At 38.2% G+C, this 125,474-nt stretch overlaps 7 protein-coding genes across 10 annotated transcripts; 3 read left to right on the top strand and 4 right to left on the bottom strand.

Annotated features, from left to right (window-relative positions):
• Positions 1-6,486: 6,486 nt before the first annotated feature.
• Positions 6,487-7,855, bottom strand: LOC575552 (probable G-protein coupled receptor 21). Its single transcript, XM_775946.2, has one exon. It carries the CDS (start codon positions 7,627-7,629, stop codon positions 6,487-6,489), a length of 1,143 nt encoding a protein of 380 aa, XP_781039.2. The 5' UTR covers positions 7,630-7,855.
• Positions 7,856-17,373: 9,518 nt separating this feature from the next.
• Positions 17,374-52,436, bottom strand: LOC575625. Of its 2 annotated transcripts, XM_776012.5 has the most exons (16): positions 52,335-52,436; positions 48,486-48,809; positions 34,672-37,442; positions 33,960-34,059; positions 31,726-31,899; positions 30,648-30,938; positions 30,210-30,263; positions 29,572-29,640; positions 28,304-28,468; positions 27,065-27,292; positions 25,857-25,939; positions 24,617-24,721; positions 23,211-23,361; positions 21,957-22,200; positions 20,768-21,068; positions 17,374-20,392 (listed from the first exon to the last, which is right to left on the bottom strand). In XM_776012.5, the coding sequence occupies exons 2-16, from the start codon at positions 48,550-48,552 to the stop codon at positions 20,240-20,242; spliced, it is 4,956 nt and encodes a 1,651-aa protein (XP_781105.3). In that variant the 5' UTR covers positions 48,553-48,809; positions 52,335-52,436; the 3' UTR covers positions 17,374-20,239. The 2 variants fall into 2 exon arrangements, with proteins under 2 accessions (XP_781105.3, XP_011664766.1); XM_011666464.2 differs by lacking the exons at positions 48,486-48,809; positions 52,335-52,436 and adding an exon at positions 42,248-43,398.
• A 37-nt stretch (positions 52,437-52,473) lies between these two features.
• Positions 52,474-59,510, top strand: LOC575751 (ERI1 exoribonuclease 3). Of its 2 annotated transcripts, none has more exons than XM_776128.5 (8): positions 52,474-52,588; positions 53,616-53,915; positions 55,147-55,260; positions 55,732-55,791; positions 56,550-56,641; positions 56,853-56,925; positions 57,655-57,751; positions 58,737-59,510. In XM_776128.5, exons 2-8 carry the CDS (start codon positions 53,625-53,627, stop codon positions 58,814-58,816), a joined length of 807 nt encoding a protein of 268 aa, XP_781221.3. In that variant the 5' UTR covers positions 52,474-52,588; positions 53,616-53,624; the 3' UTR covers positions 58,817-59,510. The 2 variants fall into 2 exon arrangements, with proteins under 2 accessions (XP_781221.3, XP_030852157.1); XM_030996297.1 differs by lacking the exon at positions 52,474-52,588 and adding an exon at positions 52,637-52,811.
• Positions 59,511-62,224: 2,714 nt separating this feature from the next.
• LOC575819 (exosome complex component RRP40) lies at positions 62,225-67,832 on the bottom strand. Its single transcript, XM_003729896.3, has 4 exons — positions 67,598-67,832; positions 65,648-65,797; positions 64,038-64,189; positions 62,225-63,309 (listed from the first exon to the last, which is right to left on the bottom strand). Exons 1-4 carry the CDS (start codon positions 67,799-67,801, stop codon positions 63,078-63,080), a joined length of 738 nt encoding a protein of 245 aa, XP_003729944.2. The 5' UTR covers positions 67,802-67,832; the 3' UTR covers positions 62,225-63,077.
• A 4,471-nt stretch (positions 67,833-72,303) lies between these two features.
• On the top strand, positions 72,304-96,788 carry LOC582176. Its single transcript, XM_030995808.1, has 23 exons — positions 72,304-72,444; positions 72,920-72,941; positions 73,329-73,494; positions 73,923-74,028; positions 74,413-74,551; positions 75,130-75,231; positions 75,875-76,022; positions 76,849-76,949; positions 77,347-77,604; positions 78,859-78,989; positions 79,512-79,737; positions 80,387-80,524; positions 81,160-81,327; positions 83,197-83,340; positions 84,202-84,353; positions 90,395-90,467; positions 90,804-91,073; positions 91,921-92,032; positions 92,579-92,809; positions 94,060-94,153; positions 94,667-94,804; positions 95,242-95,388; positions 95,886-96,788. The coding sequence occupies exons 1-23, from the start codon at positions 72,304-72,306 to the stop codon at positions 96,786-96,788; spliced, it is 4,110 nt and encodes a 1,369-aa protein (XP_030851668.1).
• Positions 96,789-96,970: 182 nt separating this feature from the next.
• On the top strand, positions 96,971-98,948 carry LOC115918969. The gene is made up of 3 exons (XM_030995937.1): positions 96,971-97,381; positions 97,687-97,912; positions 98,347-98,948. Exons 1-3 carry the CDS (start codon positions 97,262-97,264, stop codon positions 98,460-98,462), a joined length of 462 nt encoding a protein of 153 aa, XP_030851797.1. The 5' UTR covers positions 96,971-97,261; the 3' UTR covers positions 98,463-98,948.
• Positions 98,949-101,178: 2,230 nt separating this feature from the next.
• Positions 101,179-123,819, bottom strand: LOC115928582 (splicing regulatory glutamine/lysine-rich protein 1-like). 2 transcript variants are annotated; one of them, XM_030995935.1, is made up of 11 exons: positions 123,551-123,819; positions 115,176-115,309; positions 114,319-114,473; positions 113,143-113,307; positions 111,837-112,015; positions 110,307-110,437; positions 107,428-107,460; positions 105,435-105,750; positions 104,168-104,239; positions 103,020-103,253; positions 101,179-102,337 (listed from the first exon to the last, which is right to left on the bottom strand). In XM_030995935.1, the coding sequence occupies exons 1-11, from the start codon at positions 123,694-123,696 to the stop codon at positions 101,986-101,988; spliced, it is 1,917 nt and encodes a 638-aa protein (XP_030851795.1). In that variant the 5' UTR covers positions 123,697-123,819; the 3' UTR covers positions 101,179-101,985. The 2 variants fall into 2 exon arrangements, with proteins under 2 accessions (XP_030851795.1, XP_030851796.1); XM_030995936.1 differs by lacking the exon at positions 107,428-107,460 and having other exon boundaries at positions 123,551-123,780.
• Positions 123,820-125,474: the final 1,655 nt, after the last annotated feature.

Genomic DNA, 125,474 nt, shown 5'->3' with positions numbered 1-125,474 from the left:
AAGGCATGTAGAATAACGCAGTAATAGAAGAAACGAAATTAAATCTTTAACACTCGGTCGATTTCCTTCAATCAATTACATGTACCTTAGCCTGGTTTCTAGTCAACAATAGTGTGAACCCAAAATCCAGCAAGAATTCTTCCCCCAAAATTATATATAAAGAAAGGGATGGAATATTTTTTTATTTTAAAGTTATCTACCCCGAATAAAGAAAAAATAGAGATTAAAAAACAGAATGTGGCAGGAAATAAATTCATTCAGATTGCTCGAAATGATTGTACTATATAAGGAGACATATCAAAAAGATATTCACGAATGGCCTAACAGAAGTATCAATCCACAAGTCAGCTAATGAATGGAGAGTAAGAAACGAGGAAAAATGTATTATACACGAGAATTATTTCATCAATTTGTACTGGCAAATTCGTGATTAAAAACAAGAACATGTGCTCTCCGTACACTTAGCAATACCGTAAGCAATAGTTTTGAAATGCGGTAGCAATTCACAGCGGGTGACTCCCGCCCCCAAATCAACTTTCAGGGTTTATTGATTGCGGGCGAGCAAGTAAACGATTCGATCCCCTTTCTTAATGACAATGTATATTTTTGTCTCCAAAATAATTATGCTAAATAGGTAAACCTCTTCACTATTCATATATTAGGGTTCTAGGACACCTACCCCCTGGACATCCCCCCCCCCCCCGTGATAACCATCCCAGTCAAATACTCCCTAGGACTACTACCCCCTAGGAAAACTACCACCTAGGGCAACTACCCCCGGACAACTACCCACCGGAAAATTATCCTAGGGGGTACTTATCTGGGGGTTAATTGTCCGGGGGTAGTTGTCCGGGGGTTGTTGTCCTAGGGATGGTTGTCTGGGGGTAGTTGTCCGGGGGTAGTCGTCCTAGAGGGTAGTCCTCCTAGAGGGTGGTTGCCCTAGGCGAAAGTTGTCCTAGGGGGTAGTTGACTTGGGGTGGTTATCCGGGGGGTGAATGTCCAGGGCGTAGGTGTCCGGATACGGCCTTTACTATCGCGAAACATCGGATTCGCACGCACGGAAGGGAAACTGCAAGCGTTATTATTATGATCAAAACTATTAAGGGAAAATTTTGGAATATAGACTAACATAATTTAGAGATGGACTGATCCGGTCACATCGATCTTCCCGCAACCCGATTTTACTTTCAGTTCCGGGTTCCAGTCTGCCAATGGGCAATACAACCTAAATTAACTAATTTATGGCTCAAGGAACGTATTACCCAAAACACCAGTAATAATTATGTGAAAGCAATGTCTATACTGTATAACTGCAGTACTTTCCCTATATAATTACTCAACATGATCATCAAAACCAAATCAGCACAGCTAACACTGAATTGCACACTGAAGAATACGAACTCAATATGACGTCAATTCATTAGGTGCGGGTGTGTGTGTGTGCGTGTGGTGTACCCCATACATGCCAACTGTTCAGATTAAAGAGGAACATTCCTCTTTTTGGGAGAAGATAATTATCATTTTAATGCAGGTGTTCCTCTTCCTGTACAAATTTGTCTGTAGTATTGAATAGGAGAGTTAGGATTGTTCCTCTTTTTTTTTTAAATAGCATAATTTGTACAGATTTCTGATTTTCAAATGTTGGCATGTATGTGTACCCATGTCTGCGTTACCAAACAGAGAACATTCATAAGTACTGTACTTTCTTTTAGATCAGTAGCCAGTCGCAAAACGAGGATGTCCCCGGTTCGAGAATCCTGTAAATTCTTTAAAATTTGAAGTCCTTTCATGTTCATTTATGCGCTTTCATTAGATGCATTGGCGTGGGAAAAGTAGATCCTCGTTTGTGGAGCGAATTTTCTAATCGTCATCAGGATGTTATACTCCCACAAATAATTGTACTCGAAATCGTAATAGCATACAGATGTGTAAATATGAGTCCTCGATATACAGCAGAAATGCATGATTGTGTGTGCGTGCCTGTCTATAAGGTAACAAACCTAAGGCACTCATATGAACTTTAACGACCACTCGCAAAACGAGGACGTCCTCGGTTTGATAACCCTGTAGAATATTCAAAACTTGATGATTTTTCATAATTAGAGGTTCTTTTATTGTATTGCATTATTTGCATGATTGTGTCTATGTGTGTGTGTGAGTGGAAATTCTTGCAAACCTTGCGAAAGCCGAGAAAAGCTTGCGCAAGTTTGTGATGATAACTAATCGATGATATAGATAGTCCGTTACATCGTACGATATGGCTCTTTGGGATCCAATGGTTATTTGTCACATTAATAATGAAGAGTAAGAACTCATATGGTGTAAAATATTCAAAATCGATATTGCTATTGGACCTTGCAACAACAAAAAGCTCTCAGAATAAAAAAAAGGGCCTTAATATCGATTTGGAGCATTTACTGGCATCATTCCACTTAACTTCCTTTTATTGTTGGCATTTTGAAGAGTTGGGATTTTGTCAGCATGACACGGCTGACCGTCATTCCTGCATTACAGTTCTCAAAAAATCACTGTCTTTGACTATTGCGGTATAGACTATATTAGTATTGTGGGTAAGGGAGTTGTGCAAGGGGCACGTCGCATTAATAGCCCCCCCCCCCCCCCCCCCACTCCAACATAAAAAAATAGAGAGAGAGAGAGAGAGAGTCTGTATGGGGTGGAGGGGAAAAGAGAGAAAGAGAAACGGGGGGAGAAAAATTACTGATAGGACCCCCTCCACATCCCCGCAACCTTGTATTTTTCAACGGCCTATTAAGGAGTGAATCGACGCTACGCCACTTATTCATTACAAGATGGCTTTTTTAGTGAGAGCAAACGACTAGAATTCAAAAGGAAAAATCAATCGTAGAATATATTGGTTGAAGAATCCAAAGGTTATCCGAGATTTTAAAGGTCACCTTAATTACCGTGTCCAAAATAAATATATTTGATATTATTATTAACTGACGCATGCGATCCCAGGTGTTCGCTCCGGATGACCAGGGTAATCATGGCGTAAATTAACATCATGTTTGTACCGTTATGTAACATTACATCTCCCTTTTATCTCCCTTTTACATCTCCCGGGAACCTTGGACCACTTGAATCAACCAAGGCAATGTAAAAAGCCTTGTGCGTCAGCTATTGAATTGTGCGAACACGAGGATGATTTTTTTCTTTTGATGAAATGTTTTATTTCTCTAAACAGAAATAGGACAAATTGAAACAGAGTTAATACAAATTACACAATTCAGAAGTTAAATCAGTTTTAAGTCAAGAATAAATTTGTACATTACCTCTTTCATCCAAAACAATGTATAGAAAGACAATTTTCGAAATGTTTTTTTGTTTACATTTAAAACAAAATCAAAGTATGCTTTGTACAAACAATAATAATATTATTTACTTGAAACATAGTACTACAGAGTCAGAGAATGACAAAAAAACACATAAACACACACAAACAAAAGACTCGCAACTTTTCCATCCCACATGCATACACACATATGGTTAAACAAATATACAACACCGTCAAACACCCCATTTCCACTACACTCATATCCCCCCCCCCCCCCTCTTCCCAAACCAGTCTCAAGGTATGTGAAGGAAGGAAAAGTAATATCAGTAATATTGATAATAACAGCAATTATGATAATGATGATAATATTATTAATACACCTGTAATACAAATGATAGTAATCATTATCATCATAGTAATACTGCAAAGTAGTCTTCCCAAACCAGTCTCAAGGTATGTGAGGGAAGGAAAAGTAATATCAGTAATATTGATAATAATAGCAATTATGATAATGATGATAATAATATTAATAATACAAATGATAATAACCATCATCATCGTAGTAATACTGCAAAGTAGTCAAATTTAGTAACTGAATAACAGAGAACATATAAATGTAAGGTATAATACAACATATACAAACAATAATTTCTTTATGTCAAAATGTTTTTTACATAATATATGTACATATAATAATGAGACTTAATATTTCCATAACATATTATCATAAATTTAAAGTATTATCCGAACTATTCTGTTGGAAAAGTGCAGGAGACCGCAATCATAAGCAAAGCGTGACAAGGATGGCGGCCTTAAAAAAAAAAAACTTAAAAAAATCTTAAGGTAAAACTTAAAAATGAAAAAGTGTTTAAACGCGCAAAATAGGTGATTTGCAAGCCTGCTGCAGATCACTTAACAATACATAACTACTGGTGTTGATAATAATGAACGTGATAATCATAAATTACTATATACGTTTATGATGGGTTGTATGTTGTACAGGCTCTTCCAATTTTGTTGGAACAAGTTTCTTGTAAATTTTAACGATGAGCGAATATTTTTGTTAATGTGTGTGTTTGTAATTAGCTGAATGGTTGTAATGCTACCCAATATATAGGTTCCTTAGTGTGTGGCGAGTAGAAAACTTATCTGAGATCAATACAAATTTATAACGCCGAATGATACATTAGTCCTGCTTATAATGAACCATGCATTTGTTAGCACCATAAGCACGTCAGAATATGGGTTTAATTTCTTCGTAAATATCTTCTGTTATACTTTAATGTACAGATATGTCGATATAATTATATTTTTAAAGAAATCATAATAAGTAGGCCTACGAGATAAACAGAGTAAACAAATTGATGCGGTTGCAGTCGCATTATTTTGTATGAAAATACATTTCACTGTGTGTATCCTGTTTACTTCGTATTTCAACTCGTGAAGATTATAAATAAATTGACCTACATGTACGTTATGGAGCAATAGGGAATGACGTCTATTGAAATCAATCTTCTTTTTTTTTTACTAAATCGTAACTTGTACTTATGATATCATTCTTTATCTCACAGTTTTTTTATTTGGTCAACTATTATCAAATGATGAAACTCTCATGATGACAGTACTAACCCGTACGATCCATTATCATACACATTGACGCACGCACACAGCCACTCATATTCATGGAGGCCACTAATCTCTCCATCTCTCTATCATACACATTCACCGCACACCCACAGGCAATCGCGCACACAAATATAAACTGCTACCTAATACTACGGTCACAAATGTTCGTACGAACGATAATTTCGTACGAATCTCCATGTTTTTCCACTGTCTTTCCGAATTTCCATTGTCTAAAAATCGTTCGTACGGCGTTCGTAGCAGTTCGTAATGACAATTGTGACCGAGGCATAACGATCTCAATACGATCGGTTTTCGATTAGAATGGTGAAGAATGAAATGAAGAAAAAATAAAGAAAATCTCAACAGATAATTAATGTACCATTACGGCTTATGATTCATTGAGGGATTCCTAACATAGTTTTCGAATGCAAATTGTGTGGACAAAAATACGCACGATGTCGCATTCAATCAAACAAATAGAAGCCGGCAACGACTTTTGGAATAGGGAGGTAAGTCTTGATATACAGGGTGTCACAGAACGATACACCTGAAATATGTAATTTCAACGACACCATTAACTGGCACAATTGTCTCGGTACATTAAAAATATAATAACATAATGTAATAAGAAAAGAAAATAAGAACAGTAAAACATAATACAATATGTTAAATTACACTTAGTACATTAAAAATATAATAACATAATGTAATAAGAAAATAAAATAAGAAAAAGTAACAACAATGATAAATGGTATGATAAGATTATTGAATATAGAGGCTTATGTAGGTAATATCTTATATACATATTTATTTATGGTGTGTATGTGATATAACAAATAATCTGCACGTACTGTTAAGAAACACTAACAAAGCCGATGAATGTTTTGCTTACGATATTATTTTTCGATACTATCTTAAAAGATAGATAAATTTAAAACGAAATAAATAAATAGTCAAATTACTGACTAATCGCCAATAAGCCAAAACACAACAACAACAACAATGTCAGTGGTTTTGTTTCATTTTGTAGAAAACTCTTTTTTTTTTCTTTTTTTTTTTTTCTTTTTTTTTTTTTTTTTTTTTGGGGGGGGGGGGGGTTTAAAAAAACATAAATCCCTGCAGTACTGCTCTCACTAACACAGCTGAATGCATGTGAAGCCGTCATGCGCACATTTTCCCGCTGCTTCAGCCTTCAGGAATGAATACGGTTACAAAAGTAGCAACTTTTAGAAAAGACATCGCCTTAAAAAAAATAGAATCGACACGTGTCGCTTAAAATTGATGATCTTTGTGTAATTTTCCTCCGAAGAGTATCCTATCAAAGAAAAAAAATATTTACATGCTGTCAATGATGTCGGTGACATTGCAGATTAGATGTTGCGTTACTTGTGGTAAACCCTGTATAGACCTGGCAGTACGTGCAACATTTTTAAATGTAAGGTGCACGATATGCCCGCACGACTTTGCTTTCAAATTGGCAATGAGTAGAACTTTAAAACATCGATTAGCTAGTATCGAAAATGATTGTCTTTCATGATGATTCGTCATTACATTTTAACTTGCAATTACTGAGGAATGTAGACATTTACACGCCCATCCATTGCTATTGTCGACTCGAGGCTCGAATCCGACATCGGACGCCCACATGCCCGGAGAAGTGTTTTACCAACCGCGCGGCGAAACGACGTGTTCAGGAGAGAATAGATAACGGTGTTCCACCAGGAGTTGTTGATGAGGAGGTAGGCGGCCGCGATCCGAAGCGAGTGGGGAATCGTGACGTGGTGAGCGAAGTGAAGGGATGCCATGATGTTCCAAGGCATCACCAAGATGTAAAAGGATATCGTCGCCATGACTACGGTCCAAAGGCTTCGCATCTTGATTCGGTTAGCACGAGCAGGTTGTGGCAAATAAGGTACCGTGTTGGTCGCTCCAACAGCTGAACTCGAAGTGCCACTCGGCATATTCGGGTTTTGCCGAAGTGAAAACTCGTCTCCAACGATACGGGAATGACGGAGAGCTATCCGCACGACATTGTAGTTCGCGAATGTCGAGATCACAAGGCTGCTGTAGAATATAAGAAGGATGACGACGAGCGATGGCCGGAAAGATATACCGATGCCAACTGCTGAAAAGTCCGATACGCATGTCCTCTTGGTTGATGCAAAGTCGGCTCCAACATTGGTGAACATTGCGTTGCCAATGGATACGAAGGCGAGGATGACGAGGACAGCTCGTGCGCGTCTCGCCGTCATGATCGATACATACCGCAGAGGTTTGGTGATGGCCACGTAACGATCAACGGTTGCAAAGGCCATGGTGAGGGCCGATTGGTTTAGGCATCCTGTGCAGGCCATCGTTCGTATGGTACACGTGATTGAGTTCTGCAGATGCGGGGCGCAGGAGAATAGGAAGCTGAAGAAGCAACAGAACACACCGGTCAGGAGATCGGTAACGGCCAAGCCCTGGAATATAAGGCGCGGGATCTCCTCAAAGCAGGACGGCTTCAAGTGCAGTACTACCAAGGTTAGAGTGTTCGATATAATGATCAGGAACGTAGAAAATGCAAATGCAATCGCTTGTAGAACATTCGGCGGCAAAGGTGTCAGTATGACCTGTTGGGGTGGTGTCGACGATGTAGAATACATTTCGCCGTCCTCATATACGAGATATTCTGAATTATCAGAGAAATTAAATGTTGAAGTTTCCATTACAACCGTGAAAGAAATATACGGTCACTGTGCATGAATACCTGAATAAAAAAACAAAGACGCTCTTTTTTAATTTGGCATCTAAAGATTTTTTATTTATAGAAAATATAGTTGGCTTCTGATAGGGCGTGTCGCCTTGATAGCAAACATAATCGGCATTTTAATGAAAAATTGATCCGACTCATCAAAGTCTTAGAGATAACATCCAACTAGACGCATGTTTCCTCAACTAGTCAATACCAAGACAACAAAGATCAAGCCGAGAGATAACCTATGCAATTATCATGCTACCTACGTCCGTACTGATGCGGAAATTCTGCCGTTGGCGCGACATGCACGATCGTAGTGATAAGCCAGACGTTTCGTCGTCCAATGCAAAACTGGCTATTTCTGTCTACCGGCAATGCATAAATTTTGCATTTGAATATTCCTGTTCGTTGATGTGATTATATTCTTAGTCTGTGCTTGCACTACTTGGTGATTGGAGTATGGTAAGATGAAGGCTGCATTAAAAATTAGGAAAAAAAAGAGGAGAAAGCTTTAGTACTGTATGCATTTTGATCTGCAGAGAAGGCAATTTCAACAGCTACACAATACATAAGCATGGGTGCGTCTGTATATTGTAATGTGGAAGTTAAGCAAAAGATGAAGCAGTATATCTCCGACTGAATGAGCTCAGTTATTTAGAATTCATCGGTATGAAAAATTCATGTGTAAGACAGATAGATCTACAAGTTGTCAGTAATGACCTTCTTTATTTGTTCTTTCCCAGTGTGGTCCATTTCTCCAAAAGGTTAAATTCCAATTCTGATGAAGTCCAAATAAAGGATTTTCTGTATCATCTTTTTGTTCAACTTTCACATTATATTCTACACTACGCTAAGGTAAATGGTACAAGTAAACTCGTCATTACTTTATTTGAAGAGTTTCATTCCAAAAGGAATTGAAATCACTTTTATTATTTTTGAGTAAAACAAGGATTTTTATTTTACCACTTTTCCATGTCAGTTATCACTTCTGTTTAGCATAATTATGTTATAGGCGTAATTGCCTTTCATCATTTTGATCGTCTTTAAAAAAAATTCTATCAATTAATTCTATTTTTCATATTTCTTTTAATTATTTTGATTTTTGTTTCGTCAACTAAGCCCCTTTTGGAAAGAAACTCTTGTTGGGCGTCCCCTTTTATGCACGTTTAAACATACTTGTTAACGTTTCAAATTCAACACATTATTCAAACACATTAATACTGCCACCAATGTTTACCAATGTTTACTGCTTATTGAATTAAAAATCGCTTTACATCTAAAAACAATGCCTAAGGATACTTTATATCAAAAGGAACTAAATCCAAAAAAATATTCGTTAATTTTGTTTTAATATGTTGAATTTATTGAAATTTTGCACTGACCTTTCAAACTGGTAACTACACTTTATCTATAAAAATCGTAAAATTTAACTAAAGGAAACGTGGTTTATTAAAACGAACAAATCCCTAATCGAAGTAGTGGATTTAATTCCTTTTGGAATTAAATATTTTTGGATTAAGTACCTTTAGGGAATTAAGCTCTCCATTTATATATATATGACATTCCCATTTCCCAATATGAACTAGTTACTTCACTTAAAATTAAAAGAACAAACATTAAATCACTGACTTCGTATTATACATCAAACTTTCTTCAATTATGTCTTTAGTTTCTATTCATACCTTTATTTATTAATATTTCAACTTACCTGCCAATCATAATTTGTGGCGACAAAACTAATAGTGATATGCTTAGAATGTAATATCAGCGGGCGGCTACATGCAGGAGAGCACTTATGCCAAGTAGGTAAATTATAATACACTGTCCTTGAGCACCACTTACAAGTAGGCTGTTCGGCTTGAAAAAGTAGGCCTATTTTAAAATGTTTCGAATAGAAGTATGACCTCTTGACGTATTGTGTTCTTATATATGATTTTTGAAAAAAAACTAATAATATGGCATACTCCTACATTAATAGAGCTTTCAATAGAGCGAGGATGTCGTCAAGGAGATCCCCTGTCAGCTTATATCTTTTTATTATGCGCCGAAATACTCGGTATTTTGTTTAGAAAATCCGATCCCATTGTTGGTTTGAGCTTACCTGATAGACTACTTAAAATAATTCAATATGCAGATGATACTTTTCTTACGTTTAACGGGTCAGTAGTGGAATTAAACAGTGCCTTAAACATATTAGATGAATATAATGCCTAGTTTAAAAGTTAATAATTATACATAAAACACATGCGATATGGATTGGAGGATATAAAAACAAGAAAGATGATGTTCTTTTGAATAGAAATCTAAATTGGGTGTTTGATGAATATTTCAGATACTTAGGTATAGACTTTTGTAGGATTTGAAAAAATTAGTAATTATAACGAAAATTTAAGGAATCAAAAGTCAAATGGCATCGTGGTTAAGGCGATACATAACTGTTCTGGGATGAGTCACTGTCGTAAAATCATTGTTGGTATCCAATTAAACTACCTTATTTTGTCCCTCCCTAATCTAGGTGAAAATATTTTGAAAGATATAAATGCTCACTTTTATAGATTTATATGGGGGAGAAACCTGATAAAACATATAGAAATCAAATGTCACAAAGTTATTCAGACGGAGGGGTATAATGATAGATATATACACACATTGCCAATCATTTAACATTTCCTGGATTAAGAGATTGGTTATTGACTCAATAAATCGCAATATCCTCTGTCTTTTGCAATCTTTCTTGCCTGCACTGCAAGATTTAAAATTATGTATGGATAACAATTACTTTTTGGAACTGGCAGGTAAAGCAAAGAACCTTTTTTGGAAAGAAATATTCATGGCTTATAGTACACACTTGTCCATGCATTATGATGACATTACTTGCCAACCCTTATGGAATAATGATACCATTGAAATAGGCAATGACCCAATATATAATTAAAACATTGTATAAAAAGGGAGTTCGTTTTGTCAATGATATTTAAAAGACAAATTGTGATTTTTTTTTTTTCTCTTCTCTCTGGGAGATTTCCAAGAAAAGTACAATATTTAATTTTTTTTTTTAAATCTTGGATTATGCGATGCAATTAGACAAGTGTTTAACAATTGAACTATTTTTAACAAGGTGCCACAACACCTGTTCTCAGATACAATGGCACTTGTTATGAAACGTATTAAAGGATGTTCATGTAATATCTATGCAATGTTATTAAAGAGAAGAAAAGGGGGATGTTAAAGTTTTCTTAAATGGAAATGCATTTTCGACCTGAATGACAAGAGTTGGGAAACATATCGTTCCATTGGTTTTTATTCTACTATTGACGTGGGCTTACGATGGTTTCAGTTTAAGGTTTTGCAACGCACATTATATACGAACGATCTACTGTTTAAAATGAATTTAGTCCCAAGAAAAGAATGTACATTTTGTAATGAACAGATTGAAACAGTTATGCAGCTGCTATGTGATTGTACGCATGTCAAACATATTAGGGATAGGTTGGAGCACTGGATAATTATATTGGAACCGGAAATAAATACATATTTTGATTACAAGATAAATTATTTGGTTCTAAGAGGTTCGAATGATTATGTATTGAATTATGATTGATTATGGTGCGACAGATGGTGTATATACTTGTAAAATAAAGGAAAAAAACTGCCCGACTTTGATTATATTAGAGTTACGATTATAAATTATTTCAAAAATGAAAAGTATATTGCAGGTTCGAATTGTAGAAATAATAAATTCACAAGAAAATGGTTTCAATTCAGGAATTATTTTGTTTATATGAAATGATACTTTTCTGTATTTTGTTATGAAACAAATTTAGTTTAGGGAAACCACGAATGATTTGATATTAATCAGTGGTCACAACGATGTAATTGTATAGCCTAATAATCAAACGACGATACGTGTCTTTTGTACTGTTTTTCCTTTTTTTCTTTTCTTTCCATGAATATCTTAAATACATTATTGAAAATGTGTTAGTTTTCTGTTAACTCAACAGTTCAACAAATATTTGTATCTTGACCAGTCATTATTATTTATGTTTTTTATATTTTTTTAAAAAATAAATTGAAAAAGAAATATAAAGTACCACTGGGTTAAAGGGACACCGTCCTGGAGCAACATCGATCAAATATTAGAATTTAAGATCAAACTAGGACGCATTGTTATATATTTGTCCTAAACATTGCCATGTAGGCCTATCATTAATTTCACTTTCCTGAGAATTATTTTGGTAAATTCTGTTATATCCAAGCGCTCTTTTGCAAACAGCTTTTCATTTTTGTTATTATCATTATTATTATTATAATTCATAGAAGTAGTAGTAATAGTAGTAGCATCAGTAGTAGTAGTAGTAGTAGTAGTAGTAGCAGCAGCAGTAGTAGTAGTATTAGTAGTAGTAGTAGTAGTAGTAGTAGTAGTAGTAGTAGAAGAAGTAGTAGTAGTAGTAGTAGTAGTAGTACTGGTAGTATCATTATCATTCTCATTGTTGTTATTATTATTATTATTATTATCATTGAATGCAATAACTTTTTGCGCCACTGTGATTCGTGAAAATGAACAAATTAATGATGTAATAATTGAAAATGAGAGAATAGTAGCGCGGAGCTCAATCAAAGATCCCTATTGCTGCCGCCCATATTAAATATAAAACACCGAAAATAATAAAAAGGTACAAGCTAGAAATCAAGAAAAATGGATGTTAGTATTTTTGTCGAATGAATGTAAAGGCAAAATATCAGTAAATGTATGGAGTTCCCTTTAACGAGTTCAAGAGGATTTAAGTTTAAGGAAAAAGCTTGTGTATTGATCCATATCATGGTCACTCTGGGAATAGATTTGGTTCAAATTAGGAGGGGTAATAGTTCCACTGTGCGTGGTGACCCGGTCTTATCGCATCGATTGAATCCGAGATAAGATGCATCATATTTGTTATGACAGACCATCTTCGATTCTTAAATTAAGAACAAGCAGGCAAATGATAACAAGAGGCGAAATGATATACGCTTATAAATTAGAGCAAATGAACGTGCATCATAACCAGACTTAATTCATCCAAGACAATAAATCATATACAAAATTGGGAATCTTATGTTAAAATATGCCCGTGAATCTCGCTCCCCCCTCCCCCTCTCTCTTTCTCTCTTTCTCTCTTTCTTTCTCTCTCTCTCTCTCTCTCTCTTACTTTCTTTCTTGACAAACCTCCTTCATAATTTGGTTACCTCTTTACCGAAATGAATTTATCACCTGGATAAATTCAATGAAAACGAAATATTCATGCTAATAAATGCTTTGCACGGCTGAAGGCATGTGTTTTTTTTAACATCGTGTTGAAATAAAACAAACAAACGAACACATTTTCTCAATAGGCTGTGTAAAGACTCACCACGCACTCCAGACTTTGGATAACTGTTTATGCTACAGTCACAAAGGTTCATACGAACGATAATTTCGAACGAATCTCCCTGTTTTTCCATTGTCTTCCCGAATTTCCATTGTCTGAAAATCGTTCGTTAGGCGTTCGTATCAGTTCGTAATGGCACTTGTGACCGAGGCTTCAGTTTGATAAATCAATAAACAAGAAAAGGGAAAATGATACTCACTTTACCTTGTTGCTGCATATAGAACTGTTTTGAAAGCAATCGTATTACCTGTCAGAGGAAAAGTAACACGGTACAGTTGATGCATTTTTTCATGAGCATCTCGGCTTCGAATCGACCAGTCGAGTTCGCGCATGCGCCTTGTTGTGTTTATTATGGACATATATAACCATCATCACGGTGGAGCTCAACATGATTACAATTTACTTTTCTCTGGCTGACCGTTTCATTCTCTATTTCGTTCTCATCGCTTTCTCCTCTTCTCTCGATCTATGTCGTAGATTGTGTCGTCTTTACTAAATGTTAATAAATCTTAAATTTTCATATTTACAACATACAAGAAGTGTACATGTTTATTTTTCATTTGTATCGCCCCTGCTTCTTAATAGTTTTTCTTCAGATCAATTAAGGGTGATGATATTCCGATACTATCAGAACCCAAAGCATTCCCTTTTTGTAAACATTGTACCCACATCATATAGAGGACGTTTCATTGGCAGATCCGAGAGGGGCAGGGGAACACTCACTCCCCCTCCCCCATCCCACGATCCTCCCCCACCTTCCGCAAAATTTCTCTCTGACACACCTTAAGAACAAACATTAACGTTTCCTTTTTACTGTTCTCCGAGTAGTAGTTTTAGATACAGACTGATTAACCATCGATTGTGATAACTTATTATAACCGAATGTCGGATAATTTTAGGGCTAATGCCCCCCCCCCCCCGCAAAATTTCTCTCTGGCACACCTTAAGAACAAACGTTAACGTTTCCTTTTTACTGTTCTCCGAGTAGTAGTTTTAGATACAGACTGATTAACCATCGATTGTGATAACTTATTATAACCGAATGTCGGATAATTTTAGGGCTAATGCCCCCCCCCCCTTCGCAAAATTTCTCTCTGGCACACCTTAAGAACAAACATTAACGTTTCCTTTTTACTGTTCTCCGAGTAGTAGTTTTAGATACAGACTGATTAAAGGTAATACAAAGTTTTGGTATGGGGTCATGAATTTTGTTCAAATGAACATATTGGAAGCATATGCGATCCAACAATATTCAGTGATCGTTGTCGCGGTTGAAATCGAGTCTAAAGTTATGAAATTGTAAATAATAAACAGTTTATCTTGTATAGCTCCCTCTTAAGGTCAAGATATAAATTAAGCTATAAAACAAGTTTCTTGACTAAAATCGAACGATTAGCTATTCCCGTTTGGAAGTTATATATCACAACTACATATTCTGAGATTTTCATGGGCGCAGCTACCATTGTACGGCTGTAGGCGCTATTTGAAATTTATCAAAATTTACCGGGAGCACCGGTAAATTTTTATAATCAATTTTTCTCGAAAGCAGAAGTGTTTCAGGGGCTAAATTTTCTAGTGCTTATAATACATCCACAAGGGCATCAAAATATATCAAAATTGTAAAGAATCATTATCCACCCAATTTTCAAAATTTCCCAAAACTTTGTATTACCTTTAACCATCGATTGTGATAACTTATTATAATCGAATGTCGGATAATTTTAGGGCTAATGCCCCCCCCCCCCCCTTCACGGGAGAAATCTTCATCCACCACTGATGATTTCATGTTTAGCCTCCATCTACCGTCAAGATGCCCATTAGTCTTCATGAGGGATGAATGCCGAGAGTAGGCGCTGTCAATCCCAAGGTTAAAGAATCGATGGTTGCCTGCTGATCTTTTTGAAGCAAAGTTGTTTGCAAATTAACTCCGACACACCCCCCCCCCCCCCCCCCCCCCATTTTAAGTGACCTACTTACGCCCCGCACACAATGGTATATGTTCGAATCTTTACAGAGATACAAGTATTGACAGCAAGGGCATTTATCTCTTTGTCTCCTCTTCACTGTTCCCTCTCACCTCTGAGATGTATCTTCATGATTTCTCAATCCCTTTTATCACGGTATAAAGGATGATTCCTCACTTTAGAAATATATCCTGCAACCTTGGTAAAGACATTCAAAACAATTACATAAAGACAACACCCTTTCTTATTTCTTTTCTACTTAGCATGTAACGCATAAGTGCTTTTCCCGATCCTCTCTCTCTCTCTCTCTCTCTCTCTCTCTCTCTTCCTTACCCCATTCATGATCTTGATTTCATAATGTCAGTCTTCTTTCATTCCAGTACCGTTTTTTCCTCTTTCATATTTTGAACTAACCTTGTGGTTTTCTTCTTCCCATGCAAGGTACACATAACTACCACATACATATACCTTTCTCAATATTGCAATGCACCTCTTTTATATTATAAATGGGTTAATTTGTTCTATTAAAAATCATCTCGCAGCCCGAAGGCTGAATTATGTGACTTTTTACAAATCGATAAAAACATTACAATACAATAAATACATGTGAAATCAGATATTACATGACATAAATTAAAAATTTGTGCAAGTTCATAGTAAAAATATGAAATATAAAGATATATATAAATGTGAACATGCAATAATATTTCCTCTCCGATATTCGTTGATTTTTAACGGGTCGTGTTTGTTTGTAACCATGCAGACCGGCTTTTAAAATAGTTGAATAGCAGTAGATTGTAAAAGTGAATAATTGTGTGATTTTAAAAGATTAAAAAGACCAGTAAAATACAGTGATACATTGAAAATTTACTTCAATTTGACAGAGAATAAGTTAAGATTTACAAAAGCAAAATATAGATATACATAATATTCATGGGTTTAATACGGATCATGTGCTGATCGGTTTGTAAACGGGGCCAGCTATTTCAAATCGTTACAATAGAGACAAATACAGAGTGACGGATACAATATGAGAGAAGAGGGAAAATGAGAAAGAGAAAGGAAAGAGAGAGAATAGGAGAGAGAGAGAGAGGGAGAGAAAGAGAGAGTGCTAGAAACAGAGGAGAGAATGGAAGAGGGGAAGAAGTTTAGCAGTTACGATTGATACAGCAATGATTTGTCAATTAAGTGGATAGAATTTATTAAAAATATAATATCATGTTACAAACTGGTAAAAAATTCAAATATATTAAGAAGTGAAAAGAGAAAGGTGTAGCTATGCCTAATGATTGTAGTTACATATCATTCAATAGGTCGACCAAGAATGGAATTGGGCTTCTTTTGTATCTTTCAGTTCTGCATCTGATTGCAGGATAAGGAGCAACCCTTCTCAGGGTACCACTACTTCAGCTTCACATAATTTACTTCCATCTCCCCTTCCCCAAATTTAAGTTTTTAACACAACCCAACTATACCTTAGCTTTAATTTCTTCCTCAGCCCTACAACACCCCCACTCTTTCACCATCCTCCCTTTCCTTCTCTCTCTCTCTCTCTCTCTCTCTCTCTCTCGTGTTCTTCTCTTCCCCTCTTCTCTTTTCTCTCTCTCTCTCTAATTCCTCCTTCTCGCCCTTGTCACGATAAGCCAGTTCATAGTTGCAGTCTGAGCATGAGCAGGTAAAGGTCGTTGCAGACCAAATTGTGAAATACACGGGAGACAAAATACATGGGCCCGTTCCTGGAAACCTCTAACTTCGTGACTTGAAACCTGTGTTATAGAATTAACACGCGTTTCAACGGGAGAGTCACGAAGTTAGACTTATGACGGTTTCTAGGAACGGGCCCCAGGATACGTGCTCATGAAATTATTGATGTAGCACCTCCATCGATGTACATGTAGGAGTGATTATTTCAAAATGTACAACGTCACTCCTCTGGAGAGTGAAAATGAAGGGAAAATAGAGTGAACATTCACTCTTTTCTTCTTAGAGAGCACTCTAAAATCAATCGATTTTCACTCCTAAACAAGTGATCACGGACGCCACTCCCAAGAAAGTGAAAATAGAGCGAAAATTCACTCTTTTTTTTAAAGAGAGTACGATAAATCTTATTTACGCCAATATATATATTTTTTGTAAACCGTAATTTTCGACAACATTCCGTACTGCCGTAATGATCGTAAATTATGGGAAATCCGTACTAGATGGCAGCTCTGATAACACGTACAAACACAATAATGATATATTTGAAAGCTGTTGGAATCACTCTTTCTCTCCATACCAAACCGTAACTATAATATATTCACACTTTGAGGTCTTCACCATAAACAAAAACAAATACATCAATAATATATTTGAAAGCTGCTTGAATGCAGGTTGTTATTGGCCTTTTTATCTAAATTTGTGTCATATAAAATTACACATAAAAGGTTCACATATAAATTAATCACTCTGTATGCCCTATATTAACATGCCGTATACCACACTGAAGTACATGGAGCAAAATATATATATTTCAAAGTTTTGCACTGATTAGCATACATATGAGAATAGTGGGGATTATAACAATGTAGGATATGCATGCAAAACAATTTAGAATGAGTTATTAGACAAAATGATTTAGAACAATATCACTCCACTTGATATTTTGTTAGTTCTCTTTTCCTAAGTATTTACCTAGGCGACCGTATATATATTACTTACTGACTCCTCTCCTAGAACGCTTTATTTTCATAAATAATCAGAGAAAAGAGGTTTACTGCGACTTCAATAATGCAGAAAAACAAAAAACAAAGACGTTGTAATTCAACATGTAAATTTCAGGTCTCAAATTATTCATAAAAGCACAAGATCACATTTCTGCCACATTTATTTGAATGTGCATTTCATTACTACCACTAAAAATGCAAATGTTGATGATGTAACAAGTATAATCTTTAACTCAAACAGAGAAAGAAATTCATGGAAAAATGAGAGAAAAAAGACAAAAAGAGAAAAAGTATAAATAAACACATACAATTATGAAGATAATAGATAACAAGATAATTCTCTTTCATAAATGACAATGGATACAAAGTGAGTAATTGAATTAGTCTCTGGATTACAGACAAAAAAAGGTTAAAAACAAACTGCTACAGAAATAAATATATCATTTCTCTACAATTAAGTCAACTAACATACATGTAATTCACAGTAAAATACTCTGGAATTGGTCGTAATTAAGGAAAGGAATGCTACATATTTTCTACCACAAGAACACTTCAAAGTCGTTTTACTTTTCAGGAAGTATTCAGAATGGCTCATTATGCATTGCATCATGTTTCATAAGAATTTAGAATCACTAATATCGTCGAGAGTAAAATGCCCATATTGAAGCCCTACCCTGATGATGGGGGGGGGGGGACCCTTGATGACACTGTCTTCATATGTGTATATGGACACTTGTTTATATACAATATATATATTTATGTATGTATGTTATATATATATATATATATATATATATCTAAAAATAAGCCTGCTACTGTGAGAGGTTAAGAACATCAGATTACAAAAATAGGATCCAGTATGATGATCAATGTTAAGTGGCAAATTTCGCACAAGTATAACAGATTTGACTGACACAGTGTTAACTGTACATGCATTTTATATAGCCTTCAAAATTTGCTGCATGTGCCTTGAGGCTTAATTTAAAAAATATATATATATATATCCACATTTTTATTAAATGTAAAGGTATTAGTGAAGAAGAGAAGACATTTCCATGGCACACATTATAGAACATTGGGGTACCTTGAGTGGCCATAATGACGATGAGTAGTTTGGAGGTTCAGTTTTAGTTTAATTAGTCTCTCTTCAAAGAAAATGCTAATCAATGTGAGTGCATGCACCTGTGAATGAAAATGGCGATATTGGTTGGTTACGTGTAAAATATATGAGATACTATCATTATGGGTTCAGACATACATTATGTACAGGCATACACGAGTTTGTGCAATGCTAATTGGTGAATACAATACAAAAATATATCTATTTTTAAATCATCTCTCTCTCTATGTATCATACATTACTAATTCAAATCATGCTCATACATCATAAATAATCTCATAATTACATGTCAAATTCTGTTCATGACTCTTTTAAATTTGTTTTGTTCTTGCATGCCTATTTCTATTTGCTGGCCCGGGGCAAACGGAATTAACATTACATGAACATGTACACACGGGCAGTTCAGAAAAAGCATGTTCATGAACTTTTCACAACATAGCAGCAAACAGACATGTGGGGTTCTCCCTCCACTCCATGAGTACTAGCAATACACATAGTTCATGTACATCGTTTCAAAGCAATTACTGTTCAATAAACATTACTCTTCCTTTATGTATTCGTGTATCCTTATTATTCTTCGCATTGTATGATTGTTCATATACTGTCAATATTGTGATGTGTTGTTGTTAATAAATTCAATTCAGTTCAATTCGATAGTTGCACATTGCAAAGCTCATTGAGAGGGTCTACGGTCGTGAAATGCGCTATACAATAACACATCATTATATTTCTTTATACCAGGTAATGTATACATAAAAAAGTATAATTGATCTGCACATAAAATATATCTTGGTGCAGTACAAGTACTAATGTACTTCAGACTGTGCAGATGTACTCAAATAACAGGACCTAACCCCTTAAATTTGCATTAGTAAAGCAGTATTCTCCACAAGATCTACTTATTCAAGCAATGTTAGTACAACATCAAGTGCTCCCACATATTCTACTCTATGTGAAGTTGATACGCTATACTCACAAGACTTACGGTATTACTTTACAATGAAAATGTTCGCTATTGAGAAGATAAGCAGAATCAGTTAACAACATGCCGGCATAAGCAGCCCATAATCACACTCCAATTATCTAATCTAACCCACGTAATCGTCCCTATTGCAAAAAAAAGCAGCAACATTGCCTTAGAGTACCGAAGCTGTGACATCATAAAAATCAATTTTTTGAGTTTCTCAACTTTTTCTTCATTTTCCGAAAGAGCATCAAAAATAATGTCCAAATGTCGTAAACCAGTTGAATATGTTAAGTATTGGATGAGATATGACCATCTGAATAAACGAATTTCCTATAGGAACTCAGTGTTATATTGCTCTGGCTCGAAATTCATGAAATAGATTTTTGATGACCTCACACTTCACCATTACATTTACTGATTTTAGTCTATTATGTGAAAGATGAGTTCCAAAACCACTGGTGCGCCCTCGTGCTGTGAGACCGCGCCATGCACAACTGGGATGAGTTCATTGTCGAGGCTGTTCATGTAGTGGGGAGGGAGCAGTTGACCTTTTGACCCTGATTCGTATCCAACCTGAAACGAGAGAGAGAGAGAGAGAGAGAGAGAGGAGAAACATGTTTAACTACAATTACAATACAGTGAAACCTGCTTTTATAATTCTTATATCTTGTATGTTTACTTTTTTTTTCTTCCTCAACCGTCCCCTCCTTGAGTAAAAAAATTAAAGAAAAGATTTGGGGGAAAAAATGGCATCTAAAACATTCCCCCCCCCCCTTTTCAGTAAGAACATTGGGAAAAAATAGGGACAATTAAAGGAAATAAGGGAAAAATCTGGAAAATAGGGGTAAAATTGGGAGAAAAAATCAGAAAAAAAAAATAATAATCGGGAAACCCGATTTAAATCAGGTAATTATCAGGCCTGGACTACACATTAAAACTCAAACTGACCTTTTCAATGTCGACGGTAACCCTGAGACCGAGCTTCACCAATCCTGCTTCCCTGAGTTCATTCAGACTCCCACTGAGCGCTAGACAGAAGGCCGACGCGAGGCTCTCGGCCAGCCTGCTCAGGTCTACCGGTTCCGGAACGTTGGGGTGGCCCAGGGACTCTCCTTCACCCAGGCCGTTCTGGATGAAGAAGACCTCGGTCCAGCGGATGGCACGGTTGTGGCCATGGTACTCAGTGCCATTGTGGATCCGCACGCTCTCCACTCCGGTCAGGGATTGGCCATCGATTGGACTGGTCACCCTGCCGTGAAAGGATAAAAACAATAATACATACATATACTTGAACCATAAACTCTGATTCCCCCAAAACAAGTCAATAAAATGCGTAGCGCATCCCATTGCTGGGTACAAATAGCCTACATACGTCAGATCAAGTTACCTCCATTAGATTATACTATAATATTACTAATACCTGGGGATTGGATGTACAGATGTACTTAGGCTTTGTTTTGATACCACGTACCTTCATATCAAATTTCTTTAAAATCCGTCAAACATTACTAAAGTTATACAGTAGGCTTACGGTTGCACCATGTGAGAAAGAGGGAGGATTGAGGAGTCCTGAAAAAGACTCTTGGTAATCTTTCTTGAGTGTGTGTAGTCCTGAAAAGGACTGTTGGTGTAGTCTTGAAAAAGACTGTTGGATATCTGGATGGGTGGTAGGAGTGGCTCGACCTTTCGAACAGGTCGACTATCCTGATGACGGATAGTCAACCTGCCGATACTTATACGCAGCATTACAAAATTAGTGAATGAAAACAAGATTTGTTACGGACGGTCCGAAGGACGGACGGCAGCGTTACTATATCCCATCCGACTTCGTTGGAGAGGGGATCGTCCCATAAGCTATCAACCGCATCAAAGATTAAGTTTACTAGATAAGTGAATCAAATTTACAGGCTGATTAGAGCTAGGATCATAAGATATCAAATAAACTGACACTTTCAATGCCAGAGTTTGTTCCTCATTCTATTCATCATCTGTGAAATAAGGGAGAAAAAACCGAATGAGTATCTCAGATACATACAAGTCTAGCCTGAATATATTAATCTCCACGAAAAATGTCTTCATGCTTTACACTTGAGTAAAGCACACAATTAAAAAATCGATCAATCAAACTGTAACTTACCCAGAGTTGAATTTCTTATCATCCTCGACCCACTGGACCAACACCGTCTCTTCGGGCGTGTCTGCTTCGCTGCTCCCGCAGGGTATGGACATCTCCTGCATCTGACGCATGGAGTCCTTGAGCAGCGTCATGGTCTCGGGGCGGATCTGGACCATCAGGCCGTCTTCGACGATGCTGGACTTGGCCGTCAGACCAGAGCTGCTCTTGAGGGCACCGTTGAAGACGACAAAACTTGCTCCAGTCACTGGGTTAAAAAGACGAACAAAGAAAGAGGGTGGAAAACTTAGAATCTAGATCTACTGGTTGATGTTGTTTTATGAAGTTTATTTTGGTCTTCATGTCAACTATGCAACATAAAATTGTTGGTAAGATGTCTCCTGTACCATTGTATTAACTGGTATAGTCATTGTAGTCCCATTTGTACGAATACATGTATGAAGACAACAAAGCTTGCTCCAGTCACTGGGTTAAAAAGACCAAAGAGAGAGATAAATTCTTTTTAGGAAAAAGAATAACCATAGTTTTTAATTCATCTCACTGACCACCGGTGTATTGTCACTAAAAGATAGCAAATGGAAACAATGAAAACAAAGAAAACAAAGAAGACACAATGTACAACAAACATCAATTTACATAATCTAGAACTTTTCATATTTGCTTGACTCTTTATCATAATCATCACCATGATTCAAGTCAACCTTTTTTCCTTTTAAGAGGGGTTACCGACTTTCGAGCCGTGATGACACTCCCCCACTCCACTTTTTCTTGTCTCCTTATTTAGACCAACCTTACTACTTTCTTTCTTCCCCATATCCTTCCATGAAATCTTTCAAAAGAAATATGTTGCCTACGTTTCAAAATAGATTGATGCGCAATTCATTGCGCATTCATTTCATTGCATTCACGGCTCTGCTCCTCAATACCTTATCTCTCTAATCCAAAACTACACTCCTGCAAGACCTCTACGCTCATCCACTTCCAATTTTCTTGTGACCCCCAAAATTACCAAAACGTGGGGGGAAAGATCATTTGCATACTCTAGTCCTAAATTATGGAATGGCCTTCCTGAAGACATCAAAAAATGTTTATCTTCTGATTCTTTCAAAACTCATCTCAAAACATTCCTTTTCAAGTCTTGATCGTTTTTCCTGTTTACACGCGCCTTGAGCACTCCACAGAGTGGATTTGGCGCGATATAAGTTAATTATTATTATTATTATTAATTCATCCACACAACTCGCAACTCGTACTTACCTTTTCTAGGTTTGTTCTGTATGTTGATGGCCTGTGTCTGGTATGTGCCCTGCTCATTCTGCATACAAACCAGGTGAGAGTCTGCCTCTGGACTGAAGACGGCAGCCAGTGCCATGACATGCTCGTTGGAGTTGTTCAGCACCTTCATGAGCTGGGTGGGAATGAATGATGTCGGTCGATTAGTTCAGCAAGGGTGCTCCTCACGTATTTGTTGAATGTATTCTTGGGGGATATTAATGAAGTCTTTACTTGCAGAGATACTATCTTTAAAGTCTATCTGCACTAGTTTGGCAAGGAGGGATTAGACGTCCCTGCCTGGTTACTGGCAGGCGGTCATCTCATCAAAACAGCTCTCAATTAACATAAGAAAAAGGGGACCCTGGGGAATCAACGGGTACTACCTAGGCATTGTTGGCTATATAGAGGACGCAAGTAGCAACAAGTAGTGCAGTGCCACATTTAAGTTAAATTGTTCTGAATAGTAAAGCCATTTGTAAACATTATTCATCAGAAATGTAACTAACGTACCAGTACAGACAACAACAAAAGTAAACAGTGATAGATTACAAAGAAACATTCAATACATTGTCTGCGGGGACCTCGGCCCTGCTTCATAAAACTTGTTATCTATAACAAATGCTAAATTTCTATGACAAATTTGCTCTCAGCCAATCAGATGTCATGATTTCAGTAGCTCATAACAGTAGCTTGTATCTTGTTATTGATATCAAGTTTCATGAAACAGGGCCCAGGGTTCCTGTGTTGAGTCTATGGGAATGAGAGAATTCAGTAATCAACTGGCTAACTAACAAAAACATCTACAGATCTGTTTGCAAATATTGGACATACAACATAAGATTGACCTCACCATTGATACTTGTACATAAGTAATCCTTGATCTTGGTCACCTACCTAATTCGACATGTAGGTATACTTTTCCAAGCACTTACATGTTCGTTATACATTATAGCAACGTACACCAACCTTATATAAAAACATATTGAACATCACGATCATCATCCATAAAAATATTAAAAAATCGGTAAATTTGAAACCAATTGTGATCATGACAAAGTGATCAGGGGGGTGTTTCACAAAGATCCTGAGTCGAACTTAACTCTAAGTTGGACTTAAACATTATGAAGAGCCATTTGTAGTCCTAAAATAAAAATATATTCAAAAGCAAAAATTCAAGTATTTTAGACTTTTCATAAATTCCACCTCAAGAACATGAAATCTTCTTGATAATAGAAAATATAAATGATGTGAATCAACATTTTATGCCTTTTAAAATTATTTTTACAAAATATTTTCAAAGATGCTAACGGCTTTCCATAATTGTTAAGTCCAACTTAGATTTAAGTTCGACTTAGGAACTTTGTGAAACACCCCCTGGAAGTACTTACCTCATCATATCTGTTCCTTGGGAATTTGAGGACAGTCTGTTTGTCCTCCATGTGGATGACTACACCTCGTATCACAGGTAACTTGTACTGATAATTCTTGAAATCCTTCATGAACGATAGAAATAAATTATATTTAACATTACTTGGCAATATGGAGTCAAATGCAATTTAATCTTACATGCATTACTTTAACTCATAGCCTGCCATAAGGCTGCATGCACGCTATCGCTATGCTGCTTCGTACATGCGAGAGAGCTACCTATTGAGTGCCATGTGCGTGCAAGGGCGCTTTCGTAATAGCAGTTATTGTTCATGATCATTGGAATGTGCTGTGTGTTTTGCACTCGCCGTTCATAGAACCATCGCGTTAATCAGATTATCTCCAAAACAACCTGGCACAGGGGGATTTGGGGCTTGGCACACTGGGGATTAGCCCTGTGGCATGATAAGAGTTAAAGAAACTTTTTACAGGCCAAACAACGGCATTTGAAAGATAATACTAATTTAAAAGTTCCCTCAAAATGAAAGGGCTTGGAAATGTCTTGAAGTGGGAAGATAAAGACCATTAGTTGTAGAATCGACTTTAGCGATTGCAATCCATTTGGTAATAGTCTGATTTTCAGACCCATGTACCGAATGGTTGTACATTTTGTGCTGCATAAAGATTCGATCAGCTTAATTTTTGCCATTACAAGAATTAGGTTATTGATATAGACAGATGCTCATGTACATGTACCCTTTACAGCTGACTTTATGTATGTTATTACCAAGAAAAAAAGGAGTCAGTCAGTCACTAAATAGTGTCTAACAGTGAAGTCTAGAAAGTAAACGGGTTACCTTGCATAATTTGAATATTAGGACACTGCCAACGTTTAAATTTCACAGATAGGACATACGTGACATTTTCATAATTCCTGCAAAGTTGTACAGAATTTGATGTTGGCTGCAAATTGGACATAGTACCTTTAAGGAATCTCCCAATTGATACTTGGACTGAAAACCCTTAACCATGAAAATAGCTCAATGTCTAAAACATCACACACACACGTAGTTGTTATTTACCACTTCTGCAGTTGCCTACAGTTCAAAAAAATTGAAAGTGATAATGGATTAATTAATGTCGATGCGTTATCAGAGAGAGAGAGAGAGAGAGAATGGAGAGAGAGAGAAAGAGAGAGAGAGAGCGAGAGAGAGCGAAAGAGAGAGAGAGAGAGGGGCGCAGGGGATGATAAACACTTACAGCAAGGAGGTTCATGATGGTGTGTCCGATCTCACCAAACACAGGCTTCCTGAACCTGACACTCATCAGGGGACAAGGATAATCTGTATCAAAAATGGAAATAATCAAAAAGGTACATGTAGTTACAGTTTTGTAATATTGAGAACACCTACCCACATCATGCTTGCATTTCTGCTCATCTCTTTTTTACAATGAAAAACCAAGACAACAATTACTGCAACTAGCCTTGATAGAAGCAAACTCAGTGGAAACTCCTAAGCCCAAGGTGTCTCCCACATCTGGAGTAGGACAGCCACACGGTATGGCTGTTCTGACAAATCCATAAAGGATTGCCCTCCTGGTTCTGGGAAAAGTCTTATAGAGGAAAATCAGGAAAGTACTTGCATCTAAAGGCAGCACGTAGCCTCCAAAGCAGTCTCAGGAGCGGAGGTGGGGGGGGGGGGGTACCTTAGCCAAAAGGTCTCACAGCCACTGGGTAGAGTGCATCTGGCAGGCCCATGTGGACTTCCTTAAAGCCTGTGGCACCTCTACAACAACTACTAGCACTACAAATAATCACCAACCATTCTGCTAACTTTACAATACTACAATGCAATGGAAAATTTGCCTAATGAGGACAACAAAGTCACTACTTTGTGTATTTTGTATATAGCACATTAGGCGGTGTCACACAGAGGCCAAAATTCGAATTTTAGTAATCCGTTTTTAATTATCCTCTTTTTGGCTGTCTGACATCAATTATCCCTTCAAAAATCTCTTCAAAAATCCCTTCAAAAAACCTCATATGAAGCAAGATAATTCTCTCTTGAAAGGATTTTTCAAGGTTTTTTTTAAGGGATTTTTCTGTCTGACACCAATGTTGAAATAATCCCCTTTAAGGTCAGTGTAAAGTCAACGCGCTATCAATGACCCGCGCACAATTATATTAAAGCGCATTTAATGAGACGTGTTACTTTGTGATGTCACAATGCTTATCTACCTAAACGGCGCATGCGCAATGGCCCATCAAGAATCCTGATTTTAGTTATCCGTATTATTCGTAGCCTGTCTGTCACCAGTCTGTCACCGACGTAAATGAAAAAACTAGATTTCTAAAATCTGGTTAATTCAAGAAGGGTCTGGATTTTTCTGTGTGACACCGCCTATTGAGTAAGTAATTAGAAAAGTGCGCTTTATAAGTATTTATTATTATCATTATTATTACTTACATCTAAACTCTGCTCCTAGCCTGAGAAGCAATCTCAAAGGGAACACCTTAGCCCACGGTGTCTCCCACTTCTGGAGTAGGACAGCCACCAGGTAGGGGTGATCCGGTAGAACGAGTTTCTGCAGACACTGGAAGGTCGGCCTGATGTAGAGGAACCCCCCGTGTTCCCTGCTTCCTAGGAAGCCACCTCCAGCAAAGATAGTGTGGCTCATGTCTGTCACTGTGTTGCCTGAGAAAAAGGGAAGGGAAATATACAAGATATAAGCACCGTTTTTATTATCACTATTATTATTATAAACAAAAGGGCCTAATGATTGGACTTGTAGTTGTATATATTTCAAAGAAAACTTTTTCAGAGTGACATGGTGACATGGAGAGATTGTTGGGGCTTTCCCTAAAGCAAAATGATTACTCTGCAGTGATAAATACTCAATGACACAATATTGATGAAGTCTGGGTAGTAAATGTATAGCAAAATTTTTAGACATAGCCATTGATTGAGCATCTTAATCAGTATCACGTCCCCCCCCCCCCCTATAAATTTAAAAATATTTATACACACTAATATAGTTAATTCTAACATACATGTAGATATATAGAGATGTCATCTTGGATTCATAAAACATTTGCTCAACCTTTGTTTCAAATTATTTTTCAACTACTTATTCACACTATAGAAACGTTATACATGAATCCCCATCGACTTTTAGAAGTCATTCTGTAATGCTGCATCATTTCAAATTTTCCATCATATCTAAAATATTTTCAAAAATATTTCTATTTCAATGGTGACATGTTAAAGCTACTTCACAACAGCATGGCATAGTACTCTTGAAAACAAGATATAGATATCTAAAATTCAAAGTTTGCATAGTGTCTAGTCTGGATGAAAAGTCATGTTCTTTTGATGTCATTATGTAACAAAGCTATTTAAAATTCAATAATCAATAAATTTGATGAATTCTTGACAGGAAATTCAACAGTTGTGATGGTACCTGATATTAGTTTCTATATTGTACCATTAATCTGTAGATAACTACTGCAATGTTCATAATGTTCTTATCTCAAAACTGATTTTTTTTTTTTTTTTTTTTTTGGTGGTGTTTTTTGTTGTTGTTGTTGTTGTTGTTGTTGTTTTTTTTGGGGGGGGGGGGGGGTTGTGTGTGCGTGTGTGTTGTGTGTGAATGTCTTTTCGTAACACTTGGAAATGCCCATATCACAATGGCTCATGCAAACCCACCTCTCTTAGCGTCTTCATAGAGACTGTAGAGATGACAGAAGATGTCTCTTGGAATCGTCTTCTCGTCCGGTAGACATTCTAGGACGATCACCACCTCGTCCTGCCCGACTGTAGATAGACCCTTAGTGCTAAAACACCAACATGTCCTGTTCACACAGCAGTTCACTGAGGGTACAAAAGCCCAAGAATGGAATTAGTTTCTCAAATGAAGATCCATCCATATTTCACGTTTTACCCAGGGATGCCAGTTAGAATTGATCAGAGGGCCTGAAAATCACCTAGAATGAGCTGTTAAGTACACACAAAAGGCCTTAATTATGGTCTGAAAATAACTCGCCTGAATTCAGGCTACGGTATTGCCTGAAAACTAGCATCCCTATTTACCCCTTCTGTTTCTTATAGGACGACTTGTCCTGTAGAATCGATGTGTTTTTAATACCAATAGCTATCATTTCTCCTTTAATAAAACAGATACCAGTAGGTTACAGTTTTTTAAAGATATTTCCAAGGGAGAGATTTTACAAGAAAAATGCAAGTGGAAATAAAAGTCATTCAATGTATTAAAGTACGCTTTGTGAATGTTCATTTACTGTTTATAAACTTGGTGGCCAAGGAGGGATTAAAAAGCTTTACTTTACATCGTCACAGATATTTGAAATATATGCATCATAAAGTAGTGCAGTACAATAAAGGGATATATTATACCCGAAAATCAAATTAAAAAGTGTTGCTAACTCTCTACATGCATCTTTTAAAGTGATCATTTGTTTTACTCCACAGGGGTGAAAAAAGTTCATTTTGAGAGGTACAGCTCGACGGTCTCATTTGGTCATAAGGTCCAATATTAATATTAGAAAATCCAGAAACAAACTGCACCATTTCTTGAAATAATGATTCAACTTGCAAGAAAATCTCATCTTTAAAGACGCACAGAAGTGGGCTTTCATGAGGATTTCGACACAATTCAGGTGTTTACCCAATTGTCAATCATCAGAATTAGCCTTCAGTCTTATGAATGACAGGCCTTACGTTAGTCTTGTATTTTCCGCCAAGCGCCCCATATGGAAAAGTCATTATCTCACCCGAAGACCCTCTGGAAGACTGGTAAGGGGGGGGGGGGGGATTTCTTGATTGGACTACTGGTTTGCTGTGTGCAAGACTTGTGCACCCATTAATGGCATTTCCACCAAGTCTGGTGTCAGCGAATTATGATCTACTGCACATGGGAACTGACAACCATCACCTTTCAATAGGTCCAATTTACTTACAGTCTACTATCTGGGCCAGGACCATCAGGTTTTTGCTTAGAACGAATACAGCGGGTACAGGGTTGTCACCTGATAAGACAAAAAGAGAGCACAAAATTAAGTCTCAAAATAATACGCTTCTTTATTGTTCACTGAATATGAAATACAATAGAGTACTAAATATCTGTTTATGTCTATAGATACCACTTTTGGTAGATGCAAATTTGTACGTAAAATGACAATACTAATTTGTTCTTATAATGTTGTGCCCAGGTAACAAGTTTGGTATTTTCATTCACCACTCTATGATGTCAATATGATGTGAGATCTACCGCTACATGTGCATTTCTCAGCATGGCAAGCTATATGAAAGTATGGACAGTATTTTTACAGTCCATGCTATGTACGAGGCATGTATCTTTCATATCATGCCAAGAAACACAAGATATAAATGAAATGTGATCAAGCTACCATAAAAGGCTGTATAGACTTATCACTTGAATGAACTTGACATTTTGTCTTTCTTTTTGAGATAACATTGTGTAAATAGCACATTGTTGCAATGGAACCACCTTAGAAAAACATGTTAAAACAATTTAAAATACATCACTAGGGCTAAAATTAAATTGAGAATAATATTAAATCGAAAAATGACTTACTCTTCAAATCATTCAGAATTTTCTCTGTGTTGGGATTGTCATCCACAGAAAACTCTGCAAGTAAAAGAGAGATAGTAGGAAATCGATGGACTAATAAAAAGTCTTCTTCAAACGTGGGCTATTTCATATTTTGAAAGGCACTCAAAATTGCACGGCTTTAATAAAGAACAAGGTTTGCACTGTCTAACATCAGTCACTGTGTAAGTATATATGGGAAACGACAATACATATTAATATACATACATGGTGAAAACATAAGCATGGGACCAAATACACAAAATCAATTTCTTTCAGCATTTGTAATCCAAGCCATCACCAATATATAATTCTGCCATGAGAAATATCCACTATTTAACATTTATATATCATAAGGGCTTATTCTTCCTTCAAATGGTCACAGACAAAATGGCGGCACTAAAGGGATCTAGTTTTACTTACCTCCCTTCACCTCCGTGGTGAGGATGACAGGAGGGAGTCTAGATTCATCCTCCGGTATGAGGCTCTTGTGCCATCCCTGACGTTGCAACCGTCTTCGGTTCCCACCCTGTAACTCGGGGATTCCCCGGATGGACGTGGGGATGTTCTGGGCCGACGAGTCACCGGTGGTTGGTATCGAGATGACCCCACCCCCGGTGGACGGAGGGCTCTCTGTCTCATGGCCGCTAGTGTCCTTACCCGGGGTAGTGCCGTCCGAGAAGTGGACGCTCCTTCTCTCTTTCAGTCTTGAACCTGTAAAAATCGTCACAATGGTGGTGATGATAACAAAACAGGTTATGTTAAAAATAATTCAATATAGAATTACAATATATTTACCTTACACATTTCTTCTCCCTGTTTGGTTAATCGATGTAATAAATATTTGCACATCTTTCAACATTTCTTTTAAATAGTCTCAGAAACTCGTTCCCACCACTATTACCTCAATTCCCTGTCAATCAATCAAACTCATCTACAAGTTTTTTTTTTTTCCAATTACAAAGATCAAAAATTGCAACATACATGTATAAGTATTTTACCATGAATGGTAAGCCTGTCCAATGTCACTATTTTAACGTATATTTTAATGTGACATGAATTTTTACATATTACATAGACATGTGTCAAAATAGACCACACCCCCCCCCCCTCTCTCTCTCTCTCTCTCTTAACTGTTGAATTTTCACAAATTAGACAGACATGTGTCAAAATAGGCCACACCCTCTCTCTCTCTCTCTCTCTTAACTATCAAATGTTCACAACTTCGACAGACATGTGCCAAAATAGGCCAACCCCTATCTCTCTCTCTCTCTCTCTCTCTTAACTATTGAATTTTAACAAATTAGATAGATATGTGTCAAAATAGGCCACACCTCTCTCCCTCTCTTAACTATTGAATTTTAACAAATTAGACAGACATGTGTCAAAATAGACCACCCCCCCCCCCCCCCCTCTCTCTCTCTCTCTCTCTATTTAAGCAGCTGCCTGTATCAAGCGTAAGAGTCATAAGCTGGAGAAAAAAAAATTGAATTCTATTCACCATCCGAGACAGGTCTTCTGAGCACAGACTTGCCCCTCTGGATGGCATTCTCCGGTGTGGATGCAGCAGCAGGTTCTAGGGTCTGTGCTACGGCTTGGTGTGCAGGAGAACCTGCTGGGCTGTTCTCTACGGATGTGTTCCCGCCCTGCCTCCTGACCCTCTCTAGGGCTTCAGCTGAAAGATGAAAATAATAATAATACATTCAAACCTGTCTACAGCGACCGCCCAAGGGAAACACAAAAAGTGGTCTTTGTAGACAGGTGGTCTTTGTAGACATGTTCCTTTAGTACGTGTTTCAATGAGAAACCATTTTCAAGGGAAACAAAAATTGTGATCCTTCTAGACAGGTGGTCACTAAAGCAGGTTTGGCTGTAATAATCTGTTCTTCTATAGCATATATCACATGTATAAAGTCCCTATGCGCTTCTAAAGAGCTATGGAAATGTTTACCCTAGTCAGAACCAGAATTAGAAAACTGTCGAGGGGCATTGGAAAAGTTTGATAGTTTGATATCGAAATCAAGAGGAATCAGAAGTTACTTGTCCAGGGGAGTGTTTCACAAAGACTAAGATCGAATTTAAGTTGGACTTAACTATGGCAGGTCGTTCATGCCACTGTTTGCTCTCACCATTATGATCTTTAGACATTTTTTCCTTCAATAATGAATTATCAAAATGTGTAATTTCTGTAGATTTGTGACCATGATTTGTACGCCCCTTGAGAGACCAATGCCAGTATAAAATGGTGAGAACAAACAGTGGCATGAATGGCCTGCCATAGTTAAGTCCAACTTAAAGTCGATCTTAGTCTTTGTTAAACACTCCCCTGGTATCTGTATCTTCACGGCTAGTTCAGATATGACGCGGCACAACCGTGACGTAGAGGTGTCGTGGTCGAGTGGATAAGTCACCGGACTGTGGATCACAAGGTCCGCGGTTCAAGTCCCGCCGCGGCACTAATGTCCTTTGGCAAGACATTGATCTACATTTGCCACTCTCCACCCAGGTGTTAAAATGGGTACCCGGTAGGATGCGAAAGCTAATGTGGTTTGATTAGCAAGTGGCGCTTGTAAAATGGCGACTGGCTGGAATGCTCCCCAGGGAGTGGAGAATGTGCATACCTTGTGTGTGGGTAAGCCTGAATCCGATGACCGGGGTAATAATATGTTCCGCGCCTAGAAACGTAGTATTAGGCGCGTTATAAATGTGAGCTATTATTATTACACGTAAAGCGTTATACGCTTCACATCTCTGAATGTTATAACAGAGCTCAGTGAATACACATGAGCCCTTTGTTGTGCGCAGTTACCATACATTTACGCATAAAAAAAACAGTTTTTTTTTTTGCAGCGGTTCACCGCACCAGGGGGGTGTTTCACAAAGATCCTAAGTCGAACCCATCTCTAAGTTGGACTTAAAAGTTATGGAAAGCCATTAGCATCCTTGAAAATATTTTGTAAAAGTTATTTTAATAGGCATAAAATGTTGATTCAAATCATCCGTATTTTCTATTATCATGGGAGATTTCATGTTCTTGATGTGGAATTTATGGAAAGGCTAAAGTACTTGATTTTTCGCATTTGAATATATTTTATTTTAAGGCTACAAATGGCTCTCCATAACTTTTAAGTTCAACTTAGAGTTAAGTTCGACTTAAAATCTTTGTGAAACACCCCCCATATCTGAACAAGCCTTAACCTGGACAATTCCTTTCAAAGAATGGACTACCTAATACAGGACTGTTTAAATTCAAGAGAAAAGTTCTGTGACACAAGTATGAATCTTTGAACACAAAGATAAATAATAAAATAATAAAAGTGGCTACTTCTATAGCGCACAGCTTCAATACCAGGATAGCTTCAATACCGGTGGTCATTATCTTACATTATTATTTGAGTCGCAAACCTTGGTGGCAGCAGTTGCCTTATTCATCTTTTGGCAGTTTTTTTTAGAGTAAATTACACAAAATTCAAATGAAAACAATAATCAGAGGTTATTTTTGTTACCACCCAGGCAATTAAGACAGGGTGTTTTTCAAGCCCTCATGATATACATGTATACATTACATACTGTATATGTATGGCTCAGATATGATTAACATTCCTCAACTTTTAGAGAGAGATAGAGAGAGAGGGAGGGAGGGAGTGAGAAAGTGAGAGAGAGAGAGTGAGAGTGAGAGAGAGAGAGAGTGAGAGAGAGAGAGTGAGAGTGAGAGAAAGAGAGAGATAGACAAACCTGTGAGTATAGCATTGAGACATGCCACGCAGACCCTGGCTTCCTTGCTATCCATGTACCTCAGTCTTACACGAACATTGCAACACCTGGAGCAAAACACCTGTGCAAAAAAATTCAAGCGGAAAATGATGACTGTTTTACAATCCTTCCACATCGCAGAGTTTTGATGTATGCATGACATATAACAGATGTGGAATGCCAAAAGGGGTTAAGGGGGAATTCTATTGCAATATATTATTCTCATGGCTAACTAGATATTTTGCATTCCTATGTCCGAAAAAAATATATTTCTCCTGAAGAAATCAGCTTTTATGAGGGTCGCAGAAAATATGTTTGATTTACAAATGAAGGAAGGTGGAGAGGTAAATTTTAAGAAACCGATTCAGAAATTCATAAGAGGCGACAACTTTGTAGACCTAAACTGTTAATTACATACAGAGGGTATTTGCCGCGTAATATCTGAATGAGCTTTAATTGTTCATCCTCTCATTACAAAACTAAAGGACTAAAATAATCCTTGCCAAAATCTGCTACATGCGGCCTTCTACAACGCACAAAATGAACAAGTGGGTTTATTTTAGTGTCCTTCAATCAAGATCCATGATTCAAACAAGAAATACACAATGAAAAAAATAACGCGATCACGAGAACAGGACGTACGTACATGTATGGACGGACGGACAACCCGAAAAAATAAAATGAAATACTGTACCTTCCCACATGCTCTGCAATGATGTCTTCTTTTCCTGAAGGTGAATTTCAGGTCACAACCCATGCAGGAAGGCGCGTCTGAGTCTGGGATCCAGATGGGTGCAACATCGCCTGGCACAGCTTCGCCATCTCCTGAAGCTTGTACTGGTAACATGTGTTGAGCATTCAAAGCATTGTTCTGAGCCGTCATAGGGTCCAATCCCTCAGACACAGCAAACTCCCCGTTCTCAACAACACTGGGATCACCAGCCATGTTCCCATTGGGCGAAGGCATTGTCCCATTTTGGCTTTGATCAACCGGAAGAACCATGCCCGGCGTCAGGGAGACATTGGGCGGAGCCACGAAGTGGGGGTTACGAGATTGATCAATTTCGTTCATGCCATCTGCGTGCTCACTAGCATATCCATTCATTTGTTCTGATCCTCCCATGCCAAAGTCAAGGGTTAGACCCTGACGGGAAACATTCCGCTCTGTGTGCGTTGCTTGTTCGACCTGCTGGTAAGATGGAGGGTCGGGCGGTAAATTATGCAACGACTCCTCAAGGTTTGCTTCAACACCCATCTCTGGAGACATTGAAGGTGGAACCGGTTGAGCCGTTGAGAGTTCGGGAGGAGCCCCAGCTGGAACTGTAAAATTTTGTATTGGGGCAAGATCCTGAAGCCTGCTGTTTGCACTGACTTGATGGCCAAAGTCTGCATGATTGTTCATAGGGCTTGATTGGTGAGATGTGTTCCGTTGCCTTTGATGCTCTTTGTCACCGGGAGCAAGATCTTGCTGCCCAATTTGGTGGCTGGTAGTATTGCTCATCAAAGTGTCAGGGTTAACTTGGTGTCTTCCATTCACCATCTTTGGCAGTAGAGAATCATTGAGGTTGTTTTCAGATTCTGTGGTTATTCCGAAACCAAGGGTGCTCATAGCTGGATGGACGCTTGAAGCAGGGCTAGGGTCACCAGAAGGATGCCCACCAGTAGAATCTGGTAACTGCTGGTTAGTTTGCATAGATGGACTAAAAGTGTTGGACAAACCAGCAGGCACAACCTCCTCTTCTGTTGAAGATTCAAACTGAGGTTTGCCTCCATAAAAAGGGTCCACGTTGGCTAGCTCATTGTCATTTCCTTTAGAGTTGTTCACATCCAACCTATATTGTTGATCAAGAATCTTAGACAAAGGGCTGATTCTGTCATCGGCATTGTCCTGATCATCTGGAATGCTCAAGAAATTGCTGTGAGGTGTAATGCTCAAGTTCTGTGGTGCTGAACTGTCATTGTGCAGTGTTGTCTTTGTGTTTGATACAGGGCCACTTAGTTTGGGAGGTACCGTGGCAGTGCTTGGAGGTGCACCGTTAGAATTCAGTGGTATCGTACCTGGAGCTGTAGGTAATACACTGCTTTCCATGTTGCTTCTACCCTTGTTCACCATATGATCTTGCCCTGTCAAAATGTAAGGTGACTGATCGTCCATTCCTAGCACGGGAACATCCTGCTGTGGTGGACCTAAATTGGGGAGTGTTCCATCCCTCCGTAAAACATCGCTTCCAGACACATCGTATGCCAGTGGCTTTGAATCAAGATCCTCTAACTCATCAAGTTCCGACTGAGAAACTGTCACGTTGGATAGAGTACTAAATCCAACAACTGGTGGTGTCTCAGTGACTCTAACCACATTCGATGGTGGTTCCTCCTTTGCCTGATCCTTGTCGCTTGTGTTCTTTAGAGGGCTCTGTTCTGGGGTCTTGTAACCCAACTGCTTGGGCCTTGCACCCTGTCTCATGTACTCCTGCATGGTCTCTGAATCCACTGGCGGAGTGCTGGAGCTAGAGGTATAACTGCTTGGAGAACCCTTCTCCAAAGTGTTGTCTTTGTTCGCTTCTGCAGAATCCACTTCTGTTGTCATCCGCTCTACAGGTTTTTGAATACCACTGCTCTCAAGTGAGTCACGCTCTTCAAGAGATTGCTTTTCATCTTCATACTGAAGTGTTCTACTGTTTGGAAGTTCATCCATTGAGTTTTGCTCTATTCCATTTGTTGTACCAGAATAGTCATCATGCTGTTCACTCTTGTCTCCAAAGCTAATTGGAGTAGACTTAACTGATGTGTCAGACACGATTCCTGAAGTCTCTGAGTTGCCCTTTGATAATGCCATTTGTGAAAAACTGGACACTGAACTTTGATCAAAATTGCTGTCCATTTTTAATGCATTTTGCTCATTCAAATGCAAGTTCAAATTTTGTTGTTGCGATTCAACAGGTTGTTCTGTAGGCGGTGAGGAGTCTATCTTGTCCAAATCACCTATCGACATTGATCTAGTGGAGTTACTAGACATGTACGTTGTGAAATCTTGCCGATCCAGCTGGGAGTTACTGTCTGAATACATGACCTCGCTACCGCTTTCACCGTTTTCATCAGAGGCGATTTGTTTCGATGGTTCTGCTTCCTTCTCGGCAGCCAAGCTCTCCTGAAGGGCCGAGAGTAGAGAAGATGGCTTGGCGGATGGTGCAAAGTCTGCCTCAGACAAATCGATCAGAAGATCGCTCCCAGAATTGCTGGACGCTGCATCCGACTGTGACCGTTGATCACCATCCACAGCACCGTTGGTCAGCCCCCCTCGCTGTACGTCCTCTACGGAGAGGCCATTGGTGTGCGGTGTGGGGTGGGCCAGGTTAAAGTCAGGCTTGCCAGGGCTCGACATGGTGGAGGCTTGGGAGCCCGACCCTTGAAGGTATGATGGAATGGCTTTCCAGTTGGCGTGCTGGACACCAGGTGCCAAGGATTCTGAAGATGGAGAGAAAGAGAGAGGGAGAGAGAGAGAGATATTATTAAATGTCTTGTTTTTGATCATTTTTATATTTTCAAAATATATTGTATCTGTGCATAGTTCATGTACATGCACAAACATAGATATTTTGTAGTACATTAAAGATACAGGTGAGTTCTGGTAATGCAATTGCATTGTGAAAGAAAAGGTGTGGAATGGATCAGAAAAAGTGGATCATGTAGCAAGGTTCTGAAGTCATCAAAATCATAATAAATTTGGCCCAGTCTTGGTAAAGTAACAAGCACTGTACACAGAAAGATGTATATGGGACTACACAAATGGTGTCGGGCTAGTACTACCTGATTTTCTTATCTTTCTATGGTCATTTCTCAGCCAGTATACATTTTCTTCCAAAATTGTTTGGCACATGTAATCTTGAACATTCAGTGTACCGGTAAGTTTCGTTTGATTTTGTGAGAATTCAATTCTTTTGTTAAACCAGAACTCAAGTTTATCTTTAAGAAGCAAATAGAGGTTTAGCTGATTGTACAATACATGTATGTACATGTAACCTTTATACATACTGGTATGCAGTGTGTACATGTACATGTACATATACATGACCGATTTAAAGAACCAATGCATACATTTAATACGCTGTATGGGTATTTGGTACACATAAAAATTCAAAAATAAAAACCAAGTACCGGTATATATCCAAGATCAAAGTCTCTCTACAACGTTCCCCACTGTGCGACACTCAAGATGACAGTTGCAAGTACTCAAAACTGTTACAGGCATTAAACCTTCTGGAACGTACAATTGTTACGATTGGCATTTTGTAGGAGTTACTGATGTTATGGAAGAGTCCTCGTTCATTTATACAGTACAATGTACGTCACAGTAACTTTACAACGAAAAAAGAAAGAAGCCAATTTGAAATATACAGTGACCATACACATCACTCTTCCCTTTTAATACTGTTCAATGATATATTTTCAAACTTTTAGCAATCTCTTTTTCTATGAGTATTTAATATCATATAATGTACATGTATTGCACAATTAAATTTTATAATTAATACATGTTTACAATATAAATGATACTGCTGAATGCACACTCTCTAAAATGTATGGGTTACACCCAAACTTCTTGTTTTGCCACTTCAATAGATATTTACACTCATATAATCCTACACTCCCTCATTTCATTTCTTTAAATTGTGGAATTTCATGGAAGTTTCCACGTCAGCTCTATGATTTCAAGGTCTTCCATTCTCCAATGACAAAAGTCAAGTTCAACTATCATACACATAGGAAAATCCTAGGTAGAATATCCATTTGTTTTACAGTATCACTTTTTTGTCAAGGTGCTCAAAACACGATGCCGAAATATTGGCCCCATTCCGGCCTTTCCTGAGTCTGCATGTATCCTGATGATCCCTTCCTAATCCATTACTGCAGACATGTCTGAGAGAGAGTGGGGCCAATTATGATCCAATTAAATGGCAATCATGTCATACTTGTCATTCTATCTACACCTACACTTGACAACCATGGCCAGAGCAAAGACTTAATTCTGGCCAGACTCGGTCACAATGTCCTTACAGCCTACAAAGGAGAGGGGGCAGGAGAGGGTGAGAATTAACTCTGGCAGAGACGCAACCAGATTTTTTTATTTCATGCAAAGGGGGGCAATAAACTTTCTAAACAATAAATTGACAAAGCAACCCAAACTGTAAAATCATGATAGCTGTTGTCAATATATCATTTTGTGCAAGCTGGATACAGATTTCCTCGGACTCCCAGGATGCCTACTGTGTGTTCAAGTTTTGTTTAATAAATCATATTTGCACATACCGTACATACTGTACATGTAGACTAGTAGGACAAAAGCACACTTTAAGTGGAGCTACATGTACAGTATACATCTGAATCATACCGTAATTAACGGTGTATTAACCGCACTATTTTGCCGCCGAAAAAACGTCACAGTTTCGATTGATGCCCCTTCACCTGGCACTATGCCTGGCAATGTCTCCCAGCTCAGTAATCGGTGTGTTGACTCACCACTCAGAAACTAGAACAACACTCAAATTTGTCTGTCATCTTGGTTTGACAGTAATCTTTCTGATAGATTTCAATATGTAGTTGATAAAAATAATTCCCCCAATTTTTCTTCTATTACACGGCGTACCACAAGGTTCTATCCTAGGTCCTCTACTGTTTTTTAAGTCGGCAAAAAAAAGTGCAAAAAAAAAAAATCTGCAAAAAAGAGGGGTGCGGTTAATACACGAGGGCGGTTTATACAACGTTAATTACGGTACACAAAAATTGAGACACTCGTTCAATGTTAAAAAAACCTCACCAATATCGCTCTTTCAGGGAACAGCCAACATGCATGTCGTGAGATCTAGACTAATGTAAAAAACATGTGTACTAATTAACAATACTTGAAAGAAATTGAGATACATTAATCTCCTACACATTCCATGTACAGGTATGCATTCATGCAGAGACTAGCTGTCAACAGATTTGAGCAGATTGATGCAAATGGACCGTAAAATGGATCTGTACTGCAAATTCTGTCTCGTTCATTGTGTGTACCGTGCCTGTACATTGTACATGTACACTGTAAATGTACATTTGCTATGCATTGAATTTTCTAAACTAAATATTCATGTAAAAATCTGGATTTACTAATTAAGGCCCAAGTCTTGTTCAAAACTTGGAAAAGTAAATCATTTTAACCAATTTATATGCTGATTATATATATCATCGCTCAAGTTTTTCAATGGCCTGTGTTTTCATCAGGAGAAAATAGTGTAATATAATTATAAGTTGCACAAGACAGGCATGCATGGGGCATCAGAAATTTCAGCAAAAATTTACATTTGTTGCTGATTTGTTAATCCAATGCCCCAATTGCCTCAAATGCATTTAATCTTCTCAGTAAATGACCTTTCTTTTATAGTTACACGTATTTAACTATTAAACACAGCATGATACAGCTGCATACAATGCACAAGGTCATTCACTGCCATCATAATAATATGATCAGCTGATTGCATGTCTACTCAGGTTAATATACTACAGACGTTCCAGTTGTCATACACATATAGTGGCCACAACAGCCTATTAGAGCCTACATTACCCAGATATGTACAGCACACAACGTTCCACTGTAAAGTACAGCTTGCCTAGTATACCCAGCCGTACATAAGAGAGAAAGAGAGTGATTGAGAGGGAGTCATATTAACAGCAAAGTGAATCAACGGCCATCTGTGTACTGAGCCTAATGCCGTCCAATGACTCATGCTAGCTTTTCACAGTAGGACAGACTAGACTGAGTTGTTTATTATTCCTACAGACCTTTTAAGGTACTTACCCGAAACTGCTTTAAGAAAATCACTCTTTTGTGAAGAAAAGAAAGATGGATATACATGTAAGTCGTAATAATGGTACAGAATGATACAGGACTGCATGAATATACATGCATTGTGTACAATTGTTTTTTTGTATAAATACATATAGCGTAAAATCCATTAAGAGTTGCTCCATGCGCTTTATATAAGAAATTAGTGACACACAGACAACAACAACAACATAAATTAAGAGAGAGATATAAAATAAACATTTAGTTAATGAAGAGGTATAATACCGGTAGGCCTACTATATCTCTTTACAATAATACTAATGTTGTAATATTATTATAATTTTATGAATTGCAAACTGTACTTAAACATTGTTTTTTAATATTATTTTTTTAAATAACAACAAAAAAACGAGTTTTTTTTGTTTATAATACACTGTACTTTGCAGTTTTGTTCAGTTGTACAAGTAAGTTTATTGAAAATAATTCTTCACATTCTCATGACACCTACATGTACATAGCTGCCTACATTGGCACACATGTACTCTACATGTAGGCCACAAAACTCAAAATAAATCAAGCATCACATTATCGCACCTCACGAACACTACCTACATGTAGCTCCAATCTATGCATTACTCTCATAGCCTACATGTAGATGCATAACAGTAAAAGTCATGGTGAAATAAAAAAAATACATTAAAGCTTAAGACCAGTTATGGTCATGCGATTGCATTGTGAAAGAAATGGTGTGAAATCGATCAAAAAAGGTTGATCATCTAGCATATAAGTATTGGTGTGTAGTGCAAGGTTCTGGAATCATCAAAATGATAAGAAATTTGGCCAAGTCTTCATAAAGTTAGAAGCACTGTACACAGAAAGATGTATATGGGACTACACACACATGCGCGACACGTGCATTTCATATCTCTCAACAAGCAAGAGATACACTAATTTACCAAATATATCAATTAGTAGGCGGTTTCCCATCAAAATTTTTATCATCATGTACATGTACATGTAATATTCAAAACATATTCTTTCACATGATTGGTAATAAGAGCTTCCATTTCTTTTTTTGAAATTGGGGCGATTCCAATTAATACTGGTCTTTACCTTTAAAAGTTATGATACTGTTTGCAGCTTAGTACACCAACACAACTAAAGATGATTGAATCAGGGAGGTCCCTCGATCCCACCTCCCTGCATGATTGAATGTAAACACAGATCTATACAGTAATAGAGGCTTGCATGTAACATCCTGCTGCACAGTTTGAAGTCCATCCAATGCATTCTAATGTATTACATACATGTACAGGTGTACAGTATTTTATGCTACGACTCTGCAACATAATTCATGGTGTGTACGTCGAAATACATGCTCATTCATCCTACCTAGCTGCACTACATATTAAGTCATAATGAAACTACACTTTCTCACACAACCTACCTGTACAGTATCTTCACCTCCAGTCACTAATGGTTCGCTCCAGCCTAATATGAACCCATCTTACAGTAAAATCCAGTCTAGTGGGATATTAATTATGCGTGCATGTCTCCGCTTAAGCTCGGGGGACGGCAAAATGTGCCAGATGCACACAAGATGAACGAATGTTATGATCCTGACTTCATTGAGATTAAGGGCTCCATTTCTTGAGATGGGGGAGTGGAGAATGGCACGATCATACAAATTCTCAATCAAGCTTCCACTCAAACTCGAAGTCTATCAAATCTGCACTGTACACAGTATATCCAGTATGTATAGAGAGTGCATCCTACAGTGTACACTGAATTCACTGTAAATTTCATTAATAAATCATAATCCTTTGGTTAAATGCACAAAAATGGTGCTTCGAAGATGCGTAGCACTGATCAACAAAGACAGCAGGAAGTCTACAATAATTTAGAGCATTGTCAAAGACTTGCCAAGAACCTTTCCCTTGCTTTCAATCACAGGAAATACATTGTTTGGCCACAGAACAAACTTTGTGTCTAATATAGCCGGCCCTCCCTGATTCATGCGGAGAAGAACTGTCCTGTAACTGAATCCTACACTCCATTATTATTTGGTCTCGACCTCTGCCTAAACTCAACAAAGCCTGACCGAGTTTGATGGGTTTATCACAATAAAAACTTTCCCGTTCTGCCTACGAGAGTCAATGAATTTATTTCTGCACAATACTGGGTGTTTTTTTCCTTCAAACTGACAGGACTTTCCTGTCAATAATGAAGGCTTGTATTCCAAAGAGATTGCCTTTTCCCTAGCTACCCCAGATTCTAAAGAAGAGGTTTGTAGTTTAAGTGACGAGCACTGTGCCTGGGTGTACATGTCATGCATCCCTAGATTCAACAGGAACTCAGGAAATTGAAAGAGGAATTTGACTTGACGGGTACTACAAACACAGCCCTAGCTTGAAATCTCTTGTACAACAAATTGATGCATGACAAGCGACAAACATGATTAATATCTGTGCATATTGTGTTTTCTTATAGAATCTATTACTCCGGTAAATGTTTCAACACTCATCAAATCCTTTTTTCTTCTTCATCCTCAGTCATTCAGTTCAAATTATTAAAAATGTGACTGCCTCTCCAATATCCTGGTTTAAATCATTCTTGGAATATCACGATGAGAACATATTCTTACATGTACTTACTGTACATGTATGTCAATTGATCTTTATGACTTTTGACCCAAAGTTCAGAACTTGTCCCCCTAAAGTGATGCATACTAGCTACAGAGTTCAAGTTCACAGATAAAATTACGGTAGCTAAAAGTAGTCATTGATTTGGTCAATTAGCAAGGTTATAAAATCTTTAATTTAAAGTAACTTGACTTGCTGATTTTTGAAAATTATCCTACAGTGTACTGTACATGTACTTTCCTTCAAATATAATCAGATTGTCTTCCTACGATGATATACGGTATACCGTAATTAACGGTGTATAAACCGCCCTCGTGTATTAACCACACCCCTCTTTTTCGCCCTAAAAAAAAAAGAAAAAAAGAAAGCCAGGTCCGTGAGTCAATACACCGATTACTGAGCTGGGAGACATTGCCAGGCATAGCGCCAGGTGGAGGGGCATAAATCAAAACTTTTTTTTTTTTGTGTGTGTACCGTGTATCAGACGCACCCCCCGACTTTGAATTTTTTTCGGCGGCAAAAAAGTGTGGTTAATACAACGTTAATTACGGTACACCAAGATTGAAGTTCATGTAATGTACCTCAAGTGGTTCTTTACACATTGCCATCAAAGTCTACAACCTGATTCTTCATAAATTGACCTCTATGACCTTTGACTTACTGTACTAACCCCAAAATATAATCAGATTGTGTTTCTATAATGAAACACATACATTCTATCACCAGGTTTGAAGCTAGCTCAATACCTCTGTTGGTAATGAGGCTAATGCTTGAATTTGACCTCTATGACCTCTGAAAAATATTCACTGGATTTGCTCCAAAATAACAAAGCATCAATCTGTAAATTATCTTTGCTATTAAATGTGAACAATCAAGCCTTAGGAAATAAATGTAGCACTGTGAGTGATTAATACTACAGGGGATTATCAAAATGTAATCCAAAATGTACGCCTATGGGCTTTAGTTCCTTATCTGTATCGATCATACATGTACTCGCTCTTCCTTTTGCAATCCTGTCCTTCATTCCCAAGGGCGTAGCCAGGATTTCATTTTAGGGGGGGCGGTAGTGAGCACGCGAAGCGTGCGAATCACTTTAAGGGCGCGCGAAGCGCGCTCCCTAGGGGGGTGGGTGCAGGGAGGGGGGAGTTTCCCCCTTTGAAAGAAGCTTTGAAAGAAGACGATTCGTTGTACCTTTCTCGACTCGTAATCCTTGTCTGAATTCAGTCCCTCCCCCCTCTTGCGCGAAGCTTTGACGTTTCATTATATTACTAGAGAAAGGAGACGATTCGTTGTACCTTACCCGACTCTTAATCCCTGTCTGGATTCTGTTCCCCCCCCCCCCCCCTCTCTCGCGCTTTGAAGCTTTGACGTTTCATTAAATTATTAGAGAAAGAAGGCGATTCGTTGTACCTTTCCCGACTCTTAATCCTTAATTTAAACTCAGTCTCCCCCCTTCCCGCGCGAAGCGCGGAAGCTTTGACGATTCGTTGTCCGTTGTACGATTCGTTGTACGTTCTCGACTCTTTTTCCCTCTTTCTTCCTACGTCCTCTTTCTTTTTTTTCTTCTCTTTCTTTCTCTTTTTTTTTTTGGCCGGCGTTTTGGGGGGGGGGCGACCGCCCCCACCGCCCCCCCCTGGCTACGCGCCTGTTCATTCCATAGTAGAATTGAACTTTGCACCTTTTTTGGGGGGGGGGGATGTGAAGCAAATTTAGAATCAGGTCTAGAAAACTGTCAATGCACAAACAGGATATCCCGACGTGGCTGATATATTATACTTAATTGCCATCAAAGTTGAACATTGACCACTCATTTCCAGGGAATATCAAATTTTGTATTGTAAAATGATGTGCATTTCCATGTACATGTAGAAATCAGTTTTGTTCTTGATTGAACAACACCATTCAAGAAAGGGGAATCCAAGCGTTGTAATAATTTTTCATTCGCATAAAGAAGGAAAAAAACAAGAGAAAGAGAAAATTGAGAAACCGTATGGCTAAAGTTTGAAATACCGGTAAATTGGACCAATTAATAAGAAAGATTATGAGACAGAGTGTTTGAAAAATGAGATCATGGCACGTGGGAAATATTGTACAAGATTACAAAACGCTAGTACATGTACATGTATGTGATGTCACTGTCAAAAAAATTCCTGCATATTGGACTAGTGTACTTGAGACCCAGAGTTCAGTATGTACATTACATTGTTTACATTGTGTAAGGTACAATATGTAGATCATCTGTCATGACTAAGAATCATTGCCAAATATTGTCATATCTTTTTATAGTTGTAGAATGCCTTTCATCAGGCCAAAGACAGTAAAAACATACATGTACATGTATGTGTAATTTACTGTAAAAGTAAACACATGAAGAGGCTTTTAACAGTAAGAATATATGACTTGCTACTTTATGCACTGTAAGCTCTTCATGTGCATGTACATGTGTATAAGTAGTATGTACAGTACATTATAATAGTGTATGTCGGCACCATGTTATGACTAATTTGAACTGTACAGTACATGAACAGGGTACAATAGAGAAACATACACACTTCACAGTTTATATAGGATTACTATTGTGGCACAGCCAATCCTCTGTACAGACTTGCATGCATGGCCCTCGCGTACACAGATAACGTGTGGCGCGCGCGCCACGCGTTAAAAAAAAATTTTTTTTTTTTTTTTTTTTTTTTTTTTTGAAAAATCAGAAAATTCCAGATTTTCTGGTCCTAGAAATCCCCCCAAAACAGAATATTCTGAATTATTCGTAATGGTTGGCAGGTATGGTATTAAAAATTCATCAAATTACTTGTAATACTTGTAAAAAATAAATTTGGGGGGGGGGGTCAAATTTTCCCTCGGGTCGCGCCACGCGTTTTTAATTTCTTGGCGAGAGGCCTGCTTGCATGGTACATTGAAATTTACAATGTCAATCAGCTGGGCAAACCAAAATACAGGCTTAGATCTGAATGCTCTCATACCTTCCAAATGTCACTTTTGGGAGAAATATTTCTGTTGCTTTCCACACCATTTTGTCCATATGTTGGTTCATTATTTCTCTTTACATTACTTGTGAAATAACTTTTGATATTTTTTACTCGCACGTCACTGTTTTACTGTATAAAGAAATTATACACCCTTTTGTTGTCTGCACCTGCACCTGCTGTCACAACACATCCCATCCCAGTATAGCTTGGAAAAGCTGCTTCAGGGATTACTTCATCAAGTATCAAGATAACCATTGTTTTCTTTAACCACAAAAACACAATATTGAATTTGTAATGTTGTTTTAACATATAATACTCTACACTACGATTAAAAACTACAATGTATCTGTATATTGTAGGGTAAACCACTGGTACAGGGAGTACTAGATGTACATGTACATGTAAAAGTATACAGTGTACATGTACATGTATGTATGTATGAACATACAACACATGCATCCATTTGCATCCTTAGAATTACATTAACAATATGTTGGCAAAATTATGCCAAATGTTCAGAATAGGTCTGTTTACATTGCAGAAAAATCCATTACATTTTTAATTTTTTATTCAACAACCATTTACACTAATGGTAAAACCCATTAAAAAAACATCAGTGTTTGATAATTCTGTGTTATCACTGTTCTGCATGCGATCGCATGGAAGTAAAGAGAATCCCATGACCCTAAAAAACAGAATCGTTCACCCATGTTTTGAGAGTGGGCATTTACACTGCAAAAATCAGTTGAGTTTTGGCGGGCGTCAATTTGTTTTTTAACACTCCAGAGGTGGGGTTTTCGATTCAGGTTTTTTTGTCGTGTTTAAGGGTAGTTGCCTGGCAACTTCAGACAAAACTCTCTGATGTGAGAAAAAACGTATCCGGACACTTAATCCCTGAACAACCCCCCCCCCCCCCCCCCCCGGATAAACACCCCCAGTCAACTACCCCCTAGGACAACTACCCCCTAGGGCAACCACCCTCTAGGACGACTACCCCCCGGGACAACTCTTCCCCATACAACTAGCCCCTAGGATAGTTGTACAGGGGGTGAAGGGGGTAGTTGTCTGGGGGGGGGGGGTGGATGTCCTTGGGGTATGTGTCCTAGAACCGAGAAAAAACATTGTTTTTTGCTTGCAGTGTAAGTGCCCCTCATGGTATAGCATGGTACAGAGTGATTGAGATTACTACCCCCCGGAGAACTACTCCCCAGACAACTACACCCTAGGATAGTTGTACAGGGGGTAGTTGTCCTAGAGGATGATTGTCGTAGGCGGTAGTTGTCTGGGGGGGGGGGTAGTCGTCCTAGGGGGCAGATGACCTACGGGTAGTTGTCCTAGGGGGGGGGGGGGTAGTTGTCCGGGGGTGGATGTCCTGGGGGTATGTGTCCTGTATGTTTGCAGTGTAAATGCCCCTCATGGTACAGCATGGTACAGAGTGATTGGGATTACCTACCTTTCTCAATCCTTTTTGTTCCATTTGTTTTTATGTGGACTTTGATATAAGATCAATCATCAAAGTTCACCCACATAATATTTTGTATTGTCAATACTAAAACAAGTTCATTGTACCGGTACAAGCCTTAGCCTTGCACTGAATTTGTACTAAAGCATGTAATGTTTGTACAAGAAACAAATACTATATACAACTGTATTATATACACAATGTATATCACAATAAATTTACTTTACCTGATTATGAAAAGACGAATATCATACTTTTTGAAGAATGTTCTCAAATTTCAAATTTTGATACAGTTTGGCCTAATGGCATATCATCTGTTCAGAGCCAAAGGGGCAATTTATTCTGCATTATATGAATTGATTATAAAATCTCCTCCCTACCCACTGAGTTCATACAATTTTTCTTTACAAGAAATCTGGGCAGCGTTTCATGAAATAAACATCTCATATGAGTACAAATTTGCAGACATCCTATTAAAACATTAATTTTGATACACACATTTCAATTGGATGTCTGCAAAGTTGTACTTGTAAAGGTTTTATGAAATGCTGCTCTGGGGTTTATGGCACTTCAAAGATGGATGATTACTCTCACCTTCATTTTGCTCAAACTCGTCCAAGACCCGATCCAGGTCATTGGCCGCAGCCAGAAAGGAGTCCATCTTGATAAACCCCTCCTACCCACAATTCCCTGTGTGTCAGAGGTCGTAGAAGCGACCCTCAGGCTACCCCTGAGCTGGACAGACCGTCAGATAGCCACATGCAAGATTACAGGGGGAGGGGTGCAGACAAGCAGGCAGATAGGTAGGCAGACGCGATGACAGAACAGGCAGCAAAGCGACACAGATAGATGCCATAGGTGGTAGGGGATGGGTTTTAAGACGGCAGCCAAGTAGTGCTAGTACGCCACCATAAAAAGCTGATGAAACAGAAATGAAACAAAAAGAAAAGATTTTTTCGTTTTTACTACGTTTGAAAAATAAAGCTGCATGCTCAAGAAGAAGCCATACATGTACATTGTATATAAAAGAATTGGTGATGAAATCACGTCTACTCTGTAACAATATCCATTTCACTCCACCTCCACCTTATGTTGTAAAACTAATAAAAATGAGGGAAAAACAGAAATAATAATAAGCAATAAAACATAAAAAGGAATTCATGAAGCATAAAATTGTTTTAGCTACACGTCCACATGCATTGATTATGTCAATACATACATGTACTTGTACATAAAGCTAAATCAAGGCTCCACACTAACTTTTTTTGGAAAGGGTTTGGATTTAACTCTTTACAATCTGTATGCATTAGCCCTGGGGGGGGGGGGGGGGGGTTCTGGACTTAGAATTTTGAGCCCTGCCTAAATATGGGCATTTCTGAATCATTCTGGACCACACACAAACATTTGTTGGTATCATACATTAAATTTCAATTAACAATACAGTAAAATTAAAAACTCATTTGCAGAAGTATTGAAAGTGATTAATGTTTAGTGTACTGGTAAGTTTCATTTTGGTGCAAGAGAATAGATTAATATCAATTCACTAAATTTCCATTTTTTGTAATTTGTGAAAGTTACTTAAAAAACGAAAGTATTACTGAACACTACACAACTGTAGACAGCAGTGTTTTTCAACCTTTTCGTAGTCACGGTACCCTTTTAAGGAATAACAAGTTTTGCTTCAATCCTTCAACCAGATTCAAAATTCTTCACATGAATTTTGCATCACTCTGGCACTAGTCACACTGTCACACCAGGGGGTCGTTTCATGAAACCAACTCTATGACAGTCTATCTTTGTCCACTACCTACAGAGATGTCAGGAAACCAGTCAGTTTCACAAATAGCATCAAATTCATGATCTTGATACTATGGGCTAAACAATATGTAATCTTTGTCAAATTGTCAGTCCATGACATTTTAGCCTGAATTATCAAAGGAGATTATGAGGCCTTATCTCTAACTGTTTGAAAAAGTAAAAATCTAAGAGAGCAGTTCTATAGCACAATTAATACTTGACATTCCATTTGCGTTATTAATGACATCTACACAATTATAAGCAATGTTGAAACTCAAGGTTGCTTTTCATTTCATTTCATTTATTTCATTTATTGAAGAGAGAATCAAAATTTGCAAGTAAGAGGATACCATAACTCACATTCAATCGAAAGAAAACCCCAATTCTATTTCTAGTGAAGAAAATAATGAAAACAAAGGGGGTATGCTTGAAAATGGAAAATGTCTAGAGAATACCTACATACAAGGAGGATGTTGTCATTCTTATACACTGTACATGTACGTCTGTAATTTAACAGACCGTTTGATCTTTGCCGAAATTTTCTATAGTAGACCATTGCAGGTAAAAACACTATTTATCCTTTTTTACTCGTTAATGCATGAATCATTGAAATTTCTTAAGAACAGTTTGTCAGCTTGCACAATACTTTTACACCGATAAGAACTGATGAGTGAAAAGAGCTTGAAAATCAAGAAGAATTTTTTTTCCTTTTTTAACGCTGCCCATAGCAGCATAGCTAGACAAACTTAGTTTAACTTTAAGTTTACTTGAGATGTGACAGTTTGGAGTCGCGATAAGCCTCTTGTAAAGGAAGTTGTCGCTCGTCTTGTGAAACACTGCACTGATGAGTGGACGAGTCGAGCGACAGCATCAAGAAAAGACTCAATGTCGTTGATCTTGTACAAGACTTAATGACGGTCTCAAGAAACGACCCACAGGTAAACATGGAGTATGGGCACCATGTTCCAAAATACGAATGACATTTTTTATATGATAGACTATTACTTAGTCTATTAAAGTATTGTTAGATCTTCTAGATCTATTACCGGTAACGTTATTTCATCATAAAAACATGATGAAAACAAAAATCAGTTTCGGTCACCTACAGTCATATAAAAATATGATGAGGATTGAATGCGGATATTCGGGCATCTTGTTACTCACAAATTCTGGTAAAAATTGTTCCCCCCCCCCCCCCCCCCCCCCCCCCCCGTGCGTGGGTGGCAAGTATGTATTGCCTTCTGACTTCTGATTCCCTTTCAGTTGAGTACAGAAGATAGAACTTGAGGTCACTCTAGGAAACTGGAAAAGAAATATTCAAGACTAGATATCAGAAAATACTTTTTGTGGCAGCTGGGTCAGTCAACTCATTTAAGAATAGACTGGATAGTCACTGGTCAAAGAATTCTAGCCTTCTGTATGAGCCGGTCTAGGTGTTGTCTGTTGTTTCATGTATTACACAACCTCCTCCCTCCACAAATCGCAGTTACCATTGAAGAATCCTGGATCGATGAGCAGGCTTAGACCTACAACATCGTGTATTAAAGTAAAGTAAAGTAAGTAGGGGAAGGTTGACAAATTATGTTAGGTTGTATAATTAAAGTGGGTGTGTACTGTAGCATGACGAGACTATGACTACGGACGACGCGACCAAAGTATTCACATACGCGAAACCAAGGCGCGAGGCGAACTTCGGTCTGTTTCACCAGTAGGGGCGCTGGTCCGAGAATAAGGATCGTCTTCATAAACAAGGAATGAAGGATCGTCTTCTTTAACACGGACCGATGCGTCCTCAAAAATAAGGACCGTCTGCATTTTTGCAGACATTTCATCTTTTTGATCGGCGCATTGGCGATGCAAAAAACGGATTCTGCAATGATTTTCTTGATGCATTTTACATTGACTTTGTACAGAGACTTTTACATTATGAGCGATAAATCCTTGGGAAGACGGACAACCCATAAAAGTAGATGGTGAACTAGAGTTATTTTCCCCCGGGGAATCCATTTTTGGCATCACCAGCAGGCCGTTCTGTAACATGAAACCCCCAGAGCGCCGATGAAAAAAAACGTCCTCGAAAATGCAGACGACCCTTATTTTTGAGGAGGCATTTTGTCCTTGTTTAAGAGGATATGCTTGTTTATGAGGACGATCCACATTCACGGACCAGCGCCCCTACTGTTCACGAACGTTAGTGCGGGCTGACCGTTAATCATGTCCATTCATTTATTTACATGTAGGTCTACGTCTAGATCTAGTCTAGATCTAGATCTACATACATGTACGTGCAGTTGTCCAAAAGAAGTCATAGACTAGATGGCGTTAACCAGTAGAAGCCATACTACACCCCCTTTAAAGATTTTCCCATACGTCATACCTGACGGCTATTCCTGTCTAGCTGTTGGTGTTGCACTTGCAAAGCAATTCTGAGGATAAGTCTGCCCAGCTGAGACTGTGACTGTGAGTGAGTGGGAGACCGAGACTGAAACTGAGACGAGACTAGTCGAGAGTGAGACTTCACAGAGAGAAAGTCTCATAAATAAAGATCGGAGTGGTTTTCTACATTCAAATTATCAAAAAGACAAATACATGCACATTTACCGTAGAATACTACACGTGATTAGTGAATTTCAAAGAAAAACTTACTGCACGAAGTGATGACAGCGTCAAATTCCCAATTTTCGGTAATATTTTGTTACGACGTAGCCCCATTTCTCCTTCAGCTGGCATCTGACCCTAATGAAATACGCATGCGCAGTTTCGTCGTTCACTTCCGCAAGTTTCGCCGCTAATCTAGCTAAGGACGACGAAAATCATGGTCAAACTGCAAAAGCCAGACAAGCCTAGTTTACATATTACTATTGATACCTAACCTTGATAATTCCTTTAACAGAGATTCAGTAAGTATCAAAGCAGGGGATCTTTTATGGTTTAATTTAGCACACCCATTGCGAAGTAAATTGTTAGCGTAGTCCCACTTATATTAATTTGTGTGTAGGCCTAGGGTCTAGATAAAAGTGTACAGTTCTGCCACGTCCTCGACTCGCTCGGCCTTCGGGCTCGAGTCTAGCTCGACCTAGACCGAATTTTCCGTCTCTTTCGTTCGTTATGCCTCTTATTTAGGTAGGATCGGCTCCTCTCTTTAGAGACAGAAGCCGACCGTAGGGTCTGCTGTGCAAACTTTGGTTGCTCGATCAAGATCGAGCCACCAAATTCTGGCCAAACTTTGGACTTAAAAAAAGTCATTTTATTTTTAGTATTCATGGTATTCTTTTACATTTTTAGCGGATTCATATCCGATGCATTTATTCTAGAAAATTAGACCTAGGCTAATAGTCTATACATCGGTTCCACTTACCAGATAAATTGACTGTATGATGCGTTTAATTTTTTCTTTCCAGGTTTTCTTTGTCGAAATTGAACTCCGTGTTGAAATTCTTGCAGCATGATTTTTAACTGTTATCAAGTCTAGTGACTGTTAGTGGTGTAACTGTCAACGGATGACGTCATCTTCCTTCATGCGCAATAACACTTACAGTTTTCTTCCAAAGTTTTTATCGTTTTGTTGACTCCAGAACCTTGCACTTGTTGCAGTATACACACCAATAATTATATGCTACCTGTGCATCATGATAAACTTTTTCTGATCGATTTCACACCGTTTCTTTCACAATGGAATCACCTGACCGGACCAGAACTCAACTTTAATATCTTTAAATATGAAGTTTTTTTTTTTTTTCTCTTTCTGCATGTCTGTCTCTATCTCTCCTTTTAAATTCATGGCCATTACCCTCACTCTATCCCCTCCCCACTCCTCTCTCTTTCTCGACTCTGTCTCTGTCTTTCCCTCTCGCCCACTCCCCCTTCTCTCTCTCTCTCTCTTTCTCTCTCTCTCTCTTTCTCACACACACTTCTCTCTACTTCCAGGAGAATCAAATGTTCCACTCTCCAAGGATTTGTCTCCTCAAGCCAACTCTGATCAAGTACACCTTTCGGAAAGAGGGGCATCTTAGGAAGACAGCATCCCCCCGGTTCCGTTCATCCTCAACAACTCCGAGGCTGCTAGCAAGGTCCTTTCCTCCTTCATCAAAGCAGAAGCTGTGGACTTCTAGGAGAATGGCATCATCCAGCGGCAATGGCTCTCTCATCGTCCCCCAGGACTTTGACTACTTCCTGGTCCTGGATTTTGAAGCAACTTGCTTGGACAATGAAAGGATAGAACCGCAGGTACCGTAATTAACGGTGTATAAACCGCCCTCATGTATTAACCGCACCCCTATTTTTCGCCGTAAAATTATTTTTTTTGGTGGCGACTCTGTCGTCAGCAAACCATGTACGTGTTAAAAAAACCCACGCGGGAAGGCCTTTCATTTAACTGCGAGGTGCAGCTGAATGTGTAAGATCATTAATGTAAATGAAAAAAAATAGTAGAGGACCTAGGATAGAACCTTGTGGAACGCTGTGTAATAGAAGAAAAATTGGAGGAATTATTATTATAAACTATATATTGAGATCTATCAGAAAGATTACTTTCAAACCAAGATGACAGACAAATTTGAGTGTTGTTTTAGTTTCCGATTGGTGAGTCAACACACGGATTACTGTTAATTACGGTATTGCATTTTAGTCAGTCAGCTGAACTTAATGGCCCGAATTCACAAAGGAGGTTTGTCGACAAACCTAGGTTTATGTGCGTCACATGATGCGTCTCAATGCGTCATATGATGCACATAAACCAAGGTTTGTCTACAAACCTCCTTTGTGAATTTGGGCCATTCACAATCTGTTGCTATTCATGATTTTCTATTGCTATTCATGCTCAAGCTGTAAGTGTTATTCTCCATGAACTTGGTAAAGTGGAACCTCGTTGAAACAAGGTCCTTATGACCATGGAAATTGCCATGGTTTAACAGGAATCTTGTTATGGTTAACAAAACAAAAGAATATAAAGAGCTGGGACCAGCAAAATCACCTTGTTATAATATATACTTCATTATATCAGAGCTTCTATTATGAGGTTCCACTGTATCTATATTGCATGGGGATGGTTTCAACTTCCAAATCAGTAATCTTTTTGTCTCAGTACTGAATTTTCGAATTTCCCTTGCTTAATACAGTCAGCAATAAGTTGAAATATTTTCAAGTCGTGTCAGTGGGCCAGTGGCTAGATGCCTCTTTGTGTTGTATGTTAGATTTTCTACTGAACCCCTACCCCCTCCCCTCCCCTAAAAAAAAGAAGACTATGGCAGAAAGCAATTTTAAAACATTACAGCTTGTCATTACAGTGTAGCTGTAGAAATGTAATAATGGTTTTGAATAACCTTGAGGATATGTCATATTTTCTACAGACAAAAAAGATGAATCATTCCTTAGAATTGACTTACTTTTACACTACAAAATGACTTTTTAGCGAATTAATGACTTTATTTCATCTTTGCTGATTTTGCCAAATGAATAGGAAGTGATTGAGTTTCCAGTTCTGAAAGTGAGTGGTAAAACCTTTGAGACAGAAGCAACATTTCATCAGTATGTAGAGCCTCAGGTTCATGGCGTTGGGGAATTCTGCACTAGGGTAAGCATGAAACTTACTTCTAAGATGCAAACAAAGTTGTAGCATCGGTTTTGAAAGTGAAAGTCGCTGTTCTGATTGGCAAGAGTCACATTTGCAAAAATTGCCAGTTTTGTTGTCTACTTTCAAATCACCTTTGTTGGATTGTGCATGAAGTTGTACTAATGAAAAGATATTATTATTTCGGATTTCATATCTAAATTTCTAAGCATAGACTTCGATATAGTGTACATTACCCTTAAAGCCCATCTGCACTAGTTTGACCAACAGGGATTAGACCTCCTTGCATGGTCACTGACAGGTTGTTAAATTATCAAATCAGCTCTCAATTAACATAAGAAAAAGAGGATAATGGGGGACCAACAGTCACCGCTTAGGCATTGTTTGCTATATAGAGGGCACAAGTAGCTATAATTAGTGCAGTGAGGCTTTAAGTTGCTGAAATTAGATTGTGTTTCATTTATCTCCCACCAGCTAACAGGAATAACCCCTGACATGGTCAAAGGTCAACCGACATTTGCCGATACTTTGAAGGTAAAGTACGAAATACGGTACATCACCTAATTACTAAGTTCTGAGACACATTTATAAGCATATGCTATAAAGGTTCAATACATCTTACTCTATATATGTTATGGTGTTATAAGACTTGGCTTGTTGAATTCATCTCGAAAGAGCCTTAAATATGAAAAACTATTTATTCTGGTTCTATAAAGCTTTTGGTGTTCCCTGGTTCCTCTCAATGAAAATCTGTTGGATTGAGTCTAGATTGTGGCTTATTTAGGCTAAACACATCAGCAGAGGTATAATGGGAGCAGGGGAGGTATAGACGGGGTGGAGAATGTGATACCCTTCTCAATGAGAATTGTTCTGATGGCAAATTTGACAATTTCATAGGTTGTCAACAAATCTTAAGAAGTAATGATATGATTGTTTAGCTTGTAGAAGATAGGAGAAAATGTGAACAACTTGCAGCAAATGTCAAAATCAAACATTGATTATTTTCCTTGTCAGCAAATTTGAAAATGTTCAGCTACCTTGTAGGTTGATTGGTCAGACAACACCCCCTTCCCCCATCCATTATGGTATGACAATAGCCCTGGCAAGAAAGTGCACAAATCCTTATAAAACAAGAGAAAAACTCCCTGTTTTAAGATTATTTAGAAGCTAGGTTTTAAAATACCATACAGATTATTCAAGCTGTTTTTATTAAGAGTACTGTGAAGTGTATATTACTGATTAACAAGGTGTAAATTTTGTTTTGTTTTTGTCTTTATTTCTAATACCGATAGTTATTTCATGTATGGATGGAGAAGGAGGGGCTTGTTGACCCGGAAGTTAAATTCATCTTTGTCACCTGTGGAGATTGGGATCTTAAAACCATGTGAGTACAGCAGGAGATATTACTTTGATTTCCTTATCTTTCTATGCTCATTACTCAGCCAGTATACATTTTCTACCAAAATTGTTTGGCAAATGACATTTTTTTGTAATCTTGAACATTCAGTGTAAGTTTTGTGTCCGATTCTGTGAGAATATATTTTCTTTTTTTACCAGAACTCAAGTTTATCTTTAACCTATTTGTAAACTTGCAGGTTTCCAAGCCAATGTGCCCATTTTGAGCTTCCATATCACTCGTACTTCAGGAGATGGCTCAACATCAAGAAGGTAAGCATTTGCTTCAAAATAAATACCTGTTGGTATGGATCTAGTCATATTTTCATATCTGTGGTGTTAAGTACCTGATTACTTTATACATGGTGTACAATTTTTTTGTTTTTTGTTTTTTAATTGACTTACTTGACTTAAGCTGTCCACACCATCACTGGGATGTATGATGGCTTCTGTTTCACTATGGCTTGCCACACCTTCCTGTCTTCTGTTAGCCTAGTGGCTTTAGTCAGGGAGTTTGTTTTTTAATAACTTTTAGCAACTTGATCGTGCAAAATGAAAGGCATGAGTGATAAAGATCAAAGGATGCAAAAATCTGCAAAAATAAGACACATGATTTTGTGTAAATGTAATTTCTAACTAGTGTCGTTGCTTTGTTCATATAAATTTGACTGATCCTCGATTTTAAGTTTGAGTTAAATATGGCAGGCCGTTCGTGCCACTGTTTGCTCTCACCATCCTGATCTTAAGATAATATTTTTTCCTTCTATAATGAAATATCCCAAAATATAAATTCTGTAGATTTGTGACCATGATTTGTTTGTTCTTTGAGAGACCCAATGCCAGTAAATGGTGAGAGAAAACAGTGGCATGAACGGCCTGCCATAGTAAAGTCCAACTTAAAGTCGATCTTAGTCTTTGTGAAACACTTCCTTGTTCTGCATCCTCTTTGTCAGCTCTGTCAAGTGAAAATGTAATTGTTGATATGTACCTTTTCTGTGACAGGCATTTGCTACTGTAACCAGTCACTACCCCAAAGGGATGATGCAGATGTTAGAGAGACTGAACATTCCACATGTAGGCAGACATCATAGTGGCATCGGTAAGATTGATCAGCAGGAGAGAGAGAAAGAGAGGGTGTGTGTGAGAGAGAGAGAGAGAGAGAGAGAGAGAGAGGAGAGAGAGAGAGAGAGGTGAGAGAGGTGAGAGAGAGAGAGAGAGAGAGAGAGAGAGAGAGAGAAAGAGAAAGAGAAAGAAAGAAAGAAAGGGAGATGTTATGTATTTATCATCAAATTAATACACAAAGATAAAAGTAAACACTATTCCATGAAGTTTCAAGAGACACTTTTATTAGCTCTCACTCAGCAGGCCATGTTACAAAGTCACTTGTTTACGCACATGGCTGGTGCATAAGATGTTTACGTCTACAATGCTAGTCTTAACTTCAGACTGTTACATTTTAGGAGGAGAAAGAAAGGAAGAAAAAAAGAAATAAAGAAGGCAAGGGGATGGGAAGCACAGGTAGACCATTGCATTTATCAGAAGTAATCTGCACCTTATTGTACATTGTAGTTGTACATACATTAAAATCAATGCCTATGTACGACCTTTAGTAGGCACAAATATACTTGGTTCACATTCCAAATAGTTATCATTTCACACTGGGGCATTCTCTGACAATAACCCATTCCCCATTGATATAATCAATATTTGGCAGCAAACTGTCCCCACCCCAATAATGCTTGTTTTTTAAATAATTTTGTAGACGTAGGATAGGATATCTCTTAGTCAGTACATGTGCCTACTTTAATGACACGTACAGTGAGATTTTTATGCATGTTAAAATTGGTTGTGCTGCATATCTAGAATTAGTTGGCAGGAAATAAGTTAAAAGCAAGTCCATCCACCTACTTGTAACATTATCTTCAAGGACTCATCAATTGGCTTCAAACGAGAGTCTCAAGTGATATTCCAAGTGGATTTCTAAACTGGTACGGGCAATGTACTTAGAAGCCAGCAAGTTCATTCACAAGTCTCTGTAACATTATCCTACAATTTGAATCTTTTGTTTTGCACTACCTTTGCAGATGATTGCCGCAACATCGCCAATATTCTACAAGCCTTGGCTCTAAAGAGGTACAAGTTCAAGCAAACAGGGAGCAGGTGACAGATGACCTTGATAATGACCTATGGTTGACCTTGAGGTCATTGAAGGTGACTTTCAGTGTGTCGTTCTGGAGGCACTTAAGCATCTAAAAATCATGGAGTAACATGGGCAACGTGGAAGTGGAATTGTTGGGGTATAGCCGTTCATTCAGTTGATTTTCATTCAAAAGGTTGGGGGTTTGAGACCTAGCCCAGCAACAACGTTAATCGGCTAGATATTAATCCATGTTTAAATGGGTACGTGATGTGCTAGGGGTGTTACACTGATAATAACTTGGCTATGAACAAGTTAATGATGTTGAGGCGCCGAAAATTTCACAGCATGGCCGATGTGAGCACTATACGAACAGCCACCATTAATACCTTCCTGCAGAGTAAAGATGTTTAGAAGAGTGTTCAAATCATGGTTATCAATGAAACAAGTGTGTAATCAATGAGAGCTCTCCATGCGAAACTCTGTGAAATGAAATAATGTTGCAATGTGGATGATTTGGGTAAAAGCTTCCTCGAAACAGCAATTGGTGCTACAGATTGACCTGGAATTTCATCCATGACTATGTACTTGATTACCAGGATTACATGTAAGTTAATTGAAACTGAAACGGCACACACTGTCCATACTTCTTTGCTGCTTTGAAACTTGTGGAGTAAAAGTGTTTTCTCCTTAATTTTGATCTATTTTCAAACCTTTTTGCTTAAATTTGGAAAGTTTGCATTGCTGAATTTGTTCATTCTTGTGGGAAATTTGAAATATGAATATCTCCTAGATATGCAAGCAGGATGTAGTTTAGACTGTCAGTCCCCAACGGCTGGTCTAGAAGGAAATGGTAACAGTAAAAAGGTAAAAACACAGGGAAAGCAAGAACAAAATAAGTTTAATATTCATTATTTTTTCAAAAACAAAGAACTTATCTTTTTGGGTGACCTTTAATGAAAAAAATAAAGGACAAATCTTTTTAGTTTGCCTATGTTTTTTGTTTTTTCATCCCTTTGTTGGCGGCCAATGGTAAATCAGTGGCTCAGATGATGATTGTGATGGTTTAAACCATCCGTCAGTGTCCATTTTGAAGCAGACACTTCATTTACGTGTAATTGCGATATTGGAAGATGAATTATGGACTTGTTTATATTCTCTTTCTGAATGAAGACTGATGCAAAGTTAAACATGTACTGTATAATATACAGTCAAACCTGTCTATTAAGGTTTTTCTGGACAGGTTCTTTAATACACATTTCTTTCTTGAGGGCGACAACATACATGGCCACTACCGTGTGAGTCAAAAAAAGTTTACACCTAGAAAATTGCTAATTATTTTAAAAATCATCTATAAACAGTAAATTATTATACATTTTATGAAAGAGTGTTTTATCCCAAATCATTTGGTATCACTTTTGTGTGGTATGTGTTCACGCTTGGATAAACAGGAGGCATTGTTTGCGAGGGTGCAAAAACTGACTTGCGCCAAAGTGATGCATACAGTATGTATTATGTTGGGATTAGCGGAGTGAGAGAATGAATTGAATGTATCAATGAAATGCATTGCACATGCTTTTTGCTTTGATATTTGATATTCGATATTTGATATGTGTGGCATGATTAATTTTGTTAGGGACGTTATTTGGATCGCAAAAACCGAATTAATACCCAAATCCCAATTGTTTTATTCAAACATCACATAAGCAACTTTGGCGCAGGTCGAATTTTGCACTCACGCAAACAATGCCTGCTGTTCATCCAAGCGTGAACACATACCACCGAAAAATGATACCAAATGATTCGGGATGAAACACTCTTTCATAAGATGTATAATAATTTACTGTTCATAGACAGTTTTTTAAATAATTAGCAATTTTCTAGGTGTAAACTTTTTTTTGACCCACACTGTATAGACAGGTGGTCTTTAAAGAAAATAAGAGAGGTGGCCACTAAGACAGGTTTAATCATATTTGTACAGAAACTGCAATATTTTATTTCTCTCTTAAAATTGCGTTTTCATGATTTCAAGCCATTTTGCCCCACAAGTTAGAACTTACAACATTTAAGATTGTTTTTGTTTTAATTTAATTTAGTAGTTAGCCTCATTGGAGCATTAGATCAAATCAAGTATCGAGTAAAATGATACTTATCATGTAATGTTATGGTCATTATTCATAATACTCTGTACACCATTATGAAACATGAATTGACCAAACACCTTTGCTCATGTTCATGTATGTCATTTTATGAGTATGGCCAATTTCCATGATTGCACAAAATTAAGGTGCAAATTGTTATGCCTTTAATAGTGGAATGGCATGAATATATTTTCCTATGATAACGAGAAAGAAAATAATTTGAAGTTTGAAAAAGATAGAATAAAAATTTATTGACAATGCAGAACATGTTTTGTTGATTGTTTATTTCGATGTACAGTAGTTGGTTGAATTATAAACTCTGTGTGTGTGTGACGGGGGGATATATTTTTCTTGTACACCATGCATACTTAAAGTGTACCAATCACTTAAGTAAAAATAATTTGTATACATCTGAAATCAACACCAGAACCTTTACCGGGCATTCTACATGTATGACCAAACAAATAAGGAGTACGGTATGCCCTATTCCATGCGAGCACCTGCAGGTGTGCTGATTATTCTACTCAAAAGTCACCTTTAAGTTAATTGAGATTGTATTTAAACTTGCAATATCTCTTCTTAAAATTAATACTTACCCTTATATTTTTAATATATAACCTTGCTGCATGTAACCCTTCCCTCATAGAACAACTTTTTTGTTGGGGGGGGGGGGGGGGAGGGTTATTGGTACACTTTAAGATAATGCCAGACACACACACTTATTTGTCTTTTACACGATCTGCCTTTTCCAATCACTTCCACACTGTTTCTTTCGCAATGAAATCGCATTACCAAAATCGAACTTTATCTTCAAGTAGGCAAGCGTGTTCGGTGGTACATCAATCATAAAGAAAACAATTAAGGCAACTTTATTCAAAATTGTATTATGTCTGTTTTATTTACACACTTAGATAAACACTGCTACCATGACAACAAAAACATTACTTTGGAAGTACATCATGAGATGAACCTCCATGATTTTCGGTCTAATTCCAACCTCTGACCAAACTGCTCAATAAACTCATCCACACCCGACTATTTTTTTGTAAACCTACGGGTCAAGAAAAATGTCTAGTTAAAGGGATAGTTGAGTTCTTGTTTAAGACCTCAAATGTCTAAAAAAAAGCATGTTTATTGCTGTTATGACATTTCTAGTGCCCTTTTAGAACCTAAAATTGCTACATGTATGAAGGTAATTTTAGACCCCAAAATGTGTGAATTTAGATTGAATACGAATCGATCATACCAATTCAGCTCCACTTTCAAAAAAATATAGTGACCGTTAATACATTAATTAATCAATAATAACAATACACGGGCCGGCTGGTTAGGGGTATTATAACCAACACGAAAAGCCAACAAACAGACAATATTGGCATTGGCTGGAATAGAACGTACAAGGCGCTATCTTGTTTTTCAACGGCTGGTTCAAAATTACTAAATATTTGTGGGGCACATATTAGAAATGGTTTAATATATTTATGGATTTTTCACCCGTCTCTGAACCGATTTTGATCAAACAGATGATTTTGTCATGTAAATTGTATATTCTTTCAAATTTGACACTCAAAGTTTGTTACTATCTCACACAAAAATTATTTCGTGTAGCGCCCTCTGCAACAAAACTCAACTATCCCTTTAAGGATTTGGCTAGTCAGTTCATTGGCTTCTGTGCCGTGTTAGTACTTTTTCGCTGTATGCTTGTGTAGCCAAAAGCATTTTGCCATAAGCAGTTGGTCTTGATGAACTTGCCTGGACCAATACCCCTATGCGTGTCCCTCGGATCATCGCAGATTGGATGTTATTGCCAAAGGGCAATGGCTTTGACTGTAGTTTTACAAGACTCTGCAAAATAACCAACAAACCTCAAAAACCTCTCTTGAAAAGACTGTCATAGGAGGTACAGTGTATTCCATAGTGCTTATATGTTATTATGCTTCTATTGTTCTTAAAAGCCAGCGAGTTCATTCATCCGTCTCTTCTAGCTTTCAACAGCTTTGCAGCTAGGGAGTCCATTCACCAACTTTGGTTATAAACTAGGTCATTCATAAGTCACGAGTGATATTCCATAGTGACATTCCCTCCTATTTCGTGCTTGGCTTTCTCTTAAAAGCCAGCAATTCCATTGACCTATCCTCAAGATCTCGTCAATTTGGCTTCGGACGAGAGTCATGAAAGCCAGCAGCCACAAGTTTCCGTAACATTTTCTTCATGTCATCCTCCGACATGAACTCACAGTTTGTGAGGGCAGTCACCACAGCGATAGTCGTGTGGATTGATTTGGCACGGACCCATATCCTTCCGTTCATACCTATGGCTATCTCGTACGAAATTTTCTCACCAAGGAATTTCAGCATCGGACAGTCTTTGAGCAGGAGCCTGTAAGGAGAAGAGCAGAGAAAAATTAAATTTATCTTGACAACTACATCTGAATTTAAAATTAGGAAGAACTCACAAAAATAGAATATTGTTCATACATATTGCAAGTAATACATGTGATCACTTTTACATTGAGGAGCACGATCACAAGGCATTTGTCAACAAAACCATATTGTTCAAGTCATCGCTTGTCAGGGCATATAAAATACAATAGAATCAGGCCGAGGTCCTAGTGATTTCTTGGGAAATTCAAAAATGATACTTTTTCAAGTTTTTTTGTTATTGTCCCACTTTTCTTAATTGACCCACATAGCAGGTAAGCCACACCAGTGAACTCGTTTACACTCCATATTTGAGCAATATTATAAAGTTTTCAAGGGTGATGCAGTTCTCTACCAAAACCCCTCGGCTGTAGCGGTCACCTATATATTCTCTTACTAAAAGGAAAACATGTTGCAGAATTTGCAGCCTACTAAGACAACCTATCAGCAACAGCAATTTTTTTTTGAAAACGCACTTGTTTTCAGGAGCTTTTGAATAATTTTGTTGTTGTTCTGTTAAGAGTCCTGTATTCATCACAGCTTAGTGGAGTATATTTATATTGTAGCTGTGCTATATCAATTGATCTAATTATCATCAAAAAAATGAACATAAATAGTGTGAAGTTGTTATTCCATTTAGCCTTTATAGACGAGTATCACTGTATTCGGATCCAATGCTTTAATTACCTTCTCACAAGCCCAAGAGTACACCGGAACATGAAGCCATCGGATCCTACCACACCCAGTCCCTGTGATCTCCCGCTGCTATCGATACAAACAAGCTCCGGTTCCATGTCCCGATTGGCAACGAGAAGCTTGGCATACACCACATCTCCCACCTGTATTGTTTGATCGATTAAAGCAAAAACGCAGGTTTTATTAATATCAATATGAAAAAGAGATTTATCTTGCTATCATTGCTAACATAATATTGCAGATATCAAAGTCTTAAAAGATACTATGTCCCTTTTGCAGCCAACCTCAAATTCTGTAGAACTTTGCAGGAATTATGAATATGTCATGTATGTCCTATCTGTGAAGTTTAAAGGTTAGCAGTGTCGTAATATTCAAATTATGCAAGGAAACATGTTTACTTGCTAGACTTAACCGTCAGACACTATTGTCAGTATTGAGTGACTGACTGGCTTTTTCTTCTTCTTTGGTAATAACATACATAAAATGAGCTGTAAAGGATTTGTCTACATCAATAACCAACTTCTTGTAATGGCCAAAATTAAACTGATTGAATCATTGCACAGCATTAAACGTACAACCATGCGGTACAATGGTCTGAAAATCAAGACTATTACTTATTGGCTCTGTAGCTCCTAAGTCGATTTGACAAGTAATAGTCATTATATTCCCACTAAAAGACATTTTCAAGCCCCATTTTTTTAAGGGGAGTTCTAAATTAGTATTATCTTTCAAATGCCATTGGAATTTTAACCTTTACATTTTTTTGGCGTGCAAAAGGGACATAGTACCTTTAAGGGTATTGGAAAAATAAATGAAACCTTGATTTTGATCGTGGAAGAAACAAAGCCACATTTCGTTAATAGTAGGAGTAGATGGAGGCCCTTTATCTGTTGAGTCGATCTTTATTTCTCAGAAATACAGTGATTTTTGTTAAAGTTGGATCACTGCACATATTAAACACAAAAAGCAATTATGTGATGGAATAACATTGTCTGCTAAGGTGTGATTCAGAAAGAACAAAATACACTACAAAAATGAACTTTGAATTTTTACTCTAGATATAAGTTTTTATGCCAAAATGAAACAAGAAATATTGAAAAAATGCCTGATTTTGGAAATTTAATACATTTCCACTTTCCAAGCCACAAAAAGTCACCTGCCATTTTAACATTCCTGAACTATTCAAAAATTACTCTCAGATATAAAAGCAATTGCAAAATGAGATGGTCATATTACCTCGTGATATATTAACAATGTTCTTGCTTGAATTTCTTTGACATTTTTGGCAAGCCGACTCTCGTGTGTCAGGGATAACATGAGAGTACTTGTTAGTACTCTAGTAAAAATACAAACAAATAGTTCTTCCTAAATTTTGATTGAGAACTTAATTATGGTAAAAGACCAGGGGAAAAAATATTTAAACAATTTCGGGGGCTACTTTTCAAGCTTGCTTGCATGAAAATAACACTCTTTAATTTGTTTTGCATTCAACTCTATGCAAACTTTGGGGGGCTCTTTTTTGCATTTCAGGGGCTAATTCGACCCGAGCCCCTGTGTATATTTTTCCTGTAAAAGACAAAGGGCTCCCCCATCGTACTTGCCTGAACATTTGGTCTGTTCCTCTTTGTTGCGCCTTCGAAGGCCAGGTAAGATAGGATGGCCTGCGATTGACCCCCTATGTCTACTCGGAACACATCTCCTGCTTTCTGGGTTACGACCCCAAGAACCTTGTCTCCTTTGGCTGGTACATACTGTAAATGAAATAAAAGATTAATAAATTCTGAACAATAGTTGCATAAAACGGACACACACAATGTTAATTGCAAGTCTTTTCAGAAATGCACATGTAATACATTTTATTTTAGGAGCAGTACCACTAGTAAAATCGCTATAGTGTGACATTTATTGATACTTATTCCATTGACATTGTTTCTGCCAGTGCTACTCGTGTGTGACTTTGGAATGTATTTGGCAAGATGCTGTGTCTGTGCCTGTGCCTGTGGGCCTGCCAGCTGTGCATTTTTAGATTTACTCTAAACTTGTTTAACTTTGTGAACTTATGAAACCTATTTATGATGCATAGTAATGAGCATATCAGGACAATTACCCCCCATGGACAATCACATCACCCCCCCCCCCTTATTCTTAATCTTAGTTCAGCTTTAATTTAAGATGATTTTGCAATGGCAATGCACACACGTGTACACTACAGAGCCAGGCTACAAAAACAGACTTTCCCATTTCCTAGAACTAAATAAATAAAACTTTAATTAATATTCAATTCAAGATCAAGGATCATCCTTGAAGCCCAAAGCCATAGTAAAGTTCAATCGAGTTTAGGGAACAATTGCAGAAGACCCTACCACGGTTTTACGGGGGCACAGAATTAGAACAAACAGTCTGACAAATATTAGAAATAGAAGCCAACTACCAACGATTGGCCAAATACTACTGGAATAGTCCGACCACCGACCAACAGTCCTACCAACAGTCTGAAAATTATTAGAAATAGAGACCAATGAGCATCGACCAAATACTATTGAATAAAAGTAGCCAATGACCATCAACCAAAATATCAAGGCATCTTTGTTTAAAAAAGCCAAAGACCATCGACGAAGATAATGACAAATATTAAAAAAGAAGCCAATTAACGGCCATCGACCAATACTAGATCTAGTCTAGTCTAAGCACAAAACTACTTTTCTTTTGTGTTTTTAGCACGAGACATTCCACTAAAGTAATACAAGCAAAACTATTATTTTTCTATTGTATTTTTGAAATGAGACATCACTTGTTGATTGAAAAAGGCCAAACTATTTTTTCTTTTGTATTTTTAGAACGAGACTTCACTTGTTGATTGAAAAAGGCCAAACTATATTTTCTTTTGAATTTTTAGAACAAGACTTCACTAATACTAGGGTCTTTGACAGCAGACTAAGCGGTGTAAGAGCTACTATATCGGGCACAAGGTTAAGGTGGGACTATACAAGGGTGGGACTATACGCAGGCTGGATTTTTTGCATTACTGAAATAGTGCTCAGAATTTAAGTAATTCATCTAGTAAATGACCATATAGATATAAGACAAGAAACAAGTCAAAGGTAATGACAAGAATCAGTGCTTATCAATATAGGGCCTAACAGATATTTTGCATGAAATATCATCAGGAAAGCCATCTAAATTTGTCACAAGTTAGCAACGAACACACCAAATTCAGCGCTGCAATGACGTACAAAACGGCGTCTTGAATTCCACTTTTCATCCACCAAATGAATACAAACACACTGCCAATAGACTATATAGATCTAGATCTACAATCTTCAATACCTGTCACTGTTATCGCAGACAATAAAATCACATGCTATATCTAGAGGTCTATGGCTAATATATGAAGACTAACAATATGGTGTAGGGTATTCTGCAATTAAGCCGAGTTGAGCTTAATTATTATTACAGTCCCACGTACTGATGTGGGTGTCACAAGTTCTATCGATCGAGTTTAGCTTAATTATATTACAGTCCCACGTACTGATGTGGGTGTCACTATTTACCCTCTTTTGGTGGCAATCTATCCAGAATGTGTGTGGGTTCTTCCGTTTCAGAATCCCTGCTTTTGTTGAGAATATCTTAGTTTCGTCTTGTCTTAGCCCTGGTCCTAGGGTCATTTTTCCATGAAGCTCCCCAGGAATGTGTCCCATCAACGAATCCCCTGGTAGCACAACACGCGGTTCGAAATCATCCATGGAGGCTGCCATTTTTAATTCTGAAAAGTGCACACCGCCATCTAACGTTCTAGTGGTTCATTCCGACTACTGTATTACTCTCAATTCTAAGATTGAGGGTTCGAATCCCAGTATGGCACTAACGTCCTTTGAAAAGACGTTAATCTTAATTTTCCACTCTCCATCCAGGTATAAAGTGATACCTGACCCTTGCTGGGGCAATAATAATTGCATGGCCCTCACTTGATCACAGCTCTGATGCTCATGCTGCATGAATAAGTTAATCTCCGGGTAGGCCTATATATAGGCCTATATAAAACAAATTATTATTATGATAATAATTACTGTACCTGCGATTAATTCCCGTCGCATCCTAAACGCTGTATCGTTTATCTAATTCATTACCACGCTGGGATTAAGAGAAGGAGAAGACTTGAAGAAGAAGAATACATTGACGATCGCGAGTGGGGGAGGATATCATTATAACGCCATTAACGGGTTAAGTGCAGTCCAAGTAAGCCACTTGGAAAAGGGGTAATATTTCTTGTTACAATTACTATCATCATTGAATTAATGTTGAAATCTATTTTCTTTAACAAACAAATTAATGCCAATATTTTAGATTTGTCCTCGAGCCCCATCTTTCACTATCCTCTTTATCAGGGCTGTAAACTTTGGGGGAACTGCTTCGAGGGAGATCATATGCAATTCTTTTTGGCTCAACGGGGGGGGGGGGGGGGGGGGGGGGGGGGAGTTGAGTAAAAACAAAGTCGAAGTGCTCACTATGTATCCCTTTTACCTGCATACGTCACTATAATTATACAGATACATTTTATTGTGACGCTGCCAGACGTAATATAATTATATATTGAGGGTCGTATCCAGAACTTTTATAATCAGGACTTGGCGTCAGCAGTTGTGGAATGCAAACTTGAAGCCAGGCGCGTACGCAGGGGGGGGGGGGGGGGGGATTGAACCCTCCCCCTTGAAACTTTTTTTCTTACCCCCCCCCCCTCTCCGAGTCCCCGCTTATTCGGCCCGATTTATAAATGTTAAGCCCCCCCCCCTTGAAAAAATCTTGTGTACGCCACTCCTTGAAGCAATGGGGGTTTGTCCATTCTCATCAGGAAAAAGGAGAGATATCCCCCAAGGAAGGTCCTCTAAATGTTCTGATGATTTTGAAAGAAAGAAAGGTGAAAGAAATCTGACACCCCTGCAGTCCTGATATAAATCCTGTAGTATGCGTGGGAAATGACGTTTGCCTCCAATAGATAGAGTTATGATGTATAGTATCCAGGCGCGTACGCAGGGAATGGGGGGGGGTGTGACCTTACCCCCCCCCCTCACTGAACCAAATATCCCCCCCCCCCCCCCCCCCCCCCGCTTATCATTGTTCAGCGGCTGGCTGACTCGTTGCGAAATTTTCGGTGGGATTTAAAAACACCTCCCCCTTGGGCGGGGGGGGGGGGGGGGGGGTAGTGAGAACATTTTTTTTTTGGTCCTCGAAAATTTAAACATTTGCACCCCCCCCCCTCGAGCGCCAGGGGGTCTAACCCCCCCCCCCCAAAAAAAGGTAAAAATCACGTGTTTTTACATGATTTTTTTTTCTCAAGGGAGGGAGGGGCCGGGCCCCCGGCCCCCCCCTGGATCCGCCACTGTCCAAGGGCCTCCTAAAGCCCTGTCCGGGGTCCTGGGGGGGGGGGGCGGGAGCAGAGCTTTAGCAATTTATTTGTTACCCATTCAGAGCCTTTAATAGACGCCTTAAGCGATAAATACACACAATCTATTCTTAGGACATTTTTATACAACAGAGTGTCGTCTTCGGAACCACTTCTCGCTGTACGGATGGGGTCCAGGGGCCGTGCCCTTGTCGCGGGTCCACTAGGGCGGAGCCCCTTGAAGTTCTCTGGTTATGAAAGATTTAGATCCTTCAAAATGGCCGTTTTTCTCCTTAAAGTTCACATAGACCAACGAGTCATTTTATTTTAGAAATCATTTCTCTTTCTCTCCTGAAATTCTTTTTTTTTCGTATGAAGTCCTTGTACTGGCTCGTACAGTGGCGGATCCAGCCAGCGGGAAAAAGGGGGGGGGGGGGCCAATCCGTGAGAAAATATTAATTGCGACTCAGCCACCGGTGAATAAGCGGGGGGGGGGGGGGGGGGGTAGGAGGCACCTTTTTTGTCCAATTTTTCAGGAAATATTTTGCCCCGACTCAGTCAGCCGATGAATAGGTGGGGGGGGGGGGGGGGGTGAGACCACTAATTTTGTTTTGGCCTAATTCGTGAGAATTTTTATTAATATCTTTTTTTAACCGTCAGCAAAAAAAAAAAAATGTCCTCTAATTGCTAGCTGTACCCATCGCATTCGCACAAACAGAATTAATTAAAATGGCGTTATCTCATTTTCACAGAGTTAACGCCCTTTTCTGGCCAATTAAAGGGGCGGTACCCAAAGGCGATACCGATACCTTGCGTACGTGCGATCGGGATCGGAGCTGATCGATCGGCGACGACTAGACTGATGGACTGACTGAGAATCAAAAACACGGTAGTTTTTGTTTTGTCTTTTTATTTCAATCAAAGATGCCAAGATATTTAGCACTTGATTACGCTTACGAGGTAAGTGGTCTAGAAATGGTATAATTAAACTAAAGTGTTGAAAACTAACGATATTTCTTATAGAATTTTTTTGTTTTGTTATTAAAATGATCACTCACTCAGCTCAGTGACTCAACAGTCACTGCACTGACCACTGTCCATAGCCATGTCCATGACTGAGTCATGATAAGATTTGATCGGCCCGGGAGTCTGACTCTGACTCTGAGAATTAAAACATATTAGCCTACTACAGTCCACAGGCATTAGCTCACGGTTGATCGGTGTTGATACTTTTGGTCTAGACTATGGCTATGCCATTCACGAGTTGGAGGAAAAGAGAGGTTTAGAGAGTTATGATACTCATAGACACAGTCACCCGTACAATCAATGGTAGACTAGACTAGATCTAACTTGTTAGATCTGCAATTTTAAAATCCAATAAAACAAAGATGTACAACTACAAGTTACAACTAATGGCCTAGTACAAGTACAACTAAGCCTAAAAAAATAAGGCCAAGATAACCGTCCATAGGGCATAGCAAACTTGGTTAACTTATTTACTAATTTAGGTCTAGACTTTTTTCTACCAAGTCATGACATTATGGTTACGACCCTTCTATCTAATTTACCAAATAATTGTTATGTAATTTGAACAGACATTAATTAAAGAAAAAGATTGGCTGTGGATGAAGATCTTGATCTTAAGTAGATGTAGACTTAGAATCTACTTCTATACTAGACTAGACTATACTCTGTAAGTATTGGGACCAATCACCAGTCCATTGCAATGTTTTGTCATGATCATCTGTGTTTTTTCTTCTCATTTTGCAGGCAATAAAGGAACATCAGAATTTCCTGAGTGTTTTTCTCCTGGCTCTGCCATCAAGTCTTGGACTTAATGAACATGCTGGAAGCAATGAGGATTACAGTTACAAATTACCTTGGCTGCAAGGTATGTCAAGGAAATTTTCTCTTTCCGATATCACATTGGATAATTCATTCATTTTGAAGGAAATCTGATCAAATGATGTACTCATTCAGATGGATCTATACATTTTGGGGGCTGAAGAAACTTTAAAATCTTAATAGATATGTTAAAACTACATAACTTGGCAAATTGTATGAAATTATTTAAGCAATTCAATCAGTTATTTATTTGAACATTATTACATGAATAGATGTGTAGATATATGTATGAACAAAATGTAGGCCTATAACTATAATGAAGTTTTGAAATGTTGCACTTTAATTGGGTATTTCTTTCTTCTTTTCCTATAGTGAAAGGCAATGGCACACTGAGATCCTTGTCTAACTCTGAAGGCCTTCAAGAAACCTTGAGGCAAATTGTTCCTTCAGCCTCCGAACAAGGATTAGAAAGTATCTCTGAGGAAACAATTTACCTGTAAGCATCTTCTGAAAAGTAAATTAGTGAATTCATGAATTTCTCTATAGTATCAACCTTAAGTCTTGACCATCAGTTTAAAACAAAGAAAAAACTGCATCAATAAACGCAACAGAAATATGTATTGGTGGCTAGCCTTCAACAAAACAATCAATGAGACTGTGTGATTATTAAGACAATAAGAACTTATATGTGAATGTAAATTGAAAATCATGGTGGTTGAATTGTGCATACATTTTCTGGAATTAGTTGAGTTCATACAATTTTTTTTTAAACTGGCAAAACATTTTTTTCTTATTGAAGCTAGCTGTGCATCTTTTTATTCTTTTATTCTTTTTATTCTGTAGCCATCGGGTAAATGCTCATGAAGACTTTGCATTTTTCTTTCTTTTGAGATTTAGAGCTTTTATTTCTATTAACTGTGCTTGAAATCCCTACATTTTTAGATTGAGGGCCTGTTCTGAAAAGCGCTATATAAAAACAAATTATTATTATTTATTTATGTATATAATCCTCTTTCAGTCTTCCAAGTGAAGATGACATTGTGCCAAGCTCCAACCCAGACTCTCCCCCTTTGGACTCTCAGATCAAAAAGAGCATTCAGTCAGAGCTCCAACATACAGACCGTTGTCGGCCTCCTGGCAGCATTGAAGGCCATTGTGAGGAGGAGGAAGAAGGTAAACTTTAGGCCTGTCTTCATCAGCTTGAGTTTGCCAAATAGCACGCTATTTCTGATTCTAGAAATTAGCACGATCACGAAATAGCAGGCTATTTGGCAGGTGAAGACACCCGCTATTTGCTCGGGAAATTTTCCCAAGATATCTTAGGCTAGTTTGCAAAATAGCCCGCTATTTATCCGGTCTGTCTTCACCAGCCCGAAGACTCGCACTATGCGCGAACACTGAGCAAAATTTCTCGAGCTCAAGTTTCGAGCTGATGAAGACGCAATTTGTAACTTTGGGCTAATTTCCTGAATCAGAAATAGCAGACTATTTGACAAACTCAAGCTGATGAAGGCAGGCCTATTGACGATGATGGTACAGATAACTATACTTTAACTTCATTATGAACATGCATACAGACCAGGGTCCTGTTTCATCAAACTTCTAGTCAATAATAGATGCCAAACTTCTATAAAAACTTTGCTCTCAGCCAATCAAACGCAAAGATTCCAGTAACTTATAGGGCCCAGAATGTTGTTGCCTGGATGTAAGTATACAAGTGTTACAAATATCCTTGGGTACTGAACCTTTAAACTGACATTTGATTGAGATTTTAAAGATAGATGTTGTATTTGTTAACCATACTCGACTATAATGAACAGTTGTATGCCTCATAAGTTGTCAAATGGTGGAAAGTTAACCACTGAGATTATGTTTTACTGCAAGAATTAAAATTGCTCTATATCGTCACTGCAGATTTAGGCTTTCAGCTTATTCTATCAACTTTTATTAGAATCCCATTTCAATTGGTATTGATAGATACCCGTGAACAAAAGCGGCAAAGTGAAACCTATTTTATATCAGTAAGGCTTGAATATAACTTGCATTTGTTTCATCAGGAAGGGAATATGCAAGGTTTATGCTGGAGAACCTGTTTGATGTCGCATCAGGAGCAAGGCGACACCAGACTTGCAAGGAAATGTGCAAACAACTGGTCCCCAAGACTATCAAAGATCCATTTGCAAGCCTTCCTCCTGAGCAGAGGATTGAAGAACTGCAATTAGGGTATGGGAACTGTTTCTTTTCATGCAATCAACTATGTAGGAAAGGATTAAACATACCTTATGCTGATTTTTCTAACATTCAAGAGACGACAACAAACTAAAAGAGGAAAAGAGTCGAGTGAATGGAAACTGATTCAACATGCATACTAATTTGTTTTGATGACTAACATGATAAAGTAAAACAGAGAAAGCTAATTATAAAATTCATTTATGTGTGTACCAGATGGATGCATTATATTTTGTCATCAAAACAATGTTTGTGGACTATGCATTATTATACAAATAATTCATGTTTATGCATGCATTAGTAAATATGCACTCACACAAATTAAATCATAATCGAATTAGGAACAAGACTTGGATCTCATATTGATTTGTGAAAGACATCAAAACTTTTCTCACAATTTGTTTCCTTTGAATGATCCACAGGGCTGTCAAACAGGAAGGCGTCATTACTGAGCCTCATACAGAGCTCAACAAAGATTTAAAACTGTTCCCTGATGTATGGAAAGACCAAGCAAAATGCAAGGAAAAAGTAAGCATTTTAAAAGCCGATGATATTCAATCCATTGCCAAATGAATGACCCATAACATGTGACAATGTGTCCTTTAAAGCAAGATTGTGCACACTAGTTCTATTTGGACAGCCCATTGAAATTAAAGTAATATATTATTTATTTTGATAAATATTAGACAGCACATCTTTAAAGGGGAGCAAATGAGGATCAGAGACTTTATTAACAGTGAATGCTACAGTTTATAGTATAACAAAATTTTAAAAAATAGAGAAAACACTTGATTAAACAATTTCTGACAACTGATTTGCCACATTGTATTGTCAGTGCTAACATAACACACAACGATTATAGTTGTTACAAATGAGCAATACCTTGTACATGGTTTGATTCAATACACCCAGGAGCTTTTGTTACCAGAGTTAGTCTCATCAGCATACACCAATCAGTGCCCTCATCCAAACGTATGTGAGGTCATGCCGGACCACTGTCTAAGGCTGGAACAAGACAGCTATACTGACCCATTCAATTGGTCTGAAAGGGGTAAGTAAACAAAGACCATAACAAAATAGCCGTGGATCCACAGTTACTAGCAAGTAGTTTTTTTAAAGGAGGGGGGGGGGGGGATGTCTGAATTTAACTGTTAACAGTCTGTATGTATGAGCCATGTGTACACAATTTGAAATTTGAGGTAATGCTTTTAACTAGTATAGATTGATATTGCACAAGAGACAGTTAAATAATCTTGAAGCCTACACTATCTCGTGATACAGTGTGAAACATGGAGATTATTTTTGTGGCATACATGTATAAACAGTTATTGCAACTTTTGTTGGTTATACAACCAAGTTCTATAATATTTTGTGGACTCATATATCTTGTACTTTTATGCCTAAATGTATCTGAGAAGCTGGTGAACACTATTATACCGTGCGTAGGCTTAATTTGTTGACTAATGCAGCAACATTACATTATTTACGTTTTTGTTGGAAATATATTCACTTATGATGTGAGGTACTGAATTTTTGTATTTGTAATGCCACTTGTGTACATTCACTATATCATGCCTGGAAATTTGCAACAGAAAGAAAAACAGGTATTTTCTACTCTTTACTCTTTAGAGTTTCTTGAGTCAGTGTCTTCTCATGCAATTGGCTTGCATCAAGAACAACTTCCACGTATAGGCCAAGTCGATGGTGATCCTGTCAAGTTGAATCATGAAGGTATTTGTAGCTTTTATTTGAATCCTGTGGTTGAGAAGAAAAAAAAAAGGCAAACGATAGCATTCTTCCCAAAGAGAAAGGTTGCTTTCATAGTATGATTATAATACACCAACTGATCTCAGGTGAGCTATCTCTGCAATTAGTTATTGACAAATTGTACATTCTTGTATAAGCATAAGTTAAATAGTTTAGACTTAAGATGCTTTATAAAAAATTACCTAGTGATGAACTAATGCATTCACCGGTCGACACCATCATGTTGCATTTCAAGATAAATATTCAGTATGGGTAACTATGTAACTTTGTAAAAGAGGTACCTATAAAATTGAAAACTTGAATAATACATTTTGTGAACAACATCTTTTTTGCTTTGAGAAGGAGCTTGATATATATGTATGTTTTATTATTATTTTACTTTGCTAATCAAGTCACATAAATACATCAATAAAAAATAAACAATTGAGACAAAATCAATAGAAAACATATATAAATATTGCAAAAGCAGGTGCATCCGGTCAAGCTGCCTTGGTATGAAAAAAGTTAACCTAACTACTATGATCTACAGACCTTCCTCCCTACAATAAATGTGTAGCGGTGCCTAAAGTGCCACCTCATATATTTGTGTATTTTCATGCTTGTTTAGGCCTTGGTCCATTGGATCATAAAGAAAAGTTTGGTGACCTTGAACAAGGATCTTTAGAGCCTCCAAGGACACCCATTGATGTCTCAAAGTCAGCCAAAGATCCAGGACTGGACCATGTCAAGGTTCCCATGACTCCCATATCATGTTTGTATGTACCCTTCTTGTCAGATCATTTTAGTAGTGTGTAAGGTATTTTAATTTTTTTTATTTATTTATATGTTTTATTTAAACGGTAACTCTCTCAGTATTTTTAATACTGTTTTTCTGAGAGGCCATGTACACACAAAAAAAGATTACAAATACAGGAAATAACAAACAAAGTTAAAGGACATATACATGATGACATATATATATATATCAGAGTTATTTGTTTATAGTTATTATATAACCCTATAATATACACACAAAAATATGACAAAGTAATATTTGTCCAGCTGATATATATAGGTATAGCATTTTACCGCAAGTTAAAACAACTTGCTACATGATATATTCTAGGCAAAGGAGTCTGTATGGTACCAAATCTTCACTTTTTAAATACTTACACAAATATTGAATTATCTCTTCTTTAACTAAATTCATATTTCAAGTTCAAGTTGTAGTTAGAAATTGAAATATTTTCTATTTTACAAAGTATTGATGCAAACAAAAATTGTGTCATATTGGGCTACTCCAAGTCTTGATTGAATCTATTTAAATGTTCTAAATTGTACTTGACTTACTTTCATACGAATTGAAGACGGGAAATTTTTTTAAATTCAAACCTATGAGCGGATTTCTTTGAAGATTGTGTATATCTTTTAGTATTATAGCAACAAAAAAAAAGAAAAAAAAAAGGACAGTACATCTTCCTTTTAGACAATTTCCATTCAAGAGAAGTACATGCAAATTGTTTGGTTGAATTATGTGCACATTTGTACCCAGGTTTTTTCAGTCAGATTATTAGATGAATCTAATTTGTGTTTTTTGCCCAGTGATGCTGAGATAGTTACTCCAAAGACCAAAGAGAAGACAGAGAACAGAATGTGGAAAACAGAGCAATGTCTGCATGAGGCAGTAGCCCTTAGCCTGAAAGGTGAAATCAGGGTTAAATATTAGAAGTTTTTGGGATGTTAGGAAGGTCGACATTTGGATGCATATCTGATTATCATATGAATTCTGAAGATAAACGGCCATTTACAGGGTGTTCAGTATTTAGAAGCGTACAATATTGGGTCAAGTGACCGTACTGTCAAAGTAAAAAAAAAGTAAATAAATATATACCGGTAGATATTTATCCTTTTGGAAAATTCCATCATCATTTTAATACTTGTGGTCATCATCATTATTGGATTATTTCTAGTTCTATAATGTTCCAACAATGCTTGAAAAATTGAATAGGAATGATATTTTCTAGCCAATTTGAGAATAAACAAAGATAAGTAACATGTTTTATCATTGCTGGTTTCCATGTGTTTTTATGATTTCCTCAGTTCCTGAAATAAAAAATAATGAGAAGCCTGACCCTGTCCCGTCCTCACCCAAGTCTCAGCTTGGCTTAACCAAAGAGCATGGCAACAGTGATGTAGATCTACTGGTGCCATGGCAACCGGTCAACATGACACGGCTTATGAAGAACAAGAAGTTCACCAGGTCCGTTGAGGATATAGAGGGTGCAGGAAAGATCAAGATGCTGGACTGTGCAGTGGGCAGCAACCTAGAGCATGTGACAAAGGAAGAGATATCAATAGGTGTGTATCGAATGAAATGCGGAGCAAGCTGACAGATTTTTGGCTATTCTTGACTTCAAGGTTGCCTGTGTAAAATATTGTGAAGAAATATTATAGGGGCTGCAGCATGGGAAATACTGGTTGGCGCCACCTTAAAGGGGGGTGTAGCATGTCAAATACTGGTCAACGCCATCTACGACTTGTTTTGGACGACTGCATGTAAACGAATAAACTTGATTAACTGGGTCTCCTCATGCTTTTGTTTCGCGTATACGTAGGCCTACTGCTGCCTCGTCGTCCATAGTCGTATTATACCCGATTTTCCCCGAGTGGTCCTCAGGAAAGAAGCATAGTCTCTTCATGCTACAGCCCCTTTAATACGTTCACATCTTCCTAAGATTAATCAATATATGCATATTTTTTTTTTTTGCAGAGATTTGGAAGTCTCGATTCTTTAAATTTGTGAAAGTAAATAAAGCCTAAAAGAAAATACAGTAGAAATTGCATAACCATATTTCATGCGATTTCAATTGACCGTATACAGATTTAAAGAAAAATGTGTTTACTTCTTCCTTAGGTGTAACTTACCAAGTGCTTTTATCTTTTTTTTTCTTCTCTCAAATATGGCTTTTGCCTTGTTTCTCTCTCAAGAAAATTTTAGTATATATTTATATTATTTTCACTTCCTGTTGACAAATGCTGAGAATAAAAACATGTTCATATCTTCATTAGATTGGTGTTAACTTTAAAAAAAAAAAAAAAAAAAATGTTTCCATTTATCTCTGTCTTTAAAATTAAATCAGAAGACGATGAATGTAATACCCTGATGTAGCAGTTAACAATAAAGACAAATATGTTATAGAACCCTATAACGTTTGCAACTATGTTAACTTGCCTTTGTACTAACCTGACTAAAAACTTCAACTTATTTTCTTCCTGCTTCATTTGAACAATTTTTGCCTCACATATTCTGGAATAAGCTTCTCAAGAGAGATAACCATTCTGCAAAGATTGTTTTTACTGACCTCTTTTACTGAACGTAAAACTATTTAAAGACTAGATGTCCACATCTTCATAAGATTGCATTGTGAATCACATTTTCAGTTTCAAGATTCAAATTTTCTGAAATTCCACCAGAGTAAATAAAGGTTAAAAATTAATAACATAATCATGTTCTTCAAATTATATCTAATACTTAAATGAGAATTCTGAGAAAAGAACATTCACACTTTCATGAGACAATGATCTTTATTTTGCCTTGTCTAATTGCAATAGGCGGTGATGAATGTGACAAACTATTGGAGCCATTGGGAATGGATGCGGAGAGGACATTGCAGGAACCTACATCACATGATTCTGAAGAGCACAGTTCTACACCTTCAGAGACATCCATGACTCAAACTGAGGTAAAGAAGAAACATCATCTACATGGAGCTCCTAATTTTATGGGAAATTTCATGTAATATTGGCCGATTCTGATCATTCAGACCCTTTGATGCATGTTACACAGTATTATCTTTTTGGAGGCAATTTCAGCCAAATCTATAAACATGGCAGGGGTTATTTGAAAAATAAATTTCTTCATTTCATCTGTTAACTAAATTCTCAATACAAATGTTTTCTCAAAATATTACCTTTGTAAAAAAAAACAGAAAGAAGAATACCACATACGAGCTGCCCTGCAGACAGCTTATTGTACTTCTTGTTAAAATCAAAGATCTTTAAATACTGATTAAAAATAATTTACCATTATATGTGCATCATAAGAACAGAGTGTAACTTGATAATCTGTGAACAGGCATCATCTGTTGTAACCTTTGAAGGCTTCCATAGATAGAGCATGAATGGGCCCTTTTCAGGGCCAACTAATCCTGTTGAAAGAATATGTAATGTAACATAAATTCCGCTCAAACTCCTTACGTTTATAGGAGCCCCTACATGAAGGCAGTAAGGAAAAGACAGCAGATGCTGCTCCAAAAAGACATTCTCCTGTAGGGGATCCTCTGATGGACTTCCTGAAGCTCAGGTGCAAGGAAACTCTGATCAGAAAGGAGAGAGATGTTCCTATTCAGCAACCTCCACTACCACCCCCTCTCCTCTCGGAAGCGAACAAGAAGAATGCAGGAGAGCTTCCTCCTACGATAGAGGAGAATGGTTAGTTTAAAGCCCCACTGCACTACTTGTAGCTACTTGCTCCCAATGCCTAAGCGGTGCCCTTTGGTCTCCCATGATCATCTTGTTCTTATGTTAATTGAGAGCTGAGTTGATGAGATAACCACTTGTCAGTGACCAAGCTGGGTGGTCTAATCCCTCTTGGCCAAACTAGTACAACCGGGCTTTAATTAAATGTTTTTGTGTTTCTCCCATTCGGGGAAGGTGCTTTATATTGTGATCGATACATAGAAAAGATTAATTGATGAGGAGGAGGAGGAGGAGGAGAAACGGGAGAAGGAATACCATGGAAATGTGTAGGTGGAGAAGGAGGAGAAAAGAGAAGGTAGAGGAAGAGGAGGAGAAGGAGGAGGAGGAGGAGGAGGAATAGCAGGAGAAAGTGAAGGGGGAGAAGGAGGAGAAAGAGAAGGGAAGGAATTAATTTTGGTGATAAATTGTCATGATAATGATGGGGATAATAGTGATGATGATAATACAGATTAACAGACTATCACTGATTCAGAATGAATTAAACAAAATCTATAAATTTCTATTTCACAGATTTCAGAAGTATGCATTGCTTCATCCCTAGCTTTTTTTTCTGTGCTCTTAAAATGCCTTTTCTTCATCTGTTCTTTTCTTTCTGCTCAAGATACACTTAGGCCTTCAAAACCTATCACAATTAAGAAAGAGATGGTCTGTAAGGATGACTTTGATGAATCTAAGCTGACGCCAACCAAGTCCGGGAATAAGAAATCAAAGAGCAGGGTAGTTGAAGTTACCCTTACAGGTGAGTTTAGAATATATTGTGTAAATGATATTTCAATGCGTGCTTGAAAATTGCTTCTCCTTAGCAGAGGAATAGAGAAAGGTACATAAAGGTTAAAGGAAGGCCCTCACAGTCAGACAAAAGAAAAAGCATGATTTCATCTACCTAAATGTACCTGAACATGTATAACATTCTTTTGCCTACATGGCAAATATCACTTCCAATTCAATGTATTATACTTCATTTGTGAAGAACAGATAAAAAAGGGCCCTAGTAACGAGTTACAATAACTGTTCTTATTATGGCTACTGAATTTGTTGCATTAGATTGGCTGAGAGCAAATTTGTAATTGAATCTTAGCATTTGATATTGATTACAAGTTTTAACAAAAGGCGCCCAAGACTGATGATGATAATACCTGCATAGTCAGAGCAAGTAGTTGGAGTATCAAGTAATAAAGAGGTTCTTATATGTGTTTACATAATTAATCTCTAATGTGCCACGTGTGAGTTTGATATCAACATATATGTTCTGTATTGCTTTCCACAAGCACTAATCCAAGTTCTACATTCTCCCCCGAACTAGGGTGTCGAAGTGGTAAATAATTGAAAATCTTAAATTCAACATCAATTTGACTTTATTTTCATCATTTTCAGCTCCTTTTCTTGAGATGGTCAAGGTGATAGAAGAAGCCCTTGCACCGGTCGTCAGTCATCTTCATTCCATCAGTGCCCTGTCACCATCCTACACACTCGACACCCTCACAACAGATGTCACTCGATTCCTCCTCCTTCAGCATGAGAAGCAAAGTGGCACCTCTACAGGTAATAAAGGTCGTATTTCAAATGTAAAAAATAACAATGTAGGAGTCCCTCAAGGTACAAAATTGGGGCCTATATTATTTTTAATTATGGTTAACGATGCGTGTCATGATTGTTTACTCCCTTTTTATAAGTATGTGGATGATTTAACTATAGTAGAAAGCCGGACTTATAATAATAATATAATAATAATAATAGAAAATTATTAGAAAATTGGTCTTTACTCAATAATATGAAACTTAACCCAAGTAAATGCATTGCTATGACAGTCTCTTTTATGAAAAATCAAACTCACCAACTGTTGTATATTGATGAGACACTTTTAAATGAAGAAAATATAATCAAAGTTCTTGGAGTTTATATTCAATGTGATTTAAAATGGAATACTCAAGTAAAGGAAATGTTAAAGAAGTGCAATAGAAAGTTATATATGTTACGTACCTTGAAACGTTTTAATTTACCTATTATTGATCTCGTTATTGTTTATACTGGATACATAAGACCAATTTTAGAGTATTGTGCACCACTTTTTCATTCCAACCTAACACGTATACAAACAGATAATATTGAACGAATACAAAAACGGGCATGTAGAATTATTTTGGGACTTAATTATGAAACATATAATCATGCTCTAGAACTGTGCAATTTGTTAACGTTGGAAGAACGTAGGAATAAACTTTGTTTTGATTTCGCCACTAAATTAGAAAAGCATGATTTGTGTTCGTTATGGCTACCAAGTCAAAGAATTGTTAAATTTAATTTACGAAATGTACAGAAATATTCTCAATTTATTTGTAAAACTAGTCGCTTTAATAACAGCTCTATTCCCTATTTTGTTCGTATCTTAAACGATTATTATTCAAAAAAGTAAGCTTCATATATTTGTGTATATGTTTATGTTTAATGATGTTGCCTATTATGTGTATAAATGTGTCCAGTATTTTTATCCTTTTATATGTCATTAATTTTATTTTATGTCAATATGTATAATGCTCAGTGTATTTTAAATATCATGATGTTTTTACCTTGTACAAATGATCTGCAATTCAGCTTCGGCTGCCAGAACATCATACGAATAAACCCTTATTGAATTGAATTGAATTGAATACCTGTAGATTACCCGATTTAAATCGGTTTCCCGATTTATTTTTTTTCTTCCCGATTTATTTTTTATTTTTTTTTTCACCCGATTTTTTTTTTCTCCCCCAGATTATTATTATTTTTTTCTTCTTCTGATTTTTCCTTTATTTTCCCAATTTTTCCCCAATTTTCTTCCTTAAAAGCGGGGGAATGTTGTAAGAAACCATTTTTTTTCCCCAGAATTTTTTATTTTTAGTGCTCACTATCACCCCTGGTATTCCCCAATTAAAAATAAAATTAGGGTGTACTGAAATATTTGGTATTTCAATGCAAATCATGCAGGGCTCTACAATACTTTACAAAGTGGGGCAATGATTGAAGTAACAATTGTCCAAAGCAGCATCCCTTCTTTTTCTGTTAAACTTTTCAAGTTAAAACGTTAAGGATGTTGTTAATGGTAGTGGTCCAAGGTTCCATGTTTTCAAAGCAGCCACAGTAAAACATTTATTGGTAAATGAGAGTCTGGATTTGGGAATAATGTGTTTACTTCTTGTCAGTCGGTAAGCTTGTCAGTTATAAGCTGGTTTACATATTTAGAGGGTGTCGTTAAGATATTCAGGTGCCATATTTAGAATTTTGAAGACATACTGTATACAATCAGACTGTAAAAAATGTAATGTATTGTTGTAGACGTAACCTGGTGGATTATCAGCATTCAGCAAATACTATAGTTAGTCATTTTAATGTCTACTGTATTTCATGAATGTGTTCTTCACTTTGTTTTATCAGTGAAAGAAGATACAGAGAGACACAAGTATATCGTTCTGCTTCACAGCTATGCAACTGCAATAGACCTGATGATAAACTGTGATGCTGTGTCAGCTATCATGCACCTTGCACTTACTAATGAGAGATACAAGGATATTCTTAAAGGTACATCACTCAAATAATCATATGGACTCAGAAAATAAATTGGTTTGATAATGAATATTTGGTTAGAACACTGTTTATAAATTTTTTTTGAGTCACATTCATTGCCTTAATTGATCAATTGATCAAGAGACTTATTCAAAGCGACTGTTTAGTTCCTGTTATACCCTCTTTCTTGTGCTACATTTATCAAAAGACCTTCATTTTGTTGCTATATATTCCCTTACTCAAAGCATACAAAAGAGGAGGCACGATAGCTCAGTTGGTAGAGCAGTGGTCTTGTAATCCGGCGACCTGGGTTTGAAACCAATTCGATGCACTAGTGCCCTTTGGTAAGGCAATAATCCTCATTACCAGGTCCCTCGGAGAGGAACTAAATCTGTTGGTCCTTTGATTGCTTACTAACAAGCATTTATGCTTTCTTAGCAGTCAGGTAAAATAATCACTACTACTACAATTATAAATATTTGGGTTGCTAGAGTCAGGCAATCAAATCTTCATCTTTTATTCATTTACTAGCCCGACAATCCAATCTAGTTGCCCATGAACTAGGGCAAGGGCTACTTACATTGAGACCATGTCTTGAAAAAAAGTGATTGCATGTGATGAAATTGAAGAGAGACAATGTGCCATCTTGTATTGCAAAGATATGAATTAATCACATTTTATTGCACACATCCTACGTTCTAAGCTATATACTTTGGATAATGCACAGAAGAATGGTTTCTTTATTGTCTTGATTGACAAAATATTGTCAAAGATATGATTTCTTTATCCATATAAATCTTATAAGGATTTGTTATTACTAAGGTCAGTTTAAAGGATCAATGCAAATATGAATTGTATGATATTGATGTATTCCAGGATGCCTAGATTCTGTGAGAAACGTGCTATTCAAGAAGCAATGCCTACTTCCCAAGCACACCTTGCATCCTAAGCTACAGGAAATGGCCAGACTGACCGCAGAATGGTTCCAGAAGAAACTCAAGAAAGAAGGAAGAGACCATGACCCAAAGGTATATTATTAAGCTTATCTGCACTAGTTTGGCCATGAGGGATTAGACCTCCCCGCATGGTCACTGACAGGTGGTTATCTCATCAAATCAGCTCTTAATTAGCATAAGAAAAAGGGGATCATGGGGGACCAATGGATACCGCTTAGGCATTGTTTGCTATATAGAGGGTGCAAGACGCCACAAGTAGTGCAGTCCCCCTTTATATAATAATATTATTGGATATCTTCATAGCGCACATATCAACCATGCAAGGTGACGAGCCGCTCCAATATTACCCCCGCTCTGCTGGGCTACCCATTCCAATGCTCACAGCATTCAAGAAATCCCTTTGTACCATTTCCCATTTCACACCTGGGTGGATCGAGAGTGGCAAATGTAGATTAATGTCTTGCCAAAGGACATAAGTGCCGTGTCAGCACTTGATCCGCAGACCATGTGAACCACAGTCCAAAGATTAAATTTAGTTTACCTAATCCAAAGTCAACTTTTCTGTAAAGAGTGTTTTTTTTAAATATTTCTATAAAATGTTGATGTTCTCTGTAAAATCTCTATCTTTATGTAGTTAACAAAGATACATCTTGAACTAGGGTATTTAGGAAGTGAGTTTATTTATTCAACATCTTGACGTTCCGTTTTGAGCACTTACATTCCGTGCATGTGTGTGTGTACTCCCTGCTGTAGCTGGCAGTATATACCTGCGGGATATTACATCCCTCCTTTTCTTTAGATTTGTTTCATAATCATAAAACAATAAACTTGTTACACATACATGTATTTTTCTTGACACTTTCAAGAGTAACAAAAATGAAAATATCAATATAAAGGTTTAGTTTGTTTGTATCTTTCTTTCAAATACAAAATTTCACTATAATTGTTTTTCTTCAAAGAAGTACATGCATGATCAGTGTACAGAACTATGTATATCAGGTTGAAAAATGTTTTTTCCAGGTACATGTATTTGGTACATATATCTTCACAAATTGAGTATTACCGTGGTTACAAACAGATCAATTAATAAGAGATCATACCGTTTCAAAATGACTGACTGTATTTCAAACATAGAAAGCATATTTCTTCCTCCTTTTCTTTAGCTTAAATGAACATAATGTATCAAATACACAAACACTGTTTTGGTACATGTATTGTATGGAACACTAAACTCTCAAAATGACAGGAATTCTTTCCCTCAAAATGAATGAACATGAATAAACACATCTTCTTGCATGTGTGATTAATAACAACAGAATAATGAAACATAAATGCAATATCCCTTAGGATATGAACAAAAGCATCTTAGCATTTCACAAAACAACTTTAAACATTGGTTACAAAAGTTCTTCTTCAATGGTTTTAGTATTCAGTTTAGGTTTTGTAGTCCTTCAGATAGGCTGGTGGCCTTCTGGTGCGGTTTGGGACCACAGTTTCTGAGTTTTTGTCACTTTGTTCTGACTTGTCCGTCTGTTGAGTATAAGCTGTGACTGTGAAGGCGATCGCTTAAAGAAGGATACATTGCGTGTGACGCACCATGATGTTGATTGACATTTAGCAGTGATCATGTTACCCTTCCTCTTGATAATCACTAGAGGGGTAGGATTATACGGGGGTGTGAATTTATCACCTCGTGCATCATTACGCACTATCACTTTGTCACCTACTTTGAAGTCGCATTTCACTGTGTGCAGTCGCTTGTCAGCGTAGGATTTTTGCTTTGCTTTCGCTACATGATCATTCGCTATCGCTTTCGAGTGACTGGCAGCAATTTCATCGTTGACCATTGATGATGTGTTGTCATGAGCAACATCTACTTCTGGGAGGCGCGTAACCGGTTCTCGATTAAACATCAATCGAAATGGGCTTACTCGCGTTGAAGAGTGTGGTGTGGCACGATATTGTCGTAGGTATATGTACAGCTGTTGTTTCCAATTCTTTCCTTCGAGGTGTGCAGCGCGCACGGCTGTGATGAGTGGTTTGTTAAATGCTTCTGCTTGAGCATTAGCTCTAGGCCAGTGAGGAGTGATTCGACGATGCTGAAATCCGCAGTGAGACGCGTAATCGGCGAATGAACTCGAATTGAATGGGCTTCCATTATCGCTCTTGAGGGCTTTCGGAAATCCAAATACAGACAACACTTTATCAAGAACGGGTATCACAGCTCTAGCGGACACTGAACCTACAACCTCTACAACTGGGTATCTCGAAAACTCATCAATGAGTACCATCAAATACTCTCCTGTTGGTAACGGACCACAGAAATCGATGCTTAAATTCTGCCAAGGACCGGGTGGCATTTGTGACATCTTGAGGGGCTCCAGAGGCGTACGGATATCGCGTACGGTTTGGCATACAGGGCAATCTTTCACAAGTGATTCCACTTTACTATCAAGCGATTCAAACCAAACCTTTGAGCGGAGCAATGCTTTCGTACGCACAATACCTGGGTGACTCTCGTGTGCGATATCGATGATACGCTTATGAAGGGCTTCTGGTATCACAATACGCTTATCCCTCAGCACAATATCATCTTCAGTGACTGCAATTTCATTGCGAACATTCCACATAGCGCGATGAGAGCCTTTGAGATTCTCCCATTTTCCACTGCGATAGGCTTCGATCGTAGCTTGTAATGCAGAATCGCGGGCTGTTTCTGATCGTATGTCGTCGAGACTGGCGGTTTTTGGAGCTGCATGATGAGCCACAAAGTTGATGTAGGCTTCGACATCTGGCATTGGTGTACTAGCGCTATCACTACAGGGATGCCGTGAAATGTAGTCAGCTGGGTTTGTCTTTCCAGGGGCGTGGATTACATCCATGTCGTAGTGCTGGAGTTTCAACATCCAGTTTGCAATGCGTGCTGATGGTACAATCTTTGGCTTTCCAAAGATAGGGATCAGAGGCTTGTGGTCGGTGACCACCGTGAAGTTCCGACCAAAAAGATATGTGTGAAGACGATGAACACCCCAAGCAATACCAAGAGCTTCTCTCTCTATCTGCTGTATCTTTGTTCTGTTGGTGTAAGGGAACGACTAGCATATATGATTGTACTTCCCTCTTGGGTCAACATGGCTCCCAGTCCCACTGGGCTGGCGTCGACATACAGAATTGTACGCTTGGCTGTGTCAAAGTATGATGATACTGCACTTTTTGATATGGAATCCTTCAACGCTTTCAACGCTGCTTCATGCTCTTAATTCCATTCAAATTTCACTCCTTTTGTCATGAGGCTACGGAGAGGTGCAGTGATTGTCGCGAGATTGGGAATAAAACGCGAGCTATAACTGGCCATGCCAAGAAGACTTCTCACTTCCTGGGCATTTTGCGGACGTGCAGCCTGGTGGATAGCGTCAACCTTATCAGGATCAGGTGACGCTCCTTCTGCTGAGAATACAAGGCCAAAGAAAGAAATCGTTGTCTTGTTGAATTGGCATTTCTGCGTGTTCAGGGTCAGTCCTTGCTCTTGCAGACGTTGAAAGAGTGTATTCAGCCTCTCATTGTGTGACGCTTCATCAGGTGCATGTACAAGAATATCATCAGACACATTGAGGACTCCTGGTATGCCTTCTAATGTCTGACGAATGGCGTTCTGAAAAACTTCACTCGCAGAGGATATGCCGAAATTCAGCCTCTTGTAGCGCTTCAGTCCAACATGCGTTGCAAACGTGGTTATGTATCTGCTCTCAGGTTCAAGCTCGAGCTGATGGTATCCAGATTTCAGATCCAACTTAGAAAATACCTTGGACCCGTTCAACTCAGTGATGATTTCATCCATTGTAGGTGTAGGATGACGCTCTCTGATGACAGCCTTATTAGCCGCCCTCATGTCCACACAAATCCGAACATTCTGTGGATCATTTGGCTTGGGAACGGCTACAGTCGGCGAAACCCATGGAGTCGGCCCAGTAGCATCCTCGATTATGTCGGCGTCCTGTAGCTCAGCAAGCTGTTTCTCAATCTGTTTTCGCAGATGAAATGGTGTACTGCGAAACCGTTGTGCGACTGGAGGAACTGAGGTGTCAATATGGAGTTTCACCTTCTTGTCTTTCAGCTTCCCAACCCCCGACCATAGGTTTGGGTATGCAGATGTATAGTCATTTTCTGCATTGACAGCATTGGCGGTGTCGTTGATGATGATCAAATTGAGATCTTCAGCAGTGCTACGCCCAAGAAGACATCCATATGAGCCCTTCACCACATATATTTCTGCAGCAGTGGTTTTTCTCTGTGACTCGAGGCTACCGGTAAACACACCTAGGACACTCAAGGGTGTTTTCGAACCATACGGGAAGAGGCGGATAGAAGATTTCTTAAGGCTCACGTTCAGTTTCTTGTAGGTAGGCTCATCGATGATGTTTCGCGAACATCCCGAGTCGATAATCATAGAACAGCGTATGCCATCGATGGTTATACCTACATGTGTTGGCGGCTTGGTGTTTGACACTGCGAACATATACTCATGGATCGTGTCAACAGGGTTCTGCGAGGTGTCTGCACTTGGGAGTGATGTGGCATTATCATCGCTGACAGACTTGACTGGTTTGCCATTGCGGCAAACTGATGCAAAGTGGTTCATTTTATTACAGGTGTTGCAGCGTTTGCCCTTTGCAGGGCAGTCTCCAGTGTGAGGATAGCCATAGCCACAATTTCCACACTGTGATGATTTCTGGTTGGGACGTGCACGCCCTTTCTGTTGTGAAGAAACGCGATGGAATTGTGTAACCTTGTCTGCTTCGACTCCATCCGCCCGCTCATGTGATAACTCAAGTGATCGAGCTAGCTCTATAAGTGTGTCGAGAGATGTCTGTTTCTCAAGGGCGCGTCTACGTAACTGTCCTGACCGACAGCCGGTGATAATCTGAGTGACTAATTCACGTTCCACCTCTGTGAATTAACTGACACTTTTCCGCTTCCTTCCGTAATCTGGTGCAGAATTGTGCAACGTTTTCATCAGCTTCTTGGGTGAGTCTACGAAACAAAATCGTCTCGTAAATGATGTTCTTCTTCGGCACGAAGTGGGCTTTAAGAGCATCACATGCCCTTTCATAATCATTGTCAGTCCCTGTATCAGGTAGGGTGTCGAACACATTCTGGAGCTGTTCACCTCCATAGTGCAACAGAAGGGCCCGTTTTCGTTTTGGTCCGATGATATTGAACCCAACCATGGCTCCTTCAAATCTTTTTATATACTGTTCCCATCTCTGACTCAAAGATGCACTGTCCCCGTGAGGGTCAAACGGTGGTAGAATGGGCATAGACATATTGGGCTATTCACTGGATCACATGAATGTCAATACGTGGGGCACAAAAGTTACTCGGTACACACTCAGTCACCATCACACGTACGTGTACGTACCGTCTGTGGAAAAAAAGTCAAAAGTTCACTTTTTTGTCGAACAGTAGAGCACAAAGTGGATCCCGTCTCGTCGCCATTGTAAAATCTCTATCTTTATGTAGTTAACAAAGATACATCTTGAACTAGGGTATTTAGGAAGTGAGTTTATTTATTCAACATCTTGACGTTCCGTTTCGAGCACTTACATTCCGTGCATGTGTGTGTGTACTCCCTGCTGTAGCTGGCAGTATATACCTGCGGGATATTACATTCTCCCAGAGGCATTTTGTTTTGGAACCTGTTTATATGGATTTGATGTCCAGAGCAGACAGAAAATGTAATGCAGAATAAAGCAAACTACAGTATTAGGTGACTGGCAGACACTGCTCTATCGATACAAATGCATTTATTTTCTTATCCTAAGATTGAAGTTCTAGTATACTTTTTTGAATTCATGTAATGCTTTTGTATATTAACCATGCCATAGCGTTGATTAGAGCTCCAATTGTTATTCCTAGATATTTGTTGTTCAGCTAATACCTGTACCAAAGAAGTCTAGATTTTGAACTGATTGGAATGGTATTTATCTGTTAGGAGACTTGAATAATCCCATACTTTATACAAAAAAGGATGCAACATTTATCTTCCTTGATCACAATATATTGGCCATTACCATCACAGCCTTGTTTTCTAGTGCAGTGTTTTGTCTCCTTAGGTTCTTGTTATCATCAGAAGAGAGTATACAAAGCTTGCTGAGAATGTCACATCTGTATTGTTATCAGTTAAAGGTAAGGGGAACATCATCCATGCATATTTAGAATGTATTTAGTATTAAAGTTTTCAATGATGACTTTGCCAAATGTGATTTCAAACCCACACTCTATATTTTACCCACTGAAAACTCATCTTGAATACTGTGAACATGATCCATTGCCTACAAGTATGCTGCTTTGCTCAACTGACACCCAAACCACCTTGCTGTCAGTGAAGATTTGGACAAAAAAATGACCCAATGATCATGATTGTAAATGACTCACATATGCACATGTACACCAATTATGAAATTTCATTTAATCCTGTACACAACCCCAGTTATCCAATGTTTATATACATGTCTGTTCCAGGTCTTTCTGCCAGCACTCTTTCTTCAACACCCCAAACCACCTACATGGCAGTCATGGAAGCTCTAGACAAACACAACTGCTTGGTCATCTCACCTGCCCAGATCGACGAGAGCTTTCCATGGGCTCACTTCTCGCTGGTCATCGAGTATGAAGCCTCCCCCAAGAGCCCCTGGAAAGAGCTTTGCCTGCGCCAGAAGATCAGACACATTGAGCTGCGATGTGTTGGTCATGCTAGTTCTGGAGCCACCCTGGGACATCTTAGTACCACAGGTTGTACTACCTGCTTTAGTAACCACCTGTCTACAAAGACCACTTTTGTGTTTCCCTTGGGTGGTCGCTATAGACAGGTTTGACTGTATTTGTTTGTTGTGTGGCGTATCTTGAGATTAGTTAAACCCTGCCTCCTACATCTCTCGTTTTAAGATTAATCCCAAGGAAAATCCCAAGACCCCTTACCCACTCCCTCAAGAAATGACACAATTACTTCCAACATGACCGCACCACTAGGACAGTTTCTTTTCAGGGCAATCAATTTCCATCTGGCCATTAATCACCAAAGAGACTGTCATATGAAGGGTGTCTTGTTCATCTGCTTAATGTGGTAAAGAGTTATTATTGATTGAGAAATTATCAATCTGTCATACTCAATAAAATAGGTTCATATCCACTGAAGATAGAGGCTGTACTTTGTTTATCTAGAGGTAAAGAAACAAACTAATTAACTGATGAAATCTCTTTTGTTTTCGACATTGGCATCAAACAGTTTGCTCCCATCATCTCATGGAAGATTTTTGGAGAGATTTTGAGAGACGAGATTGAACGCACTATTCATTAAAGCCCCACTGCATTACTTATAGCTATTTGCACCCTCTATATAGCAAACAATGCCTAATCGGTGCCTAATGGTCCCCCATGATCCTCTTCTTATGTTAATTGAGAGCTGATTTAATGAGATAACCACATGTCAGTGACTTTGCAGGGAGGTCTAATCCCCCCTGGCCAAACTAGTGCAGAGGGGCTTTAAAGAAACAAATACAAATCATTTTAAACTTTGCAGCCACTAGGATACTCACTAACAAATACCCTGTTTTATATCTTCTTATATTCCATGGACTAGATGGTGTAAACGAGATGAAAGCTGATGAAAAGCCAAAGCAGATTCCACTCAAGCTGATTGGATCTGAAAGTGTCATCAACTCATCTAAGCTACTACACATGCTAGAGACAAGGTAAGATAGACCATTCTTGATGAGAGTATACAGTCTGCTTGAAATTCGGACGGATAGTGAATATTCTCTATGGGAGGTTCGTGAATTTTACATAAGATTCAGAGAATCAGCTGTTGTCAAGGCTATATAGTAGCCTTTGCACAAATAATTGAGATTGGTTTGTTCATCCATGTTGGAATTTATATCAGAAAAGCTTCCATTTAAACTAAAAGTATAATTAATATGTGACTAATAAATGATGATAAATAAAAATAATAAATTTACATAGCGCAGCTTTTATACAAAATATATTCAGCTGCGCTGGTTCAGAGCTCCTTTTTGTTTTTTACTAAATTCTACAAAATAGAATCTCTCACTTGAACAAATATGTTTTTAATTTGGATTTGAAGACATTGAGAGATGGATCGAGTGCTTCGTATTTCTATTGACAAGTTATTCTATAGTTTGGGGACAGCAATAGCAAAAGCGCGGTCCCCGAGAGTTACTTGAATAATTCTTTCGATGTAAATAGTGCTTAGCTGATCTATGCTGGATCTATTCCCGCAGGTATAACATACTGATCGTCGAACGCACAACTGCCTCAACCTGTAACTCTCCCCTGCCGCGAACCGCCTATGCCGATCTTATTCTAGATGAGAGGAGAGGCATCATCATCGTAGAATTGGAAAGCTTTCTGGGAGAGGGCGCTGTAGAGCCACTCGTTCATCGCATCACAATGCTCTCACAGCAGTTCTGCAAGCTGTGGGTGATTCTGGAGGGGAATGGTCAAAGTAACAGGTGTGTGTATACTGCCACGCATATCTATGTTGTTATGATTTATTAAAATGTTTTGGATTTTTGTGATCATTCCCAATTCAGAAAAAGTTTTCTGAGAATGTAATCATCACATGCACATGCATTTTAACCGGGTGACTCTGGGTATTGGATCCAATATCCAGAGTCACCCGGTAGCTAATGCATTATTTTGTGTACAAATTTCGTTATTCCATTGTGTTTTAAATTCTCCCTTCTAAATTAAGTCTTTCTCTACTGCTACAGCTTTTTCATCTACAATACTTATTTTACCAGGAACCTATAATATACAAGCACTGCTTTTTTTATAGGTTCCTCACATTCTACTTAATCTATTATATGAATCAAGAATCATTGAGGCGTGCTCATATATACTAGATGTATTGTATAATTTTTATTTGATATGTATGTCTATATTTTTGGTAGAATGTGGAACAAATAAAACTTGAAACATTTAATCACCAACAATTAAAATTTAATTTCCTGTGAGATACATATAGGATGTACATTATGATTGACACACATGATTGAATCTTCAGTTCAAGCCAGTTTGGTAAAGTTTCCACTCGAAGAATACTAGCTTTGAATAAATTTAATTTGGTAGAATGTGGAACAAATAAAACTTGAAACATTTAATCACCAACAATTAAAATTTAATTTCCTGTGAGATACATATAGGATGTACATTATGATTGACACACATGATTGAATCTTCAGTTCAAGCCAGTTTGGTAAAGTTTCCACTCGAAGAATACTAGCTTTGAATAAATCATGTTGTACAAAGATATATTTTTTTAAAAACAAACAATAGAATAGGATGAGAGAGAGAGAAACAACAAAAGAATCAGAAATCGACAGGAAAACATATTATGTAGACATGAACTGCAATTCGCTGCCAATCAAAGGGCTTTTAGTACATTTACACGTATATATATTTTCATCTATACAATTTAATCTAATATAATAATTCTGCTTTAACATTATCTTTTTAATGAATGAAGTCGCATTCTCCTTTTTATTTATTACTAAAATACTGTATATGAATGTACATTTTATAACTTTATTTCATGTTTTTTTTGTATTTTACTTTAAATGTGACAATATCAGTCTCCAAATTTTTGCCATGTTCTCTTTTTACAATAAAAACAAAATTTAATTTGATTGAAAATCTTGTTTCTCATTTCCTAAATTGTTCTCTTCCTTTTTTATCTTCTTCTTCTTTTTGGGGGGGACAGATATGCTCTTGGCGGTCATGTGGTAGTAAATACTTGCAAGCTACAGGCAGCCCTATCACAGTTCGCAGCCAAGTCACATGACTTTGAAGTGAAGGTAACAAATACACTTTCCTAATTAAAGCAATGCTAAAATGTAGTAGTATTATACTATGTGTCGTTTTGATGAAGCCAGGGATGAAGAAGAGAGTCTTGAATACATGTTTGAGAGGGGGGAGAGAGACATATATAAAGGGAATATAAAAGGAAAGAGAGCGAGGGAGGGGTAGAGAGAGAGAGATGGAGAGAGAGAGAGAGAGATTGTGATGATGATGATGTTGATACAGTTGATTGAAAAAGTTTCTTTGATTAAAGGAAGACATAGCCATACCAACCAACAAACATTAAAGATATACAGTAGTACCCAATTAATCATTTTCTAACTCTTCTGTATATTCTGTTCCTAGTATCTTAGAAGGCATCAGCAAAAGTGTGACACCATAATGACTGGCTCACCAGGCCCAGACTTTCTCTTAATTTGACAAACTCACTGTAGCAAGGTCAATATACCCACATTTGTCCACTGAATTGATATTTGACTGTGCCCTAGCTATGCAATTTTTCTTTACAGGTGATGTATTCTAATGACAGTATCTGCACAGCCGCTACCATCAACGGGATATGTGACATTTCTAGGAAGGCCTCTGAAGCAGTATGGCACAATGATGACTGGCTCACTAGACCTTGGCTGACCGAGAGACTGAGCAAGGTTGGTGACACGATTCATATTTGTCAGCTTTCGTTCATATCAAAATAATTCTCTTGAGCTTGAATTGAAGACCATCATGTGGAAAGTAAAATTCTCAATCTGTTGAAATATTGTCATTGTTAATAAGAGGTTTTTACTCATGCAATCATCTTCTACTATTGATCAGCTGCAGGAAGATAATTGATTTGTTTATAGGGGATAGTAATGGAAGTGTTTTTTACCTGTTATTATTATGAGTCATAATGCTCTAGTCTATTTTAGAAGCTTGCTAGTATCTTTGCTGATTTATAACTTGATATACTGTGTGGAACCAGGAAGGGTTAACCTGTGAACTGGCGTTACCTCCCCAAAATGTCTCCATATTTGTAAATCAGTGGATATTCTTTCAGTTACAAAATTTGTTGCCAATGTTTTAAAAATACTAAACTTTCTTTCAGCATGAGAAATGCTTGACGGGATTTCCATGTGTGAACTCCTTCAGTGCTCAAGTCATGCTCACAGCTGCTCCTCTACCAGTGCTGCTCTCAGCTCCGCTCACATATCTCTCAAAGCTCTGTCCATGGATTCCAACACGAATCATCGCGGTAAGATGCTAACTAACAAAGACTGTCTGACAAATGCAGTGGCACTTTCAATAGCAGTACATGGTATTTTAACAATTCTGTTTAGGAGATGATGTACTTTCCACAGAATTTGCCTTTTTTGTGGGGTGACAGAATCACTACATTATATTTTACTACCATATCTTTTGCTAAATCGTCAAAATAATGATCATGTCTTTATAATCAAAATGCTGGGATTATGATGAATGTTTATGCAACAATCATATATTCTTTGAATGTTTTAGTGCACGCATGATATTTGTACTGAACTGTACTAATAAATTGAACTTCATGCTAACCTCACTTAGAATTGCAATTCATTCCTATGGTACCTTTTGTTGCTTGCTTCTAAAAATATGTTTATTTCAAGATGTAAAGAAACCTTCATTCTAGAACAAAAGTCTATGAGCCATGAAAAAAAGGTTTTGTCATGAAGAGAGTATAACCTTGTGTCTCCCTGTTTCCATCCCTGCCCATAGCGTTTCCACAAGCTTGTTCATGATGAGAGTCCTTTGTGCGATCGTCCTTCTAAAGTCCACCTGACACAGAAGAGAGAAGAGTCAAGGCCTAACCAAGCCGAGTCCATCTCGCGGAACAGATCTGTGATTGATGAAGGAAGCAGGAAGGCCATTGCAGATGAAGGAGCAACAAGAGCTCAGGAAGATGTATATGATACGGGATCCTCCGACTTGTACCCTCAACAGCGTGGGAGAAGAAACAAGTGGAGCATGCTGCAGAGTGAACGTGAGAACATAGACCAAGATGAACAGAGGCAGCTGCGTCAGGATCTTCCTGTTACGATCAAATCTGAACCGGTGGATGATTACCCTGTCTATGACCTTGACGGCGAAGAGTTATATCCTCTAGAACGTTGCATTCCTGATGACCTGAAGACACCACTGGAACTGCTTGCATCAGGTGACTCTATCAGGAAGAACCAGCCTGGCTTATCAAGGTATCATTCAGAGGAGTTTGATGCAGATGATGCAATGGCTACCAATGTGGATCACCATCCTACAAGAGATCTCTTACTCCACTTTGACAAGAATAGATCAGGTCGAAGGGACCTTTCCGACCTCCTGTCGTATTCATCCACAGGCAAGTCTGGTAGCGCCCCATTGCCGGCAAGAGACTGGACCATGGAGGAAGCAATGCAACCAAGGCAGCATTCCAGCATTAGGGCTAGTGCCAGACAGGCCTACTCAGGCATAGATGCTCTTCTTCCAAGTCAGCTTCAAGATCTTCGGCGTCAGGAGTGGGATGTAGAGCAGCGTTTGACCAACAAAGAAATGAAAAGTGATTATTCTAAGAAGGAACAAATTCGTCTCTCTGGTCAGTCAGCAAGTGTACCAGCACAAAAAAGTAAGTTCTCTACATGTTGAAGCTCATAATAGACCTAGACATTTTCTCTCTTCGATACGTCGGGGAAATGCATTCAAGCCTCCATACAAATTATTTGATGAACATTGATATTCTTAATCAACTTACTTTATTTTTGTTTTGTTAATCTTTCAATTCCTACAATAGCTTTTCTTATCATATAAATCTATTTTTAAGCTCTTCACAGTTGGCTGTGATTGAAGCCATACTTAAGCTTTATAGTCTTCCATTGCATTTCATTCTTAAGACCCCAATGAGTGAGTTCTTAATGCTTCATTTTCAGCACAATTCTTTGATTTTGCAGTACTCACCAATCATCTCTTTATTCATGGTTCTCTTGTTTGAATCTTAAAATCCAGCAAACACAAGAACACATGGAATCGATCAAATTCCTTGTACACAAAGGGGAGCTCCAAGGAAATACATAGGTATAGCACAACCCTGTCCCCGGGCTGGTGCCGGTAATCCATTGCAGATGACCATTCCCAAGGGTTCTTTAAGCAACAAGACTTCAAGGCGTGGTGAGTTTGGTACCCTTGCAACATCAGGTCTACCGGCGAGAAGAGGAACAGCTTCAAGTCAGAACCAGAATCAGGTATGAATATAGTCAAGTAACAAAGGCACACAAATATATGAAGAATGATAAATATTTGTTTTCTGAAAGAGGATCTGTGTTCTCAATGTGTATAATTTAATGAAAATTTGTGTAGTGTGTCATTCATTTTTTAGTAATCCATCTGCATTGTGCTTTTTGGATGGCTTTAATGTTCCTTTACTCATCTACCCTATTCTACTTCTTTAGTTCATTTCTTCTTGTTTTTGTTTTCCTATTCCAAAATGGTAAACTATATGCCACATGGAATGATTTACTTTATAAAATTATATTGCTTCATTTCATAGGGATACTTTCCAGGGCAGAGGCATCCCCAGGAATATCCCAGTCAACAAGAACAGCATCGTCGAAGACCACCTGATCACTACCTGGGTCAAGGACAAGAGGCCCTACACAGCAGGGATGACCACTGGGGTGGTGGAAGGGACGCAATGATGCTCTCAAGACCAGGGTGGCTGGAGGGAAAAGCTTCATCATACCAGCATCAAAGAAGCGATGCCTTCCTTGATACCGGTGAGTCTGATATCTACTACTGGCAGGTCAGGGAGGAGCTGTTGCATAGTTGAAGCCCTGTTTTTATTAAATGCAATTCTGTGCTAAAGATATAGAAGTCCGTCGCTGTGCAATTGACTAGGGAACTTGCAGCCACTTTGAATCGATCTTTAGGGTGGGGCCTTGCACGTTCATATAAAGAGTTGCGAATGATCTGAATCAGTTGCAACTCAACTTGAATTTAACATCAGTCACAACTCTATAAGAAATGCAAAGGTCCCGAGTTAGGGTAACAGTCATTTTGCTTTAGGTATCGGGGTCCAGACCAAGACTAGTCTTACGCAATGGAAGCCAGATTGTCATTTTCACATGTTTGACATCAAAATTGTAGCCTGGGATGTTTTGTGTCATGATTCCAATGGTATTTGATGCAAAAAGTTCATTCAATTCCTCAGGCAGACTGAGCTGCATGGGAGATATCTACACTGATGGCCCCACAAAGAGAAGAAGACTGACCTACGAGAGAGTGCCAGGATCTAAGGGAGGACAGACCAAGCTTGCTTTTAGGTAGACATGTGACAACACGTAATGGCTGTCAAGGTCACCTTAACATTTTGACCCTAAATAAGGTCGCTTCATTTTACTGGTGTTACAGCTAGGGAGGTTTGGATTTGATCTGTCTGCTAACCTCCTTCCTTTAGGGACAACATTTTTTAACCTTGCATGTACATTTACAAATTTTAGTGGCATTTACATCGACGAGGTCTTTTAAAAAGCCCATTCAAATTTTGAATTAGTATGTCAAACTGCTTTTGGAATTAACACTAACCAACAATTCATGAATTGATGTGTGACAATTGTTTAGTGTGTACAGTAGATAAGAGGAAGTGCAGCAATTGTAGCTGATTGCCCAGTGATGGGTTGTTGAAGTTTTATGAATAAATATGAAATAGATAGGAATCATTTAGCCGTCGCATTGCAAACATGTATGAAGTGACTGTCGGTTTCATATTGTTAACTTTAAAAATTGTTGCACTTTTTGCCAGTAAAGTCCCCCCCCCCCCCCAGCAAACGATAGGCTTTCTTCTTCTTTTTTCCTCCTCCTACTCTCCTTCTCCTCCTCTTCCATCTCCTTTTTCTTCTTCTTGATTATTGCATTCCGTCCATTATCTGCTGCACCTTCACATTTATACCACATAACAACACTCATTTCTTCATTTTGGTGTTATAATTCCATTTTTGAATTTCATAGGTGAATTGTTGATGCAGTATGGGTATATGATAGCAAAGCAGGGGGTTGAACCATAACCTGGAGGTTACAATTGATTTGAAAAATATAAATAGATCTGTTTCATATCCTATTTCTTCCATATGCAATCGTTATTTGAATGCACATTAAAATTGAAGATACAGATTGCTACAAAGCGTACACTTACAGTGGCTAAGTCAGGATTTAACATTTATGTAAGCATAATCTCAATGCATCATCTTGTATTCTTGTTTACTACAGGTAGTATTTCATCTCCCAACCCATAAATATCATTATAATTGGTGTCTGTATTGCAAGAAGTTGATAGAATGTACCAGTATTAAAATCCAGATTCATGAAACGATTATTGTATTATGTAAAGATAATCCGAACACATCATTTTGTATTCCTGTTTATTTCATCTCGCGTTCCAGTAAAATATCATTACAATTGGTGTCTGCATTGTAAGAAGTTGATAAAATCTGAAACCTAGACAGATTCATGAAATGATGATTTTTAAACTTTATCTGAATGATTTTCATATAAGTTAGCATTACTGTTGCTGCTTCAGCGTATTCTAGCATAGTGAATGCAAATTCTGTATATTTCTATTGATATTAAATGATGTATACTGGCATCGGAGAACTTCTAAATAAAATTGCTATGGGTGTGCTTGACTTAGTAGCGGAAATGCTGGATTACTTTTCATTTCTATGCATTATTTTATGTGCATTCTGTGTATTTATTATGATCAATACTTACACTGACATGTTTTCTATCTTCTCTTATCTCTCCTTTTTGGTCATCTTTTGTGATGCAATGACATGTTAGCCGGATCAATTGAAACATAAGCCCACAGCTGGCTAATAAACAAATTTTTTTCACATTATGTATCTAGGATTTAGCAAGCCAGGGCAAGTTTGCACTATTCAGACATCAGTGCATGCCTGCCGTGTTAAATAAGAACCCAAACAAGGGAAAGAAGAAAACATAATTGGTCAGCGGTGTGGTTTTATAGCTGCAGTTTCACAATTTACATGTACTTGTAGGTTTTATATCATTCAGTTCATTTTCTATTATCATATGGTCCACTCTCAGCCCTTCTACTATTCACATGGAAAGAAAAAAAAAACTTTTTGTCTACTTATCATTTGGTCTAATGACCATTTACACTAATAGCCATTTGGTCTAATCTCCAATAAGTCAACTACCCATGTGGTCTATTGTTTATTTAGTTTAATGCCTCTATTTCATCCACTATCGTTGAGGTCTAATAATCATTTGATGATTATTATTTATGATTAAATTGTTACTAAACCATATAAATAGTAGACAAAATGGGCATTAGACAAACTGAAAATATTAGACTAAATGAGGTATAAACCAAATAGGTAGTCAACATTAATATGGAGATGAGACCAAAGACTATTAGCCTAAACTTCTCTCACTCTCTCTCTCTCTCTCACTTGCCCCTTTCACTTTATTTACTCAGATCTTACTATATTTCAGTGATTTTCAGTTAAATGCTTTTCCATTTGTGGAAAATGACTAGTACAACCCCCCCCCCCCCCCCCCCATGTTTATGACTTGTATCAAAGCTTGTAAAATGGTCTGGAAACCACCAACTATACCACCCATTTATAAACCTAAGTTATAGTGACAAATCAGGAAATTGGGACATATTTGCAGAAAATTGCATTTGATTCATAATTTTCAATACAGGAGCTCCTTGCCTCAATCCAGGAAATCATACTGCAATAAGGCTTCTTTGAGAGACAGCATTGCCGGATATTTCACATTTTCAATGCATAATAGGAAGAAAAAAATGGTCAGAATGTCCCTAATATGTGGTCCCCAAACCAAATGCTACATTAAGTGCATTCATACATCTTCATACATCCTTCATACATCCTCCCAGGCCCCCCCCCCCCCAGTCAGCCCGTAGGCAACATGTACATTTTAGGCTAGGTTTATTGGGTAAACTAAGACTAGAATTTCAGTTGGACACATAAAAAACAAAGTTCAACACTAATGAAAATTGTTGCTTTTCTTCAGCAGTTTATTGTTTGAAAAAAAAATGCATAACTTAAACTATATCACCAGTTTTAAGAACAAACTTAAATGACAAAATTAAAACAAGATTTCTACTTCTAAGCCTAGTGCTACCAACATACATGATGAGAGAATAATTACGTAAAGACTGCAGGTTTTATACAACTGTTTATTTTTTTTAAATATTTAAAAAGGAGAAAGTATTGTATGTCAGCTGGTGGATGATCATCCCTCTGTCTGTTCTTTTCCTTAGTAAAAATGAAAAGTACTAGCTTAAGTTCTCTCTTCTCTTGTACATTGTGTCCTATAGAAATGTTTTGTTTGAGACAGGTTCAATTAAGTTAATCAACCATTTTGGCAAAGGTATCCCTCATTACTGAAAAAGATGCAAGGTCTGATAGAGTTGCGCAGGTCAAATGGGCCTTCGAAATGCCATGCCAAATAAATGGCATGAAAATACAAGCAGCAACATCGCAGCTAAAGTACACAGTATCTAGAACTAGCGAGCAAATCGTGAGTGGAAATGCAGTAATTATCTTTCACTATGACCCCCCCCCCCTCCCACATCCCTTTGTACTTTTTAAAGCTTCTAACAGACTTTACCCGAAGATTTACATATGCTTCACCTAAAATGCTCCCGATTACAAATGGTTTATCTTCATGCCTAAAGAATTCTTAGTAACATCAACCTTCAAATGTGAAGCCACATCCATTCATCTCCTCACTTTACATCATCAACACTGACTCAGAAATCGACCTTGAATTGACCTTTCCATCAAACTTGATTGTACTCCTAATCCGAGTCCACGTCCATGTCTACATTCTGTATGTCTGCATCCCCTTCTCCATCTGCGAACCCTTTCCCCTTGCCTTCCCCTCCTGCACCGCCGCCCCCCTCGCCCCCCTCCTCCTTATCACTGATGAACCCCTTCTCTTCCTCATCGTAATCCCGCTTCACCTTGGAGGACTTGCCGCCCTTGGAAGAGGGCTCGTCGTCCTTGCTCTTCCTCTCGGAGGACCTGTCGCGCTCCTTGTCCTTCTCTTTCTCCCTCTCCTTATCCTTATCTTTGTCCTTCTTGTGCTTGCGGCTGCTGCTGCTGCGCTCCTTGCTGCGGCTGCGACGGTTCTTCTTCTCTTTCCTGTGCCTGGTGAGGAAAAGAGACAGGGTAAGTAAAATGTGATGAGAAAGTGTCATGTAAAGATAAAATTGACAGTTGCTGTGCAAAAGTTTTGTTTTTTTTTTAATCTGAAGCGAGGTGCCGAACTCCCGAATTCAAGCAAGTCAAGAAAAAAATGGCACCTCACCACCCCCCCCCCCCCTAATTTTTAAGCGGATTTACAACAACCCTGGAATTATCCCTTTTGGGAGAAAAAAAATCATTCAGAAAAAATTGAATTAAAAAGATAAACAAAATCAACTAAATCGGGAAACCGATTTAATTTGGGAAATTATCAGGCTTGAGCAGTCAATCCGTCTGAACATGTTCAAAATAAGAAGGCTTGAAATGAAGCCCCCCCCCCCCTAACAAAAAAAATGGATTTTCATATTGAATACTTTTCAGAATGTCAAGAATTATTTAAATTTTCAAATCTAGCCCTAAAGGCAATTTCTTCCGACGTATGGTCAAATCTTGTCGTAAAGTTTGTGCGAAAATGTGAAAACTGTTATTATGTTGATTTTAAATTGGAAAGTAAAATATGAAAGAAAAAAAGCTGCAATAATCAGTTGTCAATAATCTCATGTTGAGAGTTAAAAATAGTTTTTTAAAAAAACCTATAAACCACATCAAATCCAACCTCTATTTCACTCCAAATTCACCCACTTACTTTCTTGGTGGTGACCTTGAGCCTGACCTTGACTTTCTCTTGGGTGGAGGGGAGAGCGACCTGCTAGGAGAGTGACGCCGTCTGAGGGGTGGGGGTGACCTGGTACGACTACGGCGCTTGGACCTGGGCGGTGGAGATCTGGTCCGACTGCGTCGACGCGGAGGAGGAGGAGGGGGAGGGGACCTGCTGGGGCTGCGCCGTCTGTGTGGCGGTGATCGTGTGCGACTACGTTCACTGTGTGATAGGATAAATTGACAAATAAAAATGATAATCCTTCATCCACACTTAAAGCATTGCATTTATCATGCTTGTGGGCAGCAGGATGCAAGTCCTGCCTTGAAAAAGAATTTGACTGATATTATGTAATCATTGGGCAAAGAACCAGCTAATTTTCCAATCTCAAAGATAGTGTTGAGTTCTGGGGGGTGTTTCATAAAGCTGTTCGTAAGTTACGCACGACTTTACGCACGACTGGTGATATGTTCTTGTGCTACATGTAAATGATTGAGAATCTGATTAGCACCCAAGGTCATGCGATTTAATTGTGAAAGAAACAGAGTGGAATCGAACAGAAAAAGGTGATCATGAAGCAAGGTTCTGGAGTCATCAAAATGATAAGAAATTTGGCCTAGTCTTGGGAAAGTAACAAGCACTGTACACAGAAAGATGTATATGGGACTCCACAAACAGGTGGTATAAAAATCGGGCCTCATTTTTAAGCTGTTGTCATATTTCGAATATAAAGCCATTTGAAGAGCCATGTGTCAGGAAACATTTTTTCTCACGTTCTTCCACACTTGCATAATAACAATAATAACGCTCACACATTATTTTTCACCTCTCCCCAGAACACAACCTTCTCTTTAAGCCCTGTCCACTCTTGTGGTAAATGCGGCAGTTACCTGGAAATACAAGTGCTAAAGTGGCAGTTAATCTGATTTTCATGAGAGTCCGAAGTGGTGAAAACATCGCTATCATATGGCTACAAAAGAAACCACATGTTTGAAGCCCTGTAAAAAACTAACCAAAAAACTGTGCCTACGCGGCCTTACAGGTAGGTTTTACCCGATAGTGTAACCGCAAGATAATTCGCCGAAGACTAGATACAATTACAGAACACTGATCGATTACTAGATACGATTACTCACCGGCTCTTACTCTTGCTTCGTCGACGTGAACTGTAGCTCCTGGGAGGAGTCCTAGACCTTTTGCGTCTGTCCCTGTAAGAAATCAAGAAAATTCAAGTTATTATTATATATATCATTAAGTATTTGGCGTCGTCTGTGCCTGGGAAGCGAAAAGCGAGCTGCATCACTGTAACCCTCGGGTCTCTCCTCCCAGTATAACTGATTGGGGGTGTGCAGGTGGAACACTACACCGAGGTTTCCCCCTACTCATGTACGAAAAGTGCAGTGGGTTCTTAACGTGCAAAAGTGGCGACTCTCCTCTCCATTTAACGTCCTATCCGAGTTCAATGAGGGTGGGATTTGCCGCAAAGGCTACAAGCACCTAGCATGATGTTAAGTATTGGTTATCGTGAAATTGAATGAAAACTTATCAAAAGAATCAATGGATGTCTCAGAAATACTTGAGAAGCTAAGACCGTTGAGAAAAGAAAATGGCCAAGGGAAAAAATTGTTGGGGTTAAATTCAGATCACTTGAAAATGAACAGTGGAATTGACATCTAAAGTTAATCAACCTCATGTACCTGCTTCTTTCTTTTTTCTTGTCTTAGATTCCAAATTAAGCACTCTTTCATATAATATACAAGTGCTAGGTAAATGGAAATTTTGTCTCGTTTTAAAATAACCATTTGGGTAGTTCAATCGGAAATAATTGGCATCTGGCAATTTTCATAGCATGCCTTAATTGCATTTTCTTTCCAAATCTGGTCATAACCTAGATGCAAGATGTGGTACTATGTCCCATTTGCAGGTCAAAAAATGAAAGGTGTAATTCCAACGACATTTGAAAGAATTTTCATAAGTGATTGCAATCACCTTAGTAATAGTCTGATTTTAATACCCTTGTACTGAATGGTCGTGCGTTTTGTGCTGCACAAAGATTCAATCAGTTTAGTTTTCGCAATTACAAGTAGTGGGTTATTGATGTAAACAAATGCTCATGTATCCTTTACAGCTCATTTTATGTATGTTATTACCAAAGAAAAAAAAAAGATGTCAGTCAGTCACTCAATAGTGTCTGACAGTGAAGTCTAGAAGGTAAGCAGGTTTCCTTGCATGATTTGAATTTTAGGACACTGCTAATTTTTAAATTTCACAGATAGGACATACACATGACATACCGGTATACATAATTCCTGCAAATTTCTACAGAATTTGATGTTGGCTGCAAAAGGGACATAGTATCTTTAACGCCATCAAAAGCAGAATGGTCTGCTCAGTGAAGTTTACCTTGACTTTTCTCTGCTCTTTGACCTTGTCCTTCTACGTCTTGGTGGTGGCGGTGGTGACCTTGTCCGTGACCTTCGTCTCCGAGGTGGCGTCCGTGATCGTCTAGGCGGTGTCCTCGATCTCCTTCTCCGTGGGGAGCGTGATCTGCGACGAGGGGGAGGGGACCACGAACGTGAGCGCCGTCTGGATCGGGAACGCCCAGGCGACCGTGACCGCGATCGTCTCCGTGAGCGAGATCGGGATCGTCTCCGCCGGCAGGGGGAGGGGCTACGTTTCTTGTCTTTCTTATCATCCTTTACCTCAGCTGCGACGTCAGCTAGAAATAAGTTCGAGAAATAAAGAAAAACTTCATTATAAAGAACACAACACTGTTACATCATACCCTAATCATGAACAAGTTATTTGACCAGGCTCACCTTGTTTGTATTCTTTTCTTATTGTGCTCTCGTACAACAAGCTGATTTTCCAAGGAGTCATGTATAACAACGTTTCACTGTAATAGTAACTTACCTAAGTCCAATTAAACCAAAATATAGACATGTAATTGATATTCTCTCTCTTTGTGGCAATGTAATCTAAATCAGCTAACTTTTCAGTGACTATTCCCGGTTTTCAAAAAAAATGACAAGAAAATCATTTCCCAGCCATTCACTCCATTGCCTGACATTTATACATGATAACTAGATACAACTGTAACACATTTTAAACTAGATGGAACTTCGCGCGCAGTCGAAAATGATGCCTCCGCCATAGAGTGATTTTACAAACCAAAACAGCAATTTTTTTCAAATTCAAGTTTGATTGTAATTCATTAACAGGTTCTCAGAATATCGTGATTACAAGTTTTTTTTTTTATATACAAGTATGACCCTTTGATTGTTGACCTTATGACCTTAAAATCTAATCAGTTCATTGGCTTTGCAAGATACATAAATGTACTAAGTTTGATAGTAATCCTTCTGTCAGTTCTAATGAGAATGCGTTGACAAGCTATTTTTGCATACATAATGAGCCCCCATGACCCCCACAATCTAATCAGTACACTGACTCTGCAAGATACATACATGTCTTGAGTTTGATGGTAATCCGCCCATCGTTTCTAATTATAATGCGATCACAAGCTATTTTTGCATATATAATGAGCCCTGTGATCTTTGACCTTGTGATCCCAAAATGTGATCAATTCATTAGCTCTCCAAGATACATACATGACTTAAGTTTGGTAGCTTAGTAGGAATCCATCAATCAGTTCTTGAGAACGCGATCGCAAGCTATTTTTGCATACATAATGAGCCCTGTGACCTTTGACCCCAAAGTCTGATCAATTCATCAGCTCTGCAAGATACATACATGACCCAAGTTTGGCAAGAATCCATCAAACGGTTCTTGAGTTAACGTGATCACGAGAACGGGACGTACAGCCCGAAAACAATGCCTCCAGCTACTTTGTAACAGAGGCATAAAAATTGTTTAATCAATGACATTGAAAACATGCCACCTGGTTTTAATTTCATCCACATGGTGTTAATATTCTTTGCTTTGAAGGCCGAGAGTTGAAAATATCCTGTCTTGACCGGTTAAACATCTATGCTATTAAATTTATGGGAAGTTCCAGCACATCTGAATGGTCAAAACAGGTTACAGAGGACAATAAGAAATGTTATACAGGATATAAACTTATCTATCAGAAAGTCATCATCCACATTCTATGAACACAAGGTGCATTTGAATATGAATCAGCTTGTTAGAAGTGTAGAAAAAGCCTTTTTGTTTGCGAAAGCTCTTTTAGGATTTGGTGATGTGTAAGTGCGATTTTATGTATTTTCATGTTTTCCTCCTTTTTTAGTTTACAAGAGATCTTTTCGAACTTTCAAGTGCTAAATTGCTCACTGCTCCCATGTATTTTTTTCGCTGCTTGAAAGTTAGATGGCTTATTTTTTCCTTCTTCCTGTATACATGTATCTGGTCACTGGCTTAAAATGGCATAGTTTACCTTTAAGTTTGTCTTTTACTTCAGGTTGTAATGCTGAAAAGAAAGAGAATGTGATCAATTCCACCTGCCCACTTCTTCATTCTTCACACTTGCCAAATTTCATATTCTATCTTCGACACACAATTAAATGCAACTATTGTGATAATCAATTATACTGTAGAATAATCCAACTTTAACACGCAGAAATATTTTCAAATGTTTCTTGTAGGGGCGAGAAGACTTTTTCTTCTTCAAGTGCTACTTTTCAGCCAACAATTGACCAGTCAATTTGATCATTTGGGTTGTGCACTACAAACCATCATCAACAAGGCCTTCCCCTTAAAGAGAAGGTTGAGTTCTGGAAAGATGTGAAAAATAATTTGTGGGAGTTATCATTGTATTATGCAAGTGTAGCAGAACAACAGATAAACTAGATGGAATTTTGACTGCGCGCAGTCGAAAATGATGCCTCCGCCATAGAGCAATTTAAACAAGTTTGGAGTTTAAATCTCCAGTGGTTCTTGAGATATCATGATAACAATCTCAACGTATGGAATTTCATAAGTTGACCTCTGTGACCCTTGACCTTTGACCTACGTGCTCCAAAATCTAATCAGATTGTCTTCCTATGGTGATACACACTATCATTAAGTTTGAAGTTTAAATCTCCAGTGGTTCTTGAGATATTATGATATGGTGATACATACTATCATTAAGTTTGAAGTGAAAATTCTCCAGTGGTTCTTGAGATATCGCGATAACGATCTCAATGTATGGAATTTCATAAGTTGACCTCTGTGACCCTTGACCTTTGACATACGTGCTCCAAAATCTAATCAGATTGTCTTCCTATGGTGATACACACTATCATTAAGTTTGAAGTTTAAATCTCCAGTGGTTCTTGAGATATTATGATAACAATCTCAATGTATGGAATTTCATAAGTTGACCTCTGTGACCCTTGACCTTTGACCTACGTGCTCCAAAATCTAATCAGATCGTCTTCCTATGGTGATACATACTATCCTTAAGTTTGAAGTTTTTACATCTCCAGTGGTTCTTGAGATATCATGATAACAATCTCAATGTATGGAATTTCATGAGTTGACCTCTATGACCCTTGACCTTTGACCTACGTGCTCCAAAATGTAATCAGATTGTTTTCCTATAGTGATACACATATCGCGATAACGATCTCAATGTATGGAATTTCATAAGTTGACCTCTGTGACCCTTGACCTTTGACCTACGTGCTCCAAAATCTAATCAGATTGTCTTCCTATGGTGATACACACTATCATTAAGTTTGAAGTTTTAATCTCCAGTGGTTCTTGAGATATTATGATAACAATCTCAATGTATGGAATTTCATAAGTTGACCTCTGTGACCCTTGACCTTTGACCTACGTGCTCCAAAATCTAATCAGATCGTCTTCCTATGGTGATACATACTATCCTTAAGTTTGAAGATTTTACATCTCCAGTGGTTCTTGAGATATCATAACAATCTCAATGTATGGAATTTCATGAGTTGACCTCTATGACCCTTGACCTTTGACCTATGTGCTCCAAAATGTAATCAGATTGTTTTCCTATAGTGATACACACTATCACTAAGTTTGAAGTTTAAATCTCCAGTGGTTTTTGAGATATCATGATAACAATCTCAATGTATGGAATTTCATAAGTTGACCTCTGTGACCCTTGACCGTTGACATACGTGCTCCAAAATCTAATCAGATCGTCTTCCTATGGTGATACATACTATCCTTAAGTTTGAAGTTTAAATCTCAAATAGTTCTTGAGATATTATGATAACAATCTCAATGTATGGAATTTCATAAGTTGACCTCTGTGACCCTTGACCTTTGACCTACGTGCTCCAAAATCTAATCAGATCGTCTTCCTATGGTGATACATACTATCCTTAAGTTTGAAGTTTTTACATCTCCAGTGGTTCTTGAGATATCATGATAACAATCTCAATGTATGGAATTTCATGAGTTGACCTCTATGACCCTTGACCTTTGACCTACGTGCTCCAAAATGTAATCAGATTGTTTTCCTATAGTGATACACACTATCACTAAGTTTGAAGTTTAAATCTCCAGTGGTTCTTGAGATATCATGATAACAATCTCAATGTATGGAATTTCATAAGTTGACCTCTGTGACCCTTGACCTTTGACATACATGCTCCAAAATCTAATCAGATCGTCTTCCTATGGTGATACATACTATCCTTAAGTTTGAAGTTTAAATCTCAAATAGTTCTTGAGATATCGCGCTAACAAACTCAATACAAGGAATTTCATAAGTTGACCTCTGTGACCTGTGACCTTTGACCTACGTACTCCAAAATCTAATCAGATCGTCTTCCTATGGTGATAAATACTATTCCCGAGTCTTAAGTTTAAATCTTAAATGGTTCTTGAGATATTGTGATAACGGTCAAACGGGACGGACGTACGGACGTACGGACGGACAACCCGAAAACATGATGCCTCCGGCACCACCTTCGGTGGCAGAGGCATAAAAATGTTCCCTGAAAAGCATGGCTCTTCAAATGCCTTAATATTTCAAATATGGCATGTAACATCATAACAATCGGGACAGGTTTTTAAGCCACATGTTTGTGTAGTCCCGTATACATCTTTCTGTGTACAGTGCTTGTAACTTTACGAAGACTGTTCCAAATTTCTCATCATTTTGATGATTCCAGAACCTTGCAGTACACACCAATACTTATATTCTAGATGATCAACCTTTACTGATCGATTCCACAACGTTTCTTTCACAATGCAATTGCATGACCAGAACTCAACTTTATCTTTAAGAAGTTTAAGGGGCAAACTGCCATTGGGCCCCCCATCTACATTTCCTCACAAAAAAATAATTACCTGGATCTATGGCTGCTTGGATGAGAGCCTGAGCATCTCGGACTTGCTTCATGGTCACGGCGAGCTCCCTCTGGATGTTTTCTTGAGTCTTGCCAGGAGGCTTCACTATAGCATTGTTGGAATGGTTGATCCTACACAAAAACAGAGGAGATAGCCACCCCAAAAAGTTAACATGTGACAGGCTTGTATTTCTCAAATTGATTTTCATGTTAAAGTGCAAAAACAATCTTGCTCCAGTGATCTTGTGGCAGCAGACAGCAAGAAACTGTGTGAATAAACTTTTCGCCTGAGAAGGTCCACAGGAGTAAATGAAACCCCTCCCCCCCCCCCCCCGTAGTAATTTAGCGACTACTCTGGAACAGCGGCAGATAAAAAGTTTTCCTTTCATGACTTTTTTCTTTGAAGTTTTGCGCATTTTTTGGTACTAAATTTGCGAAGATTACAAGGTCACATGACCAAAAAAATTCACATAAATGGGACAGATCCGAGACCGATTGTCCCATTCCCCGGTAAAAACTTGCATTGGTGTAACATGTATTTTTATCCTTTTTTAACCGGACCGGGTAAAAAGGATCAAACTACATGTTATGATTACCCCAACCAATGCAAGTTTTCTTATAAAAAAATGGGGTTTTTAAGTACATGAATGTATCTAAAAGGAATAGTTTCTGAAGTCTGGGGGTTGTAAATGAAAGTTGTAGATGAAACCCCTCCCCCCCCCCCCCCAGTAGTAATTTAGCGACTACTCCGGAACAGCGGCAGATAAAAAGTTTTCCTTTCATGACTTTTTTCTTTGAAGTTTTGCGCAACTTTTGGTACTAAATTTGCGAAGATTACAAGGTCACATGACCAAAAAAATTCACATAAATGGGACAGATCCGAGACCGATTGTCCCATTCCCCGGTAAAAACTTGCATTGGTGTAACATGTATTTTTATCCTTTTTTAACCAGACCGGGTAAAAAAGGATTAAACTACATGTTATGATTACCCCAACCAATGCAATTTTTCTTATAAAAAAATGGGGTTTTGAAGTACATGAATGTATCTAAAAAGGAATAGTTTCTGAAGTCTGGGGGTTGTAAATTTGGTGAAATTTTCATTGTTATGTTAAACAACTTCATAGTCAATACAGCCAAGCTGTCATACATATTGCAAAAGTAAACGGTGTGACTTAAAAACAGAACCTTGCCCCCACGGATAACTCATAATTTGGCTTAGAAAACAGACATAAAGAAGCAAGTTATTTCTGTGCAAGTGAAGATGATCACTGACAACACATCATCTTTTCAATACTGGGTTATTACTATATTACAAACAGTTTTTGAACGTCAAGTAACGTCTGGCTGGAATGCTCCCCAGGGAGTGGAAATTGTGCACACAGTGTGTGCGGGCAAGCACTAAATCCAATGACTGGGGTAATAGTATATTTGTAAAGCGCTCAGAGACATTTGTATTAAGCGCTATATAAAAATCAAATATTGTTATTATTATTAGATCTCTTGTCACCAAGATGTTTCTATGAACTCACTTGATAGGACGACCTGCAAACATGACCCCGTTGTGGGTCAGCCCTTTGGCCACCGAGGCTTGGTCCGTGAACTCTACAAAGGCAAACCTGGTCGGTTGGGTCTCATCTCCGGCCATTCGGACGTACTTGACCTCTCCCACCTGCTGGAAGAAGGTCAACAGCTGGTCTGCCAGGACAGTCTGAAAAGAGTTCAGAATGGTCAAAAAGATGCTAATCATATTTTGAGATATTATCGGGGGAGGGGGGGGGGGGGGGGGGGGAGGGGTGGAGGATGTTTAAAAGACTTAAAGTTGGACTTAATAATAATCTTTTTTAAGTCCACTCCAAATTTAATTAAGTTAAACCGAAAATGGAAATTCTTTTTGCCCAATTAATCGCAAGACCCAAACAAGGTAGCAGCAACTCACCATTATGATCTTTAGATAATATTTTTTCTTTCAATATTGAATTATCAAAAAATGTAAATTCTGTAGATTTGTGACCATGATTTGTACGTCCCTGGAGAGACCAATGCCAGTAATTGGTGAGAGCAAACGGTGGCAAGAATGGCCTGTCATAGTTAAGTCCAACTTAAAGTCGATCTTAGTATTTGTGAAACACTCCCCAGGTAGGATAATGTAATCGTAAAAGATGAAGATTACCAGTGGCCTGTTTCATAAAACTAGTAATTCATAACATACAAATCTATAACATAACGGCCCGTAGCCAATCAAATGTAAGGATTTCTGTAGCATATAACAGTTATTGTATTGATAACAAGTTTTATGAAACCGGGCCCAGATACTTGACTGTTAAAAACGCATACGTATGCTTGTATATAAGCAACGAGGGGGCCGACGGCTTGCAGTCCTCTCCGAGGAAATTGGTAAAGAGGATTAATGCTTTAGCAAAGGGCACTAGCGCATCAACTTGGTTTCAAACCGGGAGATCCTGGTTACGAGACCACTGCTCTACCATTAGGTCATTGCGTCAACTTTAATTTACCGGTAGATGATATGACTTCAAACTAATGAAGTCTTGAAAGAGTGCACGATAATGGACAATCCCATTATGTATAATACAGGGCTACACTTATTTTAAAATGAAATAATAAAATTGATTTCAAACTCTGTTCAATATACGAGCATAGTTAATATTTAAGAATAAAAAGCAGCATTGGATTGTCCTTCATGCTATAACATTTGTGTGTGTAGAAGGAATGTTATTATAGCTTGCATTGTATAAAGATTCATGACTCTTCATACAGAAAAGGGAGAGGGTTGACCAAAACCCTTCCCCATCCCTCCACCTCTTTTAGAATACTCACAGCCGAATCCAAGTTGCCAACGTATATGGTCCTCCTGATCTCCTCCACCTTGGAAGGGTCCACGTTGTTGAGCGGGGGTGGCTGAGGGACTCCTAGGGCAGAGAAACTGTCTCCGAGGAGGGAGAGGCTGTCCCCTGCTCCAGCACCGGCCAGGGCTGCAGGCGGCTGGAGAGTGAAAGAAAGAATGGGACAAAATCCATTATAACAATAATAATAATAGCTAGTTCTTATATAGCGCTCTTCAGGACCACAGGCCCTCTCAAACTGCTTTACAGATTATTACCCCGGTCATCGGATTCAGGCTTACCCGCACACAATGGATGCACATTTTCCACTCCCTGGGGAGCATTCCAGCCAGGCTTCATTTTTACAAGCGCACACTTGCTTATCTAAGCACATTAGCTTTCGCATCCTACCGGGTACCCATTTAACACCTGGGTGGAGAGTGGCAAATGAAGATCAATGTCTTGCCAAATGACATTAGTGATTTAATACATCTTTAATTTGCTACAACAGATTACCATCATAAAATTCTTCACAAAAATAAAAAAAGGCTTGGTGGACCAATATACTTCTAGCTTTCAGGTGTACAGTACAATACAGCACACCATTTAATTTACATGTAAATATACTGTATTTATATATGAAAAATAAATACAACTTCACTTCCCCTTCTCCCTTAGAAAAAGAGGCAGAATGCTCACATTATCCAGAAATCAAAGTTTATGTAAATGCAGAATTGTTATATCTCAGAGGCAGGAGTGTGAATGTTCCCATTTTTTTATATCACAGGCAGTGTCCTATGATTTCATAAAGGCATTCCTATACTGTAAAAGCTGGGGGTGTTTCACAAAGATTTCAAGTCAAACTTAACTCTTAAGTTGGACTTAAATATTATGGAGAGCCATTTGTAGACTTATAATGAAATACATTCAAAAGCAAAATGCAAGTATTTTAGACTTTTCATAATTCCATATCAAGAACATGAAATCTCCCCAAATAATAGAAAATATAAATGATTTAAATCAACATTTTATGCCTTTTAAAATAATGTTTACAAAATATTTTCAATGATGCTAACAGCTTTCCATAATTGTTACATGTAAGTCCAACTTAGGATCTTTGTGAAACACCCCCCCCCCCAGGATAAAGATAAAGCAGACTGGCCAATCTTACCTGCGTGATCTGGGACATAAGAGGTTGGGGCGGGGTGGGTAGGAGTCCAGCCCCTGTCGAGGGGGGGTTGGACACCAAACTTGCCATGGATCCCCCGATACCACCTGTCAGACTAGCAACCATCTGCAGAGCCTTGCTCTCCTCTGGCATAGCACCTATGTCAGGATTGTAAAGAGACATTGCATTTATCCATTATCAAAACGCTTTAAGTTACAATGAATCATTGCATCGCGATTGAGATTTGAGAGTTGTATACATTATGTGAATGGGGCAAAGACATGTAAACAGTAAAACCTTATCTATTTGTTAGTTGACTACCTTCAATATAACTATCATGAAGTTAAACAATATTATATCATACAAAAAGAAGGTACCAGTACTCTAATTGGAAATAGTACTAATCATATCATAATAATTGAAAAATTCTAAAAGAATGTGTACATTACAAATGGGAGAAGCAGAGGGATTGAAAGTACAGAAAGTGTAGACAGGTAAAATGAGAGTAGAATTGTGAAGCAAATAAGATACTAGTGCCAATGATAACAGCAAAGCTAAGAATTAAAATAAACTTACACTTAAATAAATGAATGTTAAAGCCCCACTGCATTACTTATAGCTACTTGCGCCCTCTATATAGCAAACAATGCCTAATCGGTGCCTGTTGGTCCCCCCATTATCCTCTTTTTCTTATTTTAATTGAGAGCTGATTTGATGAGATAACCACCTGTCAGTGACCTTGCAGGGAGGTCTTACCCCCTGACCAAACTAGTGCGATGGGGCTTTAACAACTTCCTGTGAACATAATAATTTCCCATTAGCTCATAATTCTCGTAGTGGATACAAGCGTGGAAACATACCTTCAGCGTAAGGTGTGACTTGCAGTGGCCTGTCGATGAAGACAGTGTTGGTGAGATGCTGGGCCATCCCGACGCTGGTCGGATCCTCGAACAGAATAAAACATATTCGGGCTGTCACTGGCAGGACAGAGTCCCTGTGATATATTAAGTAAAGGATAGAAAAGAAGGATTAACAAAAATGCCAGTGATGCCTCCAGAGTAACTGTTCGACCACTAGAGTCTTCCAGCTGTGAATGTTGTTATGGTGTCCACAAGATGGCCTTAGCTCAATTCCTTGTCGTCCTCGAACTTTGATGAGGTAATGTCTGAAGCAGCTTTTCCTTGAATGGGACATGCTGTGACAGCAGACAACAAGAGAAAGGTGTACAATTTCTATAATACAATAAGATAGTACATTGTGTACATACAGTGTACATATCCAGTGAAATAGTCCTAGCCTAGGTTACAATGGATGCGCACACTAAGGCTGTGACACGTATTTGAATACAGGCAGACGCTAAACCGTGCCTGGGAGAGTAGGCCTGTAACAGATCGGATCGGGGGCCGATCTTGAGCCGATCAGGGGTGATCGGATAATAATTTCCGATCGCCGATCAATAAAAATGATCGAAAAAAAATCGGCAGAATTTTTTTTTTTTAATGCCGAAAAAGTTCAAGTTTTTGGCTATCAAATGCTCAAAAAAACTCATAGCTGGGATTATTTTGTCATGTGGAGTTGTTGTAGACCATGTTTGTTGATATTTAGTGCCTTTTCATGACTTTGAAATTAATGATATTGGTCTAAGAGAAGAGTCAAAACATGCGGGCCGCCATCTTGGATTATAATGCATGCCTACATTATAATCCAAGATGGCGGCCCGCATGTTTTGCTCTTCTCTTAGACCAAAATTATTAATTTCAAAGTCATGAAAAGGAACTAAATACCAACAAACATGGTCTACAAGAACTCCAAATGACAAAATAATCCCAGCTATGAATTTTTTTTGAGCATTTGATAGCCCAAAACTTGAAAATTTTTGTCCTTAAAAAAAAAATTAAACAAAATCAGCCGATTTTTTTGGTCGATCTTCCGATCCGATACCGATCAAAGGTGCGAGGGTGTCGCTCCGATCTTCTGATCTGATCCGATCAGAGCCCCAACTTACAGGATTACAGGAGAGCGCCGGCATGGTACCGTAGGTAAAAATGTTTTCCAGCTCAATCACTGTCAATAGGAGGGGCGATAGCTCAGTCTTTAGAGCAGTGGTTTTGTAATCCGGTGACCCGGGTTCCAAACCAAGGCGATGCATTTGTGCCCTTTGGTAAGGCATACCTCGTTACCAGGTCTCTCAGAGAGGAGCTAAAGCTGTCGGCTGTCTGGTTGCTTACTTACAAGCATTTATGCTTTCTTAGCAGTCAGGTAAAATAACCACCACCACCAACTCACCACTCAGAAACTGGGACCAAATGTCCAGATTTCTGTTTGGACTCAGGAGGAAAATAAGTCTCTCATCTTTGGTTTTAAAAACAGCATTGCTACTATTATTAGGGTGGATCGTTTATCACCATTATGTATGGATATATGGATATTTGGAAAAATCATTTACTCAGAACTACACTTTCAAATTTCAAGACCAATGTTTCTATCAAAAGATACAGACCCCCCCCCCCCCCCCCAATCTAGTCAATATTCATAGCATTTTGGTCAAAATGGACGAAAAAGTGGTACACGCCGAGTTACAATTTTTGCTCAAAAGCTGCACAGCACGATATGCAAAGCGTGGAGTAAGGATATTTTCGAACTGTAACTGCTTGTGATCCCTTGGGACTAGAGAAAAAATAAGAGCATGGTATATTCCTTACAGCTGGCCCAACTTACCCTCGGGGGCTCACTTTGTGACATTGGTAAATCTTTGAGTTACCATGGAAACAATATTTACACTTCTGTTTTGATCAAGATATTTTTAGAATTTTGGGGGTGAGCCCCTTTGGGGAATATGGAGAAAAACCTGCTCTTTCATATGACATCTCCTCAGGGGAAAATAACCCTAATAACGTCTACCTATATGGGTTGTCCGTCTTCCCAAGGATTTATTGCTCATAATGTGAAGGTCTCTGTACAAAATCACTGTAAAATGCATCAAGAAAAAAAACCTGGAATCCATTTTTTGCATCGCCAATGTGGCGTTCAAAAATATGGAACATCTGCTTTTTTGCAGACGATCCTTGTTTTTGAGGACGCATTGGTCTGCGTTTACAAAGACGATCTTCGTTTATGAAGACGATCCTTATTCTCGGACCAGCGCCCCTACTGACCAACTGAGCTATCGCGCCTCCTCAAAGGAATCCGGGCTAACTCGGCCCACGGGACTACTCGGCCCAGCTGGAAAAACTGGGCCGAGATGTCCCGACCTGATTAATCGATCGAGAGATACCAATGTGTATATGTTTGTGCTCTTTGTGACTTAATAATGCCCTTTCCAACCTAAATCTTTAATGGAATTGTGTTAAATGATACTAATGAAGACAATCTATGACTTATCTTTCGGTAAAATGACAAAAAAAAATGACATTTCGGACAATTTACTCACAGCTCGCAATCCGCATTGCCGCACGTACATGTACATTAAATGTGCGTTGTTTCTACTCGGACCACTGAAATTCGAGCAGTGTTTTCGTCGGTAAATCACTGCAAAAATATCATTTTTATCTCGTATGAAGGTCTATTTTTTATTCCTGACACAGATTTCATTATTGAGAAGTCGAATATAGTACATTTTAGATGAGATGGTTGATGTTTGTTCACATTCTTTCGTCCTGGCCGTAAATTAGCAGACTACTGCCTAGTGCTACCGCAGCAGCTCAGCTCAGTGTGCAGCTAGCCGTACAGCGCCGCCGGCCGGGTCGGCGGGGGAATTCACTGACTCGGCGCCCGTACCGGGCCGCTGCACTGCATTGCATGATTGTACTGCCCAATTTGATCGAGTGATGTGAGTATAACTAATCAAACTAGATCTATATCTACTGTATTATCATTATTCATTCCGAGTAGAATATCCAATTTGATTTAGTGAGTAAACTAGACCTAGATCTATATCTACTGTAGCTACATCATTATCATATACTAGATTAGTCAAGGAATGGAATTTTTCTTTTTTCATAATCAGATAATCATATTTTACTCCTAAAAGTTAAAGACTTGATAAAATAGCTAGATCTAACGTAAGGGCCTAGCCTAGTACTCTAAGCAGAGAAGTGAGCTGAAGAATCGCCTTATTTTTTTGGAGGGGGCTGCTTCCAAAAAATTCTACGAAAAGAAGGTATTGGCTTCAAGTTTTTTGTATAAATAATGCAGCCCCCACCACCCCCCCCCCAAACAAACCAAAAAATCTCCTTTTTGTTCCCTTTTTCTGGGAATCAAAGAGATATATACAAAGCAAAGCAATTAAGACACGATATTGCAATGACGTGCCGGTGCATGGAGGGGCAGGGGCAGAGGCGGCCCTCCCGGGGATGGGGGGGGGGGCAAAGTGCCTCCCACTTTTTCAGATACCCCAAAAGTGCCCCTTTTTACATAGGAAAAGTGCCCCTTTTATTTTGTAAGAAGTGCCCCTTTTACATAGGAAAGGTGCCCCTTTTCATTTGACAAGTGCCCCTATTACTTAGTAAAAGTGCCCCTTCCCCCTTTTCACCTCTGACGAGTGCCCTTTTTTAATTTTTGACACATGCCCCTTTTCCTTCGACATGTTCCCATTTTCCTTTGCAATAAGTGTCCATTTTCCATTCTCATAAATCTTGAAATAATCTTGAATAAGTGCCCTTTTTAATCTCTAGTAAGTGCCTCTTTTCAGGTACGAGAAGTGCCCCATTCACTTTTAATAAGTGCCCCCTTTACCTCTGATAATTGCCCTATTCAAAACTGAGAGGTGCTCCTTTTACTTTGACAACTTCCCCTTTTTTCCTTTGTAAGAAGTGCCCCTTCTCCTTTTAATAACTATCCCCTTTTTTTAAACTCGGATGAGCACACCTTTCATTTTAACATGTGCCCCTCTTATTTTCTAATAAGTGCCCCTTTTACTTATGATAAGTGCCCCCGTTAAAAAGAAATAGTTCCTTCCCCTTCTCATAACTGCCCCTTTTAAAAATCTGAACGGTGCCCCCTTTTCATTCAACAAATGCACATTTTCCTTTATTATAAGTGCCCCTTTTCATATCTGGTCAATGCCCCTTTTCAACTCTGATAATTCCCCTTTTAATAATGATACGTGCCCCTTTTCCTTTCTAATAAGGGAACTATCCCCTTTTCACCTCTTATAAATGCCCCTATCAAAATCTGATGGGTGCCCCTTTTCCGTCAACAAATGCCTATTTCCCATTTTCGTAAACGCCTCTGTCTCATTTTCACCTCTTATAATAATCCTTTGTACTTTGACACGTGCTCCTTTTCTTTTCGTATAAGTGTCTTATCCCTTTCGATAATTGTCCCCTTTTCTTGTAATCATTAAACGTGCCCCTTATTTAAGGCGACTGAGAGCAATTTCCCCCAAAGTTCCCTCGCTGCGCTCGCTCGCATTTAAAGATGATATAATTATGTTACTTATCAAAGGTCTTTTCAGTCTTCCGTTATGAGAATGTGCTTATAACCCCATCACGATTGGCTTTTTTCCTCTTTATAAGATGTAATTTTTCGCACTGCGACCTCATACAATGTAGATCTTTGAAATTTTTCACGCTCGCTTCGCTCGCTCGTAAATGCATATTCAGACATCACACCCAACTGTAAAGTATGATGCTTAAGCGATATCTTGTATGATGTATGAAGAAAAACAAATATTGAAATCATCCCTGATAATGTAATCACAATGTAGGGGTATATACCAATGTCTAAAAAATTGTATATTTTCGCTTTGAGATTTCCCACTGTAGGTGCCCTTTTTTTCTCCAGAAAGTGCCCTTTTTTGTTGGTGCCCCCCCCCCCCCCACTTTGGAAGTCGCTCGGCCGCCCCTGGGCAGGGGGATCTTAATTCTTGTAAGCCTTCTCCTGGACCTTTGGTCAACTGGTCATTAATTTAACCGTTCCTCAAATTTCTAAAAGGCAGCTGCCCCCCCCCCCCCTCCCATCCATCTCGGCCGGGTATGTAATCAGCAACAGAGGCAAAGATCTATGAGCAAAATCAATTTTTATATTTTTTGGGGGGGGGGGGCTGGGGGTTAACAGATTTATATCTGATATATTGTGTACCTGTATAAATATGTATACTATAAATAAATAATAAATAAAAAAAACAAATTTGCATTACAACGTGGCATAAAATTAATACACGATTACACCTGCTTATCATTTGTTATTTTGAGTCAGCTTGACGTCATATTGTTGGAATTTGTATCTTGGAGTCGTAAACAAATAATGTTTATTGCTATTATGTGTGTTTTTCAAACATGTCCTCATTTTTATTTAATTGTTTTAACTTTATTTATTTAGATTTTTTTTTGCCTTGTAAATTGCATATGAAATAATACGTACCAATACCACAACACAAGGAATGGTGTGGCGTGTCATCTGCATGTTACAATTTTTTTTGGGGGGGGGGGCTGGGGGTTAACAGATTTATATCTGATCTTGTGTACCTGTAAATATGTACATACTATAAATAAATAATGAATTAAAAAAATAAAATTGCATTTCCACAATGTGGCATAATACATAATGGAGACAATGTTGATGATGTAAGGGATGGAGATGATGAGAGGGATTGGTGAGGGATGGAGATGATGAGAGGAATGGAGACGATATTGATAATGAAAGGGATGGAGACAATGTGAGGGATGGAGATGATGAGAGGGATGGAGACAATGTGAGGGATGGAGAATTAGAGATGATGAGAGGGATGGAGACAATTTTGATGATGTAAGGGATGAAGACGATATTGATGATTAGAGGGATGGATGAAGCGTGGAAGCATTGACGTTTTATAAATTATTAGAGATAGAAGACAATTCCTTGTACCGATCTCGACTCTTTATCCTTACCTGAATTCAGTTCTGTCCCCCCTTCTCGTGCGAAGCCTGAAGCTTTGATGTTTCATTAAATAATTAGAGAAACAAGACGATTCCTTTTACCGTTCTCGACTCTAGATCCTTGTCTGAATTCAGTTTCCCCGCTCCCGCGCGAAGCGTGGAAGCGTTGACACTTCATAATTAATTAGAGAAAGAAGACGATTCGTTGTACCGTTTTCGACTCTTAATCCTTATCTGAATTCAGTTCCATCCCCCCTTCCCGCGCAAAGCGCGGAAGCTTTAATGTTTCATTAAATAATTAGGGAAAGAAGACGATTCGTTTTACCGTTCTCGACTCTAGATCCTTGTCTGAATTCAGTTTCCCCGCTCCCGCGCGAAGCGTGGAAGCGTTGACGTTTCATAATTTATTAGAGAAAGAAGACGATTCATTGTACCGTTCTCGACTCTTAATCCTTATCTGAATTCAGTACCATCCCCCCTTCCCGCGCAAAGCGCGGAAGCTTTAATGTTTCATTAAATAATTAGGGAAAGAAGACGATTCGTTTTACCGTTCTCGACTCTAGATCCTTGTCTGAATTCAGTTTCCCCGCTCCCGCGCGAAGCGTGGAAGCATTTACGTTTTATAAATTACTAAAGAAGACAATTCGTTGTACCGATCTCGACTCTTTATCCTTACCTGAATTCAGTTTTGTCCCCCCCTTCTCGTGCGAAGCGCGGAAGCTTTGATGTTTCATTAAATAATTAGAGAAAGAAGACGATTTGTTGTACCGTTCTCAACTCTTAATCCTTTTTCTTCCTACGTCCTCTTCCTTTTTTCTTTTTTTCTCTTTTTTTTTTGGGGGGGGGGGGCGACCGCCCCCACTGCCCCCCCCCCCCTGGCTACGCGCCTGCCCCTCCAAAATAAAAGAAGAAGGCGATTCTTCAGCTCACTTCTCTTACAGTACTAGGCTAGGCCCTTACGTTAGATCTAGCTATTTTATCAAGTCTTTAACTTTTAGGAGTAAAATATGATTATCTGATTATGAAAAAAGAAAAATTCCATTCCTTCATTAATCGGATATTCTACTCTGAATGACTAATCTAGTATATGATAATGATGTAGCTACAGTAGATATAGATCTAGGTCTAGTTTACTCACTAAATCAAATTGGATATTCTACTCGGAATGAATAATGATAATACAGTAGATATAGATCTAGTTTGATTAGTTATACTCACATCACTCGATCAAATTGGGCAGTACAATCATGCAATGCAGTGCAGCGGCCCGGTACGGGCGCCGAGTCAGTGAATTCCCCCGCCGACCCGGCCGGCGGCGCTGTACGGCTAGCTGCACACTGAGCTGAGCTGCTGCGGTAGCACTAGGCAGTAGTCTGCTAATTTACGGCCAGGACGAAAGAATGTGAACAAACATCAACCATCTCATCTAAAATGTACTATATTCGACTTCTCAATAATGAAATCTGTGTCAGGAATAAAAAATAGACCTTCATACGAGATAAAAATGATATTTTTGCAGTGATTTACCGACGAAAACACTGCTCGAATTTCAGTGGTCCGAGTAGATACAACGCACATTTAATGTACGTGCGGCAATGCGGATTGCGAGCTGTGAGTAAATTGTCCGAAATGTCATTTTTTTGTCATTTTACCTAAAGATAAGTTATAAATTGTCTTCATTGGTATCATTTAACACAATTCCATTAAAGATTTTGGTTGGAAAGGGCATTAGACTATTAAGTCACAAAGAGCACAAACATATACACATTGGTATCTCTCGATCGATTAATCAGGTCGGGACATCTCGGCCCAGTTTTTCCAGCTGGGCCGAGTAGTCCCGTGGGCCGAGTTAGCCCGACTCCCCTCAAAGATAGCTCTTGATCTTCTTATCAACCACACTCTCAATTTACTATTTCTCTCTCTCTCTCTCTTGTCAGTTGTCAGTCTCGACTCTGTCGCGGTTCGCAAGACTGTGCCTGGCTGTGTGCGCAATATTAAACTATTTATTTCAATCATGACGTCTTGACATTATTCATCATCATGTTCATCATGGTCTGGATCTGGATCTGGATGTGTACGATGCAGGGCCCTACTGGGCATAAGCGCATCGGTTGAGAGAGAGGGCGCGGGGGTATTTAGAAGGCTCTGTCAATGGCCTTCCTGAATGTGCTGGTTGATGTGGAGTTTATGGTCTCACATCATGATCATGCATTGTCAAGCTAACTTTTAAGAATCTTAACATTTTCCCATGCTTCCTGACTAATAACATTATATATCATCATATCATTAACAATAGATTATTCTCATTATTATATCATAGATTAGGTAGAATCTACTCTCGGATCTAAGTTAGATTAGAGACTTCAGATTTCACTCACTCTTTTGGAAAAAGTCGAATGTCCTCGATCTTGCCCAGAAAGCTGAAGAGCGACCGCACTTGTTCCAATGTTGCAGCCGAGGAAACATTATTCACTTGGGCACATTTCGTCACCTCCATTTTGGAGCCTCCGTTCACAACAACCATGAGCCTAAAAAGTGTTTTTTGCGAACACTTTAGTCAAACATATTAAGCATTATTTTAAGATTGATTCTCACTACCTTCGCCAACGTTAATCAAACGTGGGTTTACAAACAATGAACTAACTTGAACGATGAGGTCGTAATATCACGAACACGTGCATGTAGAGTCGTCCCAAATTCATGTCAACCAATACAAAACTGTCCAAAAGAAGAAAGAACAACCAAAACAAAATCTTTCTCCTTTTCTGTATGTATAGGGCCTAGATCTACTATAATTATGTCTGACTTTTTAATCTTTTGTTGTTGTTGTTGTATTATTCATATGTTTATTCATTTATTTATGTATGTATATATATTGATGATTGAACATATATTTATTAATTTTTGTCTTTCCTTTTTTTTGCTTTCTTCGACCCTTTTCTTTATTTTTTATTCGGGCTTCATTTTATTTTCTGTTCCCCTAGCTAGCTGTCTTTCTATTTCTTTCATCTTTCATCCTAGCTTTGCGAGTTCCATTGTCTTCAATTTCGATTGACTTTCATTCGAACCTTATTCCATGTGCATATCGCTCCTTCTTGGCCGCCGCCTCTCTCTTTTTTTTTTACTATTACTATTCAGAAGAAAAAAAAGCAAAGCAAGTGATACAAAGTATACACAATTTCACATAACACAATATCTGTGAATAAATAGGCTTCGCCTGATGTAATTAGCATGGCAGCCATCTTGGAAAAAATTGCAAAAAGAGTAAATAGTAAAGCCCTGCCTCCTCCTTTTTTTTAAAGGTCCGGACGAGAAACACGTCAGTTTTGTTATTTGGCCTTAGGCCTACTGTTGAATCAAGTCAATTAGGCAGATATAAAATATATGAACTTTCCTTTTAATTCGGTAATTATGCAAAAGAAAATATAAAACTACAGTGTTATGAAACTAATTTGACCGCAAATTACTTGAATTTACATTCGGGCTTACAATTATAAAAGGGCGTATATTACCGGTAGGTTATTTGTCATATTCCTAAATTTGGTGGGCACCCCCCCCCCCCCCCCCCCCCCGCCGCCGCTTCTGGGTTATAAAGTCTTGCCTTGCGTAATGTCCGCGGGTGTGAATGAAAGCTCTAATTTTGTATTATTTTAATTTAAAACAAAGCGTCGCCGGCCTAATAATTTAATTCGTAGAGCGGTAGAAAAGCAGGCCATGATAATAAAATTATTGTATACATTTGTTCCCCCCTTCTCCAGTCTGTCTGCCGGTATGTCTCTCATTCGTTAGCCTATCCTTCTCTCTCTCTCTCTCTCTCTCTCTCTGACTCTCTCTCGCTAAAAAGGACCCGCTCTTTCTCTCTCTCCCCCTTATAAAAATCCGGGATAAAAATCCTTTTCTGCTAATGAAGAGCTAGCTATCATAATGCTTTGTGTCTTTTGTTGATGATTAGTGTTGATTCGTAGAATCAGATATGGGTGATTCCATCAATATGCACATAATGTAGAGTAGGCTCATTATTGGTGACAAAATGAATTACAAAGCTATGAACAATATATTGTTTTATTTGTATAGACACAATGGAAATAAAATTCCTTGCATGAAAAGCTTAATTCGTGTAAAAAAAAACGTTATTAATTTTGTCATCATTAACCTTTCACAACTTTTTATATCATTTGAACAAGTCGTCAAACTGATTAAAACGTTTAGCTTTAGAGATTTGTTGCCAGAATTCTATAGGTCAATCCAGCGGAACATTATCCATGCCCGATCAGGCAGGTCGCTGCATGACAAAAGGCAAAA

This window comes from Strongylocentrotus purpuratus, unplaced genomic scaffold (genome assembly GCF_000002235.5).
Source record: "Strongylocentrotus purpuratus isolate Spur 01 unplaced genomic scaffold, Spur_5.0 spur5_scaffold_3, whole genome shotgun sequence".
Classification (NCBI taxonomy): Eukaryota; Metazoa; Echinodermata; class Echinoidea; order Camarodonta; family Strongylocentrotidae; genus Strongylocentrotus; species Strongylocentrotus purpuratus.
Note: the sequence above shows the minus strand (reverse complement) of the source record. Positions and strands in the feature narration are given on the sequence as shown.

Excerpts from the sequence above, each read along its gene's own strand:
- LOC115918969 (XM_030995937.1), top strand. The coding sequence starts at position 97,262 with ATGACCATTCCCAAGGGTTCTTTAAGCAACAAGACTTCAAGGCGTGGT. Across the intron at positions 97,382-97,686 it reads CAAGTCAGAACCAGAATCAG|GGATACTTTCCAGGGCAGAG; the intron begins GTATGAATATAG and ends TTCATTTCATAG. Across the intron at positions 97,913-98,346 it reads CGATGCCTTCCTTGATACCG|GCAGACTGAGCTGCATGGGA; the intron begins GTGAGTCTGATA and ends TCAATTCCTCAG.
- LOC582176 (XM_030995808.1), top strand. The coding sequence starts at position 72,304 with ATGACATTGTGCCAAGCTCCAACCCAGACTCTCCCCCTTTGGACTCTC. Across the intron at positions 76,950-77,346 it reads AGTAGCCCTTAGCCTGAAAG|TTCCTGAAATAAAAAATAAT; the intron begins GTGAAATCAGGG and ends TGATTTCCTCAG. Across the intron at positions 90,468-90,803 it reads TGTATTGTTATCAGTTAAAG|GTCTTTCTGCCAGCACTCTT; the intron begins GTAAGGGGAACA and ends TGTCTGTTCCAG.
- LOC575819 (XM_003729896.3), bottom strand. The coding sequence starts at position 67,801 with ATGGCAGCCTCCATGGATGATTTCGAACCGCGTGTTGTGCTACCAGGG. Across the intron at positions 65,798-67,597 it reads TAGATTGCCACCAAAAGAGG|TATGTACCAGCCAAAGGAGA; the intron begins GTAAATAGTGAC and ends TTTCATTTACAG. Across the intron at positions 63,310-64,037 it reads ACTCTTGGGCTTGTGAGAAG|GCTCCTGCTCAAAGACTGTC; the intron begins GTAATTAAAGCA and ends TTCTCCTTACAG.
- LOC575552 (XM_775946.2), bottom strand. The coding sequence starts at position 7,629 with ATGGAAACTTCAACATTTAATTTCTCTGATAATTCAGAATATCTCGTA.
- LOC575751 (XM_776128.5), top strand. The coding sequence starts at position 53,625 with ATGTTCCACTCTCCAAGGATTTGTCTCCTCAAGCCAACTCTGATCAAG. Across the intron at positions 53,916-55,146 it reads ATGAAAGGATAGAACCGCAG|GAAGTGATTGAGTTTCCAGT; the intron begins GTACCGTAATTA and ends CCAAATGAATAG. Across the intron at positions 56,926-57,654 it reads GATGGCTCAACATCAAGAAG|GCATTTGCTACTGTAACCAG; the intron begins GTAAGCATTTGC and ends TTTCTGTGACAG.
- LOC115928582 (XM_030995935.1), bottom strand. The coding sequence starts at position 123,696 with ATGGTTGTTGTGAACGGAGGCTCCAAAATGGAGGTGACGAAATGTGCC. Across the intron at positions 105,751-107,427 it reads AGTAAAAGACAAACTTAAAG|CTGACGTCGCAGCTGAGGTA; the intron begins GTAAACTATGCC and ends ACTTATTTCTAG. Across the intron at positions 104,240-105,434 it reads AAGAGCAGAGAAAAGTCAAG|GGACAGACGCAAAAGGTCTA; the intron begins GTAAACTTCACT and ends GATTTCTTACAG.
- LOC575625 (XM_776012.5), bottom strand. The coding sequence starts at position 48,552 with ATGGACTCCTTTCTGGCTGCGGCCAATGACCTGGATCGGGTCTTGGAC. Across the intron at positions 34,060-34,671 it reads ATTGCAGAGCATGTGGGAAG|GTGTTTTGCTCCAGGTGTTG; the intron begins GTACAGTATTTC and ends TTTTTTGCACAG. Across the intron at positions 28,469-29,571 it reads CCTGGCCCAGATAGTAGACT|TGAACTGCTGTGTGAACAGG; the intron begins GTAAGTAAATTG and ends TTGTACCCTCAG.